This window comes from Coloeus monedula (genome assembly GCF_965178545.1).
Source record: "Coloeus monedula genome assembly, chromosome: 6".
NCBI lineage: Eukaryota > Metazoa > Chordata > Aves > Passeriformes > Corvidae > Coloeus > Coloeus monedula.
This window is the reverse complement of record NC_138786.1, coordinates 29,956,924-30,073,989: the sequence shown is the minus strand read 5'-3', so window position 1 is coordinate 30,073,989 and position 117,066 is coordinate 29,956,924. Positions and strand designations below refer to the sequence as shown.

The 117,066-nt window shown below is 47.3% G+C and overlaps 1 protein-coding gene across 2 annotated transcripts; it reads right to left on the bottom strand.

Annotated features, from left to right (window-relative positions):
- Window positions 1-3,974: 3,974 nt before the first annotated feature.
- SLC8A3 (solute carrier family 8 member A3) lies at window positions 3,975-116,740 on the bottom strand. 2 transcript variants are annotated; one of them, XM_082283045.1, is made up of 8 exons: window positions 116,642-116,740; window positions 116,217-116,467; window positions 94,210-96,021; window positions 26,334-26,440; window positions 6,886-7,010; window positions 6,246-6,345; window positions 4,958-5,233; window positions 3,975-4,638 (listed from the first exon to the last, which is right to left on the bottom strand). In XM_082283045.1, exons 3-8 carry the CDS (start codon window positions 95,973-95,975, stop codon window positions 4,262-4,264), a joined length of 2,751 nt encoding a protein of 916 aa, XP_082139171.1. In that variant the 5' UTR covers window positions 95,976-96,021; window positions 116,217-116,467; window positions 116,642-116,740; the 3' UTR covers window positions 3,975-4,261. The 2 variants fall into 2 exon arrangements, with proteins under 2 accessions (XP_082139171.1, XP_082139172.1); XM_082283046.1 differs by lacking the exons at window positions 94,210-96,021; window positions 116,642-116,740 and adding an exon at window positions 15,640-15,657 and having other exon boundaries at window positions 116,217-116,238.
- Between the last annotated feature and the right edge of the window lie 326 nt (window positions 116,741-117,066).

Here is a 117,066-nt window from a genome sequence, read left to right as displayed (position 1 = left end):
CATGCAGCTGATGGGGGCTTCTCCTCACACATGGTGCTGTGAAGAGGCATCCCGTTGGTACTTAGGGATGGAGAGTAGTGGAGGGGTGCTTCTATGCCAGGGACAAATGACTTACAAACCAGTCCAGCAGCCCCAGACACGGAATAGGCATCACAGAGTATTTTTGTGGTTTGTCTGAGCTTGTTCAGAAGAGCCCTGATCACACCAACACCACAGTAATTGCCAGAAAGGTGACAAAATCCAATCCACGTGCTGCAACTGCCTCCTTCCTAACTTAAAACCTTTGCTCAGACACTTCCATTTCTCACTGCACTGTACCACAACAGATTGCTGATGCTTGCACACTTCTCTGACTCATCCCAGCCTTCGCTGGCTTGGCCCCCTTTGGTCCTAGATCTAAGCCTCAGAACCTGTGGGAACCAGAATACCTCTGTGCAGCAGTGGCAGCAAACCAGCCCCACAGGGTCCCAACCCCCCCCCCCCCCCCCCCCCCAGTCCCATCACTGGAGTCAAAGGCAATGAGCCAGAGCCAGAGCTGGAACTTCTGTGTTTCCCCTCAGGTCAGAAGTAGGTGTGGGCAGGAGCCATCCAGCAGGGCAGGAGGTGGGAAGTGACCCCACAGGCCTGTGGAAGGAGGTGAGAGTGTGCAGGACTCAGTAGGGCAGTGATCTCTTTGTGGCTTTGCCAAGCTCTGGCTGCCCAAGGAAGCAATGTCTAGGGCAGCCTTCCCACGGCTGCTCTGCCAGGGCTGCCATTCCTACTGCACGAGTGCCCAACCGGGAATCCTTCCAGCCCCAGCTGGGCATTTGGCATTGCACTGTGAGGTGCCCAACCCCCTGTCTCTCCTGGAACCCCGTAAGTGGGTCCCATGCCGTCAGGCAAAGATGGGAGTCTGCAGTTATGGGCTGCACCAGCTGCCCCTATGCTGCAGAGGGCAGGTAAGAACAGTTCTAGCTAAAGGGCCACTGTAAAGGGCACTTCTATGGTCAGGTGTCCAAATACAAGTGGAAAAAATCAAGTCAGTGATGATGCTGGGTGAAGAGGCAGCATGGTACTGACCAAAACTGGGACACAGTTCCTGGAGAGATTTTGGGGGACTTCTTTACCCAAAGGCTGATTTTTGACCAGCACCCATGCAGTGCAGCATCACCAGGCCAGCAAAACCTGTGGGGTGCTGTGGGTGCCCTCTGTGGCAACAGTGGTGGGAAGGCAGCCAGAGGTACCATTGGCCCCACACCATGCACGGCCCTTAGAGGATGTCCCTGTACTGTGGTAGGCCTCTGGAACAAAGCAGCTCCTTTGATCGCCTTGGCTTTTCCCTCCTGATGTCAGGATGTGTTATTTACTCTCAACCACAGCAGTGATGCAGGGGAGGAGGCAGAAAGGGAAGATGTGCAAAGCCCAAAGCACGAGGGCTGCTGGGAGGGGCCAGCTGCTGTAATTGCAGGCTGCCATGGGAAGCTGATGGGAGAAACAAAGGGGAAGATCAGCAGCAACAAAAACAGCAGTGAAACATCCTCTCTGCCAGCTAGGCAGGATCAAGTGCTCCAGGGTCCTCCCAGTAGTACCCAACTGGAGGGCTGGGATCAAGAGGTGGGGGGGCAAACCAGCCAGAGCCATTGCAACCAAGTCCAGGCAGCTGCCCCAGGGAAAACAGAAGCAAGCAGATAGCTAGACCCAAAATGAAACATAACAGCTTCAGGAAAAAAAAAAAAAAAAATCCCCAAAGGCACCAAACCTGTTGGGTTTTCTTTTAGCTTGCGTATTTTTTAATGGAGTAAAAAAGGAAAATAGAAGGAACATGCCATAGATGTCAGCCTGGTGCAGATCACCCTTCTGCATGGAGGGCACCAGGGGCCCCATACAGTTCCCTCATGGCAGCCAGTCCCACCCCCCCTCCTCTTCCCTGCAGTCAGCTGGAGAAGGAAGTGGATGAAGAGCACACGGTGGATACAGCACAAGCACAGAAGAAGAGCACAGCAGCGCCGCAGGCCGGCCTTTAGCCAGGGATGGCTATGCTGGCACGGGTAAAATAAAAGTACCGCAGATTCTCTATGTCCCAATTAAAAGGTGCAACAGTAACAATCTCCCCTTGAGAGCTGCACTTTAAACCCACACAAAAAACATTTGGGGACTCTTGTAATTTTTCTTTTACTGTCCCACATGTGAGCTCTGGGGCTGATGGGCAGCGTGGCAGTGGCAGCAGCTGCTCTTGGTGGCTGCTGGCACTACTGCAGTCAGAAGGACCAGCAAGCTCAACAAGAGCCTGGCCTCAGGGTCTCTTGCCCATCTTTTTCAGACCCTTCCCAAAAGGCATGGCAAAGGGAGGTAAGGAGGCAGATGTCAGGTGCTTGTTAGCTTCAAACCCAGTGGCTTTCACTCATTGTGGGCTCCCACCAACAAAGCTCTGGCTGCTCATCTGAGGAGGATCCCTCTTCTCTGCCTCATGCATACACATTTATATAGAGAGAGATATCTGGTAAACATTCTGTATGAAAATAAATAGTTCATCTGTGAGGTAAGAACCATCGTTGCCTCCATCTAGTCACCTGCTATGTTACATCTCTTTTTGTCCATGACAATCTTGTTCCCACTGCTGTTTCCCTAACCCATGGGCACCTCCTCCCTGCCTCCTGGGGCAGCCAAAAGCACGACAGCAGGCAGAACTGTATCTTTTGGCAGCCCCTCTCTTTACTTGCTGCCTCCCAAATTTTGGCTTATTTTAGGGAACCTGATGAAAATGGTTCCCTTTTACAGCACCTGTTTCTTGACAGAAGAAATGATCTTCATCTCAAAAACACTTTACAAAGAGTAGGATTTTAATTTTCTCTTCCAGGGCCCTCAATTAAGAAATATGTGTCTAGATAGCACTGTTTATATAGATATAGGTATAGTTTTTATTTATTTTATTACCAACCCAACATTTCAATTTGCAGCTGTTGATGTAACTCATGACATACTCTCATGGTGGTGGTGGCTATTCTTCTTTATCCTTAAAAAGAAATGCATTTCAAATTAAAATTATGCTTTTTTTGTTTATCTGGTGTTCCTAAAAGGTACTTGAGATGACGCAGGAGTCCTGATGTGGGTGGCAGTTTTTAAGCCTGTACCTGTCAATGGCCTGGAGACCACCTGCAAGGTGCGGGTGCTGGGAAAACTGGGGTAGCAACTGAATGGAAGGGCAGCCACACCACAGCTCTGGGTGGGATGGTGCTGGGAACATATGGGAACGCTATCCAGGTTTTCCTGAATTCATTTCCACCTCTTAGCAGGAGGACCATGCAGCAAACCTGCCACCACCACCATCCCAAGGAACCAGCGCTGCTCCCCCCAGAGCATGCTGTTTTATTTCTTTAACAGTTGTAAATTAACATCATTTTCTCTCCCTGCAGTACCACAAGCTCAAAGTTAATTATACAAAGAGAAATGCCATAGTCAAAATATACATGACACGCATTGTATTAAGAGGGTTGGGGGTTTTTTTTCCTTCTTTTTTTTCTTAGCCCAGGCAGGTGATTGAGATGCTACATGCTCCAGCCTTTATCACTAAATGTGTGTGACTGTGTGTCTGTGTTTGTATTAAAAATATATCAGTCTTGTGATGTTCTTAAAAAAGAAAGAAATGGAAGGCGGCAGGGGAGGGAATGGGTCATAGTGAAAAAGTTTTTCGACTGTGTGTCTTCAGAAATACACATGTTCAATTCCAGCACTGACGGCAGCTTGAAGCTTTGAGTTTAAATTTGTAACATTTTTCGGATTAAGTAGTTTAAAAAAATCAATCAGCGTGCTCCCCCATGAACCAAAAAGCAACAAGCAAACAGAAAAAAAAAACACAAAAAAACCACAAATTCCTGAACCAGACTTCTGTAATTCTCAACCAGTAAAAATAAGGAAACATCTCCTTACAGTGGAGGGGTGCTCAGCAGGAAAGGAGACAACCCCTGTGGGAGAGGTGGCCTTTGGAGATGGTTGAAACTTCATAATTTCATTGAATAGGGTCAGTGTCTGGGTTTATTGTGTTTTATTTCAACACTTGCCATTGTTGCTTTCTTTTGTACCATTTTTGGATGGATTTTGTCCCTTTGTTTTTTTCCCTCTCTGATGGTTTTGCTCTTCTTGGCACGCAGCTGTCCGACCGTCTGGGCAGTGGCAGCCCCCACAGCCAGCCATACCCTCCAGTGAAACCACGCTTCCAGGACTGGTGTCCGGTGAGGTAACGGAGGAGGGGGTCCCTCCCCCGGCAGCACCGTCCCTCCACCGCCTAAAACCCCTTGATGTAGCAATAGGCCTCCAGGGTGGCGAAGAGGATGTAGAGCAGCCAGAGGCTGACGAAGAGCAATGTTGTGGCCACTTTGCACCCCCGGGGGCCGCCCAGCTCCCCCCCAAGGTGGGGTCGCCGGCGGTAGAGGAGGACGCTGATGCAGATGAAGGCGAAGATGGTGAAGAGGGTGACAGAGAACGCCAGGGTGCCTGCTGACACCTGGAACTCCTGCCCCTGCGACGCCCAGTAGATCGCTGCCACTGACCACGCCAGCCCGATGCCCAGGAAGACGTTGACAGCATTGCTGCCTGTGACATTGGTGATGGAGGCGTCAGCATACATGTCCTGGATGGCTGCGGCTTTGCTGGCGAAGGTGTCTGGGGTTGAGGGAGAAGGGAAGGAAAAATCACTGGGGGTCCAACAGGAGAAACAGACAACACTTCATGTCTGGGGAACAAGGGAGGCTCAGGTGTGGCACCGACCAGGTTAGGACGCAGACCAAGAGGTGCACAATCCCCTCCTAGGTTCAGAGATCCCATGTTGCAACAAAGCATGGTGCAGACCTTGCCTGGGGACAGGGCTTTGAGGATACCCTTCCCAGCTTGAACCCCATCCCATGACAGCTTCTCCCCTGAAACCAGGAGTATCTCCAGAGGACTCATCTCCCACCCCATCCCCTCCCTGTGGCCGACCTACCTGGTACAGAAGTGCCGAAGGCGACGAAGATGACGGCAGTCACTGAGTCCTTGAGGCCAATGGTGCAGCCAAAGTGGGAGGCGAGGTCGCCGATGACCGCTGTGAGCATGCCGATGATGAGGATGGAGACAACGAAGCAGGCCCAGCCATTGCAGTACTCAGTGGGGGGCACGCAGGCAAACAGCACCTTCCAGAAGACGGTCAGGAAGTGCATCACGTAGTCAAAGCAGGACGGCAGGCGCTCCTCGCCGGACTCATCCTCATCCTCATCACCTGCTGCAAACAACATGGAAGGAGAGATCCAGCATTCATTCCACTGGGACAAGGTGGTATGGCACTGGCCATGACAGTAAACTCAAGCCACAGCAGGTCCTTCAGTGATGGGTGAGGCTTGGCAAAAAGAATGCCTTCCAGCCACCCCAGACCCCGCAGGGATGGGGAGTGATGGAGTGGGGTGTTGTACCCACAGAGGGCCAGCCCTGTGCCCATCCACAGGCAGTCACATAGGAGGTAGTCATCCTGTGGAGATCACTGTTGAGTGGCATGAAGAAATTATACAGGCAAGTGATGTTCTGGGCCAAAACTAGCAGAAAGTAATAGAATTGGGAAACTGGAGAGATCTCTTGATCTTCCTGCTCCAGAGCATGGGCTGGACCATCCACTGCCTCCTCTATAGCTGGGTGGAAAACACCCCTTTGGGACAGATGCCAAACCATCGAGGAAAGGTTAAGAAAGATGTCCAAGTGCCATTAATAGCATAGATGTGCCTAAAATAACTTCCCCACAGCTGGCTCTGAAAGCAGTGAGCTCTCTCAGGCAACAGCTAGCAGGTCTCTGGGCCTTTTCCTTTACCAGCTGCTGCCTCATGAGGCAACATCTCCAGTCTGCATGTGATAACCCTCCCTACTCCCAGGAACTCTACTGGCTATGACAGGACAGGACAGGACATCTTCCAGTAGGAGCTGCCTGCACTGGCCAGGATCCCAGCCAGGATGGGATTTTGCTGCCTGTACACTACTCATCACATCACCAAAGCAGCAGGAGCACTGCCAGCTGATGCAGTCTTTGAACACTGGCCTTCAGGAGGGCTCTGCACCAGAAGATGGATCTCCCAGGCTCCTCACTAATGCACCTGCAAAAGCCCACTATATTTGGAGCAGAGGAGCTCTTCGGACTGGCTTTGATGATGGGTGACCACAGCCGAGCATCACTGACCAGGGAGATGCTGTCATTCCAGGCTGCATGAACCCTGTGGATGTTCATGTGGATTTTCTGATGTTCCCCTCACCTGCGCTCACAGTAATGGCCTCCATGAACTGGTCCCTCCAGGAATGTGTCCCTACAACCAAAGCCAGGTTTGTCTTCTTAATCAGCTTGTCCACGGTGCTCTGTTGTGGGAATAAAGATGCACAGCAATTAAACCAGCTGCTAGTGGGCAAGGATGATCTTGCAGTGCACTGTGGTCTCACAGACCCTTTTGGAACTGTGGAAATGTCACAAGCACTCTCCTACCAGCTAGATATGTCCATGACTGGAGTTGAGCCCACCTTCTCCCTGGACTGGCTGACCCAAACCTCACCAGAGCCAGCTTGTTTGCCACACCTCAATCCTGATAAGGTTTCTTCTTCTTCCCTCAACCCTGCCTCACCAGAGCCAGCTTTGTTCCTGCCTTCTCTTGCCCACAGGCTTCTTCTGCTTCCAGCAGGACCTTCTTGCCTTTCTCCCTCCACCTCCACCAACTAACCAGCAGCTGCTACTTTTGACATCTCCTGTAGACTTCACCGACCCTTTACTCCATTACATACTTCTTTTCCTCTTTCAACAGCCCTTTCCCTGCACATCCTGCCCCCTCAGTCCTGCTCTCTGAGGCTGCTCGACAGTGCCACATGGCTTTCCCCTCCTGGAAGACCCCTAGGACACCTACTGACCTTGAACTCATAGGACTCCTCAATGATGACTTCCAGTTTGGGGTGTTCGCCGAGTATTGGTTTGCCCATCTCTGCAATTCTCTTGGCTTCCTCCTCTTCAACTGTCATCTTCCTCTCAGCCACCTCTGTGAAAGCAAGGCCAACACCAAGCTGTGGGCAGCAGCCTGCACCTCCAGGGCACCATGGGGGCTTGTCTGCAGGGCCTGAGCAGGGGCTTCTGCAGTGCCCTCACAGCTTGCTGAGCTCATGCAGCACTTTGGGGGACAGTGGTGGGGGGCAGTGGTGGGGTGACCACAGAAACAAAGGACCAAGATTTCTGAATACCAGTCACCAAGAATGTAGGCAATGTGTTTTTAATTTATTAAAAAAACCCAAAACCCTTGAATGTTTCTTCAGTCTGCGTTGGTGCTCTCGGTTGACACACACCCTCCCATCACCCCTGCAGCAGCCACAGCTTTGGTGAGACCAAGGTACCAAATCATTCTGCCATTTGGCAGAAGTGCCCTTTAAGATGCTTCTAAAACCCTGACATGCTCCCTGATTTGAATAACAAGAGACAGAACCCTTTTTTCCCCCTTTGAGTAGAAAACCATGGTTGGCACCTTGTGCACTGATTGCAGTGCTTGATCTGACACTCAAGACACAGATAGTCACAACCACATGTAAACCACATGTGAACTGGAAAAATTAACAAGAAGAAGTAATGAAACAAGTAGTTTTATCCTTTCATAATGCTGTGAGGGTGCTGAGGCACTGGAACAGGTTTTCCAGAGAAGATATGAATGCCCCAACCCTGGAAGCTCAAGGCCAGGTTGGATGTGGTGTTGAGCAACCTCAGGAAAGGTGTCCCATGGGAGGGGGGTTGAAACCAAACCAGGACCCCGGGTCAGCAGCATGCTGAGATGACCCTGTGTCAGGCTCAATCTTGCTGGTGACCCAGCTAACCCAGCAAAGTGCCTCAAGAGGGTCCTGGTTGCCCACATGGGAAAGAGCATCCCAACCAGCTGGAAGGGTGCCCTGGCAGTGTCCCTAGGCCTGACCCAGATCTCCTCTTCCACCCACATGCCCAAGTGTAGGCACACGCTGATGTGCTCTCTGTAAAACTTGGACATCTCAAGAAAGGGGCTGGGTTTCCCCTGGCTTTCCTGTGCATGACCAGTCAGGGTGTACAGCTGCAATACGGGGTCCAGCTGAGCCTGGGAGTGGGAGCTGGAGCTGGAGCTCTTAAGAATCTGGGAGGTTCTTAACAACCTGGGAGGGCATATCACAAAGGCAGAGCATCTTGTTCTGGCTAAGCAGTGGGTCAGATGCTACCTGAGATTTCCTGCAGAGGTTACAAATGCCCAGGTAATGCCTCAGATGTGATTAATTCCATGTGGACTCTAGCAGATCTCATACTTCACACCAAAAATCACATGGAAATGATGCAGTCCCAGCGAAATCTATTTATAAACTTTGACTTCTCTCTTCAACTGCCTGGCTAGATTGACTGCAAAGACTGTAAACCTTGCAAGACCTGCAGATTTTATAAAACATACAATAACTCATGTGGCAGGTGACATTATTATAACCCATCACAGAAACAGGAAAGTTCCATCCATCACTTGAAATCAATGATGTACATCAAAACCATCACTGCCTAGCTCCAAGACACCATAGTCTGGATTTAGGAATCCCCGTAAACTTAGAAAAAATTTACAGAGACAGAGCAGCACAGCACCTGGAGAAGAAGGGCAGTGCAGGATGCTGGGGGGGCAGGGGGCACATTTTTTCACTAGAAGGGTAGTTAAGCATTGGAATGGGCTGCCAGAAAGGTGGTGGAGTCACCATCCCTGGAAGAGATCAAGAAACAACTGGACGTGGCACTTAGTGCTATAGTTTTGACATGGTGGTGTTTGGTTAAAGGTTGGACTCAATGATCTTGGAAGTCTTTTCCAACCTTTATGATTCTATGAGTGGTTGATTCTATGAAAATGTTCTGCTTTACACTACACTTGGACTCATGAACTGATGATTATCAAGATTATCAAGAACAAGATTCAAGGTACTTATATTCACTGGACAAGGAGTCAGATATAATGTACATCCTTTTCTAAGACAGAACGAGAAAGTCCAGTCTCCACCTGGGAGTGTGTGAAGATGACTAGGTGTGTCCATTGAAAATGCTGGTGCTCACACATCAGTTGACATGGCACATATGTATGTGACTTTGCTTCTGTCTGAGCTCCCCATAACCTGAAGGTCAGGGGCGAAGGCACCCTCAGCTTCACAAAGCCCAGCTTGGCAGATGAGCTGAGCGCATGCTGGCATGTGCTGACAATACAGAGCTGAGCAAAAGCACTATGGCCATCCCAGCAGGGTTGCAAAGCCCAGGCTTGGTGACAGTCTGACTCGCTACAGCCTTCCCTGGAATAACTGCATCTGAAAAGCTGCGGTCACAGTTGCGAGCGCAGTCCCTTAGGCTCCCACTCCCTGGCTGCAGTTGCAGAGTGGAGAAAGCAAATGTCTGGAATCTGAGGAGATGCTCTGGAAAAAGGGAGGATCAGGCAGAATTTCCTCAGCTTAACAACTCCAGCAGAAATGATACAATGAAACCTCAGTCCCCAATCTAACTGATTTGACAAAAGCCTTTGGCATGGTAAGAGAACACAGAGCCTCACGCAAATGTTATGCCTCTAGGCGAGGCTGAACTGCAGGCAGGTCTGTAGGCACATGCAGTGCAGCAAGCTTTCTTATCTCCAGAGGAAGTGGTATCCAACAGAGCTTTATCCCAGAACCTGGCATCTTTCTTATGCTAGTTTATGTACTTGCACCAGGCAGGACAGTGCAAGATCTGAAGCCCTCCCTGTGGAGGAAGATCTCCTGCGTCTCTTCTCTGGTGTGCCAGGTCCAGGGCTGTTGGGCAGGCTGCATGCCTGCGTCTTCAGGACCTTGCACCTTCTAGCAGATGGCTTTGTTGTCTCCACAAGCTACCTGTGGATCACCTGCTGATTCAACGAGCAAGGCAATCACTTGCCAGGCAGCTCTTAGAGTAAATCAAGCAACACAACCATGTCCAAGAGTGTTTGTCAGCCTAGGGGCTGGATGCTAGCATGAGCATGGGACCAGACACCCCACAAAGTGAAGGTGGTGGGAGTCCTGCTATTCCAGAAGGCACCTTGCCAGCCGACTAAGTGCCACCAGAGGCACCTTCAAGCCCTAGGTAGGCCCCTTGGAGTGAAGAGACAAGCTGACTGGCAATGGAGACCTTCAGCCTACTGACAGCACATCCATGGAGACATGAATAATGGAGGCCCTGATGTCACCATGCAGCTCCTCTGCCATGTGTATGGGGAACTGGGGTGCAGAGGCAAGAACACAGGCACCCAAGAAGTCATGTCAAGAGCATCCCATGGGGACAGATGATTGAACATGACTGCCAAGCTAAGTCTTTCCATGTCAGCTGCAAGCAAACCACAGGAGAACAGGCACAGGGAGCACGTCCTAATGGGTACCTCATAGAAATATTAATAGTGGAAGCTTTTGGATAAGGAAGAAAGGAGGTAATTCCTTAATGTCTCATTAAAATGCAGTCACATTTGTGAACGTGCAACAGGAAAGCAAAGCACAAAAACCTAACAAATTTCAAAGGTGCACCTGAAAATATTTAAACTGCCATTGTATTTACACTGAGGCTCCATCCTAATGTAGGAGACAAACACAGATCAGGACTCCCATGTCAGGTATGTGCTGGATCTTGCTCAATGCACTTGTGCAAGTGACCCATAGGTGCCAAATATCAGGCTGCTAACTGTCCTCTGAAATTAAGGCAGTGGCAGAACGGACAAATTTAGGAGCACAGCTGACATTTTTTTGCCCCAAACTATACTTGCCATACAGTTAAGGGGGGGAGCTAAGCACCTTCAAAGAGTGATATGAAGCACCTACATGATTTCACCAATTCTGCCCACCTACTGTTTAGGACACATGAGCATCTTGTGGCAGGAGTCAGTGCCAACCTCTGCAAAACACTACATCCCATCCTCAACCTGTTCCAGGCCTGTTGGGTCTGCCTGTTTCAAAGGGATGCTGAGGGCTGAGTTGACCCTGTGTGTACTGGCCCAACAGCTGAAAAGGAATAAACTCTTACACCAACCCAGTGGCAGAGAACAATCCCAATGTTCCTGCTTTTCAGGGAAGTGCTTCAGCCAGCACAGGGTACATCATCCTGCCTGTGGAGCCACAGGAGGTTGCCCCTGCAGCAAGTGTGGAACATGCTCCCATGCAGTCTGGTATAGGGCTGGGGTCTTGGAGGGCTCCTCCAGGAAGCAGAGACAGGATATCTGTGAGGTGTGTCACACATCACCCCAGTGTGGTAGCCTGCAAAGAAGACTACCAAGGGCTAAGACAAATAAAACAGTGAGGATGGGGGGTGTGTGTGTTGGGAGACAGATATTTAATTTGCAAGGTCAAGTCTGTCAAGGTGAATGCTGCCAAGCTGCAGCTTAATTATTAGCTAGCCTGATTTCTGTTTGTATCTGCATCAGTACCTACTTTTCAATGCGGATTGCACCCTGGACTCCCTGCTGTCAACTCCAAATAAGCCTGATAAGGTCTGGCTGTGCCTATCGAGAACAGAGCTTGCCAGGACCTTCTGGACTGCCTCCATCTCCTCCTTGGGAAGAATAAGGTGGGCAGAGAGGGGTCCCCTAGACCCTACCTGCTCTGGCACCTAGGTATGTGCTACCATTGAGTGTTAGGAACCTCTCTGGGCTGCAGGAACACACACAGGCTGCTGAGGCCAGGCAAGCTGGGGCTGCTGTGCCAGCTGCTGCACCAAGGTACCCTGCTCCTGGTGCCAGGGAGCCAATGGGTCAGACAGAATATGCTACAAGCAGGTGAGACAACAGGTCTGGTAAAATCAAAGCCTGGATGGGAGGAATGAGGATGAAGTCCGCTTTTGCTTGGGCTGTAGCAACGGCCACAGCTGATACCCACTAGGAAAGGAACAAGGAGAGGTTTTTAGATAAACCACTCCATGCTCTCATTCTGCTTTGTTCAGACCTTTAAAGCTATGACAGACAAGGGGGCTCAGCAGCTCCTGGTTATGGTCCTGCCACTGCTGTGCTCTGCAGCCCTGGGCATGTCCCTGCCATGCTCACTGCTCAGCTTTCACCCCATGTCTGTCTCAGTCTGTCTCTCTCAACTTATGCCTGCAGGTCCATCCCAGGACTTGAGCTGCAGTGATCTGCAAAGTGCTTTCAGACCAGCACATGAGAGGCCATTTCTTGGGCTCGAAATACTGTAAGCATATCCCCTCCTCCTTATATTTCTTACAGGGAAAGGGGAGCACTGAACTGGGCTCCCACATCATGCATTGCTTGCCCACTCAACCACCTTCAGACTGGGGGGAATCAAATGGGAACTAGACATTGCCTGTGGCTTCCTGGACACATTATAAACCAAAGTTAGATAAAGACCATTTCTATGGTGTAATCTGGCCCCTGCATCTTTTGAGCTGAAACAGGGCAATGGGAAGGCCCTGTAACACCATCAAAGAGGTAGATACTCATCACCTAGGCAATGCTGCAAGACTACCAAACAACCACAGACCAGTTTGTATTCCCTGACACTTGCTGAATAAATTGGATTAAAACCAGCAATGTATTCAGGAAAGATTGCTATGAAGGCCATTTCACACTCCTCGAGTTAATCTTGTCTCCATCCATTTCTGGAGTGGTCATATATCTGCATGAAGGTCACCCCTTTTGGGGACTGTGCTGCTAGGAAGAAATTAAAATAACAATTAAAATGGGATCTTGTTTTTTTGTTGGGGCTTAATATGATATAATCCTGGTTAAACAAGTAAATAGTGAGCATGAATGAGTTCCTCTCTCCAGAGCACTGTCAAGCTGTCAGTCACAAGTGGGGAAGACTTCTGGCTAAAAGACACTCTGGCTTTGGAGATTAGCATATGGATATGCCCTTTATGGAAGCACATGCACACATACAAGCACTGGCAGCCTGGGCTGCTTTCTAAAATGTAAGGAATCTGCTTACTTAGCCCTGAAAGCTATTTTTGAGACATGATACATCCTGTATACATGCCCCAGTGTTCCTTAATGCTAACTGGGAAATGCTGCACATTCATGAGAGGGAGGCTAAGGCACAGAGCTGGGAACTGAGCATTATTCCCCTCCTGGCTCTGCCTTGAGATTCCTGCTGACATAACCACCCCCGACTAGCCAGACAACTGGCATCTCTGTTCCCCAGTCTTTCCCAGTGCAAAGTGGACATGGGAGTTTTAATGCATAAATAAAGAAACATATTTAGAAATATTTTCTTTGAACTGGATGAATATATAGAAATTATGATACAGAAGTATCTACCATTTAGATAATTCCACATCCCTTCAAAGATTTAGATCACTTGAACCCAAGAACTTTCAAGCAAAGGCTGTGCTCAGGCTTTCAGTGACTTTTGCAAAGGCTGGAAAGACCTGCAGAACAGATCTTCCACTGCTCGCAAAGGCAGGGACAACTGGAACACCTATGCACTTTGGTATCAAGTATTTTCCTGTATAAAGAGTATACAGAGAGATCTGTATACTCTTTGACACTACCAGTGTCAAAACAGAAGTTTAAAAAAACCCCAGACTCTCAGCTACCCCATTCTATTCTGAAGCCTGAACAGTTGGTGCTGGACACATGGCCAAGCTTTGCATGGCCTTGCAAATCTGGCTCAAAGAGCCCATTTGGAAGAAATAAATGCTGAGAAGAACCTGTGCCCTGCCTAATTACTTCACCTTGTGTAAAATTCACAGCACTGTTTTCCTTGGGAGGGCCCTGCAGGGCTGAGGGACCGAAGTCAGGATCCCTCATTTCACCCCAGGTAAGGACTCCTGGGACAAGAGAGGCACTGCCACTTGGGCTCATCCATCAGGGCACCCACACCTTCTGTGAAGAGAAGGGATCACTCCTGTGAGCGGGGGCTGTGCAGGTGCTGGCCCTGCAGGGGTTGCCAAAGCGTTGCTGTGGGTGGGGACAGGGCTGCAGAGGAGAGCCAGGGCAGTCCCAGGGCCACATCCCTAGGAATGGGATGCTGCCCAGGAAGAGCTGTGCAAGCTGCTCCAGGAGGCAAGGGACGAGGCGCAGGAGTGACGGATTCCACCGAAACGTTCAATAATGCAGTTTTTAAACAAAGATTCCCGCGCGCCTGTGTAACCTAAATCTAACATGACACGGACTAAACGAGGATGCTGCTTGTCTCCCTGCTGATTAGCCGTGATTGCTGCTGAGTGACACTCCAGCACGTGCCTGCTTGCCGGCCTGCTGCTGGATTGAGGCACATGTGGGAGCCAAGCACCGCGAGCCCAACACACGTCACATGCACAGAGGGCACCCTGAGGCAGCTCGGCAAGGGGGGAACCCCAGGGACCCCTCACCAGACAGAAGGCTCTCCCTTATGAACTGAAAAGTAACTTTTCATTGCTGGTGACCAAGTTCTCCAATAACGGCTGCCAAAAGCAATCAGGCTGGATCACAACAGAGGGAGGAAAGTTATGTTATTTTAATAGGAATTATTTGGTTCCCGGGGTTCTGATCAAATTAGGCAGCTACTGAATTAAAGCAATGAAATTACCGGGAAGCAGGCTGTGCTCAACTTATTTTTAGTCCTCCTGGATCTGAAGAGGTAACAAAGGAAACCATCCAAACCATTCTGAGGAGTTTTCCATAAACACCCTAAGCTGGTATTTGGGGAACTGGGGATTTCTGCCTGCCACTAGCAATTTTCTAATTAGTCCAATAGCCAACGGGCTCAGGACATCCCCTGTGCAGCAGATTTGGCATCCTCCAAAAAGGGGCAGGACTGAAGCCTGCATGGCAGATGTGGCTCCTCTGATTTGCAGCACAGCTCAGGCATCATGAATGCTTTGGTTTTCAGCTCTGCTCACAAACCTGTGGGATTTTGAGCTCCTCTCTGCACCCTGCATGCCCACCCTTATCTTCCAAGAAATGCTTCTTAGTGCAAATTCAACAGTAATCGCATTTGGAATTGAAGGAATAACGACAATACAGGAGGCGTACATTGCACCACAGTGGGATAAAGACAGACCAGTGTAATGGGGATTTCAGGCAAGGAAGAGGGGCTCAGTATTAATACACATGAAATCCTGACACAGGGAGAGGAGATGAAGAGTGCAGAGCCAGAGCTGAGGGTGAGGAGGGAAACGGTGCTGGTGCTGATCATATTCTGGTAGTACTGCTCTGGCGCTGGGCACACCCTGGGGACCCCCCAGGATGGGAGGTGGAGAGCACATGGGTGAAGGCACTGAGGGGTGACATGTGACCCTCCATGGGAAGGGGACACCTGCACAACCTTGTACCCTTGCCCACCCCAGGCAACACTGTCCCACACTGCAGGGATGCCACCTCCCCTCCAGAAATCCCTGTCTTCCCCCAAGCACCAGAGTTGCCTAAAGAGAGGCTCGAGTCACAGCTTCAGACCAGGCACAGCTGTATGTGTTGCTTTGCAACTCTGTCTGGATCATTTCCCCCAAACTGCAAGGAAAAATCTGGAATATGGGAAACACTCTTAAATGTCAATCAATTGCTGTTATTTTCTTAATTGTACTGCTCTTAAATAGTTCATGCTAGACACAAACACCCTGAGCTAGGGTTGTCTACAACACAACAAACACAAACATGGGGGGTCTGACCAAAGGGGACGAAAAGAGAGCCTGAGCAGCCAGAGGAAAGGAGAAAAAGCACTTACCTTGCGTGAGCAGTAGAGCTGTGGTGAGAGAAGAACATGAGAAAGACAGAGAGAAAAAAGAAAAAAAGGGAAAAAGTTAGTATCTGATGGGGAAAAGCTGTTTTGCAGATGAAGGCTGTCAGTGAGCAATGGACACGGTGCAAGGCAGTGTGCGAGCTCACGAGGGCTGCATGTAGGGAACAGGCTGGGGAGCAGACACCACAGCAGCACGATGGAGAAGAGACTGGGGTGCTCCAGTGAGCACCAGAGCACTGGCTCCCCAAAGTCACCCCCTCCCCCCAAGCAAAGGCACAAGGATGGGATGCAGCTGGGGGGAAGTGGCAAGGAGGGAAAGGGAAAGGGGGCAAGGAGGGCAGTTACACTTGCCACTGGGGCCTGATACAACCCTAACTGACCCAAAGGCATGGGAGGTGCCACTGCTTAACGGGTAGGTGTGGTTGTGGCAGGGCTTGGCACAACTGAGGACCCCCAATAAACTTGTAGGTATTGAGAAGAGAAGGTGATGGGCAGCTCAACGAGGTCAGCAGCATCAGGAGGCATTGATAAAACAGGCAGCCTCCAGTGTCAATAGGGGCAGGGGGTAACATGGCCATGCATCATCCCTCAGGATGATGCCCTGGCTCACCTACACCTATCCCACGTCCCACAGGTACCACTTTCAGCGGGTCAGGGTGCCTAGAGGAGCATAGGCACATGTAAAGCATCACTGCTTGAGTCCTCCTGGTTCTCTTTGTTCCAAACTGCTGGTTTGCCTGACAGTGCTGCATGGACACAGGTCATGTGACTGCATGGTCCTGTGAGATTTGAGGTGGGAGGAAAGGAGGAGAAAGGGGCGAAGGTCCTTGCAAGGGATGACCTGACCCTGGCTTTCCATACAGACACAGCTCAGCCCCTTGGGCAGTGACCCCTTGACCCTCTCCTCTCGTGATTTCCCCACTCCCCAGAGCTGTCACAAAGAAACATCTGACTGGATCCCTCTTAAGTGTTATCCACAGACAGCCACAGCTTACATCCAGGTATCAAACTAGCTACAGCAGAGTCCGTATAGCAAAAAACCTCAAACGGCCTTTGAGAGGGGCCAAGCACCAAGTCTGTACCTTAGCTTTAACTTCTACTTGTCTTTCAAACAGCAAACCAATCCTTGAAGACTTGGTTGCATGTGATGACAGTATTGTAATTACTACTAACACTTATTATCATGCACTTTTAGTCTCAGAAGCTTAAAACTCTGTACAAAAACTGAGTCAGTATTAACAGCCCTATTTGACAGATGGCAAAGCAAGCCAAAAAAAAAAAAAAAAAGAAACTAAAGGGAACATTTTGCAAACTCAGAAGTGGGCTGGAGTCCAAAAGTGCTAATTTTCCCCGACTTGCTGGTTCGAGCCTCTGAAAAGCAGGACTTTTATATAGATGCACCCAATTGTATCTGTGCCATTTGAAAGTGATTTCCTAAGCAATTTATCAAAGGTCGCACAGTGCATCCATGGCAGAGCCAGGGAAACTAATCCTGAGTCCTGACACCCAGTCACTTCCTTGCTCTGTTGAGCAGCAACCATGGGCACAGCTTTCCCAACAGTTTGCAGAGAGACACTGATCCAGTCATGATCTTCATCCACCAAGCCATCTCCCAAGCTGGAAGTACTGTGGGCAATCCAAGAGATCTCCCTTGTCCATGAGGGCAGGTAGAGGCACAGTGAAAGAGGAAGGTAAAATGGAGAGGCTCCTTGCTGAGCATCCCTTCTGTTTCAGGGTCAATTCCTTTTGAGAGTCAAAAACTTTAGGGAAACCATTCATGAGTATGTTCTGCATTAAGTACAGTGCCACTGAGCCACAAGATGCAATGGGATGTTTGCTCTGCCTGCACCACCTCTTGTCATCCACACACCTCTCCTGCAGTCTCCAACAGGCTCATCACTGCCCCTGGTAGCATCTGGAGTTTCCTTGTAGCTCTGTCCTGATGCAGTTCCTGCTGTCATGTGACCTCCTTACTATTCCATGGTCTTCTGGTTCTCCAGACAATGTGCAGAAATTTAATTTGCCGTTTGCAATTACAAGCATCAGTACAATGGGTCGATTTGGTGTTCAAATGAAATATAATGAAATATTACTGGGACCCTAAGCTACTGTGGCTATTAAAAAAATCATTGGCTCCTCATGTTTCTTAAAACTGTTACTATACTACTCTGGGATTTGAGTTTATTTTTTTCCCCATTTGCTTGTGAGCCTGAAAAAGAACAATTTTTCTCCCTTTCACTTATGATATAATACATGAATATTTGAAGAAGCCTATAAAGCTATGAATGAAACATCAAGAATACAGCATGCAGAAAGCCAAAGGATTATTTTATCTTTATATTTCTGAGTGAATGCTGTGCATGCAAGCAAGAAAATGATTTCACGGACTACAGCTTTCTTCCTGCACACACATCTGCTAATGTGCCCTTAGCCCTGACCTGTAATGTTTTCTGACAGCCCATCTGGGGATGCTGTACCTGTACCAGCTTCACTGATGGCCTCCGTGCTGTTCCCATCCCACAAGCCTCCTTCCACTCTCCCCAGCCTGGGCTGCATCCCTCCAGTCCTCTCCAGGGCACCTCTCCCTCTCCTGCACTGCTGCTCTGCACATCACGCTCCTTATGGGGCCAAGCCAGGCCACCTCACTGCTCTTGGCATCTCAGGTAGTCTCAGAGGCTTGACGTGTACTCTTACAGGGAACTGCTAAAATTAGCTCTGCAGCCAAATCCAAAATAGCAGTCCCCAGTATCCCTTACCTAACCCTTGCATGGTGTGATTGTGGACAAACACATGTGCCTGCAGATAAGGGGGCTGTGATGCTGACTCACCCAGGAGAGCCTTTAGCTCTGGATCCCAGTTCCTCCTTCACTGGGGTTTCTCTGCCTTGAAGGCTTGGTTTTGACTAGGTAAAGTCAAAATTGCATGCATGAACTCTGCTTCCCCTGCCACCCCTGAAAGTGGACAATCTAAACCTGAATTTAAAAAAGCTGCTAAAAAATCTGTTTACTAATAAGCCATTTCATCTGCATGTTTTTGATACAGTGTGAGGTCAGACTCTGCTGTGACATGCATGTTGGTGTGGGTTAGAGATCAGGAATTTCATTCCCTCCTGCTTTAACTCCAAAAAGCTTAAACCAAGAGGAACCAGGGTTGGGACTGAAGCAGATGAGCAATCCAGCAATCCTGTGTTTACAGCAACCTGATGTACTGAATGCATGTCCTAGCCTTTTTCTAAACAGTGAAATACTTTTCTCTGCTGTTTACCTCACAGACTATGATGCATGCTTTATTCTGGACTCATTCTTCAGTACCATAAATCTTTTCTAATCAGTATCCCTAAAGACTCAGAGAAGCCACTGTGTAGATAAGAGGATCCTTGTTAAAGGCCTGGGATTTAGACAGTGAGCTGAAATGAAGGAGGGGAGGATGAATTTTGAGGAGACTCCCAGTGGCACAGCAGGGCAGTCACAGGAAGCCAAGGCAAAGCGAACACACGGCCTCCATCCCCTGCCCACTCAAAGGTGATCAAGAAGTGACCATATAAAACACAGGCTCAGTTCCCTGAAGAGATAAGGATGCTCCATCTTCCAGATGAAACTGTCCACAGGCTCTGCCTCCAGATTTGCTCACTGAGGTGAGCAAACTGTTTCCCTAATAGATTGTGAAGAGCTGTAAACATGGGGTTTTTTATAGGCTGAACAAGGCAGAGATTTTGCAGCATTAACTTGAATGCTATTATTATTGAAGTCAATAGCAAAGCTTTTGCAGACTCTAAGAGACTCCTCTCCATCAGGAGAATCAGCAGCGTTCAGCTTAATCACAGAGCTGAGAGGAAATTATTAAATCTTGAGGGAATGAGGTAACAGCAATCTAACATTTTTTTGCTATTCTCATCAGCAGCTGATGGGAGTTGATGAAGAAGGAGTTTCTTAGTATCTGTCCACACTTCAGAAAACTGCAGCACATGTGCTCATGTAGCAATACAGCTTATCTTTAACAGGTATGGATCTTTGTACCAAGTCAAATAATTCCATCGATATTTTGATACAGGTAACTTAATGGATCAATCCAAGCTGGGAATTCTTCCTTCTTTGCAGTGTAATCCTTCCTCTGTGACTCCCAGCCACATCCTCCCTCTGGGCACAAAGCTTTCCCATCAGAGGTGCTGACACTCCATTAGAAGGAGATGTGCTATGAGATTCATCTGCACCAGTTGACTCTGTGCTGGCAGGGCTGAGAAAACTTCAGACAAAATCTTCCCAAGCCAGGGCATGCCAACCAGCTGTTAATAGTGTTTGCCAGCCATCTGTACTCCCACATCCAGCAAAGTCGTATCTTGTGGGAGACATGCTTTCTGAAGCAAAACTTTGCATGAAGGTTGTCAGTCCCTTTTACAAAACATAACCCTCAAGACTCAGCCTTCAAGCATCAGCCCTGAGGTTGAATCTTCCACCACTGTCCCATGAGCTGAATTCTCATAAGCTGATTCCTAGTCACCCTCATGTAACATATTTTTCCAAATGCTATTTTCACCATTATCTGCAATCAAGTGAAATCTCCCAGAGTAGCCTCCCTTGCCATTCAGGCTGTATCAGCACTTAAGATTAGCCACAACTTAAGCAGAAGAGCAACTTCATCCAGGGAACACAAAGCAAGTTTTTCTCTTGTAATCCAGGACTATTGAAAAAGTGTGAAAGCTGATGTGTGAAGAAAGTATTACTCCAAAATCCTGCTGGGACAGCAGCAAAATCCTCATTCTGAGTTGTGAGCTGACACAATAGCAGAGTTGCCATGAGAGCAAGAGTCAAACCAACAGACAGCATCTTGTCATAAAGGAAGAGACTCGTTTCACTGCAGGAACCCTTTAAACAGGTGCTGAAAAAAGGATGTCCAGAAATGTGGTTCAAGGTGCTGGGAGGTTTCAAAACCCTGCAGCGCTCAGTAAACAGGGATTCAGTTTACATGACTGTGCATATAGAGGAAAGGTGAGACAAGAAGGATTTGAAGATTAATTTTTTAGAAACAGAGAGGATAAAAAAGTCAGGAAACCTGGGAAATTGCCAGCAGGATAAAGAAAACCAACATTTACCTTCTTGGCTCAGCAAAGAATGTGAGTCTCTCTCTTTGATTTCTTTTTACTCATTCATTTCAATATAACAAGCTTGCAGCAAGTGCCATCTTTGCCAGTGCTCTGTGCATCTGATATGCCACTACTGAGTCAGTACTGGTCGTCATCACAGGCCAGGCTGGCAAGATACCAATCTCAGATCTGTCCTCATCTCTTTGAATTATTGGAGCATGTCAACAAAAAGAGCTGCTATAGTAAAACTACTTGATGTGATTTGTTTGGATGATCAGAAAGACTTCGAAAAACTCCAGCTGCAGAAAGTGATTGGTGAAAAAGAACAGATGACCTGCAAGACAAAGTAGATGTAGCATTTATGTAACAGGAGTAAGTGGCCAGCTCTCCTTACAGCAAGGTTTAACAACTGAGTGTCCCAAGGCTCAAAGCAGCATGACACTGATGTAACTGGGGGTGAACAGTGAGAAGCAGGATCTGCAGATGATGCAAAATGTTTCTGTTAAAAGGCTGTATCAGTGGCTGTCCTGCATTCTGCAAGCCCTGGTCAACCTGAAGACAGGCATTTGCATTTGGATCACCACAGAAACACTTCTGAGTAGAGATGATTTTTCCTCCAGTAAGGTACTAGCAAGTGCAGAGAGCAAGAGCAACAGGATGAATTTTATGCTGAGCTCTGACCCTCACAGAGACCCTCCTGGAGACCCCTGTACCCCACAGCTTTGGTTAGGGCTAAGGAGAAATTCCCTTGACTGGAGGTGACTGCTTTATATTGGCAGGTGTACAGGACAGCACAGACAGCAATGCAAATCAACCATGTGGTAAGCAAGCCCTGCTTGCACCTGGCATCCTCCTCCACTGCATGTCTGTCAGGAACCACTGCCACCGCAGCCTGCAGCAGTGTGGGTACCCTCAGGGACAGCACACTGGGTCTGAATAGCACCAGGCTCCAGACCAAGTCCTGCATCTCAAAATAAACCACTCAAACTCTGCCCCAAGCTGGTTTGAAAAGCACATACTACTCCCTGTCATCAGCTCTGCCATCGCTTCAGGGAACATTTCACCCTTGATTTCATCACTGCCACCTAGTTTGTATCCCTAAGGTCAGCTAGGAGCTGCCCTCTGGATGGAGAGGTCCTGGGCCTGGTACAGGCCCTCAGCACAAAGCTATGGCAGTGCAGGCACAACTGGCTGTCTCTGAGTGACCTGGATTGCAAATTACATCCATCACGACCGCCACTCATCTGAGGCACCCAACGCCACCCTGCTTCCAGAGGAGCCAGAAGAGGTTTTGAAGACACTGTGAATAGCTGAGAACATCAACAGTTCCACAGCTCCTTAGACACAGGCTCGGTGTGACACAGCTAAATGGGGAGTAACAGCAAAACAAGGACACACTGTCAAGAAACCCACATCTTTTGCAGCACAAGGAACAAATGCATGGGTAGCCAAAACCCACAGAGACTCTACCTCTAGAGCAACCAGGCCTGAACTCCCAAGGAGAGGCAGAAGCTGTGCTTTGCGCTTGCCATGTGAGTCATGTGGGGGCACATCCATCACCACAGCAAAACCCAGCAAAGGCCAAGCTAGGGGACTGTGGTGTGGGATTTTCCCTGTCTGTGGGTGCGGGGCAATGGCAGCACCTGAACAATGCTGGCAGGAACACGTGTGCTGCAGTCAGCATGAGCATCCCTTCCCCAAGCCACATGGCACGTCGCACAATGCCCGAGCATGTGCCGGCCTGTGCACGGCCTGGGCTGCCTCCTCTCCGCCGGGAGCCAGCTGCTCATGCATGCACTCTGTGAAGCTGCTGGCCACAGCGTCTGCTCTTGATCACTGTCAATGCTCTCTATGGGAAAGCCTCACGTAGCTCCTCATTCTTCATACCAGGCACAAGGTAGGCTCATCAGAGATGCCGCAATGTGCAGCGCTATGGAGCTGGGGATCTTTCCAGATGCCCTGGATTAGTGTAGCGACTGTGCCACCTTGTGCCAGCAACATTTACAAATGCAGTTTAATCTTCTGCCTCTTAGATTTTAAAACCATGGTGCTCTCACTCTGACTTTTCTCTAATGAGGTCAACCAGGGCCCTGCATCTCCTCCCTAGCATGATCCTTTACTTCTTCCAGGCAAAAGAGGGTCCAAGGGCGTGCCCTCACCTCCTAGCCCGCAGGCTCTGTGCTGCAGATCAATTTAGTCCAGCTCTGATCTCCTCTCTGCCTGTTGCAACTCAGTCACACTGACTCCAGCTGATATTGATGTAAATAAGAGATACATGATACAGCAAACTGGCTTCGTAGTCCTAATAATAATGAGGACGTTTTACAACTGGTCCACTTCAGGGGCCATTTGGATTTTTTTCAAACACTTTTTCTTATTCAGCCAGGTGCAACACAATCTGTATAGGAAAAAGAAATGTGGGACTTCATAGAAACAGCCCAATTCTGACTCTGTATCCTTATTCTGCTCATTGTTTAGAAAAGGATTCAGGATTCACAGAGAACAGACAGCTGAGAAAAAATTCACGGTGTTGCTCCAAGCTGCCAAGTGCGTAAGCAGAAGGCCAGAGGCCTGTGATTTTCCTCCTGGATCTCCTGGACTCATGGATGGGAAGGGACTGCATGGGTGTAGTGAACAGATACCTACATGGAAGCTGTGGCACTATATAGTTCTTTTATATGATGGGAAAAAAGCAGTAAAATAACTAGTGGCTACAAGCTGAGGCCAGACAACTTCTACCTAGCAGCCATGCTCACATCTTTACCTTGGAGGGCAACTGATTGCTGGGACATACTCCTATGGGATATGGCAAGGTTGGTCACTGCTTCTGCTCAAGAGCAGTTGGACTTAGGTGAAAGCCAAGGGCCTGTGCTTGACAAAGTGAAACCTGATATCCCTCATTGCCTACGGGCTGCAGGAAGCAGTCTGACAGCATTAAAATATGGGTTTACATTTTACAAGTCCACGGATGCTTATATGATACTGACATGCCAATGTAACCTGTGTCTATCCTGAACATCCTATGGAGCTGTGTATGGGTGCTTGGACTGGCCAGAGGGCAGCTGCTGTGCTGGTGAGGTAAGAGACAGAAGACATTTCAGCAAGGGAAAGCTGTGCTGTGCAGTGCACGGGCAGCTGCCAGGTGTCCCATCACCGACAGCAGCACCTGAGAGCAGAAATAAGCCTGTGGCCACGCACATCTGGCTCTACTCTGTAACAGGCACCCAGAAGGTGGATTTGAATTCCCTTTTGTGAAGTGCCTCTGTTTAAGTCTTGGCCCTCCCAGGCCACCCCAAAGCTAGTGAAGCCAGTGGCAAGACTCAGTGAGAAAGAGGTCAAACCATATAGGACAAGGCCAAAGATGCATGGAGGCAAGACACAACCATAAGTCTGGGTTTATTCCAACTATGAATCCTGGTCTGCTGGGAGATCCTGGCTCTCACTGCTGATGAAGTAGGACCTCAGCAGAGCTTCACACCCTCTGCATGACAGACTGTGATTGTCTGTGACACATTAAAGGGGTTTTCAAACGGAAGACATGAAGAACCACTTCCCAAAAAAAGCAAGCCAAGTTACTTCACACCTTCCCTCTTCTCCTATGGGCTTTTCACCACACTTCATAGGGACCCAAGAGCACCAAAGTAATGCCACTAGAGGCAACAACAGAGGGAAGGACAGGAGGGAGTACAGGAGGAGCTGAAAGGGGCAGCCATGCATTACACCCTTCTCTTGCCTTTTGCATTCCCCAAGGTCCTGGCAAAGAAGCAGGAGCAGGGAGAACAGCAGAGGTGTGCTCAGAACAAAAAACAGATCAAGACAAGGGAACCCAATCAAAATAACACAGCCTCCGAGGCTCAAGCATTGCACAAAAGGAGGATCAGAAGTAAGCTAGGCTCTTAAGGCAGAGATCACACAGAAACAGGTAAGAGCAAGAATACAGGAGGGCAAAGAGTAAAAGTCGATCCCTCTACAGGAGGAGGAGAAAAGGAGGAAGGGTAAGGAGGAGAAAGAAGGTTATATTTTCTGGATTTGGGGTTTGGATACTTGATTCTGGATTTTTTTCTTTTTTTCATTTTTTTTCATAAAGGATCTCACACCTGATATTCCTCGTTCCATCCATTGCGGTTCACCAAGGGCAATGAAGAAATTCTCCTGCCTTTCGTATTCCTCCTCATCTACTATCTTAACCCTTATGGTCTTCCTGTAGGGACAACAAGAGAGACAACTGTGTACAGCGGGTCGGCTGGCTGGAGGTGAGGCGGCAGCAGCAGCGGCGGCGGCGCGGGCTCCTGGCACGCAGCCCCTTCCCGCTGGGGCGGTGTGCGTTGGCCTGCCTGTCGGACACGGCATCCTCGCAGCGGCTCCTCGGGAGCGGGGGTGTTAGGGCAGAGGGGGCTGGCAAGGGAGTGAGGAGGGAGGGAAAAGTGGGAGGAGGACCTTGCTGATGGTTAGTGGAAGGTGACTTCTGCAGCGCATTTTTTTCAGTGTCAGATGGTAATGGAAAGGGTATTGGCTGCCTGAAAAGTGCCAGGGACCACCGTCCTGAGCTACCCACTGTGTTTTAGCTGGAAGACCAATTTCTTCTTACCATTAATAATAAATACAGTAATAATATCCTCATGATTAATAATAAATTTGCAAGGACTCTGGGCTAGGAACCAGAGGAGAAGAGAGAGACACATTTCCCAGTGGGGTGAGGTAGGTCTCTGCCAGTGGCTACAACTCCACCAGCTGCAAGGGAGGCTGATGGTTCTAACTCCCATTTTTAAAATGGCACATCTTACTGCTTTCTCTCCTTGATAGTATCTACCTCATCCTCCTCTCCTGTTCCCCAAATGAAGACAAAGCCTTCCCAGGGAATGGACAGCTTTGCTGGGACCTCACAGGGGACACAATGGGACAATGACTCCAAGGCTCAAAAGGAAATGCCCTGGGCACTGGAGCAGGGCTAGCCTCTTCTCCCTGAGGCCAGCTCATGTGGCTCCCTCCAGTACCCCTGCAATGCACACAGATGCTGTGAGCCCCCAGGCAAACCCAAGCGGACATCAGCTCGTCCTTGTCCTCAGCTCCTGCTCCCAGAGTTGCTCTGTGGCAACCAGACCAGGGGTTGCACAGCCTTTGCCCAGACCTTCTCAGAAGTCACAGAGCTGCTTCTCTGCCAGGCCTTGATTCCCCTCTCTTTCTAACACAGGTCTGACTGGAACAACCCATAGGACCAGGGCTGGGCAATGGTCTCCTGAGATGCTGGATGTGTTTCTAGCCAGCATCTTCCCACTGACACTACAAAATTTGTTTGGACCCTCCAGTGGGGATGGCAGAAGGTTCCTCTCATGTCACCACAGAAATATGGACAAGCAGGACTGCTCTCCATCCTGCTCTCTCTCCTCCCCTCACCACTTTGCCTCTCAGCAGCCCCAGCATCACTCCCCATGCCACCCCATGGGTACCATGTGACACAGTGTGCGCGCACAGCAGTATTTAGGGCAGAGCAGTTGGAGACAGAGAGACATCAGAGGAAGAGGAGGAGAGGAGGAGGAAGGAGATGGAAGAGAGGAGGAAAGAAGAACGTTAATGTTAGTCTGCAGGGCCAGTACTACACCTTTCTGTAAACTCATATCCACCATGCGGGGGCTCATCAGCTCAATGAAGAAATTCTTGGTTTTTTCATACTCCTCATCATCAATTACCTTGATGTGAACTGTTTTGCTGTGGACGGAAAAATAATAAGGGTCATAAAGGTGAGAGGGGAACAGAGAAGCAAAAGTCAAGGAAGGAAGGCGTTAAATGGGTACATTAGAGAGTCAAAGTTTTCTCACCCACTGAACAAACTCAACATGACCCTTTGAGAAAGGCTAAAGCCCCCCTTCTGCCAAGTGACACTGGCCAATTTTCTGTTTAACCCAAGGGCAGAATGGCAGGCCAAACTACAAAGTGAAGTTAGACAAAAACAATCCCCCAGCAAACTGGCTCAGGGCTCATCCTGTGAGCAGTGAGGTCTGATGCCAGCAGAGAGGCAGGCTCCCCTCACCCTGTTACCCCTGTGCACACACACACACGTACAACAGCAGCCACACAAGCACACACACCCCACTGGCACCATGCTGCTGCCTCAGCTTCATTGGCCTGCTCTGAGAAGTGCTGGCTGCTGGAGCAGCTGGGCAGCAGATCCTGTGTCTCTCCTTTAGCAAATTTCTTACAAGTTCTTGGACCATTTTTTAGGAAAAGAAGTGCTCACTGTGCCATGGTTTCCTTCACAACAAATGCATGCCCTATGCAGAGGTTACTGTCCCACAACTTTCACATGCAAGGGGAACAAGAGAAACAAGTCAAAGACTCTGCCAACCCACTGCCTCCTTACAGCCAGGCTGCACTGACTGTTGCAAGCTCAAAATGACCCCTGCACTCCCCTCATTTTCCCAGTGGCTGCAAAGTTTCCTGCAGTCCCATCCCTTGCTTGTGACTGAAGAGATTTGGTGCTTTGATTCTGAGCTGGTGTAACACCAATACAACACTGCCTACACATGTAACTCCTCTGAACAGGCATATGCTGGCCACCTTGGGGTCCTGGACTTCCAGTTAACCCCAACCCCAAGCTGGAACTGCATTTTTTAAACCAGAAGTCAGTTCCACATAAAAAGCATTTCCCTTACCTCAAAACAATTGCCCCAAGAGCAACCAGGCAAGTTGCTCCTTCTGCCAGTGAAAGATCCCCTGCTTCCCACAGCTCTGTACCCACACATGGCCCTGCAGCTACAACCTCCTCTTTCTTCCTGCCCATTGTGAGCAGTCAGATCAGCCCCAGGTGCACGCTGTGCACAATCAGTCTTGACTGGCAATGGGAAAGAAGAGAAAAGCAGGACTGGCAATCACATAATCTGGAAAAACAGACCCAAATTCAAATCTCCATGTGCCTCAGCCTGTAGCCTTTGGCATTAAATATACCCAGTATCTTTGATCCCACAGTGTTTCAGAGAATAAGCAGTCCAGCCCTGCACCCTGGGGATGCTGTGATCCCCACCCTGGGGATGCTGCCATGGCCAGCAGCCTCTGGAAAATCACCATTTCAGCACAGTATGGGAGCATCATCACTGCAGCTTGCATTCCTACTGACATCGTTAATGACCACAAAATTATTCGGTCATCCTACAATTTGACCCTCAAGTTATAATTGCTCCTGCACTCTGGCTGTGGAAATCCTGTTCCCTGTGCTGACTCTGGTCTTGATCTTTGTCCCAACCCTTGTCTTTCAAATGATGGCATAGGGGTAGGAGTAGAGTTTGGACAACCTCTGCCTACCCTATCCAGTGCAGGAGTATGCAAGAAAAATCACCTCCAGTTCTTCTCTCTGAGCTAAATTAGCTTTATTTTTGCCAGTGCTTGCTCTACCCATACTCTGCACCAATGCCAGCAAGCCTCCTTTCCCCTCTCTAGACTCCTTCAATCTCAGCTAATCCAGCCATAAGGATGTAGGATTTTAAATGGTATCTCTCCTGTGTAAATGTTGCTGCTCTGTTAAGACTTCATCACGATGATTTTTTGTTGCATTTTTGTTGGAGATGTTGAATTCGGCTTTTGAACCAGATGTTATCTGGGCCCCTGATACTTTGCAAAGCTTGTTCAATTTGCTGAGGTAAACCTACAGCTGATTCATAGCTCTGATCTTTTCCTTGCTCATTACTACAAAACAGAATGTGGGATTGTCAAAAGCAGCCAGTGCTTCCCGGACGTGGGTTGCTTTTAAAAATCTTATTCATAACTACCATTGCTTATGGTTTTACCATTCTAGGAGCTTCAAAATACTCGGTATTGCTTGTCTGCAAAAATTTGGAAAAAACACCACAGACCCTGTTTCCTGGGGGTCAGCTTATTGTGACAAAGCTATTCTAAGGCTTTATACAGTTAATATTATGCATGCAAACCATTTGAGTTTTCTTTCATACAACCTTCCCTTCCCTTCCCTTCCCTTCCCTTCCCTTCCCTTCCCTTCCCTTCCCTTCCCTTCCCTTCCCTTCCCTTCCCTTCCCTTCCCTTCCCTTCCCTTCCCTTCCCTTCCCTTCCCTTCCCTTCCCTTCCCTTCCCCTCACTGCATGCACATTGTTAAGCACAAGGAGCTCTATGTGCCCTACTAAGCACTTCCACAGTGCTGAGATTTCCTTAAAGTAGTCTTCTTTTTATTGTAAAAAAAAAGATAAAAACAGTTTAAGAAAGAGAAAGACTTGCTGGGGATCCCTAGAGGCTAGCATGGCAAAATGCTGGCTTTGCAAAAGCAGGTCCCCTTCAGTCAGGAATGCAAACCTTCTGGGCTCCTAGACTAACTCAGCTCTGCTGCAAACTGGACCATGACCACATACTCAAGCATCAGGTGGCTTTTCCAAAAAGAGAGTCTGAATTTGGTGACCAATGAGTAAATTCCTGGTTTCCTCATTTGCTACAAGCGTTTAAGGAGAAAAGGACCTTTTACTCAGCTCTTAAACAAGAGGTGAAGGACAGATCAAAGCTACAGGTGCCCTCCATGGACACAGGCTGGGCCTTGCACCCCCTCTCCCCATCTGATTGAATCCCAAAGAAGGTGGCGCCCAACCTTCCCAGCTTTGCTGAGAGGTGGTGAGTGCCCAGCAGGTTCTCCACCCCATTAAAGCCTTGGGAACACAGCAGGAGCCTGGAGGTGATGCTTGGGGACCCAGGTGGGGTGGGATGGGGGGTGATGGGAGCCAAACTGCAGCCACTGCCAGCTCTTGCTCCAGAGTCAGTGCATTGCCAGACCTCCCTGTGCAAGGAGGAAAGGAGCAGGGCAGAAGTTGGCAAATACTGTGCAGTGACGGGGGAGGCAGGCGAGAGCTCACACACCCAGTGCCACATAACAGGGAGCGGTTAACCTTTCACTGGGATTTTGTGGCAGAGGGAAGAGTGGCATCCCTGCTCCTGGGCCACTCTGCAGCCTGCACAGATAGGGGCACAGGGCTGGGTTTGCACCCTTGAGGGGAAGTGCCCTTCTCTTGGCTGGCTGCTCCCATACCTGTCACCACAGAAAAGTCAGTGCTGACAGAGGGGGGGTTGTGGTGGCCCATCAGGCCACCCCTCCCAGTCCGCTGTGGCTGGTGAGGGCTGCCCTTTCCCCTGCTCTGCAGCTTCCCTACCACTGCGAGCATTTCGCTCCTCTCCAGGCCTATGAAAGCAACAATAAATACAGCTGTGTCCTGAGCTGTCAGAAATTGTCTGGAAGCCAAAACACCGATTGCTCCCACACAATCTCATCTCTCACCTGCAGCTACACCAAGAGCTGCCTCCTCGGAAGGCACGAAGAGGAGAGGAGATGGATGGAGAGAAGAGCTGGAGTTTAACACTGCCCCAGGAAGACATCACATTAATGTGAGAGATGTGACAGAAGGACACCGAGAGGCAGAGAGCGTGTGGGAGCAGGAGGCTTGGGAACATTTTGCTGCAAGAACATCATGACAGCTTCTCGAAATTAATGGAGGCAGAGGCAGGCACGAGAGGGGCTGGCAGTGCAGTAGCCCTGATGGGCATGCTCACCACAATGGGAAGCAAGGAATCTGAAGCCTACCTTGCTCAGCTGAGCAGCTTTCATTCCCCAGCCTCTGGCCACTTCACACAGTGAAGTGTGACACTTTGCAGCCTTCCCTACTGTCTCTGACAGTTTGACGGGGGCCAAGACATACTCAGACAGCTCAAAAGCAGAGAACAACAGAGACCACCCAAAAACCTCTCCTGGCAGCAAGGAGCCACTCTGCAAAACACAAAGCCCCACTGCCAGCACCAAGCCACAGCACAGTCCAATCTCAACACCTGCATGAGTACAGTGATGGGAAGGGCTCTTTAATTCAGGCCTCGGTGGAGCTTTCAGCAGACTGAGCAATGCTTTCAGTTTGGCCTGTGACACAGCAGGGCAAGACAAAAGCCAGCACTCCCAGGGAACACACCTGGCCATACAGAGGTCAGGATAGCTGCTCACTTGCTTCTTTTTCTCTGAGGTCATTGCAAGCTGCCACCCAATAGTCCTCAGATGAATGCAGTCCAGGCTCTGCTTACAATATGCACTTAGAAACAACCACTGATTTTAGAAGTTAGGGATGGAAAAGCTCCTCTGGGGAGCAACATTAAGAATGAGATTTCCCTGAGTAAGCAACAGAAGATAAAATGAATAGACATCGATCTTCTCCTAAAGGACCTTGTGCACATGATGTTCCTAAATTCCTCATCTGGGAAGTACAGAAGATAATCTATAAAATCATTTTATTTGACAACACGTCCACTTCCAACACATAAGGCAACAACTGGATGGTTATTTGATTAATGTGCTAGAAAATACTGAGTATCTCTTTGTGCGGACACTCTCATTTGCAGGAATTATTGCTGAGAAGATTAAGAGGATGTGTCTGTGTGTGTCTGTGTGACTCTGGAATGTGAAACAGCTCTAAAAACAGTGCAAGTCAGGAGATGTCACATAGTATATACCACTGAAACAGGCAGGGCTGTGCAAGGGCACAGTTTAGAGTCCCTGGTGGGATGCTGTTAGCCAGGATGAAAAGCACAGCAAGGTAAACATCCCTGGGGCAGTGAAATGTACCAGGAGATGTTCAGTCACTTATTAACGTGAATCATTAGTGCATACACCTTGGATCAAGCCACTGTGTTCTTGACACATCTTGATATACCCACATCTTCATCTGATTTGCTGTGGGTGCAGGTTCCTGCAGCATGAAGCTCAAAGCATGTGGTACCAGTCTGACTCTTCCCCAGAGCTCTGCACAGGGTTGGGGTTTCAATGTGAAGCAACAGATAGGGCCTACCTGCTCTGCTAGAAGACTTCATAGAGAAGTCATAGAATCATAGAATATGCTGAGTTGGAAAGGACCCACCAGGCTCATTGAGGCCAACTCCTGGCCCTGGGCAGGATACCCCAACAATAATACCATGTACCTGAGAGCATTGTCCAAATGCTTCTTGAATTCTGTCAGGCTGGTGCTGTGACCACTACCCTGGAGAACCTGTCCCAGTGCCCAGCCACCGTCTGGGTGAAAAACTTTTTCCTGGTATCTTACCTAAACCTCCCCCAACACAGCATCATGTTTTTTCCTCAAGTCCTGTCATTGGTCACCAGAGAGGAGAGATCAGCACCTGCTCTGACGTTTCCCCTCATGAGGATGCTGAAGACAACAATGAGGTCTCCCCTCAGTCTCCTCCTGGCTGAACAGACCAAGTGACCTCAGCTGCTCCTCATACGGCTTCTCCTCCAGACCCTTCACCATCCTCATGGCCCTCCTTTGGACACTCTCTAACAGCTTAATGCCTTTTTTACTTTGTGGTGCCCCAAACTCCACACAGGACTCAAGATTATGCCACCCAGTGCAGGAGAAAGCAGGAAAACTGCCTGCTTTGACTGGCTGGCAATGCTGTGTGCTTGAGGCAAACCAGAAGGGATTAAATAAGGTTATGAATAGTGGGGATCTGTCTTTGCCCAGTTCACTGGGAGGTGGATATTTAACACAGCAATGTGACAGTGCTCACAGGAAAGGTGAAGAAGCCAGCAAAAGAAGCCTGATTTGATGCCCATGGTTATATGAGGTTGTGCATCAATAACCCAGAGTAACAAACTGAGCAATTTTAAAGCCAAGAATTATGCAGTCATATAGGACAGACAAAGACAGGAAGTGTTTGAAGGGCAGAATCATTAGATCCAAAAGCAGATTCACTAAACTCACCAAGGAGATGCTAAGTGATCTTAATTTCAAGAAAAAATCATGGTAATTTAAGAACCTATCCAGATTATGACCAATACAGGCAGGTTGCACATTGGTCTTAAGATCCTGTTTATGAAAGAATATTTTTTGATTCCCATGGGGATTATGGAGAGGGGGAACAGCTTTTCAAGCCTCCAGCTGCAGCCACTGGGAATAGTCACAGTTTGTTCTAGCAGAAAGGTCAGAACTGAAGGTGCCTTCAAGGTCAGATTAGATGTTGGTACCAATTAACTAAGCAGATGTCAACAGGATAGATGAACTGTCAGAACACAGTTTCAAGCAGATCATTGATGTGCACATTGCTGATGTTTGAGTTACAGAAGAACTCGTACTGGTGCAGAAGCTGGAGACAAGCCACGGCAGGCCAGTTTCCAAGAACTGGCTGTGTTGTTCATGAGGACCTTGGAAGAGCAGCTGTGCAAAAGTTATCCTACTTTGTGTAGCAAGCACATGGGGGACAGCCCGAACAGTTTCACGACCAGCCAGTCAGCTATAAAGTAACACAGTCAAAAGCCATCCCCAGAAACTGAGTTTTTTCTCTTCCGTGTTTTCTCTTTTGTTGTCAAGTTGGCTTATGGGGTAACCAGATGGTAACTAGTTATCTTTTAATTAAAATCAGCTGATAAATTATCAGATAACTATCATCTTCTCATTAAAACAAGCCTCTTTGCAGAGCTAATCACTATATGACCTATGTATTTCTCCTGTCAAGCCTGAAGCCATACAAGCAAGTCAGTTGATACTTGCATACTTTAGTTTCTATATCTATGCAGTGCCCGTGATCCTTATTTCTCACAGGGACTTGATAGGGGACAGTCCCTACTTGCTTTGAACTCCTAAGGTAGCAGATGATACAGTGATGCAGCCAGAAAGAAGATGAGGGAAAAGAGCAGAGAGAGCTTGAAATGGTGGTGGAAGCATCACTTATTCATATGAGTATCAACTTATTCTGCTTCATCTGACGTGGTTCCCACTTGAAGGAGCTGTGCACTTCAGCAGGGCACCTCCTCTTCCTTGCTGAAGTCTATTTAGGTCCTAAGGGAACTAAAAGACCTCAGAAAATAGGTCTGCAAACAACTAGCACCCTGCCTCTGGGCAGAGCCATTCCCACCAAGCCATTCCTGACAAGTAGGTGTTGCCCAACTGCTTCCTAAAAGCCACATTATAAAGATGGTTTACTGGACAATCTTTCCCCATATTTCAACTCTTTACCCCTAGAAAGCCCTTTGTAATGTCCACCCAGACTGACAAGGCAGGAGGGGGAAGAAGCCTTTGGCACTGCCCCCTGGAGTGGCTTCCTGTGTCCCTGCTGTTCCTCCTGCACAGGCAGGGTCTGAGACCGGCCCAGGAGACCCAGAGCCCTTCTGCAAACCTCTATCCCTGCCACACATGCAGCACACAAGGGATTTCTGCTCCACTCCTGCAACAGCCAGGGCCAGAAACATCCAGCTCTGCTCCAGCAGCTCACAGGCACAGGGGAAAAGGTTCACTGGAGAAGACACTGTGCAAGAAGTGGCTGTACCCTGAGGTGGAGACTACAACCCCAGGCCAAAACCTTGTGTGACCCTTCATGCCTGCTCCCCAGGACTGTGTGGGACAATGTGCAGGACCACCAGGAGCTCAGGGGCTCTGCCTGGCTGGCTGTTAGTCGTGTAGTTTGTTCCCATCACACCAGATCTCCTAAGGCATAAAGGAGGAAATACTGACACGGAAAGGCATCTTCCCTTTGTGTATTCCCCACGTAATCTTGGATAATTAGTAAATTGGCTAATGCTTCAATTAGAACTATTGAAAATGCTTTAGTAGCTGACACATGATAATTAAAGGGACATAGCCAAGACTAAGAGCTGTATTTTCTAGTCTTTACTTGTATAAGAAAACTTTAAAGTGTTACCAGTGAAAGATTTATAGTGATAGCTGTTAAAAAGATAAATCCAAATTAAAAAAAAAAAAATTTGCCTGTTGTGGTTCCTCCATCCCAGATGACAACACTAAAGGAGTTTCTTTGTCTTTCTGGTCATCTTCATCTTTCAGTTTGTGCCTGTTTCTTGCACAGCAGCCCAGCCCTCGCTTCCCACTGCCACCCAACAGCGCCAAGAGACATGAAATGCTGCCAACATCGCATGACAGTGTTTCACACCTACGTTGTACCAGTGCAAATAACTGCACCAGCAATGAGAAATCAGAGCTGCTAAGTTGCAAGTGAGCCCATTAAGCACTTCTGTGCCATGCAAAAAAATCCTTAAGTGCCTAATATGTTATTCAGGGCAGCTCAAGAGATGTGGTATATCCAGGTGTCAGCCATGGGAATCACCACTGGAGCTAGTGAACGGCAAATGTCTCACACTCAACTTGGAAGCCCTGAAGAGCTGGAAAGAGCATGGTAGGGAGGCACCAAAAAAATGCTCTGTGAGCTTCCATAATGCAGTCAGCCCTGCCAGACAAGATATCCAAAGCACTCTATATTTCACTTAGTTGAAACATGATAAAATACTCTAACATACAGGGTTCTTCAAGGAAAGATGCCACAGTTTGTTTTTAAGAACTTCTGAGAAAAAAGGAAAGATCAGAGCTTGTCAAACCTCCCCCCCCTCTCAGCTGAGTCCATGTTGCTGATCAGCTGAGCTATTTAAGTTGGGTTGTACAAGCATAACAGCCCAGCTCCACAGGTTTTCTTTTCCTTATTCAGTTTAATAAAGCTGCTTGGGTTCAAATATTGAAGCTGTGTGTACAGACACATGTGGGCCCTCATCTGGCCTGCTCCAAGTCAGGTTCTTCTTGCTGACCCTATGAGATTTGATGCTTCAGGGCCAGGGGAGAGCAGACAAAATTTCAACAGCCTCTGGAGCTGTTTGTTGAGGTCTGTACAATAAGTACATGTCTGGTACAAGCAATAATTCAACTTGGCAGCCCATGACAGTTGAGGTGGGTATCAGGCTGGTGTAGGTGCAAAGCATTGCCAGGGCCCTGGGTGTAGAGATTTCTCTCCTCCCTACCTTGGGCAGGTTCCCAGGGAAACAGCTTCAGTGAGGAGATTCTGTGCCCTTTTCCTCTTAGAAAGGAATTTTCAAAGGAGCAAAACTTCAGCCACAACCACACTGTGGCGAGGGAGGGAGGAAGGGAGGAATGGAGGGATGGACGGAGGGAAGGACGGAGGGAGAAAGGGAGGAAGAGAAGAAAGCAGAAAGGAAGGAACGACATTTATTCCTTACTAAAGGTCTTTGAATTTTACTGCTTCCATCTGAGTCTAATGCACCACAATAAATGCCTATAATACCAAAGTCCATCATGAGTATCAATGGCCAAGAAAAAGTACTAGAGATCTTTTGTTTGCTCTAGAGAATGGCTCCAAAGATTGAGAGGGTGCAGGACCAGGAGTGCCCTGGACAGGACAGGGTAGGCTGGACTACCTCAAAGTCTCTTGAGATATCCTGAGCAAACATAAAACTAGAATTCAGCTGGAAGGGACCCCCTGTCCCACCACAGTGCTCCTGAATTCCACCTGCAAGACAGACACTTGTCATTGGCTGTCACCCCTTGTTTTAGACTTTTCACTCAAGGCATGTAGATTTGGAAGCTATATTTAGATGTCTTCTCTATTCTTCAGCAACAGGGTTGCCATGGAGATGCTGGTGAGGATGAGAAGGTGGGGACAGAGGGGGAGAGGAAGTTGAGGAATGAGAAATACTAGATTCAAAACAACCCTTGCCAGCCTGGGAAGGCTTTAAATTCCTCCTAGGGCAAGAACTGCTGGAGCTTGTTAGCCGAAATGAGCCTCTGGCATTGCCTCACAGCATGACCCTGCCACACATTGCTCAGTGCTTTGTCATGGCAGGTTTGAAGACACACAAGGGGCTGGCCTTCAAGCACTGCTCCTTTGGGAGAGTGTGGCCCCATTGACATGAGCTTGCCAAAACAGAACTCTGGGAACTCCATGAATGTCCTGCTGCTACCACGCTGCTTTTAAGTTCATAGTGACTCCATACTTGGTCAGCTCCTGCCATAGCTGGGGTGGCTTTGTCTCTGCTGCCAACAGCAGAGGCAGACAAGGAGCTGTCCTACAATTACTACACTGCTGATGTCCAGGTGTTAGAAAGATAAATTACTTGTTGACAGAACTTGCTTGTTAAAAGTTTGGGGCTTGACACGCTTCAGTGATCTCAAACCCAGGGGGAGGTTAACAAAGCCTGGGGAGAAGCATATACTATTGAAAGTGGACACAAAGAATGCAGGATTTAGAGGCCACAAGGACATCTGGCAGAAATCCCAAGATAAGGAAGAAACTAATAAAACCAACTCAGCAACTGTGCTAAAATCGGCTCTGACTGAGCAAAAGGTAATTTTGACATGGGGAGGTTGCAACCACCAACTCATGAAGCACTGACTCAGGAAACCAATGGACTCAAGAGAAAGACTGAACATGTGGACTAATTAGCATGAGAAGTAATGAAAAGCTGGTAGAGCGGAGGACTGAAATAATTTAACCAATAGACAACAGAACACTAATTAATAAGAGCACTATGTAACTTGTAGCCAATGAACATTAATGCCTTTGTTTGCTAAAATGTATAAATAGTGAAAAGTTTTTATAGTCCTTCTGCTAGCTTTGTGGATTTGTCACCCAGCACCCCCTTCTGCACAGAACTGTAAATCAGTCAAATACCTCGTCTCAGTGTATGGATTGACCTTTTGCATTCCAGGTGAAAGAACCTATTTTGGGACAACACCGGCAAGGCAATTCAGCTTTTCAAGAAGGGTCAGGATACTCCCTGCAGTTCCCAGCACGGAAGCTGGGATATCTCAACACCCTCTCTTTTCTGGCTCCTGCATGTGACAGCATCCACAGATTTCAGTGCTCAAAGCACATCAAAAAGGGTGAAGAGCAAAGCCAACTTTCCCATCACGGACGCCTCCAGATACCAGCCTCGCAAGTCCCTCTGTCCCCTCCCTCACCCTGCTCTTCCCACACACCCACGCAGACAGTGCTTTCAGCTCTGCAGGACAGCACTCAGCACTCAGCCACTGGAGTTGCACTACATCCAAAGCAGCAAGGCAGAAATCTGTAGGAAATTAATGAGCTGCAAACAACACTGTGCAGCTGCCAGCCTGAAACGAGCCCGCTCTGCACACCGCAGATACAATTATTATATATGAACAAAAGGAGCTGGAGCTGGAGTCGGGGTGCTTTGGCTCCGGTCACAGGCTTCTTGTGACCAAGATAAGGGGCAGCACAATGAATTGCCACAGCAAAATCAAAGTTGGATACCCAACTATTTACATAGAGCCAAGATACTGCATCTTTATCCAAGGCCCTGTGCATTTGATCAGGCTCACAGTTCTCTTCTGTAGCACTGAAAATACGGCAGAGGATACTCAGTTACAACACTTTCATTTCGCTCTTTGGGGCTGTTTTATTTGTTTCTTACAGAAAAAAAACCACACTGGGAAAACCAAACAGGACCATTTTCTGAATTTCCAGGAGCTCATGCCTTGGGAGAAGCTGCAGATTCCCAGAAGGAGGCCAGCCCTGCTGGGCTTTTACTTTCAGAATCCAGAGCTTTGCACCATTAAAAAACCACCTCCTTGTCCATAAATGGAACAAAAATCACGCCATTAGCCAGCTTTGCAGTGAACCAGAGTGCTTCGGAAGGGTTAAATCTAGGAGCAGTGCAACCCTCAAGCCTCGATTAATGACCCAGCTTCAGTTCGAAGGGAGATGGGCTGCCGCACTTCCTCCCTGCCTTGCCACAGCCTGGGCCCTGGCAGGACAGCCTGGCTCAGCCACACAGGGGGAGTGCTGCACACTGGCATGACCCCATCCAACAGACCAAGCACACCGTGGCCTGCACAGCATTCACTCACCCAGCTGGTCTCCTGCAGAATCACAGAATCACAGAATGGCCTGGCTTGGAAGGGATATTAAGGATCACCTAGTTCCAACATTCCTGCTGTGGACAGGGATACCTTTCACTAGATCACGTTGCTCAGAGCCATCCAATCTGACCTTGAACACTTTCAGGGATATGGCATCCACAAGTTCTCTGGGCAACCTGTTCCAGTGCCTCACCACCCTCACAACAAAGAACTTCCTCCTAATATCTAATCTAAATCTACTCTCTTTCAGTTTGAATCCAGTCGCCCTTGTCCTGTCTCTACATGGTCTTGTAAAAAGTCCCTCTCATCTTTCTTGGAAGTTCCCTTCAGCTACTGGAAAGCCACAATTAGGTCACCCCAAGCCTTCTCTTTTCCAGGCTGAGCAATCCCAGTTCCCTCAGCCTTTCCTCACAGCAGAGGTGCTCTATCCCTCTAATCATCTTGGTGCTCCTCCCCTGGACTCATTCCACCAGGTCCATGTCCTTCCTGTGCTGGGACCCCAGAGCTGGATGCAGCACTGCAGGTGGGGCCTCACCAGAGCAGAGCAGAGGGGCAGAATCCCCTCCCTCTCCCTGCTGCCCACGCTGCTCTGGATGCAGCCCAGGACACAACTGGCTCTCTGGGTTGGGAGTGCACACTGCCTCTCATGCACCAGCACCATCAAGTCCTTGGCAGAGCTGCCCTCGATCTGTTTTTAGCTAAGCTGCTAAATGACCCACATGAGAGACAGCTAAACCCGTCCTGGGATCCCTGGCTGACAAGCAAGAATCTCCTCCTGTCTTCTCTATGTGGCAAGAGTTAGTACCAAGGCCCTTCACCCACCCTAAAAACTTAGTCTACCCTTACTCAACATGCCCCTCAACTCTTGTTCCTGTTCTTGCTGTCTAAGCCCTCTCACTAGAACACCCTCAACACCTCAGACCTTAATAAATGATGCTCTGTCTTCTCCCTTCCAAGTTTTGGTAACACCACTGAACAACTGCATGAGTTGGCTGGTCCTGTCAAAGCCCAGCCACAACTCTGATGCCCTCTGCCATATATCAAACACTCACTGAATGTTGGGTTTGTGGGCTGGTCTCACATACTTGTCTCCATCTGCAGTTGGAACTGCAACTAATAAGAAAAAAATCATTCTCATGCCTAGTATGATATCCAGCTTGGTGGCAGGAGCAGCACCCTTCACCCCAGCATCAGTAAACATGTCCTCAGGGTTTGAGACACAACTGCTCTGAAGGCTAAAACCTCACAAAGAACTCTATGATGAATCCCGTGTGATGTCAGAGGAAGGGCTGTTGTTTAATGGGCTCCCTCTTTGCCCTCCTAGCCCATTCACTTTAAAAAAGCAATGTCATGACTCAATCAAGAGTTTTGCCCATTATGGGACCTAGAAAACTTTTTAGGACTTGAAATCCCAAGATAAAGATCTTCTGAAGAGAAAGGAAAAGGTGTGACAGAGTTTTTTTGAGCTGATTTTGATTTTTTTCTGAGAAGAGGTCCCATCCCAGCTCTCTGCCCAGCCAGAGCATAATTGGGTTGCAATGCCATTGGTGCCTGAGCACCGCTTCCTCCCTGCTCCAGCCTCTGCTTTCTTCCAGCTCGTTTCACACGTGCCCTGCAGTGAGTGCCAGTGCTCTTACGAGGAGACTGCTATACGCCAGGGAGACTGGCAGGAGCAGGAGCCTTCTGCTCTGTCTGTTTACCAGGGTATCTGTCTGTGTTTATCAGTGGCTTATTCTATTTTTCAGAGGCTGTCCCTTGCTCCTTGCCATCGCATTGCCCCATGCTTTCTTTGCCACCCTAGAAAGGCAGTGGAAAAAAATATATGCTGAGAAAGAAACCCTAAATGTTAAAAGCCCTTCAAACTGATGCCAATCAGCCATAAACTAGACCTGAATGTGCACCTCATTCATCTGAGGTTCTCCCCTGGCTTCTCACCTGTGGGTAGACTGCACTTATCTTTGCTCTCCAGAAGCAGAGCTGAAGCAGAGAGGATATCAGACTTGCCTGGCTTCACAGGCAGCAATCAGCTGGAGCAGATGGAAATGAAACACACAACTGAGATTCCCCCCATCGCTGGCTCTCCAGGCATCTGCCTGGCCTTCCTGCCACCAGGGAACACCCCTGGCACCCGGGGCTGGTGCTGGAGTGGCGCCGGCCCCGGGCTGCAGTACAGCAGCTATTTCTGTCCATCTGCACAATCACTGCCCAATGAGGAGTGCCCTGGGCCCTCCAGGTACCGATGTGCGCCCTTCTCGTTTGGTGGGTGCTGCCAAGCAGGAGCTTACCAGGCTGCGTCTTTGAAACCAGAGTCAGGCTCTGAGCAAGGGTCAGAGGAAATAATTTAGAAGTAGTCTGAAAAGCCTACTTTCACTTGAGCTGTGCAAGACTCACAATCATGATATTGAATCAGGAGAAATGAGGCTGCCTGGGCAAAACATCGCTTGGCCTAATCTCATAGCAACACTGAAGGTGAGTTGCATGTCCTACAACTGTAAAGGAGTCCCTGTGAACTCCTGCAAACCTTTTTCAGGTCCTAGTGTTGAGAAAGGTCTGTGAAGCCAGCCTTGAGGCTGGAAATAACTCCCCATGAAAGACTTAGAGATGTTCTACAGCCAGAGGAAGCCTGCAGCAGCAAAAGCTGGCTCTGTCAGGCACACTTACCTACAGACAACCAGGTGGCATCCCACTTAGAGCAAATTAGAAATAATGATGGGTTTGGTGGTTTGGGTTTTCTGAGGTTATTGTTTTCTTTTTTGGTTTTGTGATTAAACATTTATTTACCTGCAGGGACAGGCATTTGGAGATCTGCAACTGGAAGAAGGACAAAACAGGCTACTAATAATATTGCCATCTCTTTAAAAAGCAATGATAGTAACAGTCCCTACTAGCCTTTGGAGCTTCACATATGACTCTGCTCTGACAGAGTGTGACTGTACAGGATAGCAGCATTGGGCTCTGTTTAATTTTAGCCCAGCTGCTCCAGATCAAATTTTCACAGCCTCCAACAAAAGACATGGCTTTTATTAGAGGCAAGAGTTATTCGTTTACAGTCAAGCTGGACTCCTTCCTTCTCATGCCTCAGCACAAATAATAATAGTTTTGCAGGCTAAACAAGGCTCTCCTGGCTATCTGTGAGACCCACTAAAGACTGAAAGATTGCCCAGGTGTAATTCAGGATAAAAATCTGATTTTTGGAACATTTAGCACTGCTGGGATTCAGTGCTGAGAGAGAGAGCGCCTAGCTCCATGTTTTGAGCCAAGAAATCCTGATGCTAAATCCTCTTTTTTTGTCTTCTACTTCCAGCAACTCTGATTTGAAATGACAAGGAACAAACATGTGGGGCAGTTTGGGGTTTTTTTTTAACTTTTTTTTTAGTATTTTTTGTTTGGTTTGGTTTTTTGGGGTGTGTTTGTATTTTGCTTTTACAGTAAGAGCAGATTTCAGATCATTCAGTGTCATGTATTTGTCAAACAGGGAGATGGGCTTAAATCCAGTCCTTCCAAAAATGGATTTAGGCAACATTGCACCCAAGACTGGATTCACCCTGAGCATCTGTGACACCATCTAGCTACATTTTCTTCTTCTGGGGTGTATGCACTTAGATGTGGCATTGTTTCCCCCAAAATGTACATGGCTAGGAGTGCAGTGCTGTTCTTCAGCTGCACTCTGATGAGTTTCTTCCTACCCCTCCAGGTGTTAGGGTTTTGCTCAAGTCAAGAGAGATTTCTTATCTTTAGTCTAATCTAAAGAGACCCTCATTCTCTGGAGCCCCCGGCAGAACTATGCCACCACCCTAAAGCTTGCTTGGCCATTAAGCCAAACTCTGCCTTGCTGCATCTTCCCCGTGCTCACCTCTAGCAACACTGGGGGCTGCCAAGGGCTGCCTGGCCTGAGAGAGCTCCCCTGAGCAGGACTTGTCTTTTGGCTGGTGCTGGTTCCTGGCAGACTTCCATCAAGGCAAGATACAAGGCACATCCCGGTCCCCCTTATGCAACCACCGCCGGCTAAAAATACAGCCGCAGCCCCTGCAGCCCCGGCCAGGCGAGATGCAGATTTAATGAGGCTTCCATGGCAACGGGCTTCACTTCGGCAGGGACCGGGATGCAGGGGACAGGGATGCTTGGGGGGAGAAGTGCTCCTTGGCTGGGGGAAAGCTGCACAGTTAAAAGCTTGTGGCGGTGGGGTTTGAGAGTTTTTCCTTGCTGATATTAATAAAATTGTGGAGTGTTTGATTCAGTTAACTGCAGTCAAAGAGGCAAGCTGTGTAGTATTTTTAACAGACAAACCTGGACCTACTTCTGCCAAGAGAATAAATATTTACTAGTCAGCCTTAATTAAACTCTGTCACCCACAGGCAGAAATGTTAAAACAGGGATAAATCAAGGAGCCTGTTTCAGTCTACCAATACTATAAACAACTTTTTCATCAAAAAGTGGGTTTCTCATGGAGTTGACAAAATGTAGCGGTAGAACTGGCCGGTACAGTCAGGAGACCTGGGGACAGCTAAGGTCACAGAGGAAGTGGTATTGGTTTATGTTTCATGGGTGACGTCTTCTGTGCCACTGCAGGGGGCGGGGAAACACAGTAAAAAATCAACACTGTTGATGAAAAATCTGGGATAAAAAAACCGTTGCAAGCATGGCTTTTCAAAGAAGAATAAAACTGAGATTATTGCCTCCTTTCCTCCATACTGATCCTCATACGCTGTATGCAAGAATAAGGATGTATGCCAGCCAAAACCCCACTTTGGTGTGCAGAGCTCTAAGTACTAGATCAGCAGCTGCTGTCCTGTGGCTCACAGGTGTTTATGGACCCAAGGATTATTTCTGTGAAATGTGGAAAATACCTTGGACAAGCTAGCCTATTGCTAGTCAGATTAAATTTGCTATTCAGAAGGTGACATTGCTGAGTGTCACAGACCAAAATCTCAGTTTCCATTATAAAGACACAGTATTTTTCCAAAATGCAGATTTTTTTTTCACAGGAATTTCCTCTTATTTCCTTCACACAGTGATATTCCCCCTTGTCCTGAGACACTACTTCCTATCTAAGTACTAGCAAGAATAAAAGCAACTTAAAAAATAAAGGTATATAGTAACATCTTCACTTCAGTCTTTAGAAACTGAGGCATGATAAAATATCATGGGAAAAAGAAATGCCCAACCTCTGCTCAAATCTACATATTTGGCACTGGGAACTTATAAATCAGGGCCCTCAGAACTGCTGCTTTTTATTGAAAATTCTGGCAATATCAGGTGCCTCTGAACAAAGGCACCCCTAAATCAAACGACCCAGCCAGGCACCCAAACATGGTTTGAAGCCAGTATATCTGAATGTTAAAATTAAAAATCACTGTTTTCTTCTTCTTTCTGCCCAGGTCCTTGTATTCAGACATCCTTCAACTCAAAGCAGTCTCCCCAGTACCCTTCTCTCTAGAACAAGCCATTCCTGTTGATGTGAAACGTCATCACTTGGAGGCACTGAACCCTGATATAGAAGCTGATTTTTTACACATTAGCTCCCATCTGTTACCTCTCTCCTGCTAAACCAGGTTCATGTTTATAAGCCTACCGAAACACAACAAGAGGCATTTCACAAACCATAATAGAAAATCATCTTTGCCCTATGGAAAGGGCCTGCTGCTAGGATGAAACATGGCTTGTGTTAAACTACACACAGCATTAAATCTGTTGCCACAAATTGAGATGTCAACAGCACCAGGAAAGTTTAAGGGACCCGCGCAGAAAACTGTCCATAGCCACTTGCTAAGGCAGAGACATCTCCAGCACTGCAGCAGCCCCAATCCTGACCACCTGTGGTCATCAAGCTGGAACAAAAATACTGTTTGTTCAGGTATCCTCCTTTCTTCCTCCCTGCTCCTCACAACACAAGGCTGCAAGGCTGTCACCTCACCATCAGTCTCCCCCAAGGTGCACACAGAGGGCTCTGCGAGATCTCCCCTCCCCTGCGGCACCACGGCTCACGCCAATTCAGTATAGCTGGTCACTGGAGCTCATTCTGGTCTCTGTGCCATCTCCTCTTTACAAAGGTGATGGATGCACAGGTTAGACCATACAAACCTGCTCTCTCAGGATATTGTAGTCTGAACCTCAGTGGTCACATGTCATGATTTTTCTCCTTTCCCTTGAGAACTCTACTAAAAATAACTTCTGACATGAAATAGGCCTGGAGAGTCATTTTGCCTTGTACAGCAATGCAGTTCAAAACCCAATCTCATCACCCCACTGAGTTCTGAAATAAATGAGCAGCCATCAAAGTTGTATACTCCCTTCTCTGCACTGACAGATGACAATGCAAAGGAGGAGCTAGTTCAGCATCTTCTTGATCAAAGGAGGTCCCTGTGATGCAGGAGCGCAGCACCAGTGGGGCATGGGGAAGTCAGCCAAGTCCACGCCTTTACCTACACGAAGGCAAATTTTCATTTAAAATTACAGCATGATCCACTATCATTCCCCATAATGTGGAGCTAAATTATGAATGGCACATAGAGAGAGCAGAGGCCTCATCTATCTCAAGCTCCTTAGCTTAACCTAGATTTCCCTAATCAAAGGAAATGCATCCCCCTGGGGATGCCACCATGCAGTCCTTGCTCTGCCTCTGAGAGTGTCCTCAGTTGTGACTCTAAGAAAGTCACTTCTTTCCACACGTGTAAAATGGGAAGAAGCGCTCCTTTGCCTCTGAAGCATGTCATAAGCATGAGTGCATTTAATATTTCAAAACACTTCAATATTATGGGGGAGAGAACACTTGAAATGCATAAATAAATAGAAGCAAAGTTTTTAAAAAGAAGTAATATGCTTTACTAGCTCAACTACTACTGTTCTATGAACTTCTTAACACGTAGGATTTGTGCCCAAAACATACTCAGTTTCAAAACTGGGATTTCTGTTTGAGCCTGTATAAAAAGGTTTCTATTGCCTTAAATTGTCTTTTCCATGGAACTCATACCAATCAGCTGGGCTCAAGTTTCCTCTCCCTAGAGACTTATATCCTTAGGCCATCACAGTTTGCAACAACATAAACAGCTAATTAACTTTTTACTTAAAAGTAAGAAAGCAATAAGAAGGCATTCTCAATTTCTTCTGGAACCACTTGGGCTCTCCACCACAGCTCTGGCTTCAGACAACCTAAGATGAAACCGACAAGATTTTCTGCAACAATATATTCCACTATTTTCTCACTATATTTGCTGCTCCAGTCATAGGGAAGGCAGCACACAGAGAGATGATTTGTCCTATAACCATCCACCTTGCTAAACAAGTTCATACAACCTGGTGAAACAAACGCTAACCCTCAGGAAATGGCAAGACACGGAACTTAATGGGCCAAGCCCTTCAGAAGGCTCTTAAACATCTGTTCAGTCCTCACCAGGACCGTGGAGAGCCTGAGACAAGCTCCTATAAGACTGACCTCAGTCTCACAGCAAGGGCAGTTGCTAGCTTTTAAGAAATACAAAGTTGGTCCTGGTCTCTTCTAAAGAGCAAGACCTCAGGTAAGTCTACCAAGGACATCTGAAAAGCACAGTATGTTTGGAGATGAGCAGTCACACTGCAGAAACTGGAACCATGTAACCTGTCCCACAGACTCCCCTTCAGAGCCCAGAGCCCTGCCCTGGAGGATGGGAGCAGAGAGGATGCCCCAGAGGGGACATCTCAAAGCACCACCTCTCCTGTCTGCCTTCCTCCAGTCATGCTGTCATTCCCAGACAGACTGGAAATCTTGCTTTACTACATATACAAAACGAGATCACACCTTTTTTGGCCCCAAAGCAACTCCCACAGGCTTTGCACATGGGTTGTTTTCACACCTCACTGTGAGGCAGAGAACTCTGGCAGGTTTCCACCTCACCAGGCAGCTCAGCCACCTGGCCTCAGATATTCTCCATGCTTTTTCGTGTTCTCTCCCTTTCCAGGATTTTTCCTTAGGGATGCTCTTGGCAGGGCAGTCTTCCTGGACACCGGCCCCATTTTTCTACTCTTCCCACCCTTTCTGGCTCCACTCCCAGGAGTTCCTGTGCAAGATTCTCTGGATCCCCAGGAGGACCAACATGGGACTAGTCAATGGTGCAGAGACAGGCAGAGAGCTGCCTGTAAAGGAGATGAAGCTGTCAAGACAGGACAAGCTTGGCTTCCATGGACCTTCTCTCTGCTGGCAGGAGGGTGTCCAGCAGCATGACACTGAGACAGGGACATGTGGCACATAACCCGAATGAAGGCTGTGGTCGGCTCAGCTCCTTAGTCCGTTACAGGAGCCCTGCTGTGTCCTCGGCTCTCACAAACCAAGAAGTCAGCAGATCTGTCAAGAGTGATAAAACCTAGCCACGGAACCTTAGACCTCTGCTTGTTATCAATTATGAGGCTTGCTGGCAGCACTTACAGGCTTGCTGTGAATAGGAAGGCCACAGTCATTTCTAGCAATCTGGTCTCTTACAGGACCCCTCATGTCCTAATGTCTCACATGCTTTCATGCATTTACCCTTGCAGCATGCCAATGAGATGAGAACTAAAGGAAGAATTAAGGTAGGAGCTGTGGCTCCCAACCACGGTGTCCAGCTGGCACCACAGAGCTTCTGGCTACTGGTTCCTGTCTGGGGAGAACCCTTAGAAAAGGGTTGCTAAAGATGGCAGCTAGGGATGGAAAAGGATGCCTGAACACTGGTAGGGTCTTCAACCAGATGCCTTCAATCAGATTGTCCAGAGAGATTTTGGTGGCTGAAGCTACCACCCCATAAATCAGAAGCATGTGTAGCTCCCCTGGCTGCTCCAGGAATGAACCCCTCTCAGCCAGGTGAGGCTGGCTCCTGGGCAGAAACCTGGTATAACCAGGACCACCTGAGTTAGAGCTGAACTTACTGAACAGGCATGTTTTCGCACTTACCAGCTGAGAACTGGGCAGCTTGCTTCTCTGAGTGGAGCACTCAGAGCTGGGCCCAAGGCTTGGAGAATGTTCTACAGGGTTTTGAACCCCTTGCAAAAGCATCTCTTCTACTTCACTGCTTTTCAAACATTAGTAACATGTGGGCAAGGAGGAGTCAAACTTTGCCTTGTATTTCGCTTGATTTGCAAGAGCTCATAAGACAAGGCTACACACAAAGATAGAAAGGGGGTTTTTTTTGTTGTTATTTTGTCTTAAGAATAGGTACACAATCTGGTGTGCTGGCTGTAAAGGGAAGTCTGTAGTAGATTACACCCTCCTTGAAGGCTGTTGTTGCATTTGGGTCAGACAACAGGAGAGGAAAGACAGAAAATAAAATCATCACACTTCTTTTTTTCCTGATTCCCATACTCCGGATTTTAGAGAACAAGCTAGAGATGAAGCTCCTGTTAAAGCACGTTTAACAAACAGCTCTGGTCTGCAGCTCATGCATAAGTGATTCTCTCAATCTGAATCCTGATCACCTCTGGGGAACAGCCTGCCAGAAGCACCAAAGGTGACAGATGTGTAGTGTGTGTTTTGGATAAAAGCCTATCTTCTGCATAAGGTAGCTAAGAGATGGTGCCTAAACTGAGCCTTGCCTTATTACCCAAAATAAAGACATCTACAGGCAGCTATTGTTTTGTGAAAGGGAAGGAAAAATAACCTCTGTGACGGAAGAGGAGGGAATATAAGACAAAGACTAAAGCAGCAACAGCAGAAAAACTACAGTCTGAGTAAGAAACAGGATTCAGTCTATGCAAATATCTGGCTTTCGACATGTTCTCTTATCTCAGCCTGCTCAGTCCTGGGGCTAGGGACCAGAGGAGGGTTTGCTTTTGTCCTTTTGGGTTTTGCTATTCAGTATAACTGCTCAAATTAAAAGGGGCACCATAAATCTATACTGTCAAAAGGAAAATCATTAGCCCAAAGCCCTAAAGAAGACACGTCTGAGGGCTTGTACCAGCTCTCACATGACTGCTAGCATCCCACACTCACTTCCTACCCCATATCAGAAACCCATCCCCTGCCTTAACCTCATTTTCTGAAAAAGCTGAGCATGAATTCATGAAAGAGACCCTGTCTGTTAAGCTCAATGGGAGGGAAGAAAACCTCACATAAATGTAGTCAAGTTGTGTCAACTCCTCCATAGACAAAGGGAACCTGCTGTATTCCCTAAGAGTAACTTGTTCGACGAAAGGCGGATCTGCAGTCTCTGTTCTCCTAAGACCCAACAAAACAGGCTGCAAGGCTGAGCAAGGCTGAGTTTATTGCTCTATCTGGTATCTTCTCATTTGGCTCTAATCCCCTCCAATACACAGGCAATATTTCAAATGCTCTTCCAGAGATGGGGCTCTTCTGAAGACCTGACATTTTTATAGCCCTGGCAAACCATCCATTTCTATTTAATTTAGTTCTTGACAGAAATAAATATATGCACTGAGATTTACATATGGGTAGACAGGCCAATATTTTCAGGCTTGCATGCTGAGGGCTGCATCTGTACTGCAATCACTCCTGTAGCTATAGGTGGTGTCATACTCCTTGTGTTGGCTATCACCAGCGGCTAGCAACATATCCACAGCAGTGTAGGGCTCCTCACAAGCTAAAGCTATCTGCAAGTCTGGGGAAAAATTAATTTACGCTTTTGCTCTCCAGGTTACCACAACTGTTTAAAACTGTTTAAAAATTCCCAGGTCTCCTTCTAAAAGCTGCAGTCACAAGCACAAATGTCTCCAGAATCAGAGGCCTAAAATAGAGGTTTTATCCTTTCTGCACCATAACCACCCCCCAGGATGCTACATGAACACAGGTCCTGCTTCCTCTTCACATTTATAGTAGTCTCGTTACTTCTGCTTGAGAGCTTTGGCTTTAGCTTCTCCAGACTGCTTACTAGAGTATACAAAGCTCCTGCCAACTCTGGATGGAGGACCTCCTTGATGTCAGGACATAGCTGCTGCCTACACCACCATGACTACCTCTGTTGCCCCTGTGGCAGGGGAAGCAAGGGCTGAAGCAGGCAGCACTTGACCTCACCCCCGCTGAGGGACTGGAGCATCTCTTCTATGTGGAAAAGCTAAGTGAGCCAGGACCGTTCAGCCTGGAGAAGAAAAGGCTCTTATCATTGTATATTAATACCTAGAGTGAAGATGACAAGAGGATGAAGCCAGGCATTTGTCAGTGACTCCTAGTAAGTGTATCTGAGGTGATGAGCATAAACCAAAACAGAGAAGACTCCTTGTGATCATCAGAAAACACTTCTTTACAAGGGTGACCAGGAAGGTTGTGTAGTTTACATCCTTGGAGACAGTCAAAATACACCTGGACAAGCTCCTGCATAACTGGCTCTAGATGGCCCTGCTTGAGCAGGGGGAACAAACCAGATGACCTCTGGGGGTCCCTTCCAGCCTCAGCCACTCTGTGATTCTGTGAAAACTGAATAACCAGGATGACAAAATGTGAAATGATCAGTGTGAGATTCCTCCCTTCAATGGAGTAAACATTCTTCAAAGAGCACAACAAACCAGAATTGGCCCAAATATGTTGCCATGTACTGGGAGTACCGTGAGAAAACTATCACAGGCAGAATATGCTTAAGCTGATGTTCTGTCTGGGACTTGTGCAAGGTCTGCTAAGACTCAAGCTGATTGTAGCAATAATGTCTGTGCTGCGAGCTCCATTGCACTGGCCTGCACGTTTTAATTAACACACTGGTACCTACCTCCTTCCATCCTGAAAATGCTTGCTATCCCACTGGATTAACACAGGGAACAATTTCCTCTCCACTCCCCTGATTCAGTGACATGTCCATAGAGGAAAGAGGATTGGTGACCCTTGTTCTGAGACGGATTAAACCACTGGCTGGACTTCCACAAGCAGATTAAGGAAATGACTGCCTATCCCTCTGTTCTGAAAGGAAAATTCACCCCGATCATTATGAAGGCTGAAAATTGTTGAGAGAAAAGTCAAACCTTGCACTCCTGGGATCTTGAACTAGAACAGCCAATGCAAAGTGGTAAAAGGATGTTAAATGTTTCAGTGACTGAAAGAACACGGAAGCCAACTTATTAAAAATCCATATGGTAGTCAGTGGCTCTTAGACCATGGTCTGTGGGGAACCAGTGGCCTGCAGAGTGTCCCTACATGCTGCTGTTGCAATAACAAAGTATCTGTCACTTTTTAAACAGGGACCCCCCCCGCCCTTTCTACTCCTGTCCAAGATTCACAGATTTTCCCAAGACTATTTTTGACCAGCTGGCCTGAAAGAGAATCTTAGCTTGTCTCTCTGCACCAGGCTGTCCTGAGGCTCCTTTTGATGGCAAACTTGAAAGGTGCAGAGGGAGCCACAAAAATGCCCAGCAGAGGACTACAAACCATCTCAGGAGCACTGCAACTTGTTCATCAAAGGGTCTGTAAAGAAAGCAAGCAAACAATGTGTCATGTTCGGCAGGGTGCTCTAACCAGCCAGCTGGGCCCACTGCTCTGAGAGTTGCAGCTTATACTCTACCTATGATTTTCACTAATTTTCCCTTTTGGGTAATTAGCCTTGGCATTGTTGTTTACCTCAGGGAAGAAATAGGGTCAAGAACTGAGAGTCTGGAAAAAGAGAGGAAGATGATGGGGAAGCTAAAAATGTCAAGAGGACCAACTAAAGGAAATCCCCAGGTGCCACCATAGTAGATGATTTTCAAAAGCAAAAGAACAGGAATTCCCAAACCCCCTTCATTTTCCGCTCACTCTGAAGAGCTCCCTTACAGGGTTATCTTGAATAGATGCATCTCTGATAGAAAAAGCTGACCTGAAATCTTGTAAAAACAAGGTCTCTTACGTTTCTTTAACTTCAGGGCCAGAAAATCCACATAGCAGCCTTCATCAATTCAGGGTCTGCGAGTGCCTTCTAGCCCTTCGTTAAGCAACGTGACTAACGCTTGTCACGTGTGCTTTATTAACACTCCCTTCCTCCCCGCAGGCTCTGGGTGCAGAAGGCTCTGGATACAGCACAGAGTTTTGCCTTTATGGGGTTTAGTGGTTTTCTTTTTTCAGGGCACTTGCTGCTGTGTGGTCCTGTTGACCACAGGAGGGTGCCCCACATTTATAGAGGGAGGGGGGCAATGTCTGGGGAGGTCTCTTGCTCCAGTGGGAAGTGACTCCACTGCCTGGCATGGGCTGCGCCTGGCAGAGCAAACCACACGGCACCGTGGCAGGTACAGCTCGAGCCTGCGCTGAATTTAACCACAAACATCACTCTAACAGATTATTGATCCTGGGCATGGGACTAGGGTGGGATATACCTCTTGCTGGAGGAGAGGACACCTACACCTAACAAACCTGACAAAGTTGCAAATGCTGTGTGAAACACCTCACACGCCTAAGCACAACCAGCCGTGGGCTAATCTCACCTGGCACACCAAAACAGGCCGGCTCAACACTAATCAATTCTTGAATCTCCGTCATGGTACAAGTAGTTTTAAATCAGGCATCTGAAGGAAGTTAGGGCTGTTACAAAGGGAATCTATCCGTGGGTAACACAAAGAATTTTGTTTCTTTCCTCTCAGTGTGGGCAAACAACATCGTGAAAATCCCAGCTACTTCGCTTTGGTGACCTGAGGCAGTAGGTGACCTTATCTCTCAACCAATCTTTGCACTGCCTCTGTCTCCCTCCCCCTCCATGCTGGGGATGGCAGAGCAGTGCCGCTGGCACGCACAGTGAGTCAGCAGCCGCGCAACTCCCCGGTCATGGAAATGTTTCCGTTCCCATGGCTTGCTCACAGCTTTGCAACTAAGATGGGACACCCCAGTTTGTGACCAAAAAAATGTCTTAAAAGAACGCAGGTCCTCTAATGCAGTCAACACATCCATCAAAAAATGCTGTCTGGGCCAGGGTATATGCAGAGGGTTGGTTGGTCCCCACCACAAGCAGCCTGCAGGAGCCGTGCTGCGGGCTCCACTTTCCAGAAGAGAGGAGCCACCTTCCTCCTGTTTGCAGGGCCTGCAGGACATTCCAGCTGATGGGATGGGATGGGATGGGATGGGATGGGATGGGATGGGATGGGATGGGATGGGATGGGATGGGATGGGATGGGATGGGATGGGATGGGATGGGATGGGATGGCCATGCAGTATTTCTGAGAAGTCAAAACAGTCAGTGAATGAATGGCGTGTTTTGAGTTTCTCAGCCAATGCTCCTGTGACTAAAATAGCTGAATCTCTGAACTTCTGTTGCTAGCATCTGAACTGAAGTCCACTCCTGAGATTTCAAAGGAGTTTCTTTAGCTTTTTAACTTTTCACTGCTCTTTGCATTTCCATGCCTGGGCAGTGAAAAGGCTAAGCAGACTAATGCTTTTTAAGCAGTGTGAGGATTATGTTCAGCATCATCCTGGCAATGCCAGACCTCTTGAAGTTCTAGCCTCAGCTTCTGTGAAGAGACCTGAACTCATTTAAACACTCCAATTCTGCCTATACTTTTAATCAAATCCTTTGAGATCACCTTTGGGGCTCACTGTCTTTGTTCTGCAGCCAAGAGCACGTCCCACACCTTTATGTTGCCCTGACTTCAGCCAGAGTCAGTGGCTCTTTTCAGACCAAGCAGCACAAACCACTAAGGACCAAACCAAAGTGTTTGCTTTGTGTGGTACCAGCTTGTCCTGCAATAATGAGGTCCCCACTGCATTTCCATCACACCTCAGTCACTGTACATCACTGGTTCTCTAATGAGGGTGTTTCTGAGATAAGGGGGACTGAACTCTGAACCATCAATGACAAAGGTGGTGTGGCTTTTTGCCTACCTCTCAGGATGTCCCCTATGAGGTCTGGATGTCTCTAAAAAGAGTTAACTCCTCCCACTGAACTTCTATGCTTTCGCCCCCTCTCTGTGCCGGCTCCCAGAGAGTGTTCTTTACTAGCCGCTCACCTTCTCACCAACAGAGATATCACCAGGAAAGCACACTCCTTTGTATCTTGCATAGGAAGTGTTGACAGCCTTGTAATATTCATTTAAGGAAATATTCACCACAGAATTCCACTTACTGCTTCCAAGTAGTTTGTACTCATTCCTACTGACTTTGACCACATAAGAAACTGTTATGGTTTAATTAAAATGGGGTTAAAATCTGGTGCAAACCACACTAGAGACATCAAGTAGATCCCTAGCTTACATATACTTTTAAAGAAGCAACATTATTTGTTCCTTGGTGTTCAAGCTACAAGGTTAATAAAGTATTAGCATTCATATTTGCAAAAAGAAATAACCTGTTTAAGAGCTATCTGTGCTAGATCTGACTGTTGATCACCCTTTTGAATTTAAACAACAGTGTATTATGACAGGCTGAGAGAGCTGGGTTTGTTCAGTCTGGAGAAGGCTCTGGGGAGACCTTATTGCTGCCTTGCAGTATTTAGATGAGGCTTTGAAAAAAGAAGGAGAGTGACTTTTTACACAGGCAGATAGCAATAGCACAATGGGGAATGGTTTTAAACTAAAACAGGAGAGATTTAGATTAGATGTTAGGAAGAAATTCTATTGTGATGGTGGCAAGACAGTGAAACTGGTTGCCCAGAGAAGTGGTGGATGTGCCATCCCTTGAAGCATTCAAGACCACCTCGGGTGGGGATTTCAGCCTCAGGAGTGATACTTAAGGACCCTTCCGACTAACATCATTCTAAAATTCTATGATCACTATTACTAGAAATAGCTATGTAAAACATAAAAATATTAAAATATTCCCATCAATCTTTAAAGATCACAACTATATTTTTGAAATTCATTTTGGTCTCAGAATTTGACTCTACATATCCATCCCCGGCTGTAAATTCACTCCTGAAATCAAATCTGTCAGTGGCACGGAGTTTAATTTGATCTTGTGACACTCTCCAGCACTTGCTACTGAGAGCTAACCCATTACATTCCAGACAACATATTAAGCTGTGACATAACAGCAGGGTCACACAGACATGAGTAAGAAGCAATATGAGAGCCCATAAGCACCCTGATCCTTCACTGCTGCCTGTGCTCTGAGTTACTCATATTCTACAAGGGCAGAAAGATGATATGGATTTCTGCTTAGAAGCCTGAACCACGGTGCAATGATCAGAAGCCAAAGGTTAGTTTTAGTCCATCACAGAGGTGACTGTTAAGAAATCATGCAGAAAACTCTGACCCAGAGGGTCAGGGTGGGAAAGTTTGAGAGAGGTGCACTTGGTTTTCAACTACAAGTACCTCAGCAGGTTGCACGTACAAACCTCTGGCAGCTCATAAAAAGCAGTCATCTACACATACGCCTACTCATCCCTGTGGTGCAGACTTGTAGATAAGAGGTAGTGCTTCTCCACAGTACAAATGATAGGTGTGGTGATACACACAGCAATGCATCCTAACAGAGTGTACCAACACTGATACCTACATGCTTAAACATCATCCTCACTGGGAGACACGGGATCTCCTGCCTGCCCACACTGTTTCCTCCAGGAGAGGATGTGCTGCTGTACCAGAATGCAGTGCCTTTGGCGGCAGCATCACCTACTGAGGGGTGAAGGATGGCAACCGTCCTGGGGTGGGGAAGTGAACATTAGGCAGAGCATCTTCCTTCCTCCTTCTTGCTGCCCAGGGGGTGAGGGTGAAGAGGAAAGAGGGAGGAGGAGGCAGAAGGACCATGGATCCATCAAACGAAGTGGTCTCCACAGACCTGGCCTTGGACAGGGTAGCAGAAAACCTGCATATTCAGAAAGCCATCCATTTGGCCTAATATCTTAGGAACAGAATCAACAGCAGGAGAGAAAACTTAAAGAGTCTGAGGTCTTTGTGGTATAGATCCATCCATGCTGCAGTTAGACGGAAGGACTGAAAGACAACAGTGTGGTACCACCATACAGATGGGGCTTCACTGCTGCTCCACCCTTCTTACTGTGGAGGATAGAGACAGATCTGAGTGACAGAAAAGTAACTGGACCTCTTTGCTGGTTTGGGGATAGAGTTCACTTTCTTCACAGTAGCTAGGATGGGGCTGTTTTGGATTTGTGCTGAAAAGAGGCCTGTTCTGCATCTTGTATCACTCCATCTGCCAGTGGGCTGGGGAGGGGCACAAGAGGTTGTGAGGGCACACAGCTGGGAGAGCTGAGCCCAGCTGACCACAGGCATATCCCACAGGATGTGGCACCATGCGCAGCATGTAAAGCTGGGGGAGGGAGGGAGGGAGGGAGGGAGGGAGGGAGGGAGGGAGGGAGGGAGGGAGGGAAGGAAGGAAGGAAGGAAGGAAGGAAGGAAGGAAGGAAGGAAGGAAGGAAGGAAGGAAGGAAGGAAGGAAGGACATTCAGAGTGACGGTGTCTGTCCTCCCAAGTAACCACTGCGTGTGATGGAGCCCTGCTCTCCTGGGGATGGGCAAACACCTGCCTGCCCATGGGAAGTGGTGAATTAATTCTTTGTTCTGTTTTGTTTGCACTCACGGCTTTTGCTTTCCCTATTAAACTGTCTTTATCTCAACCCATCAGTTTTCTCACTTTTACCCTTCCGATTCTCTCCCCAATCTCACTGAGGGGAGAGAAAGAGAACAGCTGGGTGATGCTTAGTTGCTGGCTAGAGTTTAACCAGGACAGCCTCACAAGGGGAACACCATTCAATTTCCACAAACAAACAAGAAAGAGAAGAGGAAGCCTTGTCCTCAGAATCTACACCAGACAAGAGTTTGGGCAAAATCAGGCTATTAACTCCAATAAAAGTCTCTCAGAGGGCTCTTTCCACCAACTTTAATCTGGGATGCCTGCCCAGGAACAGACAGCACTCCTGAAGGTTCTTCTTCTCTCCTACAGTCATGTATTTCAGACTCCTCTTTGAACAACCTGCCCTTTGTTACCCAGAGAATAGAGATCTCATAGAGATCACCACAATGCATCTTCCAGGTGCAGAGTCAAACCTACTAGAGTCTCAAAGAGACTACAGATCTCACGTTTTGATTTCTGATTTCAGAGCAAGGATGCTCAGATCTGGATCTATAGTAGCCAGAAATGTAGGGCTGTTGGTCTCTGGGTTGCTCTTACTGGAGCACCACGGGACAATACCGGCTCACTGCAGAATGAAGGAACCAGGGCTTCTGTGGCACTGGACAAAGCAACTGCTGGAGATCTGGGCCAGGTACTGAGGGACAGACCTGAGATCACTCTTTGGAGCATTTGGCACCTGGAAGTCTGAGAAAAAGACCTCTTAACAAGCTCCTTGTTAGCTTCTTCCTCATGGACATTTTTGGCTCTCATGAATGTAAAATAAGCCTTTTCTATAAAGATGCTGATGGCACAGCTGGCAAAATCCTTCCTTGAACATGGTCAGGGAAAAACTAAGGAAAGTAAAGAAAGGCATTTCTGTGGGCTGCCTTGGTTCTCTTTGCATCTCCCACATCACAGGACCTGGAGTGAGCTGCCCCACTTCCCCGAACTCCAGCTGATGAGATGTGCTGTGAAGGAGCAAACCAGAAGCAGCCTCAGCAGACTCCCCAAAAAAGCTCTCCTCCAGAGCTTCACCCAGGACCTTCACGCTCTTCTTCAGAGGGGAGCTGCTTTTCAGCTCTTGCCCCCAGTCCCTGCCGGAGCTACGCTGCAGGTGTGTGTCTATCACGGCTGTGCCTGGCTGCACATACGCTGCCAATGCAGTTCAGACCGTGACTGTCCCTGTCTCACCACAACAGACCTCTCCTCCTGCACATCCCAGCTCTTCCATCACCAGGCTGTGCTCAACCAGTGCAGCTGCTGTTTACCACTGACGCTACATACCACTGAGCCCTCTGGCTCCAGGCGCATGCGGGCAGCTTGTTCTGCCTTCTGGGCAGCAGAAAGCAGGACACCGGAGCACATACAGACACACGTGCTTCCTGCTGCATTCTCCCTGCCAGATGACCACCTGCAGCGGCGAGGAAGCCCTTGCAACTTAGGCTTGATGTTACTCATCCCTTTTTTCCAAACGTGATGTCCAGTCTGGGAGTGGGGGAGTCTAACAGGTCAGTAAGGCATCCCAAGGTGCCTCCAAGAAAACAGGACATTTATAAAACAGAACTGTGTGGAATATCAGCTGTATTGCACATCATTGCACTAACTGCTACTTGCTCATACCTAGGTAAACAAAGAAGCCAAGAGTGCGCAGCCATTTCATTTTATTAATTAAAGTGACTGGCATTTATACAGCACCAAAGCACTTTGCAAATCTTAATTATGCTTCAGAGCAGCTCTGCGAGGTGAAACGTGTTCTCATTTACAAACAGCAAAAATGAGACATAGTGAACTAAGCGACTTGCCAGTGCACTCAGGAGCTCAGTGGAAAAATTAGGATAGAATCCTAGATCCTGCTGCCTTCTGACCCCATTCCCTAGCTGCTGCTCCCCACCTTGTGTGCTACCCCACAGCTCTAACCTTGGTCAGATACCACCACAGGGACCTCTAAGCTCAAGCAGCCACATGTGGGTGGGATTAAAACCAGCACAGAAAGCTGAAATGTCCTGCTCTGCCTAAGAGATGCCTCAGGAATCTATAAAAATTTTATTATTTTTCATCTACTGAAACAGGTGGAGAATCTACAGCCAAGGCTTCAGAATGCCTCCAAAGTTCATTTCGCACCACCCAAGGCCACTGATTTTTATTGCTCTCACATTGGAGAAGAAGAATACTGGGAGTCTTGAAACAGAGCCATTCCTACTGAGAAGCATCCCCAGCAGCTAAAAGAGAAGAAGGGAGACCCTGGTCTCCCCAGCCTGCCTGCCCTGTCCCTGGGAGAGCTCCACACGTGCTCCCCATGGTCACAGCAGTGAGAGGGCAGCACCAGACCTGGGGGCTGCTGGCAGTGACCCTGCTCAGCCACCAGCACTGAGGAACAGACAGCAAAGGGGTGGCTGAAGGGCAGAGGGGGAAGGCCACCGCTTGACACAGCATCAGGGGCAGAGTCTCTTTGGTTTGTGGGGAAGAGGAGGAGAGGGGAACGAGCAGCTTGACACTCCACAGCTGCGGCAGGTATCTGCTCCCATATCTCTTCGGGTGGGACCTTGCTCTGCAAGAGCACTGCTCTGGAAGCGAGTGCCTGCCTGAGGGAAACAAGCCTGACAGATATTTTGCACAAATAATTGAATTATTTTTAGATGCTCAACACATCCTCTTGCAAGACAGCTAGCCACACAGAGACGAACAGATCTCGCAGCCCCTTGCTAATCCACTGAAACAGCTAATCTCCTTAACCCCTGTAGCTCACAGATAGTGGCAGGCACATGACTTCTCTTGAAAAGGCACTGCACCTTGTGACTTCTACCCCAGATGTTGTGTCCAAACAAAGGAGACCTGCACCAGGGCTTTTTTTTTTTAGCTTTACTTTATAAGGAGAAACGTGCATCCAGATAGGATGCCAGCAGAAAGGGACCAGGACAATCCAAGTGGGGAAGTGCCCTATAGCAGAGAGACCTTTCCTCTCCTCCTTCATTCCCTCCTTTGCTGTTTCTTACAGCTTGACATATGCCCAGGCATGATTCATCCCTGCCAAAGTGAAACAGGGTCATCAGCAGCCATCCCAAAAGCATGATAGCTGGGTTGAGGGAGAAGAGGTTATACAGCCCCAAGCTTAAAAGCCAAAGGCCTGGTTTGGTTGAGCATGGAAAAGAAGCCCCTGGAGTCACCTTCTATTTTTCTTTGTGTTTTCATTACTTTCATTAGAACAATCTGAAGCATCTTACTTTGAAAGGCAGCTCAGCCTCAGTGTTCTGTGGATAACATTGTGCTCAGCTCTGCCCTCACGCTTCACAAGACCAAGGGTAGAGTCTGATCCCCATAGGCTGTATCATCACCTTTTTGTCTACAGTGCATGCTGTAAACAGCAGGTCTGTAAAATCTTATCAGTTGAAGTAAACCTGTGAGATAAACAACATACAGAGCAAAGATCCCTAAATACATGCATATACACATTCACACAAGGCTCACGGGAGCCAAGGGCTGTATCTCAAAATTTCTTTTCTCCACATAGCCAGGACATAAAGATAATACCCTGATATTTCAGTGCTGCTCAGGAAATATTCCAACAAATATGAGTTTGGTTGTATTTCAACTATCTCTATCAGCAAATCTGCAAAATTCATGGAATTGGGACAAAAAGGATCACACAATATATTCACAGTGGCAAACATATTACTGCATCCAGGAGACATGCAGGAATTGCCCAGTCATGGATGCTGGTATGGCTGTATCAGTTCTGCTTGCTGCTAAATGCTTTGAAGAAACTCTCAACTGCTACAAGACAGACAGAGGTGCTGTTCTAAAGCCAAGGCTGCATAATAGTTTGACATAATACATACCTGGATGAATTTCTAGCACAGTTAGGATGTAGAGGCAATGGGTTGGATAGAGTGGTATTTCTACATCTCATGAAATGAAGCCACAAAGGGTAATGATTCCTTTTAACAGCATGCCCCAACCTGAGCAGATCCCTGCTCTGCTGCTGGGAGAACCTGTGATGAGTTCTGAGCTCTGCAGTGTGCCTGCAAAACTAGTGATGAGTCCTGCACTGTGTGCGCTAGTGCAGAGGAAAAGGCCTGGCCCTTCCCAAGATCTGGCCACATTACTGCAATCCTGCTTTATCAACAAACATCCACCAAAAAGTCTCGAAGTTATCAGAGTCCAAGCTCAGCCCAAGGTGCACTGAAAGGAATGCTGAAGTTAGCCCTAACTTCTGCAGACACAGCACAAGTCCCATCATTGGCAGTGGGTCTGCAACAACAAATGTAATTTACAGATTATTTTTCCAATTTCAGCAATATTTTCAACATAATTACAGCAGTATAAGACTCAGTGTTCAGGTCTTAGAAGATCTTTAGGCATCCTAGTATCCATTTATATCTCCTGTTATCTGTGCTACTGTGCAAACTGCTATTTATGAAGAGCCTGTCTGCCAACAAGTGATTTTACCTACTCTGGAAACATAAACCTGCAGAAAACCCTCTGAGATGCTGTATCAACAAATTAAAGTATTACCTCTGGAATAATTACACCTTTTTTTCCTAAACTGGAAAAAAATTAAAAAGCCACCACTAGAAGAAAGTGGTGGGTGGGTTTTTTTTCAAAAGCTTTTCTGTGCTATTCAAAGAATCACCAAAGTGGATGAATAGTCAACTGAACAGCAGATTTTCCATGAGTTTGCAGAAGAGCACAGCAAAGCTGTGTTCTGTCCCTCCCATCTCAGTTTTGTAACACTAAGAAGATTTTGGTTTTTTAGGAGTGTCACAGCAGTACCTCCCACCACTAACAAAGTCAAAATTAATGTTAAATTAGCATTAATATTTAAAGTAAGTTATTCTATTCCATGCTTCAGTGTTTGTGAAGAGATCAAGATAATCTCTCTGAGAATTTCCAGTCGGCTTCCCTGCCAGGGCATCTGCCAGATGACAACTGACACTTGCAAGTATTTGATCTTGTTCAATACTACCCCATCAGAAACACGATTGAGATGCATGGTTTCTTCAAACAAGTCCTTGCCTGGGACTTCTGAGTGGGGAACATAGTTGGATTACAAGTAAAAATTACAGATTTTGGAGCAAGGAAAGGCCCTTTTTCCTGCCTGCCCTTTCCAGCAGCCTGCTGGGGGTGTTCCAATGTGAATCTTGCTTTCCCATCTGACTGCACACCCTGGCTTCCCTCTCCTCTCTCTCCTGTTCTGCCCAAGCTATGTGAGAAAAGCAAAGTCTCCCCCTGCAATGCCCTGCTCCCTGTAGAGGGCTGCTTCTTCTCACAGCTCCCACTGACCAGGGCACCACTCACACTTTCTGACCTTGCCCACAGCCAAAAGAAATTGAAATTTAGAAGCTGCAACTCAAAGGGAGAGCAACTTGTGATGCTGTCTGCAACTCGCTGTTTCTCTGGCCTTGATGCACAGCTAGGATCACTGGGGACCAATGAGCTGGATGGATGTTTCTAGCCAGAAACCTTGCCTCTTTTATAACCACGTCTCCCCTGTGAGACCCCAGTGTTTCCCCACTGGAAACATTGTCCCCTGCAATTTAGGGCCAGTGCAGCAAGAGGAAATAGTGCCAATGAACACCAGCCATTCTAAAAAAATACTCCGGGGATTGTCTGGCAAAGGGACAAATAGTCCCAGGCAAAACTGATGACTGGCTGAAGCCATGCAAACACCTGTTTAGTATAACTGCTCAGCAGGATTTCTAAAATCAAACCTCCCCTGCATATTAGGTCCCCTCAGAGGGTGTCCCAAAGACAACCTCACATCCTCTGCAACCCAGTCCTGTTAGTATCCTATAGACACAGTGCATGCTTGCCCTCTTCCCAAGAAGGACCTCTGCCAGTGTTGACTGAAGATCCCCTGCCTGGGACAGATGGATCCTGCATCTCCACACACCGGCGTTGGGCATCACATGTCCCCTGTGAAAAACTCCAACATGTCAAGTCATCAGAGTTAAGCAGTACCAGGCTACCAAAGGGTTAAAGCCAGAAAGACTATTGCAAAGGCAATACGAGATGAAATAGAGCTCAGCCTTAATACATGGGAGGGCAAAGGCCTCAGGGGGGCTTTTGCTGAAAATATTAATAGGATCAGCGTACAGGATTCACTCCCATCCAAGGGTCAGTGCCTATATATCAGCTAGCAAAGGGGCTGGATGCCCTCCCTGCACCACGCTGTCCCCTCCATCCCTGAGGAGCTCCCTGACCTGCTCCTTCTCAGCAGGTCCCAGGTAGCTGCTCCCAGGCTCCTGGCTTTCCCTGCTCCACAGCTTGGCTGGAGCCCCAGATCTTGTCTTCACACTGCTCAGCCTACCAGCTGGCCCTAGGATGGGGCACAAGTGAAATTTCCTTCTTTGCAATGGCTGTTAAGCAAGAGCCAACAAAGAAGCTGCACACATGCTTCTTTCTTTCTCATATTCAGCCTTGTTTTACTTCATGGAAATAAGCCTGCAGGGATCATTTCATTTATGCTTCTCACTACTACCAACTCCAATAATGTGTTTCCTCATTTGCATCAGCAAGGGATGTAAATTTCCCCCAAAGAGCCCATGATCCACCCATAAAACCCTCCCCTGAGCCACACAGAAGAGGAGCAGAGGGAAGAAAATAATGGCCAGGACAATCTAGAGTAACAGGGAAAAATCCAGGAGGAGAAGAACCGTGAAGAAAGGGAGCAGGAATAATCTTCAATGCTACCTTATGGATTCTTCAAGTAAAACTGAAAAATAATGTATTTCAAAAATGCCCCCTGAACTGGGCACACCTCTAGCCACTGCATTTTGCCCTCAGACGCTTGCTGCATTCACAGTGAAACATCAACAAAAGCATAGAGAAGTGGCCTGTGGAGCTGGGATGCTGGAGTGTCACAGCTCATCACAGGGTGGAGAAAAAAACACCCCCGAGCTCTGACAGCTCAGCTCTGCATGTCACATCAGTGTCCATTGAGCAAAACAGGCACAGGAGATGTCTCAGAACAAAAAACACTATACACAACAAAAGCCATGTCTGTGGGAAGAGGAAGGAGCTCAAGGGGCCAGTGGAAATATGGCAGAATGATGAGGAATGAAAAGGTTCGATTTCAAGCTACCTAGAAAATTAAAGTTAAAAAGACCATGTCTGATGTATAACTCCCTACTAAGGACCAAAATTCCTTTTCCATCACATTTTCCATCACGTTGATAGCCAGAGTATCATGCATGATATTTGTGTTGTGGTTAACAGCCTTCCAGGAAGTGAGGAAGCACTTAGGTGTGGAACAGCAGGCTCAGGTCAATGTGTACATCTGAATGGTGACATGACATTTTTGTGACCCAATCCTGACTTCCTGAGGGCAAAAAGGGAACCTTTTGGGCTCAAGCTCACACAGAGCTTGCTCCTGGCTAGGAGGCACTAAGGTGAGTGGCATCAGCATTCCTCTTTTGCACAAAACAGCTGAAAGTGGATCAACCCAAAATCCAGAAATACATGGTCCATGCAGGACCTGTTGAGGGAATGGATGGGAGAAAAGCTGGGATCATTCCCCACCAGTTGCTATTTGAGGACCAAACAGTTACAGATCCATTACAGTATCTCTTCTCCTACCTGTAGCTCCTGGTCTGACTGGGGCCATCATGACCTTATGACATGAACCATACAACATTGTCTCCTTTGAACTTCAGGCACTGACCACGTAAGAGCCCACCATGAGAACTCAGACAGGAGTGTTTTCAGGACACTTTCCAGGGCCTTGGTAATTCAGGAAGTTGCCAGCAGATCTGGGGGACTTTAATCTTGAAGTGGCTGGTTCCTACACAGCCTCCCTAGGAAGGCAGATTAATAGCTGATGGCCAACCTGGGGTTCATCTCACATACAACAAACAGCTGTGACATCCCAGAAAAAAGAGCAAGCTTCAGACATGCTGAGCATATCAAAGATATGCAGTTAAAAATAACTAATGCTAGAAATGCTGTGTGAAGCAAACATTTCACCAAAATACAAGAGTTACCTTTTAGAGGATAATCATGGAAGCAATCTTGTATATACAGCCACAGTGAAGTTTTGTGCAGTTCCTTATGTCTCAGAAGGGTGGGAACAACTCTTGAGTTCCCTGCCTGATATTTGCTGCTGAGGTAGTCTCCTAGAAGCGCCTCCTGAGATCTTCAAGAGGCAGAAAGTGAAGGCATCCCAGGCAATCCCTCTACCAACTTCGTCTTCACCAACAGCTGTGCCTGCTTTTCCAAGAGCAAAAGCCAGCTGGATTTCTTACTTCCCAGAGAGTGCTAGACAGAGCATGTCCTTACCCTACCTCCCACAACAGAATAGCAGACGTCTGCCACATCAAGCAGGTGACCTGTTTGATCCACCTCAACATCCTGGCAGTGCCCAACTCCAGCTGGTTTGGGCATGGTGCCTGCGGCACACCAACCTGTATCAGAGGTCTCTAAACAGTCTTTGCTTTCTCCTGGCCCTGGCAGGCATTCAGTTCCTGTCTGAAAGCTTGAGGACTCCTTTCATCCTAATTTGTACAACTGGTGATGCTATTCTTATTCAGAGAAATGTGTAATTCATAGAAACATTGTTCACAAATGGGAGCAAAAAGGATTGCGCACGGGAGGAAAAGCTCTTACCAAATACAAGGTTGCAGCAAAGCTCGCGCTGTCTCTTCCTGCTGCAGCCCCATCTGTCACAGCTTTGCTACCCTGACAGCATCGTCTGACAGACCATATCCACCTATTCCCTCCTTCCCATCCTTTTTCACTAGTCTTTTTCCTTGGGCTACCTCCAGACCTCAAGCAGATCCACAGGCCAATCTAAGACATTTGGTTTCAGAAAGAAGTATCTTCTCCCTAACTTCTCTCCCCAAGGCCCCAGTGCTCTCTTCAGTCTCTTTCCAATTACCTCAGTGGATCTTCAACTGACTGCTTACTGGTGTACAATACTGAATTCAGATTTGGCAACAAAAGGCTCCTCCAAGAAATACCCAGTGCCACCACCTCATTCAGGTGACCACAGCAGAAAACAAGAGACTCTTGCTTCTTTCCTTGTAAGATTTTGGTAGCTTCTTGGCAGCTGAGAGGATTTTTAGAACAGATTAGTCATATCTGCTGCTCCAGGTACTCTGCCAGCTTTTTGGGGATGGAGGATGTGGCTAAGGGATGGCATCCCTATCTGAGTTCTCAGAAGACCTACACAGCTAAGTTCAAGCTGTGTCAGTAGCTCAGCTAAATCAGGGGTGGGAATTCAGCTGCCATCTCTAAGCTTTGTCTTCTCCAAAACCTTGAAGGACATGGACACAGACAACCAAGGGTGAGACAGAGTGAAAGGAAAAGTAGGAGGAGGCAGCAATAATGAGGGATGAGATCCAGGAGAATTCTGGGATTTGCCTCGTGCTGTTCACTGAAGGGAGTATCACACTTGTCCAGGCCTATGTTACACTGGGAGGCACGACACAGAAAAAGAAGATAGGTGATGCTGGCCTGGCCTCACAGACAACTCACCTCTATGGAGTACTGCTGGCATGGGAACAAACTCCTTTGATTCCATGAGCTGTGGGCTCAGGCATGAGCCTGTCTTATATGACTGGACAAGACCCCCGGCAAGGGGAAGCACTAGGAAGGGATGGACTCTGCCAACCCTTGTGAGTGAGGCTGAATGATGTACCAGCACTACGCCCGCATGGGAAGACACCAACAGCTCTGCAAGCATACAGGGCACCACAGTGTTTCCCATCCCCCTGCCATGTGCAGCTTGGGAAAAGTGCCTTGTGAATGTGCAAATCCCACCCCAAGGTCTCCTGGGTCTGTAGGGGGACCAGTGCCAAGACAGCACATGTGACAGCAATGGAGGGCACATCCTGTCTGATAATCTCCCACTTGTCCTCTGTCCAGGGAGGAACGTACCTCTCCCCTTGCTTCATCTTCAAACTGAGGCTTGGTAGAAATACCGTGTCCCACCAGGAGGCTTCTTAATAGCCAAATGACCTTCCAAAAATAGGATCAAGATGTCTGCCCCAGACCAGTAGTATAGTTCAAATATTATCTAGGTATGAAAAAGGATATTTTTAGAATGTTAGAGACTTCACAGTTCTTCAATAAATTTAGAGAGTTAGACAGGCACTAGGGAAGTCCTTTCTCCCACACCCAGAGGGGTCACAGAGATACCTAAGATGCAATAGGAAGTTGCTGATTTTTGCAGAGACAGAGTGAATTTTCTTCACAGTAGCTAGTATGGGGCTGTGTTTTGGATTTATGCTGAAAACAGTGTTGATAACACAGGAATGTTTTCATTTTTTCCAAGCAGAGCTCCCACAGTGTCAAGGCCTTTTCTTCTTCTCACCCCACCCCGCCAGTTAAGGCTGGATTGAGGTTCATAAGGATAGATACAACTCCGGCAGCTTCATAATAGACTGTGGATTATAAAGTATGATAAACAGCCACCTTCTCATAGGCCAGGCACGAAGTGAGTAGCCCCTAGGCACAACAGCTTGTGCTCGGCAGCCAGTGCAACCCAGAAGAGGCAGGACAGCAGATATCCTGGAGGGCACTGAAAGAGGAAGAGGAGGAATTAACCGTGGCACAAAGCTGAGAAGTAGTGATGAGAGAAGGAAGACCAGCCACAGCAGGTATGCCTTCAGCCTCATCACACAGGGGAAGTTTTGCTGACCACGGTGCTAATTAGAGAGACAGATGAGACCCACTTTTAATTGCCTAGGAAAGGAGGCAAAAATAAGGGTTGGAAAGAATGATCTACCAGTGTGAGCTGGCAGGACCTACAGAAGGTAGCAGAGATAGACCTGGAGCAGCTATCCTGGGACTAAATCCATCTCTCCATGCTACCTAGAACTTAAAACGCCTCAGCTGGAGTACAGGTTCAGTCCAGGGTGCTGGACCTCCAGAGAGATGTGGACCCAGTCCATGGAAAAACAAAGAGAACAACTGGATGGTAAGTAGAGCTGGTTTACTTGAAAAGAGGTTAAGGGAACTGGGATTACCATACAGAGGAGGAAAACATGAGAGAGGAAGTGCAACTTTCAGGCACAGCATTCAAAGATGTAAAAGACCTATTCAGGAAGAAATAAAGAAAGAAAGGATCTGGGGAAAATGTATTTTCCATGTCCCTGATGGATACAATAAACAATATGAGGCTGGATTTGGAGCAAGGCCAACTTAGCTCAAAAATCAGAAACCTCTTTCTAATGTGTTAGGATAGTGAGTTTCTAGAGGGTATTGTACATGCCTCTGCACCAAAGATTTTCAAGAACAGACTGGGAAAATATCTGTCAGAAAGTAAAAAGGTGCAAGTGGCTCCGCCCTAAGTTGAGATGATGTTGCACCTTTTTTTTAGATGGCTGTTTTATGCCCATGCTTCTCAGCTGAGCAACCAACAGTCATTGCGCTTAACCAGGACAGCAAAAGAGGGATACTCCTCTCTTTAGAGGGATCATCCCTTGAATTTTGTAAACTGTTGGCCATCCTTGTAACACTCCACAAACTGAGCTGCTTCTCCAGAGGGATTTCACCAAGAGCTGCCTCCTTGCCTGTCCACTCCCTCCACAAGACAGGCACTGCACTGACTGCCACTTCTGGGAAGCAGGCTGGCAGCAGGGAAGCAAGAAATCTCTTCCAAGTAAAAGCAGGCATTAATGGTGACTGTTGATGGCAAACTACAAGAGCAGACTAGTGGCATTTTCTATAAATACCAGAGCCAACAAAGGATGAGCAACAAGGCTAATTTGAGAGCTGGCTAGCTGGGAGATGAAAAAGCCCTTTGCTTACCCAGTTTGACCTCAGACTGCCAGAGCACTACACTGCATGCATTGTGGTAGAGATGCTATCAATTACCTGCCCTGCCTAGACATTTGGCCCCACTGTTCGGGTGAGACAGACTATGAATTAAGGATGTGAGAATTGGTTTTACAGAGTTAAGACCCATGTCCATTTTTGTAGCATCACCAGTTTTAGAAATGTCATTAAGAATATGACGTTTTTTAAACTTCCCCCCTATTTCTTTCCATGTTCTCTTGCCAACAAACTGCCAGATCCCGCCTAGAAATTCAGTCAGTGTGCTGAAATCTAATTTGAAAAGATAGTCTTGCTTCTAGCTGAATTGCTATAAGAAGTATCCAAATTTCACAAGAAAGACAGGAACATCCCTTCTAGGTGTGGAGCCTGTGTACAGACTTCCTAGTCCAGCATTTATCTGTAGGGAAGAAGAAATGAGAGCAGCATAGGGAGAGGATACAGACCTCTGTGTGCATCTTTCCTGTCCAAGGATGAAGATGCCAGACTACAAGGATGCTTCCTAATGGATGCAGAGCCACATTCTGAAGAGTTCCTTAGGGTGGCAATTAAAGGACATTAAAGCCAGAAGGATGAGCTACAAGCCACATCAATACCTTTCATGCCATGACTTATAAAAGCTGGGCTTTCTAGCTTAAAAGTCCCTTTGCTAGAGTTACATTTTACTCTAATGCTCATTTGAATGACATCAGAGGAAGAAGTGACTGTCATTGCTAGAGGGGCCACAACCACTTCTGTCATCACACTGAGCTGTGATTCTTCTGCCTTTAAAAGAGAGCAGCAAAGAGATCACAGAAGCAGAGAGATGAAGATTCTCATCTAACCTGCTGAACTAAATGGGGGTGGGATGGGTGGGAAATGACATGCATCGAGAAATCCAAGCAAAGGATCTCTTAGGCAGGCCTATTACTTGTCTGACCTGGACTGCAGCCTAGAGGTTTTGTCATTTACCAGCAACCAAGGACAGCACTCTAGCCCTACCCAAACAGCAGAATGTTGCTAGCTGTAGGGATCCCTGGGCTTCACCTGGATGACACAGTTCTAATGGGCCATGGCAAAAATGAGAGATGACACACTGTCATTCTTCCCAGCCTAAAGGAATCTGGATGACACATCTGCTATCCTGTCCTTATCAGGTCTGAGAAAGCATCTCTGAAATAAAATCAGGGGAGTATGTAATTATGCATGCATGTGCTAAGCTAAGAAGTGCCAGTGTTACGCTGCAGCCCCACGTATAAACCTGACAAAGTGGGAAGATCTGCACAGAGAACCCCGCTAGATTTAGCAAAATAGCTTTTTCTGAAAAAAGCTATTCATAAGTATTTAAAATACTAGTTACAATGTTTTGGTGGGTATTAAATACTTATTTACTACAGAATACAGTTTTCTCTCTGCAGCCTGCTGGGAAGGACTGTTGACACCTATCCTCAGAGCTCACATCCATGTGATGACCCCGAGGTCTGACTGCATTAATGCTTTCTGAAAACATATCCAGGGCCTTTGCTCCAGGCATGGTGCAGGAGGAGAGGCCGGGTGCAGACCTACACATAACATTCCCTCTCTCCCATCCCTCCAGCTGCCCAGCCTGGATCCTGCCATGCTCTCAGAGTGACAGCCTGCACCCTTCCAGGACACACAACCACTGATGCTGCTTACTTTGCTCCAGCCAAAACAGTTCCCTCTCCATGTTGCAGGAAGGGCTGGTGCCTAAGGGTAGGAATCTCACCGGGGAAATCTGGAAGACCCCCTCAGCAGTGCTGGCAGCCACCTTCTCCAGGCAACACGTATTTTACCAGTGCCAGTCCTTAATGCTGCTTTTGAAAAACACACGGAAAAATTTTTCACAGGAAAAAAGTCAGTCAGCCTAAAACCGAAGATATTTGGGCTTTGGGGCTGTAGGTTTTAGGAAAAAAAAAAGTGGGCTAAAATGACACAGCTAGCTGCTAACCTCCTAGAAGCCAGGTGGCCAAGCATTCCATCAGTGCCAGTCAGGACACTTCAGGGTAGGGGTTTTTTGGTCAGATTTGTATCGCTCCCAGATTGCTGAAGATCTGCAAAGACACACTGACCCGAGCCCTGGAGACGCGGACGATCTGTCTCACTCGGCTGCACCATGGCTGTAAGCCCAGCTCCATCTTGAAGCTGAGCTCTGTCTGCTGGTGGGGACTGTGGAGAAGCAGTGATCCCATGGGGACTGGGCTGGATCCCATCGGGGACTCAATGCTCAGCTCATTGATGCCAGCCCACCTCCCACTTTAGATTTACTGCTGCTTCTGGCAGTCAATAAAAGCTTGCAATGCACTAGGCAGGAAACCTCCCCTCTTCAACCCTCCCACCCTTCCAGCTAGAGAAATCTGGGAAGATTTATTACAGCAATAAAAACAAAAGAGACAGAAAGCTCTGAGGGAGTCTCCAAGGCAGGCAGTGCTTCATTAAAGCCCAAGCAGGCTCTTGGGGGGATGCTGATCTCTGGGAGAGACCACACCAAACAGCAGTAAGCAATTCATCCACTGGAAAGGGAAATGTCAGCCCACGCTCATATGATACCCCAGCAGAAGGCTAGGAAAGATAATTCAAACAGAAGGGAATACTGGGCTCTGGGCTTTTCGTGCCCCTGAATGGAAGAGAAACCAGATGGGAAGGGTGATGCTCAAGCAGGGGAGCCAAGAAGCAGCCACACGAGAGCATTCCCATCCTCCTACTCCTATCACTGCATCTCAGGCTCAGGCCATGGTGATAACCATTACTCTGATCCCAAAACTTCACACACTCCTACCAAGGCACTTCACCCATGGCATGGCACTGCTTGCTCTCCTGGTGCAGGGTGGCTCTGAGGGTCTGAATCACCTGAATCACATGAATCACCTTGAACTGCTGCAGGCAGATCTCTGGGTGAAGACTCCTCTGCAGGAGCCTTTTGCTCACCTCTGCTCCTACAAACTCCAGTCACTCCTTCCCAGCTCCCAGGGTTCCTTTCTAACACCCCAGATACATGGAGCATGAGATCAGGTCTCCCTGGCTTGTGGCAGGCAACATGCAGGGCTTACAATGCCTTCCTTCACATAGCCCCTTCAGGTGCACATGCTCCCAACACAGGGACCTACACACTGGCAGTCTGAAACTCTCTGGGAAACACTCCCCACACACCTCCATCACCCTCAGCACCCAGAATGGCTCCTCATAGCCAGGCATGGCACCCATCAACCTTCTCCCTGGACAGATGTCGTGCATGGTGTAATGTCACATTAATGGCTGTGCTTTTGCATTTAAAAAGAAAGGAGAGAAATCCTTTAAGCCTGAGAAGAAGGAAAGAGAAAATGTATTCCTTCAGGAGGAAGAAGGGAAAGTAATGTAGCAGAGAAGAGCCCTAGTGGCCCTAGAGACTTTAGTCCCGTTCTTCCCCTCCGCAGAACTTCATGGTTTAACTTCACAAAACTGCTGTTCTGCCTTAGTTTCATCTGCAAAACAGGCTGCAAGATCTGTAAGGAATGCTAGAAGGTGCTTGCTCTTATGGAGGCTGTAAGGCAGACTCCTTCCCTGTCTGCAAGGCAGACTCCTTCCCTGTCGGCAGCAGGGTCCCTGCCCTGCTGCCTCCTGACCCAGGGCAGGGGGCTCCACAGTGGGGCATCACACTGGGACTGGGATAATTTAGGAATCCTTTTACTGTTGGAGATTTTCACATTCACAGAGACAGATGTTCCCTGAGGTTAACCACTTTTAACTCAAGCCTGGATTTCCACACAGTAAGGCGGCACACGAGCCTTGGTTAAAATCTATTCTGCACCCCGAATCCTGTCTCAGATGCAGATATGCATTCAAACCTGCATTTTCTGACAACACAGAAACATGTAACCAACATGTAAGCCCTGAAGGATTCTAGATGAAATGTATCTAAGGGTACACACTGGGGTTGTGACAATCAGCCCCCCATCCCATCTCAAAGATCTCAAGCTACAACAGCAACTTCACTCCAGGACGACTGCATTTCAAGAGAACAGGAGGGAACAAGCAGTACCTTGGAAAGACCATCACAGTAATACTCTAACCCCTTCCAATGCTGACTTATTTGGTACTGTTGATAAGACAAAAGCAACAACCAAAAAGAAAAGAGTAAATAAAGGAGGAGGTGATTTTCAGTCCTCATTTTCAAAAACTAAGTGCTCAAAGCTTTCTATGCTCTTGAATAGTTGGCTAGTTCTTTCCTCCATGCAAAGCTCTTCAGCTCACCTTTAAAAGAAAGAAATGGATGATTTAAGAGTCCAACATTTCAAAAGCAAATCTCCATTCCCCACACAATAGGCAATAATTCAGCACAGCAATGCTACCACTAGTCACGCTTCTCATCTTCCCAGTGCACCTTTCCTGTCACTCTCTGGCAGGGGGAAATGGATGGTAGATGCTCCCTGCTAGGTCAGGTTTCGGGGTAGGAAAGACAGGAAATGGGTGACCTTGCAAACACTGCCAGTGAGTCACAGGTGTCAGGCTCAGAGGTGACTGGTGGTCTCCTTTGTAACTGCATGGCTTTGCTAATTAGATGCTTTGAACACTAGAGTATTAGAGGGAGACACATTAAGCTCCCCAGAGCATGGTCAGTGTTAGAGGGACTCTATTATTTTTGTTGTTGCTGCTGTTGCTGGTATTTGCACGTTTGGGTTTCGCCCTAAAATGGTTCCCATATGAAGCAAGATTGAATGAATCAAGTCAAAAGATTACCATTTTTATTTATTTACTTTTAACTGTCACTTCTGCAAACCCAGCCTAGGATCTGAGACTCAGACATGACCTTGTCTGCTTTCTCTGGTAATAAACACCTTGTAATTATAGAGGAAAGCCTGGTGCTGACAGACAAGCCAGAAGACATCCCAGTCTGTTTTTCCATACTCTCCTGTTTGTGGAGGACTGAGAATAGTTTACCCATGCTGCCTGCACAAACAGAAGCAATTCACACAGAGAAGACCAGGCCTTGGAAAACTTTAAAGCTGAGAAGTTGGTAAAAGAAGGGAGCAGATACTATTTTTTTTAAGTCTGGTATCCATCATGTCCCCTGTGTCCCTGTGTGCAGCACAGCTCAGGAAGCACACCATAGCATGCAGTCAACATCATGCCAACTGTTCTGCCACAGGCATGGAGAGCATCTCCAGTGGGAAAAGCCCACCACCACAGCACGAGTGCCGGCCACCAAGCCTGGAGGAGCCAGCATACCATTCCCCATCGCTTTCCCAGCACCTCATGGGGAAGGGGCAGATCTCAGGGACCATCCCTTCTCCAGCAGGCTGGGCAGGACACCTCTTTACCACAAGGGAATTCATACCAAACCTTTCAGGGTTTTTCCCAAGGCTCCAAGTTGCCACCCTGCCACCATTCAGCCCAATGCAAAGTGATAGTTTTCTCCATTACCACTGAAAGATGCTAAGCTGTGAGCTAATGTGCAGTTCAATTAATGTACTTGAAAAATATATTACGTCCTCAGAAGGAAGTGATACTTAGTCCAGTAACATGACACTGAAGATTCCCTGTCTGATGTGAATTTAGTTCTGCATTCCCCTGAGTGCAGTCCATGCCACTGGATATATGTAAGGACTTGACCCTACACAGCGCTCTGCTGAAGCCAGTGCCCTGCCACACTGGCACCCAGTGCAGGACAGATGCCTTTTGCTTCATCCCTACCCACAGCTCTTCTGAGTCAGTTCCAGTCTTCCTCAAAATCACTCTGATCCTTCTTACATGTCCTCTCTTCAGGCAGAGATGCTCAGTCCTACACTTCCCTGGAACGGAGCAGTGCAGGAAGCAGTGACCAGGGACAAGACCCAGGGCAAGAGACTTTCCATGATATTGCAGCATTAGAAAAGGTAATGGCTGCTACATTACCCCCATTTGCCATGTGGGGAAACTGAGGCACGGAGCAGTAATGCAGCTTCCCCACAGCTGCACAGCAAATCAGAGGCAGATCCAGGAGAACACAGCTTCCCCCATCTTAGGTTACAAACCAATGGTTGAAAAAGGAATCAGTCAGACAGACCTAAAGTAGCCACAGGCATGTTAGCAACCAATTGAAACAAGACTTTCCTGCTTGCAGCTGTCTGAGCTGCCCTGCAAGTGCTCCCAGCTCACCAAGTCTGGCCAGTCAAACCACCGCTGCAGTCTTTAAATTAAACTGCAAAGCTTGGTCTTGGGCTGGCCTAGATGTCTATCATTCACCCTTTTATCATTTTGCTGCAAGGACTACTAGAGTAAGTGAGCAGGGATGCTTCCTCAACTACTCCCCTTAGAGCTGCATCATATAATGCTATTAAACATGGCCAAAATGGGAAAGATGCTCAGCTGCATCACCACTGGGAAGAAATCCCAACAGAAAATATGTCTAATCTAATCCTAGTCTACTCAGTTATGGCAAATGAAGCCATAATAAAGGTGTGATTTCTCTTTTTGGCAGCAAGGGATGGTTGTTGGGTGGGTGTTGAGAGTGCAGTACATCAGACCCGGGTCAGGCTGAAATCCAAAATCCAAGCTGTGCCTGTACCGCGTGCTCCACAGCCAGCACTGCCATGGAGCTGCACTGCTCCCAGATCTTGGGGGGGCCACTGGGTGCCCCAGCATGATGGCACAGTCCTAGACAGCAGTTCAAAGTGGTCTTTGCCGGTTTCTTTGAGAACTCAAGACCTACCACAGCCTGTCTTCTATCCCCATCATCTGTTTTTAGCATGCTTCCAACATCATGTAAGAAAAATATAATCTAGCAACACTGGGAAGGCTTCATCTGCCTGGGGATGCTCTGGAAAATTAAGCTGAATTAATTAGGAATGGGAAGTTAAAGCATGAGAAAGCCCTGTGTTGATGCTCATGCTCTGAAGTAACATGACCTCAGCTCAGTTTAGCTTAATCTTCCTGTAAAGGCAATTAAGGTAGAGTAAGGTCCTGGGAATGAGCTCACCCACACAAGGAGTTAACAGGCTTTAACTAATGTCTGCAGACAAAGGCTCAGTCAATAAAACTATAACTGCTTCAGCCTGGTTTTGAGAGACTTGAGTCTGACTGTGCTCATGGCATAGCCACCAACCTAGACACCAGCACCATCACACTGTGGTTTCATTCCTTTTCAAATTTTTCCACAGTTGCTGGTCATATCACCATCTCTACAGAGCCACCACATGCTTCCTGAAGAGCAGCATCACCATAACCTGTGCTCAACCACTCCAAATATACAGCTGGTACCAATACAGCTAGAGGGTGTTTAAAGAGCTATTAACCACTGCAGTCATGCTCTACCCCACCAGCTCTGGTCAGCACAAAACATTTCTAAATGCCAGCCTATCGCTATCATTTGAATGTTATTTTATTATTTTGTAGCGCGAGGATAAGCGCTTGTTTCTTGATTGCAACAGTAAATCAAGAGAAAGATGTCTGTACTCAACCATTTAAAATAAAAGATCCTCACTTAAAGCATGGTTTGGTTTTGCCACAGAAAGTGAAGCTTGAGCCTGCAGCCTTAGCTCAGCAGTGCTCTGGCACACATACTACATCAACCAAATTAAGGGGCAATATCAAGGAGAACACAGTGATGGCAGAATTATTTTTTTGTCCCATGGCATGACAAAGATGCTTTCCCAAAAGTAATTCTTACTCTTCACACACAGTGCAGACATCAACAATGCAGCCATGTCTTATTATTTAAATCCCATGAAGCCATCATCTATCAGTCAGTGCAATACTGCTCAGTACAGCACATCTCTGTGTACTACAGAACAAACTTCCCAGAGTCCCTAATGAGAAAAGAGCTTAGTACACTACTCTTACACAACATACTAGAAATTAAATATAACAGCACATAATGAGAGAACCGCTGCAAGCTTATTTAGGCCACCAAAGTTTTGCAGCTAAAATAGCTCCGCAGTTAACTCTTTCACTCTCCACAGCAAAGTGCTAATGGATAGTGAATGGCATAATACACAGCCATTGACTTGGAAGGGAACATTTGCCTAAAAAGCTTCGAGCAGTGGCTTTCAGCCTGCCATTTTGATGGCAGACTGCAACTGCTCCTGAGGGATTCACAAAAGGTTACTGGAAAAAACAAGACATCTGTAGTCTATAAGACAAAGTCAGATGTCTCTAAAGGCGCTCATATATCCCCCTAGAATATTTTGAAGGCAGCAAAAACTGAGAAGGGCTGAAAACTCCTATAAGAGGGACAAACTCCTTATTTTATTTCGCCTGGTTTATACCGGTGTAACTCTCTTAATGTGACGGGAGCATCTTCAGATGTACACAAGTGACTCAGTAAAAATTAAGAGAGAATTAGGCACAGGTCAATTCAGCTGCACATGGCAGGATCAGGATAATTAATCTGGTGGGAGTACAGTGGATTGCAAAAATCCAACAAGATGTTTCACATATGAAGCTCTGCATGTAGAAGGCAGAGAGTACATTTCATAATCAGATAAACAGTTTGTGTCATTAAATATCATTTTATAATGACACACACTGGGGCAGTATTAATGTTCTGTTTGGCATTATTGACTTCTAGGACTTAATAATGCAAATGGAACACTCTCTTAACTAGATTTTTTTTAAACTGACTCCCTTGAGTTTAAATGAAGAATGTGCAAGATAAAGGGTATTCCTCTCCACCCCAGGGAAGGCTTTCACACAAAAACACCTTTCATTAGACATGCCACATCCTCGCCCTGGACAACAGCACTCAGGAGGCCACTGGATAGAGGTGTACCCTTGCAGATTTCCTTAGCAAGCCTCCTGCCCCAGCTCCCACTTCAGGCAGCCTGCCCAGTGTGGGTCACTGGGGCACAGAATAGCCATGCTCAGCTCCATGCAGTTTACTACAGAACAAAAGTCATGCTAACAGTGGAGAGGCAGGCTAAGGAGAAGCAAAGCAGGAGTGGCTGCAACAACACACAGTGTTCATGAACCTCTATATCAGAAATAAGCTGTGTCCAGAGTCTGCGTTGCACACAGAACAATGTTCCCTGCCTGATGCCAAAAGTGTCATCAAATGTCCATCCTGCTTACATGTACAGAACATTAAAAACCATTTATCTGGGCCTGGCAATGCCCCTGTTTGCAGTGGTCCTGCATCAGGGTGCAAGCACTTCATGGTCTGTATGGATAACTAGCAATGGCACAAGGTACCTTGGTCCTGTCCAGCATCAAGTCTAATTCAGGAATGAGCAGAAGGGAATGAGATGGTCTCCCCTCTGTATTCTGGTTCCCAGTCACCATGAGCTAGAGACCACCTGTGGCCCAGTCTGTATCCACCACATTGTGCTGAACACATGGGGCTGTGCGAGAGACTGCCCTATCTAAAACCTTAGAGCTCACTTACTGGAGGTGACACCACCATTATGCAGGATGTTCCTCACCTTTTCTTATATTTGCATTACTTGCCAATCCTGACTCCTTTCTCCAAGGATGTTTAAAGCGTATGAAGCAGAGGTGCACTTGGAGGTAAAACACACGTGGATTGAGAAATAGAGGGTTAGAGAAGGAGAGGAGATAGAAGACGCATATAGAAGCATACACAGAGAAAAAGAGAGAGGAAAAAGATTATGAAACTCCATCTGGCTTCTATCAAGAAAAATGGAGGCTTGGTCCTATTCCCAACTGCACAAGCCCCTATTGTTTAATGAAGAATCAGTATTCAAGCAATAATCACAGTCAGCCCCACTGTACAATATCCAGTTGTTCTGCATCCTCTCAGGGCATGTTTGATGAATTCAGTAAATACTCCTAACCTTAGGCTGGAGCGTTGGTGGCTCTGTCACTGGATGGCACAGCTCACACAGGGACAGTGCCAAAAAGTACTAATTTCAAGACTGATCCCTTAAAGCATTGGTCTGATAGTACAACAGGCTGCTATGCCATGCCGGAGCATCCCCTCTGGGATTTGCAGGCTGCAGTTAGCAGGTGAATGTGCCACCTTCCCTGGGGCTGATGAAAGTACCTCAATCCCTATTGATTGCCAATCAATAGCCACTTCCCATTTCTCCCTCTCCGTTTCTGCAGTAGCAAGTGTTAGTAATCAAATACGAGCGGCAGGCTGATAAGATCCTCTTATCAGTGCACCAGCAAAACTGGATTCTAGATCTAATCTCTTATGTCACATTTTCAACCCAAATCACTGAGATTTAACCCTCTCAATAACTGAAGTATGTAGCCACAGCTGCTTGAGAGAAAATTTCCCAATTTCCATCCAGGTCAAGAAAGCCAATGGAAAAGCCAAATTCCTGCTCTGACTGAAATCCAGGGAGGGCAGGATCAGTTGCAGAAAAGGCCCCTAATAATAGGAATTACTCCATCTTCTCATGGCTTCCTATTGTGCTTCCAAGTCACCACAAGGAACAAAAATGCTATGCAGCCAAAAGAGTATGAACTGCCCTTTTATTCCATTTTTCACAAAGAAATACTACTAAAAACTGAGGTTCTCAAAGAATACTTCACAGACTGCTCTTCTGGGCCTGTGAAATTTCCATACCCTTTCAGCTAGGAAAATAAAGTCTTTCCACTCCATAGGGGACTTAAATATTTCAGTTCCTACTTGCACTCCAGTCCTGGCAGACCTTGGTTAAAATCTCATGTAAATAGCCCAATTTCATGGCTATTTACTGACATGTCGTCATGGCACACAGCCATCTAGGGACACCTGGGCTGCCTGAGAAAGGAAGCTTTAAATAAGCTGTCATGACTGCATGGTTTGTGCTCTTCCAACCGATCAAGTCCAAATGACATGGAAGTAACTTGCCAAAAAACCAGCAAATACTAGCAAAGAGATGGTTAATGCAACTCCCTCCACTCACTCTAACTGCAGGAGTCTTTCTACTACATTTGAGATGCTTGAGTTCAGGCTCTCAGAGGACTACTCTATTTAAAATTGAATGTTAACAGGAAAAAATAAAATCAACCAGACATCAGGGTTCAAAGACAGCCAGGCTGGCTATTGTGTACTTCACATGAAATACATATTATCTGAGATACCAAGAAGATGGTGCTTCTTCCCTCCTTGTCTTTAGCCCTTTTTTTGACTATTATTTCTGGAAAGCTTCTCCTGCTTTTTAGCCCTTTCTGTCAAATCTGCTACAACACCAGTGTCTGGAAGAGAAACTTGCTCTGTGGTCACCACTACTGGTCTCCAGCCAGTTTCACACACAGTGTAGACCAGGGGAACTTATTTCTGCCCCACAATTTCAATGTGTGATGGACACTTGAAATTTAGACCTGAAGGTCAAAGCAACAGATCACCAGGAGAGGATGTTGCTACATGTCCTCAGCTATTTCCAGCAGCCAACAATTTCTGTGTATACCTGGGCAGGTGGACAATGAATAACACATGGTGAGTACATCATACATGTATCATGAAAAGGGATGTTCTCCAACACTGCCCAGGGGTTCAGCAAGAACAACACTTGCCAGACTGGGATGTAAGCTCTGCTGCAGAGCTGTGCTCTCCCCAGGAGCTCTGCTGCATGTCTAGTCTAGTAATAGAACCTCAGCTGGTCAGCATCTAAGAGCACTCACCTACTTCAGATGGGAGAAAGTAACAAAATGGGCATTGGGTGGGAAATTCCAAGTTCACCAGCTTTGAATTCCCCAGACCAGGTAAGAAGGTGGGCATGCCAGGGAGACCTTCCCTTGACACACCAATGAGGGCCAGAGCCACTTCCATCCTTTAGAGGAAACAAACCTCTGCCACTGCCTGCAAAACCCCAAGTCAGTAGCAGTGACAACTCTGGCTAATATTTAAGACATGCTGTGCTGCTGGCTGATGTCCACAGGGACCACCAGGGTCTCACAGAGCTCACCCTAGGCACCAATTGCCATTGAGACAGAACACCATGGAGGCACATAACTGTGTGTGAGCCTAAATTCTGGGAGTCAGTTACAGAAGGACTCTTGGGAATTTGAACACCAGCATTGCATGGGTGTCCGGAACTGTGGTTTCTTCCCTGTGTTGCTGATATTGATCCTTCTTATAGAGTTCACTGATTGCTGGTTAATTATATGTTGCTGATAAATCAATGCACTGCTTCAATCTTGATTTGCTTTAAACTGCATGAACCAAGCAGTTTCTCCCTGCAGCACAGCTCCTTCCCTGCAGAGCCATTCCCAGCCAGCCAGCCAGCCCCCAACCTGCACTAGGGCAGTGGCTTACCCCATCCCAGGCACAAGAACTGCATTTCTCTCTCCCAACTTCCCAAGGCCCATCGGTCCCTTTCTGCTGTACACCAACATCCCTTTGGCCAGCAACCCCCACTCCAGCATATCAACCTTTCTATTGAACCACAGTGCACATGGGCTCACCAGGACAGGGCTGCATGTTAGCCCATCATCCCTGGCATGGATTAAGATGCTGAACTGTCCAGGTCTTATGCTGGCTTCTCAAGGCTGTGGTTAAGAACTGGCTACCCATTAAACCTCACAGCACTGACCACTACCTTTTCAGTCTGACAGACCAGACAGCCTGTTAATCCATCTTGTATCGCCTGTTAAGGCTGTATCTTCCCACTCTGGCTATAATGACGCTATAGGAGAACACATCAAAAACCAAAAGCCAAGATAAATATCACCTGCTGCTCCCTCCATGGCCACCATCTCAGGCATCTCACCACAGAAAGGCATCAGGTTAGGCATGATCTGCTACAGTAAACTCATGCTGACTGTTCCCAGTCACCTTCTGCAGCCAGAAGGAGCACAATCTAGCATATATCTACTCCCAGCTGGTTGTACTTCACTGAAAAAGCTTTTCCTTGTAGGTTCTCAGTTTAGTCAAGGCTAAAAGCAATTTAAAGTTGCTAAAGTACCCAAACAGTCTCTGGTGAAAGTACTGAGTGAATAAGGGCTTATAGTGGTGGGCATGTACCCACATCACACAGCCTGGCATGAGCTAACCAACAGGCTGTGGGTGACACCCTGCCACCTTTTATGGATGGGACTTCAGTTCCACAGTTCTCAGAGGTGCTCACCAGAGACTGGCAACAAGTCCTTATTGGGTCAGTACAGGCAGCAAGAACAGAAGAAACAGTGGCGTCACCTTCTGTGCACAAAAACTGTGATGTGCATGCAAGAGGAAGGAGTGGTGTGCCCAGTTACTGCAAAAAGGCAGAAATAGATCAACAGTTCCACAGCTGCTAAGGGGTTAGCAAGAGGTTGATGCTTTAAATGGCAGGGCTCTGGTGAGACATTCCATCCCTGCAGGAGCCTTGCAGCAATAGCTGACATTCAGATCCAAGCAGGCTCCTTGGAGAGGGCTGTGGGAGCCAGGGTCAGCAGTGCCACAGCATGCCATAAAGCCCACCAACCTATCACTGTTCCCAAAGAGTGATCAATGTGCCCCATCTGGGCGTGGCAGCAGAAGCATCTCAGAGGCGACCCTGGAGAGGCCACCTCAAGGGAGGCTTTGCCCCCAGCACCTGGTGCCCATGTAGGAAGGAAGCCTGTGATTTTGCCAATCTGCAGATTGCGTTCCTGATGAAGAAACTGTCTGGTTTCTAGTCCCTGCATCCCAGCCATGTCAACCACTCTGCTCTCCAGAGCCTGTGTTTTCAACTGAGCACCACACAAACTCTCCCATCACCCATCCAGCACTGAAGGATGCTCCCCACCCAGGCGCTCACACCTAGCTCATTGCATGCTCCCCATGGAGCAGCACACCCCTCCTCATGTGACAGCCACGCTACTGCTGACCATGCCAGCCCCCAAACCTGCCCAACACAGCATCTCCTAGTCCTGATAACCCCCTGCCCTATGGTACCTCACAGGACCACAGGCTGCCAAACACAGCATGCCTATGGGCACTCACTTTTCCTCAGTAAATAAAATGATCTTGCTGCCCAATTTGTTGAGTAATTTGGGATTCCCTCCATACAAAAGGAGAAATAAAAACAAAAAATATCTTTAATTGCTATGAGAAACTGCCCAGGGCAACCAAATAGTATTACCTCAATATTCTTCAGGGCCTCTCAAACCTCTGCCTACAGGAGGTCTGATAACCTTGACCATGCTACTGTCCCACCTCCTTGTTACAGAAAAAGCATGCAACTGCTCCTAAGGCCTAGTGAAGCATGAGCCAGCTGGTAAAAGGGGTTTCCCCAGGAACAGAAAGCCAAGGTGTTACACCACAACAAACATATGTGAGCAGTGAGAGTTACACCATAAGTGAAAACCTAAGTCAAATGCAGCCAGTGAGAGCCTGCCCCAAGTGTTTGTCTATGTCTCCTGTTCTGGACAAGGATATGGTGCTCAAGAGCCACCAGGATTTATACAATGATTCAATGTTTTCTGTCGTGCCAAAACTCTTGCTTTGCTGCAATGTTTGGAGTTGGGGATCATCATTACAGATACCTAGATGCCAAGAAAAAAGAAGATAAATATGGGGAAAAATGCTAGCTTTCTCTTCACTCCAAGCCATGCTCAACAGCACTACTGCCTGAAAAAGAACAGATGTCCTCTCATTGTGCTGAAGCATTCACTGGCAATAAGTAGTGGAAGCAGGTAGACTCCAAAGTGCTAGATTTCTTGTTCTGGGGTGAGGGAGTAAAAACAGCAGAAAGAGCAGAGATCCGTTCCTCCTTCCCTTGCCTCAGCAAGACTGAAATTTCCTTTCCTATCAGTTAGTGGAGAAGAAAATAGGAGATGATTCATCTCCAAGACATTCCCATTGACCAAGGAGCCCTGGTTGAAGTATTGGCCTTGCAGAAGGAAACCCAGCCCCACATTAGAAGAGAAGATCAAGGCCCCATGGTTCTTAGCAAGGAACTCTCATCCATTTCTTTTTTTCATTCCAACCATGATGCTATCTGCCTTTCTTCAGATTACCTAGCAATTCACAGCAGAGCTCCTCTGAGCACTGGACACACCCCTACCAGGGCCCTGATAGCCAGTGATTCCCTATGGAACTGTCCCCAAGGAGAAAATCACACAGAGATCACAGAATCAATTAGGAAAAGACCTCTGAGACTGAGTCCAACCTGAGACCAAACACCACCTTGTCACCCAGACCAGAGCACTGAGCTCCACTGGCCTTTCCTCAAACACCTCCAGGGACGGTGACTACACCAGCACTTCCCTTGCCCTTTCCACTATCCAATCACCATTTCTGTGAAGAATTCCTTCCTAAAAAAGACACTGCACCCTAGTGTCACCTAAACAAAACTCGGCTCCACCTTTGGTGATTCACTCCCAAAATGCCAGTCAAGGACACACATTGGGACTCAGATCCATCGTCTTCAAGGTCAGCATGATGTTCTCCTGCTTCCTAATGGGAGCAGACTTTGCTCATCCACTGTCTCCATCTCTCAAAGGTCCTTGTCTCATATTCCAGAAGTGTCCAGCTTGCTCAGAGCTCTGGGATCTGAGGGCAAAAAGACACCTTGAGGCTGACAGACAGCAACTCAACAGTATCCACAGCAACTACAATCCTGTGACAGGTGAGTTTATTCACGTTGATGGATGAACTTTCTTTGAGAGCCATCCGAAGCTGCTGAACTACAGCGGGATTGAGGGCAGCCCCATCTTGGCAGAACATCATCAGTCCTCTATGGACTGGGGGTATTCTTCAATCACAAGGCAGACAACACTGTTTCCTAGCTGACTTCTACTGTGGGTCAGGTAATTCCTCCACATTATTTCTTTAGGTACTCGAAAGTCACACCAACACCCCTTCCCCCACCCTTCCTCTCCAGTTTTCTGCAGATTGATTGAAGCTGATGCCTCTTGTGAGAGTTAATTGGAATTACAGTATCCCATGGAAGTCCTCTACACGGTGGTCAGTGTTCCTCACTTCCAGTCTAAAACCATTTCAGATACTGCAGTGCTGTGGTTCACACCAGGGGGTCTGCATTTCAACTGGTAGTACAATTACTTATCTTCCCAGAACATCCCAACTTGTATTAAAATCTTACAAAATATCAGCAGAAAGGTAGGACACTGCCTATTATGGAGCTTAATCCCTTCAAGCACACTCTGTATCGCTGGCTATTACTACACAATAAGGGGCAAAAAAGACAAGTTTAAAGGTGTACAGAAAACTTCCCCATCTTTAAAATTCCCAAGAAGCTTTAGAGAAGATGGCAAAGGCAGAGGTGAGCAGCCCTGGCTGGAGTGGTCTGAAGCTTGGGAAGAGGAATGTGGGTGCAGTGATGCTCACATGCTGCTAACAGGTTTATTCTGCTGGCAGGGATTCCCTTCAGAAGCATTTGGGTAAGTACTGTACACCACCGAGTTCAATCTGTGCTAAGCAGATTAGTTCCTTACCGGTGAAAGGTTCTGGGCAGCAGCGACAGTTGCTCACCATGTGATATGAGGGGGCTGTCATTATGTTTCATAGATATGATATAATTATATGCTCCCTGGAGGGTACTTCTAATTGAATTATAGGGTGTCTCACAAGTATTCTGGGCAGCGGTTCGAGGAAGCTCTCACCACCCAAAACAAGATAGAGATACCCTTTCATTTCATTAGATGTTCTCTCCAGGGAGCAGGCCATTACCTTATACAGCAATTCACTTTAAAAAATAATCTCCCCCCATCAAATTGGAAGAAAGGTACCCTTAGCAGAAGTTTGTTGATGCAGCATACTTGTTCCTCAGGCCTCTCCTCCACAACCCCACAGCCCTGAGAAACTTGTTTGCCTGCCACCAGGACAGCCCTACACCACAAGGGAGAAATCCCTTTCCAAGGGCAGTCACCATTCCCTGCCCAGGTAACTGCTGGCCTCCATTCCCAGCATGGGGACAGGAAATATGGTGCCACACGTGGTATGACACATCAGGCTACATGTACGAGGGAGTCTCAGCCTCCCTTCAAAAAGACCCCAAGAAGCTGTCTCCAAAGGCATTTGGCCTTGTCCCAGGCCAGGCCAATCAGGGGCTCCAGTCAATACAGCACATGCTGGGAAGGGTCCTCCCTCAGCCTGCTCATCCATTTATCCTGCCTTCGAATGCCCCAGAGCTGTGAATGGCCACTTTGGTCTCTCAGAGACAGACGGTGTGACCCCAGCACAAAGCAGCTTTTTCCCCTGAGGCTGGCCACGTTTCCATTGCCTGGGCACCCAAAGCCAGTGGCCTATTTCAACCCTTGGATTTTACTCTCCATTTTAGTCTGGACTCATTCCACTCATTCCTCATGAACCAGATCTTTCCAGGGGAGCTGCAGCACCAGGCTCGCAAGCCCAGCTGCCCTGCTGTCTGCACCACGGCACCTCACCTCCTCCAGCTCCTGGATGGCCAGAAGCACTTCACAGGAACACACAGGGGATCTACTGCTCCCCATAGAGCTTAGAGAAGAAGAAAACCCACCTGCCACTTAATGATGTTCTCTCAGCACCAAAGGAAGCAGATCCTTTGCTCTCTACCCTCTCCTCTGGGCACTGTGCTCCAAGGAAACCACTCTACACTCCTCTCCTGTTCCGCCACTGCTGTCTACAATTTACTGTCAAGCCAGGGGAGATGTAACATCTGTTATGCCTTTTTTTGCTGCCCCATACCATATAAAGGATGGGTTAATCATGCCTCTGAGCTTTTTTTTTTTTTTACATTACCTCAAGGGAAAGCCAGCACCAGCTGCCCACCACAAAGTCTAATGACCTACTGAAGCTGCCATCAGCTCTGACTCCCACAAACCATGTCTAGCACTGCTCCACTTCTCAGGCCACAAAAAGAGCAAGAAAGACAATCATGTCAAGAATTTGCTAATTATAGAAAATTAAGACTTTGCAATAGGACAGGCACATGGTTGCTACTGAGATAGTGTGCTCAGCTCCTCACGCTTTCCCAGTGCTACAGCCTCTCATGCCAGCAGTAGCCAGGCTCCTCCACCCTGCCACGGCCTTCAGGTACTGGTCTGCAGGATCCAGCTGATGAAACCCTGGGAGCCCAGCTACTAGGCAAGCAGTTATTGCTCATACATAGTCTGCTCACTGTGCTTCTGCATTATTCAAAGTTCTGCCCAACACTAGTGGTGTCAGCTAACAGGACACATCTGGTAAAAGCTGTCAAATCACATGTTCCCTCTCCCCAGCTCCACCTCAGAATGAGAAAACTCATGTGAGCTACCAAAGCCCACCACAACCCACCCCAAAAGTAAGCATTTCCAATGCCTTAGAAAACAGAGCATTTGATGTCTTGCAAAGCCAATACACTGGTCCTGGCACATCCTTCCTAAATAGCATTGTGATGTAGTTGTCTTTACTGAGGGAAACAGAGTAGCAGTATTAAACCAAAACTCTCAAGCAGATGAGATAAAGGAGAGACCGACCCAGGAGGGAAGACAGCTAAAGCAGAGATAAGTGGAGCAAAATTTCTATGTTAAATATTGATAGTTTTATCCCCCTTCTTTCTATAAAGGATAGAAGTGAAGCAGCACAGTGCTCAGGTGGGTGTTCTTCTGAGGGCAGGACACATTTGGCTTGCTTATCTCATGGAAAGAAAACAGAAACACAAATAGTAATTCCTAATCCATTTCACTTTAACAACATACTTTTACGTAGAGCACTAAAGAGGCGCAGCAGCAGACAAACCATCAGTGACACACTCAGCCAAACAGCCACAGCACAGGCAGGAGCTGGAAACTCTTTGGAGAGGTGAACAGGGAAGAGAGAAGTCTCCTTCCTCCCCAGCACCTGAAAACAACAAAGGAGATTTTCCACCATTTAACAGAAGGAGCAGGAGGTCAGAGCCATGGCTTTTGCTCACATGGAGTAGAGCATCAAGCCCTGGCCTGCTTTTAACACCCAGATCATCTCCACATGAGGATGTGGAAGCAGAGAGGCAGGACAAGCAGAGTCTGTCAGGAATGTGCTGTCCAGAGGAGGGTTTCCAGTCACTGCAGTCCAGCCTGGGGCTGCACCATGCTCCCCACGGAGCTGCTCAGACTTTGCAGCACCTCAGCAGACATCTCCACTGGCCTCCTAAGGACAGTTCCTGCAAACCCTGGCAGGAAGAACTGGTCCTATCTGATATTCAGACTTCCACCTCGCTGCCCTTCCAGCACAACCCACCCAAAGGGTCTGACCCACCAAGCAGCCAGTGCCTGCTCAACACCAGGACTGACTTCAGCTGAAATGCTCACAGCAGTACATGCTGGCACCCAGCACCCAGGCAGAGACTTGAGGGGCCTCATCTGTCAACAGCCCATCTGCTAAGACAGCTGTAAATATGTACCAGTCCACATTCCTCCCAGCTTTAAATCTGCTGTTTTCACTGAAGCTAAATAGAGGATGAACTTGGTCCCTGGTGTTTCAATCAGCTAGCAAATTCTTTTATCACCTTTTTTCCTGACATGAGGTAAATAAAAGTCAAATCCCACTGCTAGCAACAGGTCAATCAGCTCTTATTTGAAACAGCTGCCATCTTGCACCAGCATGAGCTGCGTCTCTTTAATCACATCAAAAACGTGCTGAAGGACCTCTGGTTGGGGAAACTTTAGACTCTGCTCTTCTCCTCATCTCATTTACAGAAGATAAGCCCATACTTAACTCAAACTTTACTGGCACTCTGATTTGTTAGAAGTCACAGATACTTTATAATGATGCTGTAGGTAGCAATCCCACTGTTGACTTAAAACAAAAAAATCCCAGCATGTACTTGGAATGATATGTGGTCCATCAAGCTTGCCACCAGCATCACTTCTTATCCCCTGAAGCTGCATCATTCAAACGGTACTTTCTCCTTCTTCTTTACATGTGGGAAGCAAATACAACCTGTGCCTCTGTAACCCTGTGTGCAAAGGGCATGACCTCTAAGTCACTCATTTTGCAAAGGTGCTCCACTCAGGAAGGCATGAGTCAGTATGAGTAAAGCAGTCAAATCCACAATAAATTTGTTTTATCTTGGATCAGTTCTGGCCTTTTGTTTGTTTTTAAACCCCAAACTTGGTTGTGTCATTTGTCAGGGTGAATTTCTCTGTGTTTACCCTAAACCAGGAATATCACTGCCTCTCCTACACCTCCCAGAATGTCCCTTTGAAGGGCCTTCTACTTGAAGAATCCATAAGCTTCCCAGGAGCTGCTGAAAAGCTGATCTCTGCCTCATTTTTGAGCTAGGGTCCCAGGCCTCCCCTGTTTAACACTGTCACATAATGCCTCCTTTGATGGGCAAGAAGTCACAGTCCCCGAGACAGGATGTTGTTTGTCCTTCATGGACAGAGGGCAAGTATATCCCCCTGACACCTGCCAACAGGACTATCTGGGAAGGTAAAGGTCAGCTCAGGGCTTCTCTTCTTCCCAGTGTGGTGTCAAGGTCTCACATTTCTGCAGGCTGGTTTTACAGACATTCCAGAAACAGTCCCCTGACACCTTACACTAATCCCCTGCAGGTCACATCACCTAGACCTCACAGTGGGGCAGACTGTAGCAGAAGTCAAAGCACCTGTGCATGTACGTAAAGGAATTAAGTTAAATTCTAAGAAAACTGACAGGAGAATTTCACAGCAAAAAGCAAATACAACAGCCTTTAACCACTGATGAAATAGAGGGGGAAAGTTTGTTTAACTGGAGGGCAGCTGCTACTGTTTTCCCTTAATGTGAATTAAAATAGGGATCAAGAACTTCTAATTTAAGTGTAGGAGCAGGAAGAGCCAGAAGGTGCTTACCCACTAACACAGATGAACTAGAGAAAAGTTTGGAGGATTTAATCTCAACAGGCTCTAAAGGGAAGGAAGCATGTCCTGAGAGAAGGAAAGCATCAGCCTCACACAACAAATTCTCATTGCCTGAAGTCCCACTAATAAGTCTTAATTTTTTGAAGGCTGTCTTCTCAGAGCCTGGAGCCTTAGGATCAGTGTATTGTGTATGAGAGCTGTTGAACAAGATTTCAGACTCGAGTACCAAAATAATTTTGTTATTACCTTGGTCATTAATTGCAGTCATCACAGCTGATATAAACAAAGCAAAGTCTGCTGATGCAGCACACCTCCATGTCATGTAGCCAGAACTTAATTTAGGAAAATGAGCATCCAAAACTGCAGCTCCTGTTGTCAGCTGGGGGGAATAGTGAGATATTCCAGTTACTGCCTACACCTGTACCATCCCAACTCTCAACGGCTGGAGAGAGGCCAGTGAATCTGCAAAAATTCAGTGTGGTCCTGAGTAATGGGAAACTATAAGCTTGATGTACACAGACCTTCTCTGGATAGAGCACAGGTGAGCAGTTCAGGGAGATCAGTTTTTATTCCTGTCTTTACCTTTGATCTGCTGGGTAATCCAGAAGGAAGAGAAATCACTTTCTCAGTATTTTTTCCCCATCTGCAAAATGGGAATACTGTCTCAATCTCCTTTGCAAAGTGCTATGAGACCTACTGATGACACACCAAGCAAAAGAGCTAAGTATCAATCATAGCATTCCCCTCAAAATGACACAACCATGACTGTGTAGGTGATCAAATTAAAAAATTAAGTTGACAGTTTCCTCAAGCACAGCATGGAAAAAGGAAGGCCAGTTAATGATTCTAAGCCTCAGCGTGACATCCTTCAACCAGAAAACCGCCACTCCCTTTTCTCCACTATCACCTTCACCAGATCCGCTGGGAGAAGCCAACAGCCATCACAGTAGGAGAATGAGCAAGGGGTTAGGGCCCAGGGTCCCTGTGTCCAAGCATGGGTGGACAGGAGGGGAAAAGGACGAGGAAGGGATACTGATGTTCCTACCAAACAAGGGTGGCACAACACACAGGAGAAAGAGCAGCAGCACCAGCATGTGCTGTCTGCGCTGGGGCAACTGTTAACCAGCAGCCTTGGGGCACAGCACCAACGTGACCTTGATCCAGACAGGACCACCTCTAGCCAACCACGAGCACATAAGGACACGCATTTCATGGGCTCCCTGCCAGAAAGTGTCTGAAGCCCCCAACAGAAGGATGATTTTTCACTGTGCAGTGCCATGGCAGCCCTTTGGAAGACCAGCCTTACCAAACTAAGCACATACTGGGAGACAGCCCAATACTCACAGTGAGTCCATGCTGCAGACCCAGCCATGCACACAGCAGCCTGGGGATTCTCTGGGGCGAAGCAGGCAATGAGAAGCAACATGCAACTTGCACAACATCCTGCCTGAATCCCGAAGGGAAGGAACAGATCTATCAAGGCAGGCTTAATATGTTTGTCTCCAGCAGTCTCCATATGAAAGGAGAAAATAGCCCTTCTGACATTAAGTGCTCTGCCTCACACACGCAGATAAGGGACTCTAGGTTTCCATGTGTTACTGAAGTATAGCCATGCTGACTCTGTGAAGAGGCTTTGCAGGCCACTGAATACCAGTTCAACACCACAGCATCTCTCAATAGCCAGTTCCTTCCACAGGCAACACTCTGTGAAGGCTCAAGGCAAATGGCTGCAATTCTAGTAGCCTGAACATCCTGCAAGTAACTTACCAACAAAGGCATGTACCAAAGTAGATCTCTTGGCCTAAGCCTTAACTCAGTACAGCTGCTGCAAGTGACAGGGCCACAGCAGAACTTCACTGTCTAGCTAGCATATCAACTAGCTACTGGTAACTTGTGTATCTTCCCAAACTTTCTAAAACAAGACACAGACAAATTTCCATACAAATTTGAACAGTTTTAAACAGAAGAAACAATTTAAACAGAAAAAATTTAAATTAAATTTAATGACTTGATAGGAGTTCTCTTTATAATGTAAAAAGAAAATCCTTTAAAACTCAATTCATTTTTTGCTTCTGGCTCTTAATGATTTCTTTATTGCTTAGACATGATAAAGCAGCAGGGTCAATCATTCTTCTACCTTTCCATACCTTCAAGAACCTAGCATTTATTTCCATACAAAATCTTTTAAAAGAAAAGTATGCAGTCATCATGTCAAAAAAAAAAAAAAAAAAAAAGAAGCTTTTGATTTGATTGATCCTTTTAGTAAACAAGAGAGCTACTTCAGCTGCTTAGGTTATATCTGGCCCTCACTGGGGCAAGAGTTCAGAAATAACAAACATATTGAAAAGGAGGCAGCATAATCAAATATTTGAGACTTGATCAATTCCCTTTTCAAAGATGACATGGCTTGATTTATAGCTATCCAACACTCAAACACACCCATACACACACACACACTGCATAGGATCATATTTCAGTAATAATGGCATTGCTTTAAGCCCCCTCACCTCAGCCTGCTTTCTCTTGTGCTCCCATCCAAAAGTGAGTAAGGAAACTTTGACTGTGTTAGTCTAGAAAGAATCACAGAGGCAATAAGCAAGACCCGCTGGCAGGATCCATTTCCCTCTTGTTCTGTAATGCTCACATCAACTCTGCTTTTTTTAGTCCCATATATTTTAGGGAAAGCCTCTCAAAACCAACCCTGAGACAGTTTACTTTGTCTTGTTATATCTAAGTGAAGGCCTGTTCTCCATTTAGTTTCCAGGGAAAGTTCTTATCCTTGGCCCTCGGGATCTGGTAGGTGGCAGCGCCTCTCCTATAGTTTGATCTCAGGGATGCTGTGTAAACCAGTGCCCCTCAGACTAATTTACCCACTGCTATACTTCAGGAGGCCAGCCTACAAACTGCTTACAAATCACCTGCTGCTGCACAATGCAAGGCCAAGTTTTTTAGTTTGTGATGGAGAACAAGCTGAGAGCATGAACTGAAGCTTTTGCTCTAGTTCAGTTTACACAGATAGTGCTCCTCCATGGCTGCAGTTCTGCAGATCCTTAGCATACATGCATAGCCACGGCAAAGCTTAGCACTGGCTTACATGTTTGCAGGATGCTGGTAAATAATTTCCCTCCTCCATAAGTCAAAAAATCTTATCAAAATGACTCCATGAGAAGACTGAGAAGGTTAAGGCAGTGAGGTGGGCATGCTGGTGTAGGAGTTTTATACCGGTGTGGAAACTAGAGCCCAAGTTCCACTTTTCCCAGGCAAGGATCTAATCAGTAGGCTGAAGTGGGGAGCATGTTAATTTCTCACTGCTTTCTTTCAATACCCTTAGTATTGCCTACTGACCATCTTAGTCTCCCTGCTTTCCACTCTATTCTGTACTGGGCTTGGTGGACTCTTGCTTCCCCCTTCAGAGCGCAGGGGATGTCAGTACCTTGTGGTGGATCCCCCCTCAGTGGCAAGGCATCTAAGAGGCAGAGCCTCAAATATTCAGCCAGACAATGCTCTGGCTTTTTGGTGACCCAGTGTCTTCAGACAGCCTTGTACCAAGCAATACTGTGACTCATACACTGCCCTCTGGGTCAGCAAAACTGTACCAAACACCCTATTCACCCATCTTCCCAAAAAGGGGCTGAACAAACTGTTCGTTGGAATAGTAGCATTATGGGTCTGAACTCCAAATTCAGATCTAAGTCACTTCAAATTTGTTTGCAGCCTAAATATTTACTAAAAATTATTTTTCTGCATTCCGATTTAGAAAGCAGAAAAGGAGGAAAATATTAAACCCATCTACTACTGCTTCCAGGTTTCTACAGCTGCTACAACTTGCACCTCAGAGAAGAGCTAGCAAAATGCAGCAACTGACCTATGTTCACTGAATTTAAAGGCCAAGGACTGATTACTGAAAATTACCTCCACATTTCCAGACCAAAATTCCTGTAATTCCTGGAGGTATGATTAAAGGAGTAAATAGGGAGTGAATAAAGACATGTGCTGGCTGATATGATCTCCCTCCTTGTTAGGCTTATTAGTTTAAGTGCTGTGTTGAGCCACTATACTAATTCTAGCTTCAAAAGAAATTAATCTCTGCTAGCCACATGGTCTCCATGGCCACTGTGGCTAGTGGGCTTTGTTCCCACCAGGCTTCTGATGCAGAAGTGAAAGTCTCATTAATGACTCAGGTGTGGGCACCATTTTAAGTACACTACAAATGTCTTGTCTATGTTCTAGGCCATTGCTGGGTCAAAAACTACAGCATTAAGCAACCTACACAGACTTGTTTCCTGGACTGCCTTCTTTTCATTAGAGTCTGTGCCACAAGGATGCACCTGGTCCTGCTGAAAGTGATTTGTTTTAAACCAAGTGAAGCAACTATATAGGTATGCTCTGACCTTCTGTCACACTTTTCAAAGACAAAATGAAGTCTTCCAGTAGCCAGCACACGAGAGAAAGGGAGTATAGCTTGGAGTAAGATGGCTCATGGGCTTTCTCTCTGCTACCCCAAATCTGCTGGCCTTTCACTGATGGGTCTTCCTCAAGCAAGGAAAGTCTCTCTGCTTCAACACCTGGTTGAAGCAAAGTAGTACCCATTATATTTTAGGTCGCCTGCTCACAGGAGACTGTAACCACAAACCGGACATTCTTCTTCAGTTTCTCCACAGAAATCAGCTTGTGGCTCAGTTAAGGAGACTAACCTGCATGGCCCATCTTCCCAAAAAGCCCAGATTGAGACAGCTGATCCCCTTCCATCCCCGACAGTGGCTGAAGCCAGCCAACAGGAGCTTCTCTTCCTTTAACAGGAAGAGCACATACTTATAATCAAGCATCAGGACTGTGGATATTAGCTGAATTAAATGGTTTAGTGGGCTAAGACAGAAGGTCCTATCAAATTAGGACATCCCTATTTAATAAAATTTAATATAGTAATATCCTTCCGGATACAGTATTGGGAGGCTTGGTACAAATATTTCCTTTCTCTGATGTCAGATCAAGTCAGCACAATTCTTCCTGTGATAGGTCAAGTGATTAGGTTTCAACAAAAAGGAGCCTATGCACTTAACACTCGGGAGTTTTAGCATCGGGCTTGAACATCTGTCCTTCTCCCTACTCAGCTAAGGGATTTTTCTCATTCCTCACTAATGTTAGCAACAGGTACTTAGAGCAATCAGACATTATCGCCTCTCTGGTCTTTATTACTTCCTAGCTTAGTATCAGCTACTTAGTAAGCAATAAAAAAAGCTGAACTAATAGCATGGGTGCTGCTTCCTTTCTTTGTTCTGTATGAAAACACTGGGTCATGGAGCCACATGGGCAGGCTGTGATCTGCAATGCTTTAGACCATTATTGCCATTTGCCATGGTATTCTATAAGGGGAAAAACCACAGGTAGTGAATGAACAGACATACAGACATCATAGGGAAGGTGATGTAGGGAATATGGGTAGACCATAAAGTCATAAAGGCTGCAAGAATTTCAGGTCCAGCAGAATAGCTTTGCAGCTGTGCCTGTGTGGTGAATTAGCTGCCACACAGACCTGCCAGTTGCACAGGCAAGCCTAGGGACACAGGTATGAAGTATTGCTCCTGTGAAAATAAAACCCCGTGACTACTGAGCAGCTCTTGCATGCCTGGGAATAATCATTGTGAAACCTTTCATCTAAGGATTGCAAAGAAGTCCTGTGTTCTCTGTATTTGGTGTTCAAAAAGAGGCTTTCCCATATTTGCCCAGCCAAGTAAAACCTCATCCTTTTCCTTCTCTTACCTTAACTCTCCATTAACCCTTAGCTTTAGTACAGGACCTCAGAGAATGATATATTTTCCTCCTATCCCCTGGTTCCCAGTATTTCTAAGCCTCAATTTGTCATTCCCAAGAGGGAAGGGACAAGAGTTTTGAGCTCTTAAATCCTGCTGTCGGCTCTTGCCTGAAAGAGGTAAGTAGGGAAACTGATGGAAAGCTGAAGAAAGGAGCCTGTCCCTTGTCAGCATTCACCTGTAATGGACTCAAAATGTGGGGTTAAATACCATAACTAGATCCGAGAACAGAAATGAATGGGGTACTTACACAGTTTCATCATTCTTGAACTCCAATTCCCCGTAAGTGTCTTCAAAGTCTTCTCCACCTCCTTTGGCTGTCCCTTCTACTGTCCTAAATGGCACTATGACTGTACCCCGCGCACCTGATGTCCTTAGGACTTTGACTTCCATCACACCAATGCTCTCACTGACATGTATAATGTCACACTCAAATGTGAAGATGCCAGCATGGTCATCATCCAGGATAGTCACTGTGGCCACACAAGGAGAAGCCAATATGGCCTTTGGGTATGGGGAGTTACTGAGCTCTGGAGGTTCCTCGCTCTCCACCACACGGAGGTTACTGAGCCGCACAAAGAAATGCTCATCTTCCTCAAATATGTCATCATCAATAATTCCCACTGAGAACTCCTTCTGGGTCTCCCCAGACTTCAAGACAACGGTCCCCTCTGTGAACTCATAGTCAGCACCAGCATTGGCAGAGCCATCCTCTGTTTTATAGTCCACATAGATGGTCTTGGACATGTCCCCTCCTTTCCGCACCACTGTCAGGAGAACAGCACCACAGTTCTCAAGACACTGGTAGGAGCATGGGTCAAAATAAATTTTGGAGATGAACTCCTCCGGTTCCTCTGGCCGCACCTCATGCAAGCTAGTGGTTCTCTTGGCTTGCTCAGCTGCGTGCTTCTTCAGAATATTGCCAGCTCCCGTCATCATTCTGGTTGCTTGAATGCGATAAAAGGCTCTGCTCTTCTGCTGATGAGACAAGGCATAGTAGTTGGCCATCTCCACCAGCTGGTCCAAGTCCTTTTCTGGGTGCTTTTGCTTCAGGTCCTTTAGGATCCGGATCATCTCTTTGCGAGATTCATCCACCTCCTTCCCCTCCATAGTCACTAAGTTCCCATCTAGAAAGTGAGAGTTCATCATCTTGCCATCCATCTCAATTCCCTTAGGGTGATCACCTTCTGATTCTATGATAATGCCCCTGTGCTTGTCAGTACGGTACTTTTTGTGCATATACTTATAGAAAAGCAGACGTCTGTCTGCAATCCAGGCCAGAACGACACAAAGTGGAAAGAAGAAAAGCGTGAGCAGGCCTTCCCAAACCTGAACCACACCTGGAGAGAAGACAGCAAGGATCATGTACAACCAGATGTAAGCAAAGATGCTCCATGCAGCTGTGACAAAGAAAACCCTCAGGTGTTTTATCTTCCTGGTTTCCCCATCAGGGATCACATAGACACAGATGGCAATGATGATAAACATATTGAAAGCAGCGCTGCCAACAATTGTAGATGGCCCCAGGTCTCCAGCTATGAATCCATGCCCACACACTTCTATCAGGGACAAGAGGATCTCGGGAGCAGAGGAGCCCAGAGCCATGAGGGTCAAGTTGGAAACCGTTTCATTCCAAATCCGAATGGTGGTTGTTGTGGTCTCTCCATTGGGTTTCTTAATTGTTATTTCTTTCTCCTGTGATGTAATGACCTCTATAGATGCCATGAAACGATCTGCAATTATGGAGACTCCAAGGAACATGTAGATCAGTGCTACAAAGTATACAATAACACGGGCAATTTTGTCCCCAAGGGATGGGTTTTCTGGGTACCATATTGGCAGGATAACACCCTCCTTGCAGTCAAAAGATCCTGAACACGAGCTGTTTTGTACTGTACTGGTTGAGTCTCCCGTCAGGCCAGCATCCACCTGCAAACCATGCAAAAACAGCACAAAAGTAACCAGCCCAAAATGGAGGAAGGCCGAGGTGACAGGCTGCAAGCTTAACCACGCCATACACAAGATGCAACTTCCACTGTGTAGATCCAAAAAGGCCGAGAACCTGAAACAAACAAAACAGAGAGGGGGGAGGGAAGCATGAGAGAGAAGGAAGATGCAACATTTACCCAAACGCACTTCAGTATCTCACCACTGAAGAGTACTGGTACAGATGCATGGGTTGTCTCTCTGTCACTCTGAAGAAGGTACTTAAGCAAGGACTCTAACAAACTGCAGCATTTACATGCCCTGCAGATGAAGATCAATTGCTAGAAAAGTAATTCAGAGGAAAAGTGTATATATATTTATATATATATATATATATATATATATAAAGATAGCTAGTTCCTGACCTACAGCATGTGCAACAAGAGAACTGAGTGCTCAGCTGCCACTCACCCAGTGATGCCACGGTGATCCCAGCACAGAGCACTTCAACTCAGCACAAACAGTTAAACCCAAGGAGCCCCCTGCCTCAGAATCTGGGGAATAAAACAAATCGAGCAATCTCTAACAACACAAAAAGTACCATTTAAGGCCACTGAGCAATCTCCAAATGAAGTCCATTTGTAGGACGTAATTCGGTTATAAATTATGGAGTATCTTAGTGGCCGAATCATCCCCACAAAGAGCCCCTCCTAACAGGCTGCAGAGTCTGCAGAAGGGTCCTAGGGCTCCCCCAAGCTTCTGATGCACAGGGCCTCCATGTTAGAAGGTAAAGATTTCAACCCAGAAATAGGGCAGAAGACTCATGCTCGGCAAAGTGCCAAAGGCCATTTATCACTAGCCTCTCCTCCGCCATCTGGACAGTCACATTTTAAATCAATAATCCTGCTTTTAAATGGTCACAGAAACCTACAAAAATGCCACATTTAGGAGAAGTTGTGCTCATAAAACTCAGAAGACAGAGCAAAATGCATGTACCCACCAACATTCCCTTTGCATCCCTAAGAAATTGATATATTTTCAAATTTCTTCTAAAATGAAAGTAACCTCTAACCTAAAATACCATAGAAAAACAATGAAGGTGATCAATGTAGCACATAGATTTGGCATATCACTGCCCAATAATACCTTCTATTACTTACAGACTGCATTGCTGTAGGGCTTGCACCACTTAAAATTGGATTCTGGACCCTTCACATTATCATGGATCATGCTATTCTCCTTCCTTCATAACGGGCCTCGGGAAAAATTTGATCTCAGGCTTAACCGGCAAATCACATTTGTGAGTCCAGACACAGGCAAGTATCTCACAGGAAACATCAAACTTAATAGTGGCATAATCTACAGCACTTGCAAGGTTCAAAAGCCTTAACTCCCACTAACTTTCATTGAGGTTTGTACTGCCAAATGAGCAGGCCTGGGATTCATTTCCCCTACTGTAACTACCCAAATCTTGGGCAGCAAGTCAAACGAAGTCTCTTAGGCTCCCTCTGTAGTCAGAGGAAAGAGACACTCATTTCCAGGGGATGATCCTTCCTGTTCCAAGATGTATTTGACCCACATCTCCAGAAGAGATTATGTCCCTTCAGAACTCTCTCCGCTCTCTCCAGAGGGTGCCCAGTCAGGCAGTTTAGAGCAGATGCCTAAACTTCAGATGACAGTAGTTCAAAGACATGAACTGGCTCCTGAACACTTGAGGAGATCCCCCCCCTCTCTGAACTGTAAATATTCCAGACAACGTTATCGTGTTATCAGCAGCAATAAATGCATCTCAAATGGCTATTTTATCATCATGTTGTGTCGCTTGCCTGTTTCCAAAAGCGGGTGCAATCTTCCCAATATCAACAAAAAACATTTTCAACTTTCAGATAAAAATCTATAAAGACAGCAAAACAGGACGGAAAGCGTGAGCACGGACTGCAAATGAACAAAACTGTTCCTGACAGAGCACAGCAGAGGGGAGAGAATTGATTATGCAGTATCAGGATCACAAATCCATATCTGACACCCTTGATATTAAAAAACAATACAGTTCTTCATGCTATGTGGACTAATTCAGAAGAGTGAGATTCTCCCACGTTCGCCTACATAACTTCCCACTCCAATGCCTACTTATCTATCCTCCTGTCTCCCCTAGCCCCAGTGACTGATCGAGCTCCCAGGGATCAGAGGGACCTCAGCCCCAGTGAGGGCTGTTAGTCCCAGCCCCAGCCTTGAAGTCTCGCTAAAACACCCCACTGCCTGCTCAGGGTCACAGGGAGGACTGAACTGGCCAGCACATATGACTTAGATTCAGTTTGATGCTCCCATTTTGTCCTTCTTCCTTCTCTACATGGTATTTGCCTAGTTTTCTGGTTGCAGGGTGTTAGGAAACCTCTGAGAAAGGGTCAGTGAACATGCACAGGGTGACTATAAGCCGCAAGCCCAAGATCTCCAGGCTGCAAGGTAGATGTGTGCACACGACAGCAAAGATGACACATTCCAGGTGCCTCTGACGCAAGGTGCACACAGAGACCAGCTGCATGAGCACAGCAGCTCCAAAAACACCCCAGGCACATCAGATCATCCTTTTCCATACTGCAACTGCTGGCAGGTATCCACCAACCTCTTGACACTTTCAGCTCCCAGCTCCTACTTAACTGTACCACAGCCAGTGGGTGCTGTGTCTTCCAAGATCAGCCATGTAAAAATGGCTGACAGAAAGACAGGAGTCATTTCAAGAACATATAAGTGACTCAAGCACCTAAATTTGGTCTCAAAAATAATTTAGGAGTCTAACTATCACTTAAATTCAGAGCATTGTCTAGGAATAGCGCAATGACTAAACTGCCCTCTGAAATAAATCACTGCTACCACCAACCTCCTTCTCCGTGGGACAAACAACTTCTGTAATTAACACTGTCTACCTTCTGCAATGCCATGATGGCTTCTATTGCTAGGTATTCCTCGACACACTCCAGGACCTTGCTAGTTCGGCTTAAATTTTTAATTTAATTTTAAGCAGAAGGTAATTTTACTATTATTTATCAAACTAATAATATATTATTTCAAAGACAATCTCTACCAGGGTAGCCTCTGTTTATGTGTTAGGACCTCCAAATTCAGGCTATGTGTTGCAGACTAAAATCTCAGAATTTGGGAACATTTTTTCTTCGCTGATTTTCACTTGCTTTAACATCACGTGGAGGTCACAATCATTTTTCTAAAATGACACAATAATGCAATTCTTTGTCACAGATGAAACTTCCCAGTGGGATCAACAGGAACTTTGCTTACAGCCATGCTGTCTAATAAGATCTTAATATGTGTTCATTAACATGAAAAACAGTAACCTAACCAATCTGAAAAACACAGTTAAGAATTCTTGCGGTTATCCCCCTATGGAGAACTGTGGCAAAAATGCTTTATAACAGAATAAAAGCATTAAATTTGAAAACTGCTCTGAAGAAAACATTCAGATAAAAGTTTAACACTCAGGTAATGGAGGATAGAAGAGTTAAAACTCACTCTGTAGCTCCAGGTCAGCAAGGTTGCTTACACAAGGTGCAAGTTCTCCCTCAGATGTATCTACTAAACTCAGTCCAAAAACCAGTGGAGGGGAACTCCAGAGCCTGCCCAGAGTGCTGCAGACACGTCCCCCACTCCTCCTCTGAGCAGCAGCATTGAACTCAGCAGGGCTGGCTATGACCAGAGCCAACCTGCAGAGTGAGACCTGCTCTGAGCACCAAGCCTCCAGGTGGCCTTGCAGCACAATCCTGAGTCACTCCTAGGCACTCAGGAGGCGTCACGGTGTCACCCCTCTGACACCAGTGCAACAAAACACATGCACATCTGGTGCAGGGAGGTGTCATTCCAGCAATGTCACTGCCCTGGCCCTATGGGATGCGAACAACAGGAGGCTGCGGCAACAGCAGAAAGTTAATTGATACTGGGTGATCATGAGGATCATAATTTCCACTACCTCTTTGCTATCAGACATCATTTTCTCCCACAGGTCTCTGCCCTAATACTGTTTCCAAACTGAATACACACAAATAAGGGAATAGGCAGTTAGGGGACCAAAAGTGTCCCCTGTCTGGTAGGGTAAGTTCAAAGCAATCAATCAACGCAAAAGAGAGACAAAGTGCTGTGAGCATCACCAGGATAAGCAAGCGTTCAACAGCAAGGCTCTGGGAAGACATATAGGAGTTATTTTAGCAGAAGGAACTCCTTCTACAAGAGTTGACAATGGCCACATGATCTATAAATGCATAAATAGAACCCATAAACAAAAAGATGACTCTTGAAATATTTTTGATGACAGTCCAGAAGGCAGTATGGACCATGATCGTCACAATGAAGGTCTCTTCCAACCTAAACCACTTTATGGTTCTACGAGACAATTCTATGATATAATAGCTTGAGTTTCAGAAGACTGATGGTTTGTCTATTGTGGATTTGTATTTGGCATAAAGCTGGCAAGACTATACTGATCCCTTATAATTTAGCTTTTTATATATAGCTTCTCGCATGACTCTAAAGGTAAGACATCAAGTGGAGGTCAAAGGAAGCATTTACAAGAAATTAAATCAAGAGGCAACATAACACAGTGATGGCTGATAATACATAACCTCTACATGCCGGGTTCCCAGAGTCACTGCTCATTAAATACAAAACCAAAGGCAACCCCCTAAGTCTTTAAAGGGTGTACCTTTGAAGGCTTTTCAAATAAATACCTCCTTTAATCCTTTTCTCCTGTCTAGTCTCCATTTCTAGGAGGCCTCTTAAGGCATCAAATTTCTGATTTAGGCAAAATTCCCCTTAAACTGTCACAAAAACCTTTGGATTTGACCTGCAAATAAGCTTAGGTTTTCTGGCACCTTCCTCTGCTTCCCCTCTTCCTCCCACTTCCCAAATAAATGAGACATGGGAGTACATCTGTGGCCATATATCCTCTCTCCCTGACTTGAGCCAGGAAAGGCATCTGATTAGATCTTGGCGCGGGGTGAGCCCCACTCAGGCGTGGGTGCTGCACTGGGGCCAGGCAGAGATAGCTCAGGATGCACTTGACAAGCATCTGTCCCACACAGAGCAGATACAGAACTGCTATCGACATCATCTTACAGCCCCGCTCCAAAGCTGGGGGAGACAGAAATAAGGCTCAGCTTAACAACATGACTTCACATTCCTCAGTTCCAAAGCACATAAAAGCTTTTTGATTGAACACACAGGGTTTTTTATAACAATGAGCAAAAACTGAAATTATAGCCTTTCTGCCAAAGAACACAAGTAACTGAGTTTTCACAGAGGAGGTATTATACCTAATGCACACTCCTCCCTCCCCCAAAATAAAAGCACAGCAAAATATTTCATATAAAACAAAGTCTATTTTTCAATTGTCTCCACTGAAATGCTACTGAGCCCTTTGCTCATCACTACAAGAGTAGTATCCAGAATGCAAGTTAAGATGTGCCTGCAAGCCAAAAGCCACAGCAGTATAATTAGATCCATTTTGTCTGAGAAGTACAAATTTCCAACACAGACTAGGCCTTAAACTGTCAGAATGATGACACACACCTGCCTATCTGAAACGAGCACAACCAAGGAGCCCAAGCTGACTTTACACAGGTTATGACACAGCAAATAGGTAGTTTACCTCTCTACTACTGCATCAGCTAGTTTTTATGAGGGAAACAGCAGCATAACTCATGTCTAGGCCATGACAGATCCGCACAGTTCAGCTCAATGAAAAAGTTATGGCAGAGAGCTGTAGGTGCTTGATGCTTTGCACTTCACAGTAAACATGCCAAAGTCCAGAATTAGCTGGATTAATCCCCTTGGTATGTGTCAAAAGGAGCCTTTGTTTTCTCTCAAGATGGTGTAGAAAGCTACCATAAAAAAAGCTACCAGCTCTCTTAGCACGTCTTTAATATTTACAAGCTGGTGTCTCTACTAATTTGAGCAGTACCTACCATTCTAAAATGGGTGTTAATTGACATAACAACTCAAGTCTAATAATTCCTTATAGAAATGCTGCAGTTATGAGATCCAGTTACAGTTGGTGATCCCAGGGGCTGGCCCCAGCGGAGCACAAGTCTGTGTACAGCTAGAGCAACCTCCAAACACTCAACTCGCCCTGGGGAACCAGTCCATGCTGGTTTTTCTGTATTTTAGTATCCATGATACTCCTGGAAAAGCAGGGGCATAAATAGCTAACCCATAAAGATGCCTGTACTTAATTGTCCCCTTCCAATGCCCCACTGACTGCACTTGACTGGCCAGGAATTTTATTTCCTTTCTCACACCTGACCTGAAAAATATCTGTATAGGATAGCAGATATATGGATAGAGGAGCTGCAGTCTATGCTCTGTACACAGACATGTATAGGAGGGAACAGACACTGCAGAAAACCTTCAGTGGGCAGCCACAGCCACACTGTAAGAGCCGTCCTTATTTATGGCATGGGGTAGTGCAGCCTCCTTCAGAGCCACGCTGTATTTGCTCTTCCACTCCCCATACACATCCATGTCTGAGACTCCTCAGCCTGAGAGACAGCAAGAGTTACTCTTTTTTTCCCCAGAACCATAGCCTTTTTTACATTCAAAAAACAAAACCTGGTATTTAGGCTGACAGAGAGATTAGTAGTGGGCACCCTCCTGCTTAAAAGGCAGTATTATCTGCTCAGATATAGATGAGCTTTTTCCTTTTCATGAATAGTACACAATCTCACTGTTGTTTTTCCAGGACTTTCAAGCAGGCAATTCACACAGGAGAGAGCAGGGATCTCTGAAAGCCATCTAGTTCAAGCCCCTGGCTCAAGTAGGGCCACCCAGAGCCAGTTGCCCAGGACCACATCCAGCTGGCTTTTGAATATATTCAAAATATATTCAAAAATATATTTGAGGATATTCAAACACAACCTCTCTGGTCCACCTGGGCCCGTGCTCAGTCACCCACACAGTAAGAGAGTAAGAATCACAGCCATGGGGTCCAGGCCTGCTTTTGACCACCACATCTAGGTGTCAGTGTATGGGAACGCAGAGCAAACTCACTCCATGTACAAACTGCACTGGGAGGTCACCGCAGTGCCTCAGTGACAACGACACATGCATTTGGCAAAAGTCACTGTTGTGACCTTTCAGAAGTCACTGGGAAGCCTTCATTGCTCATTTAGAGGCAGATCGTCAAGCATCGGCCTTTCCAATGCATTTAGAGTAATTTCTAAACACAATTAAAGCCTTTAGGTGCTTTTATCCCAGTGCAGGTGAACACACCATTCTTCCCAGTATGAATGGCCCCAAACTAAGAGGGCAGGTACTTTCAGCCACATTCTCCAGACTCCTGCTTTTATGCTCATGATGTGAAAGGCCCAGTGAAGACACTGGAAGTTCTTCCTCTTAAGTTTAGGAGGTTGAGGGAAATAAAGAGGTGGAGTTACTTGGTCACGCACTCAATGGTCCCCCTGCCTCTTCCATGGACTGCAGCTTAAGGAGACAACGTGGAACACCTGAAACACGTGGGGTTGTTGCACCAGGCACTGGCTCTTCTGCTGCAGCCCTCAAGGCACTGGTTTTCATCACACTGTCTTGCTGGTTTATTAAGAGCAGTGAAGACCATTTGGGGAGCAGCGAGGGAAGGGGAAAAACATTTCAGCAGAGTGAGGAAAACTTCTTGTCAGCGAAAGACACTTTATGTACTGCCCATGGCAGCACACAGGGTGCGTTATTTACTGCTCCTGCTTCACAGACATATTATACTGCTGGTTCAGGTGCCACCATCAGAGTGCAACTTATCTCCTAGTGACTCACAGCATCCTACAGATGACAGCAGCAACTCTGACATTTCTTTAGCATTCTGGTGACAGATCTGCAACTGCTACAATTAAAGACCCTAGGATTTGTTGTCAACAGTGCGTTTGTGCTGCAGAGCACGTAGTTATTTGCACACAGAGGTGGGCTAAAATGGTACATAAGAAGAGAAGAGGTGGTGTAGTCATACCTCATCTTTAGATCCTGACTTAGTTAAGAAACATACAAGTTTTCGACAGAAAACACCTATTTGAGGCAAACAAAACAAATCATGTTGTTTTGTGCTGCTGGATTTGATGCAACAAGTAGGCAGGCAGGGAGCCCTTCCCTGGCTGGCTCACAGGCTCTTGGGACAGCCACCAGCCAGCCATGCTGGGTGCTGATCCCAGGAGCTGGGGCACACACTGTTCCCATCCTCTGGAACAGCCTGTTTATTTCTTAGCTTCTCCTTCAAGGAAAAATAAAAACAAAATTTATTATTTTTTGTCTATATACAGCAAAAAAAAAAAGAAGAGTTTTTACCAAAAATGCCACGCCACATAGAAGAGAAAGTATAAGCCCTCCGCAAGTCTGTTCAGAAGGGCTCATTCCTGGCTCAGTAAGAAAGAAAATATTTAAAAAGTTAATGGAGGCAGAAGCAGCAAATGGGGCAGTGGGAGACTGGGCAGAAAACCAGGAGGGGAGAGGAGAAGGAAAAGGTTACACTTGGGAAAGCATCTTTACTACTGCAGTAAAAACAAGTCGTTGTTTGTCATATTAGATAGGAAAAGCCCTCACTTAGCCTAATTAGCACAGATTTCACTTATTTCAGAGTAGCTAGACCAGAGACAGAAGAGTTGCCTGGTCCATGCCTCAGGGACTTCCACTGCATTGTTCCCCTTGTGGCCAGTATTTCCTAGTACTTTGTCCAGCCAAGTCGTAAAATTATCCAAGTCATGGCATTTCCACAACTTCCCATAGAGACTCCACCATGATGTAATTTATCTTGGAGATTTTAGCCGTCTTCCTTATATTTAGGATGAAATTAAGAAAATTTATGCTGCTAGTTCTCATTATTGTGTCCTTGGAGCACTCTCAACCATTCTCCTCCCTGTCTGAGATTTACATGCTTCAGATACTTGTAAATAGCTGTTCTCCTCCACAGCTTTTCTTTGGCCAAAGCACACAAATTTATTTTAATCTCTATAAATTAGCCCAGGCTGCCCTTTAATCATTTATCTTCATCTCCTCTTGATTCTCCATCTTTGAGGTAGTCAGAAGCAGACCGGTATCTGGGAGAGCCATAGCTCAGTGCCTGCTCTCACCAAAACCAGCAGCAGATCTGCTCTCTTTGCAACAGGAAAAGCCGAGCCCAGGCAGTGAAAACTTGCCTCTCAGCTCTGCTGTACAGCAGGTTTTCATGAGATACTGGACTGTTACAAAGGTTGAATCAAGACTGATATACAGGAACTCTCTGTGTTGCTCACTTTTTAAGATCTCTCCACCTGTTTGCTGTGTGTCCCCAGCACAGTGGGGCTGGCACAGGGAGCACAGTGCTGACTGGCACGTGTGAAATGAAAACAGAGATTTCCAGAGTTTCATCCCAAAAGTCAAGGTCTCCAGCTGAGATGAGGGAAATACACTGTAACACGCCCACTGCTTCTGCAGATCTGAGCACAGCAGGAGGCAAGAAAAATGCACTGAGCTATGGGTTATCCTCAAAATACCTCCCACTTCACTTGGAAGGTGCCAAAACCTGTAAATTCACCCAATTTGAATACAGTTATCAAATAAGACTCCACACAGCACCCTCACCCTTTACTGCCACATATCCCCACATCTCTCTTATTGACAATTCAGATATCTTAATCCTTTGGTGTTTTTTCAGCTGCTAATTCTGCAACTGCCTTAAAAAAATAAGCCCTTGCATCCACCATGATTAATTCATTCTTCACAAGTCCAGGCTGTTTATTGCTCTTTGTTCATTTATACACTAACTGTTTACAGATTCTCTTTTAATATTAGCTCTGTTATTTGCTAGAGACTCAAGTCATATTTACCATATGGTAATTGCAGAGATGACATGGACAACAAACAGTGGAAGCTGAGCTGCTATGGCAATTACAGTAAGTGGCAGCACTCTCCAGGCTATCTGCTGCCCCACCTCCATTTCTTCTCTCCCCACCCTCTGACGGCTTTCCCTGTGGGCTGTATGAAGCCATATGCCACTCTGATCTCTACAGCAAAGACAGGCAGAAATTTGTTCTTCACTACAGAATTACCAGACAGGTTGATTCACCTTTTTCCTTTCAGTTTGTGTTCCAAGTGCAGGTCTGCCCTCCCTGGCTGGCTGCCCTGCTCTGTCCTGCCAAGGGCAGGTAATCTGAAATACTGTCTGGAGCTAGACACCCTCAATAACCACATCTTCTTTCTCACCATTACAACCGTACTAACCTCCTCCTCTGCCTCATCCATGGTCTCAGTGTGCCTCAGATATTCCCCCGAAGGAGTTGCAAAGGATCACATTTCAAAGGGTGGTTAGAAGCTTAATGAAGCAGCTCCTTTTAACCCACTTGGGCAGCTGGAACCCATTGAAATCACAGATTTTCCACTGGACACCAAAACATGATTTAAAAATCCTGCAGAAAATCAAGCAGATGACTATGAGAGGCTACTGCTGTTTTCTCCAAAGAGTTTATTTCTTGATTCCTATCAGGAGCGCTGGCAGATTCCATACCCAGATGTCATAGGGCTAAGCCAGGTAAATTCATGACTCGGTCCATTAAGAAGATTCAAAAAATCAAGATTACCTATATGCGTTTGCCAGCTTGGGGGCAGCGCATACAACAAAGCACTTTGTTTGAAAAGAATGAGATTCTCCCCTGTCATTTCAAACATGCCTGCAATGATACTCTCCCAATTCCCAGCAGTCAGCAAGTCTTAACTTAGATACCAGTGCAGAACATTTGAAAACTGGATGCAGGGCATCATGTATCAGAAGAATTTTCTAGCAACATATATAATAATCATACTGTTGTTTATCTCCAAAGTGAAGAAATAGCATTTTCCTGGTATTCAGAGCATGCACTTACACCAGCTTCCTGCCCTTAACCCTCCCCTCCAAAAGCCTGTTTTTACACAAAGTCATCTTAAAAATTAGAACTATCTTTCCAGCCTAGTCAATCTGCATACCATAAGAGGAGGGCTGGCAAGAAAGAAGAGGAATAGAGTACTTAGGACTAGATTTTCTCTGGCATAAATCAGCATAGGTCCAGTGAGCCCCAGTCAGCAGAGCCAGCTTATTATATTGAAAGAGCTGCCTGAGGAACTTTGGCAACATTTCATACAACAGAAACCTCCAAAAAAAAACCTTCATCTATTTCTTCTTCACAACCCACATCACACACAGCAGCTGGGGGGCATCTTCCTACTTCCTCCATACAACTATATTCCTGTCCATCCTGCCCTGGATCCTCCCTCCTCCCAATATTCCATGCTGGCCCCAAATCTGCTACAACTAGTCCTGCCAACAGGAGCAGCAGCTGAGTCATGGGAGATGACCACTTCAGCCAAATGCACTGAAACCAGACAAGAGAAGGAGAACATTCTCCTTCCCCCCACAATCCCTGGCTGCAGCACACAAGGCCTGGAGTCTCTCTCCTCCACCATGTGCCCGGTGTCACCTTGGATCAGCACATGAGGTGCCATATCCTGGAGGTAAAATGACAGGAGTCACTGGCTGAATGCGTGTGCTTGAATAACACACTCATCCCATGCAGCACTCTCTGTGCAATCTATTTAAGCCACCAGGGAAAAAAGAGGACAGCTTCTATCCTGCCACTGAGGGGCACAGCCTCCATTATGGATGCTAGTAGTCCATATCTCCACCAGTTTTACTCAGGAGCTTGAGTCCCCTTTGGGGACAGGGACAGCAGAAATTATCTTTTCATCCTTTTCTGCAAAGAGAAGATTAAAACTGAGATGTGTTTAACTTGCTTTCAAGTCCAAATCTCTCCTAAGACCCTGCTACAGCAAGAAAATTGCAGGGTCCCACTCTTGCTGCAAGTTCCAGTGAAGGACTGACGTGAGCAAGAGCTGAGGCAGGAATAAGAGCCTGTTTTCACACCCCAGCTAAACACTCATGCCCTACCCCTCCTGCCTCAGCCCAGAAAGACTCTCATGCCCAGCCATACTTCTGTGGTGGTGTCCTGAACCCAGCTCTTCCTGACATTGCTGGTGACAGGAGCTCCTGTCATCTGGAAAACCTGTCACAAGTCACAGGCAAATGCTTTGCCAAAACAGAAGCAACAGTCCCCTAACACCAGCAAGTGAGGAGCAATGGGACAGGAAGAGTGTTATCCCAAGCAGAGCCACCATTAGTTGCATTCAGGTCAGTGACATGAACAGGTAAAAGAACAAGCACAAAAGATCTTTGACAAAATGATGGTCACTTTTCAAGACATAAAAAGCCTTGAAATTAATCCATTTTGCAGTGGGAGTTCAGTGAGCAGACAAGTGAATAAAAGTGGGTACTCAATGAATTTGAGATCTGTATCAAAACAACCCTCCACTCAGCAGACATCGTTCCTCTGGCCATTCTCCCTGACCTCTGATCTCTGCAGATACACATAGAAACACTTCTGGATCATTCCCCTGACCCCTCCTCCCACAGCACCCTTGTGGTCCTTCCCAAACCCAGCTAGCAAGACCATGGCCCCTTTGTCTGGGGTGATTGCAGCAAGGCCACAATACCTGGTAGCTGTTGGCTCCCACACAGGTATTTGCAAATTATGACCAGACCACCTCTTCATGCTCTCTTTGCAACAGTAAGTACATGAGGTTTCTGGAATACTGCACAACCCAACATAACTCCCATGTCCCCTCCCCTCAGCGTTCTTTGGGAAATTAGCTTTGGTCTGAGGGATGGAGGTGGTCAACCAAGCCAAAAGAAGCTCAAGGCCAACACCAAGAGAAAGTTCACAGACTCAGGGTATTTTATCTAGCAAGCACTAGAAACTTCTTTAACTCTATGCTGTGCATTTGCACAATCTGTGGAACGCAATGCTGTAAGAGATAAATTAAATACTCTAAGACTCAGGAATGTGCAGGGAACACTGAAAATACCCATAGATCCACCAGACAGGATGCATCCCTTCTCTTGCTCCAGTGCATAGTTCAGCCTCACTGGTGTTTGTGAAAACTGCTAATGTGTGTGAACAGCAAAAGCTGGAAAGGCCCTCCCTAACTGAGCATCTGCACCCTGCCTGGGCCAGCCTCTTGCTTTGTCCCAGCAGCCAAGCCCACATGGACCTGAGAGAAGACAGGCACAGAGGATACGTGGCAGATTGCAGATTGAATTTGTGAGTGATGCTGTTAGAACACTGGGAAGCTAGAAGGCATGGAGTTGTTGAGGGAAGTCCGGAGTTGGGGCAGCTACTGCGAATCATGAAGAAATCTATATACTTAAGAAGGAAAAGCAGAGGCAGGAAAAGGCCATGGCTCGGGGAAAGAGGGATATGTGTGACTCACTACGATGCACAAAGCAGCAAGGAGATGGATCTAGACAGGCAGCAGGCAAGCCAGCAGAATTTTGGGAGTGACGTAGGTGCACCAAGTGCAGCAGAGCATCTTCTCACCTTCAGTCTCCTGGTGTGATTCCCCAGAGGGGAGGCAGCTCCATCATGCTCTGAAGGTTAAGCTGTGCCTTCTGCCTGGCACAAGAACACACTGCAGCCAATGGGTAAAACTGCCTACCTACTTAAAAGCAAACCCCAACACTGCCAGGAGGGACAGGCTTTATTTTTAGCTGGGACACCAGCAGGGTCACTGCTGGTGCTGCATTCCCCCATGGAAGCCAGGGTTTCATGAAGTGTGCTGTGTGCGCAGGGTCACTGCGGGGGAAACATCCGTCAGGTCAGCTTTGGGGAGATGGATTATTTAAGTTAAGAGAAGAGGAAACATTTACTAGAAGAAGTGAACCTGAAACTACTCTGGAAGGTTAAAATGAAATGAAAAAATGAGGCTTAAAGAGTCAGAGTGGGCGATAATTTATGAGAGGCCAGTGTCTAGTGCACCCATCTCCAAAACACTTACACAGGAGAATACCCCATCACAGCTAACTCCAGCAGCATTCCCTCTGCCTGCCTCCTATGACCCAAGCTTTGAAAGGCTCATTCTTGTCTAGGGGCTGCCAAAACAAAAGCAGCATCAAGTCATTATCCCTCATCAGAATCCTTTGCAAAGGAAAAGTACACAGAGAGCCACCTTGCCCCACACCTTGGCAGACAACAACACTGAGAGCTCCATCTCACTCTGGTCCCTAGGTCCTCACACGGGGCCCCGGTTAGCACCGAGGCCAGCAGCCTCCCCAGGACTCTCACACCAGCCAAGTGCAGCACCCGCGGCGAGCGCACGGCAGCAGCACAGACTGAGCCCGCGGCGGTCCCGTGAGGACAAGCAGGACACTAACAGGTCCTCCCTTGCTAGTGGGTTTCGTGGGTGCAAACCTAATAGAACAGTTGGCACTGCTCCCACTTGCACTCCCAGGGAATGCAGTCTGGAGGCTTCAACATGGAGAGATTGCTGTTGATGAAGTGCTGAGCGCTAGTGTGAAGCTTTCAAGGGACTTGAAAGAATTTAGAGCAGAGGGGAAGTTCTCATTTTATTCTCTTCTTGAAAAACCTGAGTCCATTTGACATGTTGCATCTGAGAAATACCTTAGCCTAGACCCTCTGATTTTTTTTTAATCAGGATCAACCCCTGTGCATGTTCTTGGGAAGATTTTATATAAAAAATTTCTTCTTTTCCTGCTTTTTGTGCCTCTTAATAGGTTAAGAAGTGCTTTGCAGACCCCATCACTATTAGATTCTTTGCAACTAATTTGCATTCAGTACTATCCGTTTCATCAAGTGCAGACTTCAAGACTGAACCAACTCCAAGCCTTAACTGCTGCAGGCAATTCAGGCAGCAGCTTCACAGGTGGAAGCAGGGCTTCTTAAGCCAACCAGAACATTTTCCACCTCTGGTCATTTGTTACCGCTCTGCTCTAGCTCTCCCCTTGTTATTGGCATAACTGTTGGCATGGCTAGGGCGTGAATAAGGACCAGGAATCCATCTGGCAGAAAAGCAAGCTGAACTCACCACCTGGACACACGTGCCACTGTGCCAGTATCCTGCAGGGGTGGGACAGGAGCATAAACAAGCAGCCAGGGTGGGAAAGCTGTAGAAAACAAGGTCCAGATGACAAGTATGGCAAGTGCATTAGCTATATGGGCAGAGGCAGGTTTGCCTCTTGCAACAGTGAATCCTGTAACACCCCTTGGACCATGGAACAGCCTTGTCGTGCAACACAAGCACAGAGACACATCCATTTTTCCCAACTAACATGCATGTTCAAGAGTCACTGCATAATCCCAACCAAAACCAGAGAGGAGGATAAGGGTGCTTATTAAGGTGAACTTGAAGCTCAACATCAAGATGCTGCTTCCCAACAAGGAAGGCCTCCCTCAAGGTGGTAAATACCAAGACATCCACACCTTAATGACCCAAGACAAATCTTCCTGACAGTAAACAGTATGGAGAACAAAAGGACAGGTTCTTCACACTGAGCATTATTCCAAGTACCCTCACCAGTGCAAGGCAGAGGCTGTGCTGCCTTTGCTAATTTGTGTGGGGGGAGCTGTGGCACTGGGGCAGTGGTGGATTTCACAGCCTGCCTGGACCCTGGTCTGGGAGACAGACTCTCTCCTAGCACTACTCACATTGAAGGGAGCTAGGACACATCCAGAGTGAGTGGCAGCCTGACTGCAGAGTGATGTGCAGACATGCTCTAACCCTCCCTTGCTTCTGCCCCTGCTCCGGGGATGGAAACGAGCTTCCAACCAGCATGCAGCATATGAACACACTGGCAGGGCACCTTGTGTTGTCAGCACTGGAGTCCCACATTCACTCCTGGACATGTCACCTTCAACACAACCTCAGCAGTCAGATCTAAGTGCCCTCTCGCAGGTACATCCCTGCCTCACTACACTTCTTTTGATTAAAACTGTATTCTGCGATGCTGCTGTTTGCTTTGAGACAGCCTCCAAGTACCAGCCTAGGAGAGAGGAGATGAAAGCAATGCCAGTGCAGACTCATCTGTCTACAGTTTCTAAAACTCCTTGGCACCTCACTGGTTGCAAAACATGCCCAGCAGCATAGGATATTTAGTATTTCTGATTGCTCTTGACCTGGCTGTCTCTGCTGCTGTCCTGAGTTAGGAGGCTTAGGTAAAAAGACAGCAGAGTACAGGAAGGCAGCAAACAGAGCAAGCTCAGTTTTGTAGCCTTGAAATAATCTGCTAGTGAATGGAAACAGAAGCTTCTCCCTAAATCTGAGTGCTCTAGAAGAGCTCCCTGTTTTATTATGATGGAAAATCCTCATTGGAGTGTTTCATTAGAAAACAAGCTATCATAAAAGAAATGTTAAGAGCCCTAAGCTCCCTTCTCTCCCATGATGTCAACTGTCAGAGACATCAATGACAGCTCGACTGTGTGATCAAAGGCTCCAGCAAGCGGATTTAAAGACAGAATTACCAGAAAATTGAGAGTTGAAGGAGCATGGGGGCATGATCATCACCTATTTATAAATGCGTCTTATGGGGCAAACTAATTACTTTATGATGCTGTACTACAGGAACAATGGCACCTGGGTCTCACTGTGACACCGACAGGACGGGGTGGTGGTGCTGCCTTCAGAACGGCATGACGCATCCCTGCTCCTCATGCTTTGTTATTCCTGCAAAACCCTGCAAAATAAGTGCCTCGTGGGGAGGTTGGGAGGCCATCATGCTGAACTTCAGCAGTCACATCTGTGATGGCCCTCAACCACAGCTTGCAGCTTAAAGCATTAAGGCAGAGGGGAAGAAGAGAAGCCAGCTACAGTCTATACCATGTTAGTCCTCAAGCAGCCCATAAGCCCACTGAAGCTGCAGGAGACTTAAGGTGCTTCCTGGATCTCATTCTGCAGGTAAGCAGGGACATGAGCTGGAGCTCCGCTCCAGCCCCAAACCCACAGGTGACCCCACGTCACTGAAATCAGCCGATTCAGGACCATGAGCTCAGCAGCAGAGGGGTTCTAAAGGTTCCCCAAGAACGGCTTATCATCTCATGTATCTTTCAATGCATGAAACTCTTCAGGACAAAGACTGTAATTTACTAGACATCTGTATGGCGCTTGGAAACATGGGCCCCCAACCAGGCTGATGCCTTTAGGAGCTACCGTTATCTAAATGGTAAATCAACAATAGCATTAATCTATGCCACAGTACCTCAACACAGTGGGTGATGGTAGATGGAGCATCACAACTATCAATTTCCTGGCTTCAGAGACTTTTTTTCCCTATTAAGAAGATGTTTTTGTCATAGTAATTTCATTTCCTTCACTTTTTTTTTAAATATAGAATTAGATATTACTGCCTGGTTTATAAAAAAAAAAAAAAATTGGCCAGCAATCAAAGCCATCTTTTTAACTGTGAAGCACATGAAAGGCATCTGAAACATGACAGCAACAAAGAACAAGGAACTATTTGTCAATGCCACTTGGTCATTGGGGAAGCTTAGGGGAGGAGACTAGTGCTGTTTGTTTAAAACAAGCAAACAAAACCCTGACAGACAGACCATTTATCTGTATAGTGCTTCACTTGAAAATACTGGCGAAGGGAATACATCTTCACTTGGTTTCTAATAAAAGTGCTGACACATGCTGTTGTGGCCTTGCCCTGTCTTGGGGATGGAGGATGCCTCTCACAGGAAAGACCCTTTGAAAATAAGGGATCAGGCACAGCACAGCAGCAGGTCAGCCTAGGCCCTTAGCAATCTCTCTACCTGTACAACCTGCAACACCCTAGCATCTGCCAAGCTCAGACCTTCCCTGACTTCAAACCTACCAGTTTCAGAGGAAAGCAGAGGGAGCAGGAAGGGTGGATTCATCCCTGGGCACCTCTTTCCTTCCTCCAAGCCAGCCAAGCTGAGGAACAGTGCCCTGAGCATCCTAAGATTGCCATGCAGAACAAGTCTCCATGACTCCCAACAACACAGTCTGCTCCAGTCTGACTGGATCAGACAGGGCAGCTCCTGCCCTACACTGGCCCAGCAAGAGCCTGTGGAGCACAGAACAGTGCATTATCCAGGCTGTGCTTAGTACTGCTCCACATGTGCTCTCCTGTTCTGGGTGCTAGTGTTGAAGACTGCTTCCCACACTGCCCAGGGCAATGGAAAGGACTGTCCCACCTGATGATGGCATCTGCCACCCCAGGTGCCACCCTGTCAGGTGGCAGCTTTGCAGAGCAAGAGTACGATCTCTGTAAAAACAAGTGCAACACAGAGAGGCGTTAGGATGGCTACAAATCTGCCTTCCCTCTCACCCAGTAGTTATTGCAACCATGTCCTTACCAAATCCCCAAGCAGGAAGCGAAATACTATTAGTGATACAAATAAGACCTGGGGCCTGAAATGTACTTAAGCAGTACACCGGAGGTATGCAAAACCAGAAGCATACTTGCATTTCCACTGCCTACTTGGGACCTCAGCAGTGGGATTACTACAGTCTGCCCTACCTTGGGCATTTGAGCAATGCTTAAACTACCCATTTTGGCTTTAGGGAAAAAAAAACACCAGACTGCTGTACTGCACCTTCTGCCTAAGGCTCCCCATCAGTCATCTCTTCCCCACACTGGTTGATACTACACCCTTCTATTCACAACATGGGGTAGCCAATCTACCTCATGTTGCACACTCATGGCAGAACTGAGGGCTCCTGGGCTGCTCCCGCTCCTCCCCAGCCAGCCCTCGGCAGTAGCTGGACATGCTCTTTTTCAACATCACTACCTCTATTCAGGAAACAAGTCTCATTCCAGTTGAACACAGAAGCACAAACATGAGCACCAAATGTGACTTTCTCAGCTAAACCATGATCAGGGTAAACAAATGCTTCCAACAGCAGTGGATGGAGCAGGATTAGGGACTCCCTAGAAATGCCTGTGCAGCGGAGGAGTGATGCCTTTCCCTGCTGCACCAAACCTACAGAGCACCTTCAAGGCCTCTGTGCCTTGTGTTCCCCAAAGCCAGCTCTGCTGTCCTGGGCCTCCCGCCAGTCTCCCAGGGAGCACAGGATGAGTACTCCTGAATGGGAAGGTGCTACTGACTGTTACCTAAGTCTTCCAGTCCTGTCATCTCCAGAAATAAAAAACCAGCTCAACAAAATCACCCTTTTGCTTTATACAGAGATGTGTGGAATTAAAGGAACACACATATATAAGCATGAAGAGGGGAAAGATGTGTGTAAGGCACCCATTCTCACCTTGTCCCTTCAGTGTTTCCCCCTAAATCTGAAACAGATTTTTAGGGTAAAATCCCCAGAACAAGCCAAGGAACTACCCAATAAGTCAGGAACCCAACCATTACACTACAGCTCCATTGGAGGGGGCAGAGAGGGAAATGGCCATGGCCTCACGTTTTAGAATAACAGTAAAAAACACCAAAACCAACTGCAATGGTTTCATCTCTCACCCAGGGTGATCGATACTTTAGACACAGGTGAAAAAATATGAAGCCCTGAAGCAAGGCTGGGAGAGAGGCAGAGTATGAAATGAGCCCACATTTAGGTCAGCTCTCATGCGTGTGCATGTGTGTGTGTAGAGTTCCTGTCCCCCTGCTATGGGGGGCTGCGGGCCTGCCGGCGGCCCCGTGCCCTATTTAGGGCAGCGCCTGGCGTAGCAGCTATATTTGACACCCGGGATAAACAAGCCGGCCCCGGCGGACGGAGCGCGACAGCTGCCCAGGACGGCGGCCCCGGCGCCCCCGCCCCGCGGCCGGGGATGGCCCGGTCTCTCCCGCGGGAAAAAAAAAGAAAAAAAATTTTAAAGGAAATTTAAATTGGGGGGGGGGGGGAATTTTAAAAAGGAAATTTATAGCACTGCATGAGAGCCACTTCCCCCGCCTGGCAGCCCCGGGCACAGCCACCCCCCCCCGGCTCCCCGGCATCCCTGCGGGCCGCGCCGCGCCGCCGAACCGGGGCACCCCTGCCCGGCGGCGGGAGGGATCCCGGGGCGGCCGCGCGGTGCCGCGGGACCGGGCAGCTCCTGCCGCGCACGCCCCGCCGGAGCCCGCCCGCTCCGCCAGGCCCCGGCCCCGCAGCGCCCGGCCCGGCCCGGCGCCCCCTCCCCGGCGCGCATCCACCCCGCAGCGCCCGCTCCGCGCCGTAGGCAAAGCCCTCCCTCCGCAGCGCACACACACACACGCACCCCCCTCACACACACACACGGGCACGGAGCTGCCACGGCGCCGGGAAGGCAGCGGGAATGAAGCGAGCTCCCAGCGCCTGGGCAACGCTAATTCCCCCCGCTATCCCGGGAGATGAGCCGGCAAAGAGCTCTCGTCCCCCCACTCCCCCGGCACCCCCCGCTCCACGGCCATTCGCGTGCAAGGCAGAGAGCCCCGACTGGCAGCAGGACACCTGCCCGCCAACCTCGCGTCTCCCACGGAGAAGGGGTGGCACCCCCTTACTTACCCTTTCTGCCGGCTTTCCTGACTTTTTTTTTGGAGGGTCGGGCTGGGGGATGGGGGGGGGAGGGGGCTCCGCTGGCTCCCCAACACAAATCCTTCCGGTTCCTAAAGGGAGCTCATCGCATCTCCCGGTGATTCACCGACGGTGTGTGCGGGTACGGGGGGGTTCGCCTTTGCATGTCAGTCCAAGTTGCCTCGCTCGCTACAAAACCTGTGCTCCCTTTTGCAGCTGTCAGGGAGAGCGGGGAGGTGCATCTGGAAAAGGGGGTGGGGGTGGAGGTAAAATGTTGATAAATCCACCAGCCTTGATCTTCAGCTCCGTGTGGTGGAGTTTGGGGAGGGAAGGGAGATCTGGCGAAGAGGGAGGAGGGCGAGGAGGATGGAGATGAATGGGGGTCGAGGGAGGGGGGAAGAGAAAATGGATTGTACCCCAGATTGCCACTGAATCTGCTGGGCTTCCCCCGCTCCCGCGCTCACACCATCGGGGATCAGTGCAGGCTTCCCAGCATTACGGTGCACGGCAAAGCGCTGAGCCTGATTTCTGGGAGCCAGCGAGGTTTGCACAACTGCAGCAAGAAGCCAAATCAAAAAGCCAATCTGCGAGCCTCCAAACTCCACGTCACCTATCAGCTGGGAGCGAGCGCTGCAACAGAATTACAAGCCATGCATATTTATTCCTCCGAATCCAGGGGGGGATTTTCAGATCGTTTACAGCGAGGCACGGTGAAACCAAGGCAAACCCTTTCCAAAATAAATAAAGGCAGAGCACGTCTTGCATGTAACACGCACACACACACCTCTATGAGGTCTCCATCGGTATATATAGATAGAGATATACACTCACTGAGCGGGGA

Excerpts from the sequence above, each read along its gene's own strand:
- SLC8A3 (XM_082283045.1), bottom strand. The coding sequence starts at position 95,975 with ATGGCGTGGTTAAGCTTGCAGCCTGTCACCTCGGCCTTCCTCCATTTT. Across the intron at positions 5,234-6,245 it reads GGCCATTACTGTGAGCGCAG|CAGGTGATGAGGATGAGGAT; the intron begins GTGAGGGGAACA and ends TGTTGTTTGCAG. Across the intron at positions 4,639-4,957 it reads CTTCGGCACTTCTGTACCAG|ACACCTTCGCCAGCAAAGCC; the intron begins GTAGGTCGGCCA and ends CCTCAACCCCAG.